General features: G+C 37.4%; 13 protein-coding genes and 1 pseudogene across 20 annotated transcripts; 8 read left to right on the top strand and 6 right to left on the bottom strand.

Annotated features, from left to right (window-relative positions):
• The first annotated feature begins 5131 nt into the window (after positions 1-5131).
• Positions 5132-21790, top strand: LOC127651079 (sodium/hydrogen exchanger 3-like). The gene is made up of 16 exons (XM_052136790.1): positions 5132-5589; positions 11452-11754; positions 12903-13063; positions 13746-13824; positions 14406-14583; positions 14761-14981; positions 15164-15366; positions 15478-15567; positions 16347-16417; positions 16492-16621; positions 17171-17328; positions 17621-17738; positions 18336-18503; positions 19128-19179; positions 19754-19828; positions 20035-21790. The coding sequence occupies exons 1-16, from the start codon at positions 5328-5330 to the stop codon at positions 20304-20306; spliced, it is 2541 nt and encodes an 846-aa protein (XP_051992750.1). The 5' UTR covers positions 5132-5327; the 3' UTR covers positions 20307-21790.
• A 3261-nt stretch (positions 21791-25051) lies between these two features.
• On the top strand, positions 25052-42187 carry LOC127650284 (sodium/hydrogen exchanger 3-like). Of its 2 annotated transcripts, XM_052135600.1 has the most exons (17): positions 25052-25515; positions 28821-29123; positions 29456-29616; positions 29739-29817; positions 31005-31182; positions 31608-31828; positions 31966-32168; positions 32257-32346; positions 36750-36820; positions 36924-37053; positions 37341-37498; positions 39259-39376; positions 39509-39682; positions 39772-39820; positions 39913-39987; positions 40112-40370; positions 41092-42181. In XM_052135600.1, exons 1-17 carry the CDS (start codon positions 25290-25292, stop codon positions 41093-41095), a joined length of 2499 nt encoding a protein of 832 aa, XP_051991560.1. In that variant the 5' UTR covers positions 25052-25289; the 3' UTR covers positions 41096-42181. The 2 variants fall into 2 exon arrangements, with proteins under 2 accessions (XP_051991560.1, XP_051991562.1); XM_052135602.1 differs by lacking the exon at positions 32257-32346 and having other exon boundaries at positions 41092-42187.
• LOC127650285 (uncharacterized) lies at positions 33384-36736 on the bottom strand. The gene has a single exon (XM_052135603.1). It carries the CDS (start codon positions 36078-36080, stop codon positions 35172-35174), a length of 909 nt encoding a protein of 302 aa, XP_051991563.1. The 5' UTR covers positions 36081-36736; the 3' UTR covers positions 33384-35171.
• Positions 42188-46094: 3907 nt separating the features above from the next.
• Positions 46095-70968, bottom strand: LOC127650283 (protein argonaute-3-like). 2 transcript variants are annotated; one of them, XM_052135598.1, is made up of 19 exons: positions 70461-70968; positions 64307-64478; positions 63991-64111; positions 61014-61222; positions 60576-60712; positions 58837-58971; positions 56709-56796; positions 56312-56459; positions 55800-55919; positions 55415-55558; positions 53599-53732; positions 53327-53511; positions 52007-52166; positions 50936-51026; positions 50639-50833; positions 50392-50526; positions 49896-49997; positions 48829-49028; positions 46095-48130 (listed from the first exon to the last, which is right to left on the bottom strand). In XM_052135598.1, the coding sequence occupies exons 1-19, from the start codon at positions 70477-70479 to the stop codon at positions 48022-48024; spliced, it is 2604 nt and encodes an 867-aa protein (XP_051991558.1). In that variant the 5' UTR covers positions 70480-70968; the 3' UTR covers positions 46095-48021. The 2 variants fall into 2 exon arrangements, with proteins under 2 accessions (XP_051991558.1, XP_051991559.1); XM_052135599.1 differs by having other exon boundaries at positions 55436-55558.
• Positions 70969-72136: 1168 nt separating this feature from the next.
• Positions 72137-76396, top strand: olah (oleoyl-ACP hydrolase). 3 transcript variants are annotated; one of them, XM_052136515.1, is made up of 7 exons: positions 72137-72215; positions 72715-72848; positions 72969-73107; positions 73191-73290; positions 73851-74020; positions 75604-75686; positions 75928-76396. In XM_052136515.1, the coding sequence occupies exons 2-7, from the start codon at positions 72719-72721 to the stop codon at positions 76068-76070; spliced, it is 765 nt and encodes a 254-aa protein (XP_051992475.1). In that variant the 5' UTR covers positions 72137-72215; positions 72715-72718; the 3' UTR covers positions 76071-76396. The 3 variants fall into 3 exon arrangements, with proteins under 3 accessions (XP_051992475.1, XP_051992477.1, XP_051992474.1); XM_052136517.1 differs by having other exon boundaries at positions 72197-72296; positions 75610-75686; XM_052136514.1 differs by having other exon boundaries at positions 72197-72296.
• A 305-nt stretch (positions 76397-76701) lies between these two features.
• tekt2 (tektin 2 (testicular)) lies at positions 76702-83655 on the top strand. Of its 3 annotated transcripts, none has more exons than XM_052136665.1 (10): positions 76702-76781; positions 77714-77881; positions 78017-78142; positions 80146-80351; positions 80525-80668; positions 80876-80990; positions 81154-81261; positions 81531-81674; positions 82154-82233; positions 82361-82898. In XM_052136665.1, exons 2-10 carry the CDS (start codon positions 77726-77728, stop codon positions 82557-82559), a joined length of 1278 nt encoding a protein of 425 aa, XP_051992625.1. In that variant the 5' UTR covers positions 76702-76781; positions 77714-77725; the 3' UTR covers positions 82560-82898. The 3 variants fall into 3 exon arrangements, 2 of the variants coding, with proteins under 2 accessions (XP_051992625.1, XP_051992624.1); XR_007971490.1 differs by lacking the exon at positions 76702-76781 and adding an exon at positions 83626-83655 and having other exon boundaries at positions 77584-77881; positions 82361-82609; XM_052136664.1 differs by lacking the exon at positions 76702-76781 and having other exon boundaries at positions 77584-77881.
• A 5949-nt stretch (positions 83656-89604) lies between these two features.
• Positions 89605-90621, top strand: si:dkey-211g8.9 (free fatty acid receptor 3). The gene has a single exon (XM_052136476.1). It carries the CDS (start codon positions 89605-89607, stop codon positions 90619-90621), a length of 1017 nt encoding a protein of 338 aa, XP_051992436.1.
• A 4002-nt stretch (positions 90622-94623) lies between these two features.
• LOC127650834 (free fatty acid receptor 3-like) lies at positions 94624-95437 on the top strand (annotated as a pseudogene).
• Positions 95438-99338: 3901 nt separating this feature from the next.
• On the top strand, positions 99339-100340 carry LOC127650986 (free fatty acid receptor 2-like). Its single transcript, XM_052136676.1, has one exon. The coding sequence runs from the start codon at positions 99339-99341 to the stop codon at positions 100338-100340; it is 1002 nt and encodes a 333-aa protein (XP_051992636.1).
• Positions 100341-103337: 2997 nt separating this feature from the next.
• Positions 103338-105435, bottom strand: si:dkey-211g8.4 (barrier-to-autointegration factor). Its single transcript, XM_052136403.1, has 2 exons — positions 105398-105435; positions 103338-105123 (listed from the first exon to the last, which is right to left on the bottom strand). Exon 2 carries the CDS (start codon positions 105075-105077, stop codon positions 104808-104810), a length of 270 nt encoding a protein of 89 aa, XP_051992363.1. The 5' UTR covers positions 105078-105123; positions 105398-105435; the 3' UTR covers positions 103338-104807.
• A 932-nt stretch (positions 105436-106367) lies between these two features.
• On the bottom strand, positions 106368-118810 carry LOC127651095 (upstream stimulatory factor 2-like). 2 transcript variants are annotated; one of them, XM_052136817.1, is made up of 11 exons: positions 118133-118810; positions 116591-116634; positions 116361-116473; positions 115940-116059; positions 115383-115539; positions 111916-112003; positions 111506-111550; positions 110982-111040; positions 109527-109621; positions 109289-109417; positions 106368-108616 (listed from the first exon to the last, which is right to left on the bottom strand). In XM_052136817.1, exons 1-11 carry the CDS (start codon positions 118168-118170, stop codon positions 108533-108535), a joined length of 972 nt encoding a protein of 323 aa, XP_051992777.1. In that variant the 5' UTR covers positions 118171-118810; the 3' UTR covers positions 106368-108532. The 2 variants fall into 2 exon arrangements, with proteins under 2 accessions (XP_051992777.1, XP_051992778.1); XM_052136818.1 differs by lacking the exon at positions 111506-111550.
• Positions 118811-120519: 1709 nt separating this feature from the next.
• LOC127650055 (lens fiber membrane intrinsic protein-like) lies at positions 120520-124403 on the top strand. Its single transcript, XM_052135200.1, has 5 exons — positions 120520-121171; positions 122183-122368; positions 122855-123004; positions 123433-123567; positions 124062-124403. Exons 2-5 carry the CDS (start codon positions 122194-122196, stop codon positions 124121-124123), a joined length of 522 nt encoding a protein of 173 aa, XP_051991160.1. The 5' UTR covers positions 120520-121171; positions 122183-122193; the 3' UTR covers positions 124124-124403.
• A 4055-nt stretch (positions 124404-128458) lies between these two features.
• On the bottom strand, positions 128459-140618 carry LOC127650585 (C3a anaphylatoxin chemotactic receptor-like). The gene is made up of 4 exons (XM_052136085.1): positions 140506-140618; positions 139523-140030; positions 133827-134442; positions 128459-129417 (listed from the first exon to the last, which is right to left on the bottom strand). The coding sequence occupies exons 2-3, from the start codon at positions 140027-140029 to the stop codon at positions 133948-133950; spliced, it is 1002 nt and encodes a 333-aa protein (XP_051992045.1). The 5' UTR covers position 140030; positions 140506-140618; the 3' UTR covers positions 128459-129417; positions 133827-133947.
• Positions 129407-132102, bottom strand: LOC127650584 (C3a anaphylatoxin chemotactic receptor-like). Its single transcript, XM_052136084.1, has 3 exons — positions 131997-132102; positions 131014-131521; positions 129407-130048 (listed from the first exon to the last, which is right to left on the bottom strand). The coding sequence occupies exons 2-3, from the start codon at positions 131518-131520 to the stop codon at positions 129539-129541; spliced, it is 1017 nt and encodes a 338-aa protein (XP_051992044.1). The 5' UTR covers position 131521; positions 131997-132102; the 3' UTR covers positions 129407-129538.
• Positions 140619-142623: the final 2005 nt, after the last annotated feature.

Below are 142623 nucleotides of genomic sequence, written 5' to 3'. Positions count from 1 at the left end.
TCTTGGCTAAAGAATTCTTCACCATCATCACCCCTGAAAAAATTTTGACCTTTTGTGAAACTATTTCACATTATTTGGGGTAAGTTGTCACAACGAAAACCTGCCATTTAATGGCTTTCAGAGAAATGTTAACAACAAAACAACCAAGAAGCAGAAGTTGTAATTAGTGTATAAATTGTATAAAATTAAAAAAATGTATGTGACAAATATTGGCAAATGCGGTACAATTTGACAAACGAAAAAGTTACCTTATAGATGTTTCATTGACTAGTATCATTGTTAGATTACACAACTGATTTATTGAATGGTAAAAACTGACATAAATACTCTAGGGTGTGTTCTTGTGTAAATAGGGGTGAGTAAAGGCAGAGAAAAGTTTATACTGTTCTGACATTCTCTTAAATTAGCTGTCAAAAATGACTTTCCTGTCAGGTGAGAAGTCCTTCACTGGTAACAGTAAATATTAGCAAGTTACTCAGGATGCTTGCTAATGGCCAAGCCCTCGTCCTGTGACACCACCAGTTTCATGAGGCTTGTGAAGTCAAAACAATACATGTGTCTCCAAAATGTTTCTTCAAACATTGGCTCAATGACATAAGGTCAAGAAAATGTCAACAGTAACTTAATAGCAACAAATAGCCAGAAAGTTGCATTTCAAACCACAGTCAAATGAGCAAAGACTTTAATTAATGTGCCTATACAGAATTAACTTTCAAATATAAACCTACAATGAGAAATATTGACTGGAGTAAAAAAACAACATGACCCTGGTCTCCTCTTTTAGGGATTTTCTGTTTGAATTCAGATAATTTTACTGCATTCACATAAACAGTAAATGGTGATTACAGTAATTCTGTTCCAGCTATATTTATTTTCTTCAAGGAATACAACCAAGTTGATGCAACATACTGTAAGCTATGTCTCCAGTAATTATTTAAAAATTTGCTGGTTTTAATTCAGGGTTTTAATTGATTCTAAATGAGAATGCCCCTAAAGTTGTTGATCTTTGGGGGGTGCAGTCACCTCGTGCCCTGGGCGACTGCCCAAAGTCAACCCCCCTTCACAACTCTTAATGCTCACAGAGTTAGCAGGAAGAAAAGAGAAAGCCTTTAGTTTTGTTTGAGTACTCAAGGAAGTCACAGACTCCTCTATCTGATACTGTGCTAAAAATAAATGATGCTGAATAGGGGGCATTTCTTCCCACTGACATCTGTGACGTAGTTTAACACCTCATATTTCCATGGGGTGTTATATATTAAGTGAAATCTGCTTTGAGGTTTACAGGTGGACTGGTTTCTACACGTTGCAGTACCACACTTTTTTTTTGTTTCTGAAAATGTTTTTAGATCAATGTTTTTGTCTAAATTTTAGTAGATTTTTGTATGTATAATAACCCTGACGTGCGGTTTAAAGATGGAACTGTGTGTTCAAAGAGGGTGTAGTATTGCGTGTGGCCGAGGGTGTCACACATTCAGACTGTTTTGCAGAGATCTTGCTCTCTTTAGTCGGAGGTATGTCAGACTTGCCGATACGAAATGGTGGAGGTGACAAATATACCGACTCACAACTCTTTATTTCTCTGATTCCCTGTCACGTGGAGCTCGCCGAAAATAACAACAGGAGTACTGCGTGAGCATAAACAATTGCAATTAAGTAATTTAGACAATTTCAGACATGTAGCTTGCTTGATTTGTTCCGAAACAGGGGCTAAATGGTTCACTGTTTTCATGAGGTTTTATATTAAAATGGACCAAAAATGTAAAACTTCCATTGAAGCACACTGTTCACTTGACAGAAGCAACGGAGCAATTTGTTCGAGCAAGCCAGATGTGCTTTTCAGTTTTTTAAGATATTAACTCAGCAGTGAGTCCCGACGGTCAAGGGATTAACGACCTCCTGCTGACAGAGAGCAAATGTGCGCTCCGTCTCCCTCCGCCTGGTCGTCGATTATGTTAATGAAGCTCACATCTGAAAATCACTAGAAAAATCAACTTGTGTGGCACTAGCTTTAGATGTTACCACATAAAGCACATTGTTTAACTGACAAAACATTATTTGAAGTCTGCTCCATTGCAAAAAGTTACTATAATTTTCTTGAATGATTTGTATTTTCTCCTCAGGTGTTTATTTATTGTCATGATAATTAAAAAAAAAAGTTTAATAAGGCATTGTGGTGCACACCACTCAAAGTAGGTATTACCACAAAGCCTTTTTGAACCAGCAAAGAACAACTATGCATGTCAAATACCTCTAAGCATTATTGATTCTGTAAATGTTTCCAAACCTCCATATCGAAGAGAAACCATAACTGGTTTAAAAATGTCATTGCAATGCATTAAAATGCACTTTTTCAAGAATACATACAGTAGATGAGTATATTAATAGTGTGCTTACTTTGAAGAAAAAAAATCTGTGTTCAATACAAGTTAAGCTCAATCAACAGCATTTGTGCCAATGGTAATTACCACCGGAATTTATTTCCAATTATTTTAAGTGAATTTTTCACCATTGTATGGACCTACAGAGCAGATATATTCATCTAAAACTCTTTGTTTGTGTTCGGCTGAAGACAGAAAATCATACACATCTGGGATGGCATGAGGGCGAGTAAATGAGAATTAAATTTTTATCCCTTTAACAGTAAAGAATCTGTTTCACAAGTGACTGTTTCAGTGTACTTACTTTTAGAACAAAAATTTCACTCAATATCCATGTTGTGGATAAGAGACAGCACTTTAAGGCTACACACAGCAGCTTAATGCAGTGTCACTCCACTTTCCATTAATGAATCTCCTTCACACATGAGGGTCTTCAAGAAACACAAAACAAATTTCAGTTTAAACTGTACTTAAAAAAAATTCTCATGTAAACTGACACAGTAATTTCAATGGGACAATTTTGGCTTCAGAAACATAGCTTCAAGTATGATTTACTCATGAATTTCATCTGCTCATATTTCTTGAATAAAGCCCAGAGTTCCAAACCACTTTCCGAAATGGTACATGTAATGACAACTACATATACATAAAATGTGTATGTAATCTTTAGCCTGTTATCATGAGAAGACCAGTAAAGGGTAAAGGGTAGTGAGTGGAGAAAAACTGGGCTCTTCCTTAATCAATTTATTTTGGAATTCAACAGCTATTTGGGAGTGAGTGGTCAAAACCAGACAAGATGTTTACTGTAGTTACTTTTCTTCCTTTTTGTTCATGATCTATATTCTTAAACTGCAACACTGTCTGAGGCTGATTTTATGAAATCAGCATGTGTCATTCTACATCAAGTGATTGTTATGTCAATAAACAGGGAACTCTGGAACAGGGAAACAATAACAATTAACTACGCACGAAAGCCAGCACTTGAAATGACACTGAATACTTGCTATAAGCAAGCCTAATTTTAACTGCAGCATGACTGTTTGTGAAATGAACGTCTCCTGAACAGACATATGAATCTACCAAGGAGGTCTATAATACCTGGAAAAATCTATCTAATAATATTTGCGATTTAAATTTTTCTTGCAATAAATTTTGATAATGCTGAGTTCCATTCAAGTTGGATGTGGGATATTCCTACTTGATATCTCCAACCATAAATGCATTCGGAACCGCAGCACTCCCGTTAGATTAGCAGGGGTTTGACTCTCATTAGAGATGTCTCCTAGCAACCCAACTGATAAACATTGCTGCAACACTAGCAATTGTGCTTCAGGTGTACGATTATCAAAAGAGATTATAACACCTGTTTTTGCAGGCACCTGTTAAACAAGTTTTAATATCATGTAATGTAGAAACAAACTCATTTATCGATATTACTTAATAAAGTGAATGTTTATCTCCCTAAATGTTGACATGTTTGTGTGACATCGTGCCTCTCAGCAAAATCTCAGAGATGAGAATTTCTGCACGAGCCTACAAGTTGTAATTCTGACTTCAAGATGCATTCCATTGCACTTTTCCTAGCAGGAAGTTGTAAAATCTGACTTTCCGAGTTGAATGGATCGCAGCACTTCTTTTCAAAACTTGATCTGACACTGAATGCTCCAGCAGCCCAATTTACACTTAGAAAACTCCTGATGTTTCTATAACAATGAAAAAAGCACTTACCAATTTACTTGAAATTAAAATCAGCCAGACTTTCCTGTTTAATAAATTAAGCATTCACACGGTCATGGAGATCATCTCCTGATTTTAAATCCATAAGGATCTCTTTCTCAATGGTGATACCAGCAGTGATGACAGCCGACTCGTCAGACAGCTTGATCTTACGCTATTCGCTCTTGAATTACTTACATCACATAAGTGTGAATGCGTCACTCAAGGCCAGCTAGAAGGCTTCGACTGTAACATATCCTGAAGACCACACCCACCAAGAACAAATAAATCAATCTGATTGGCTGATGAATCTGACAATCTGACATTAGTTGCCCATTCATTTGCACTGTTGAGGGATTCTGTGGGAATTCTGAAGGCCTGAGGGGGTGGAGCTCAGACTCACACGCTTTTTCGGCTAACAAGCTCGGCTTTGGGCATGTGATTTGTGAAACAGTTGTCACATTTTGCTTGTAAGCATTAAGGAATAAATAGAGAATGAAATGATGACAAATATTTATTTATTTGGCATGTTAGGCCAGCAGAGAAGGCTTTGCTGGTCCTGAGAAATCGCTTTTGAGTATAACTTTATGTCCTATAAACACAGATCAATGATCATGATGTCTCTTCCGGTGCTATGGACGAAGAGGGTGTTTTTAATCTGACTTTTTAAAACACAAAGTAAACTGAAAATATAAATGAGGTCTCATTCTTGATGAATAAGCAAATAAAGAAATGGCTTTAACTGTCTTTCGCTGAGAACTTTAATTCAGAAATATGAAAACAAAGATAGCTTTCAGGACACTTAAAGTTGACAATATATGGATTTCTGTCTTTGCCATATGTGTGGGCCTCTGTGATGAACTGAGACTTGGCCTATGGTGCTAGAATCTGCTTCTTTTACTGTACTGTAATAAAGAAAGTCGTCTTGCAAATCCTACTGGATGAGTCCCACACACCTGTGAGAGACAACAGGGAGGGGCCAATGACTTACTCAAAAATGAATCTTTATTTTGTGAGAGGAGGGACAATAAGAGAAGCAATAGACACATCTACTATATACTGTACATGTAAGAGTCAATCTCAGACTGACAGATCGAGGGACAGAGAAAGACAACTTTTGACGATAGCCATTTAGATTAGTAAGGCTTCCGGATAGACTGCATAGTTACAAAACCAGTCTTTTAAATGCATGAAGGGAGAAAGTGATTACTATCCTTTTAAATAAAACACAATATGGCATTTCAACTGCATTTTGCACTTTTCCTGGTATTATTGGTGGTCTTCAGTACACCATTCAGGGCTGCAGAATTAGAGAGGGAAAATGAGAGTCCAGAAAGTTTGACTAAACAAGCCACTGAGAGCACTGATACCAACGGTACCTCCGGGGAGACTGCAACAATCTCAACATTACCTGTTGTCGTCTGGAAATGGCATCATGTAGAAACTCCATACCTGGTGGCTCTCTGGATATTGACGTGTTGGCTCTGTAAATTAGGTAAGCTGGAGACTTAAGCATCATTGTTTGCCACCAACAGCGCAAAACTTTTTAAAATCAATATTGTGTCATGTTTTCCAGTAAAATCTCTTAAGATCATTGAAGCAATATACAGTTACTTCAGAGGCATCTAACCTCATTGACTCTACTTAAATTTTTTAAATAGAATAAATCTAAAATAATTTAGTGGTGTTACTCAATGGGACAAATAGATATATATACTCTGAAATATACTTTATATCTTCAGCAGCTTTGCCACTTGATTTATCTTCTTTTAAGGATTTAGATATTTTAAGTTTAGATAACTGTAAAACAATACAAAAATAATGATTAAGAGTGATTTTTTTCTTGCAGTGAAATTAATTTCATTCTCTTTAGCTGAAAAAAGTAGTAAAGGAGAATATCCATTCATAATTGTTTTTTCTAAACATCCAAATTTACTTAATCTGATTATTCGTTTTGAGGATTGACTTCATAGATAACAAATTAATCGTTATGTTTAATAAGCATACACCGATCAGCCACAACATTAAAACTACCTGCCTATATTGGTGCCAGATGGGCTGGTTTGAGTAACTGCTGAACTCCTGGGATTTTCATGCACAACAGTCTCTAGATTTTAATCCAAATGGTGCCAAAGTGAGCGGCAGTTCTACGGATGGATACACCTTGTTGATGAGAGATGACAACCGAGAATGGACAGACCGAACTGACAAAGTCTACAGTCACTCAGATAACGGCTATATACAATTGTGAAAAGCAGGAACATTTCTCACAAGTTTTTACAATGTTTGTGTTCCTCCATCCTTTTCCAAGTAAATTATTTGTACTTAAAAATGCTTCTACAAAGAACAATGGACAATAATTAAAGCTGGCTATCCTACTTTAGGGCCAGTTCCTTCTAATGAAGATTTGTCTTCCAGATGAATCATAGATTCAAAAAAGTTATGTACAAACCTGACAGTTTTCATTTGAAATAAGGGACCAGTTTCATCTAAAATATTTAAGCCTGCCACCTAGAGGCTTCACAGCTGAACTGCATACAAACTCATTAACTCAAATAGTATAGAAATAGTATCATACTACGGTGATTGTTGATAAACCTGGTAGAAAATTTGTGGTGAAACCAGATCCACACATAATGAACAGATTGGCACTTAGAGCGCAGTGTTATCCGTTGAATGTGTGTTAGATCAGGTTCACAGGTAGGCGTAGTTGGTATTAAGGGATTTTAAGTGCAGAGATTTAATAGTGTATTTGAGACATAACTGTACTAAGAACTGAGCAGTTATGCCTTAGAAAGACTTCAATAGGTTTGTACAGAGACTGAGTGGACAAGAAGTTAGCCGAGAAAAGAGCACAGTGTTGGCAAGACAAACTTCAAGGTGCTGACTTGAAACTAGATGTCAACAAGACAGGCTGAAGTGTTTTTAGAGATTTAAAGGGAAACAGAAGAGATTTGTTACTTTATTCATCCCCTCTTTCTACATAACTTAAAAGTTCCTTTGCCGACATAGCTTTCTCTCATGGTATGAGTTTTACAAAAGTTATTAATACTTTCAGATGACAAAAGAATCGGGCCCCCTCTTGTTTCAAATGTGAGATGCTATGTCCAAATGACAAGAAATGATATTGCAAAATGTCGTCGTTTTCAAGTTTTCAAAGACCAATAACGATATATATACTCTATATAAAACAAGGCAGCTGATTGCCTTTATAATGTTGATATATACAATAGATTTCCTGAATTTATTATGCTGAATATAATAAATGCTAAAATTAAACACTTATTTTTCACCAATATTTACTAGGGCTATAAATTGATAAAAATGTTTAATCTAATTAATTACGCACATGAACAACGTGCTTTAGGACACTGTGTAGAGTTAAAAGCAGTTTGAAACTTTACAGAACGTGTTTCGATATCGTGAATTGTCTTAGAATGTGAAAGTCTCCTTATTTATTTTGTGCAACCAACTCTCGTTGGTTTGAAGAGGTGCCTTACCAGCCCAAGGGGTTCTTGGTACAGCCCACTTTTTACGATTTCTAAAGTTCAGACTGAATCTGAGGCTGCGCTGACTGCCTCCTGCTGACTGCACAATACAAAATCATCAAGGCTCATCAATTATGGAACTTACATACTGGTCAGGGGGTTTAAAAAAAAACCATTAAATGAAGTAAACATTATTTTTCATATAATTCATGCTTAATTGACAGCTGCAATATTTACTCAAAATTCTCTTAAAAATATTTATAGACAGAAAACCTTTGTATCCATTGAGATAAATGTTAATGCAGATTATTCAAATGGGAAAAATTGACAAAATAATCTATATAACTAATTTAAAAAATAAGGAAGAAGTTGCAATTGCATTTGCAAATTTTGCCAGGACACAATGAACTGCTGCTTGTATAATATATTTATTGATATATTTACATCTGCAGTTGCTTTCAGCTAGCAGACCATAGCAGACCTCTCAGATCAAGGTTCCTTGCTCCACGGGCCTGACCCGGAGTCCGTTATTTCTTAGACACCTGTAATCTGCACTTGTAAAGTCAATCAAGTAAAGTCCTATTTGTCTGGTTTATGCCATCATAATGTCTGACACAATAAATGAGGACTAATTCTATGTCCACTGATAACATTACATTATGTTGAAATCTGAAGGTGGGATTAAGCAAATGTGACAGTCCATGTTAGCTATGCCAAGTGTACCCCATCTGTTCATGTTCCATATCACTGGGAACTGTAGTTTAAGTTAAAATCCTATGTGTACAAAATGTGTGCATGAATTCACAGAGGCTCTGTTAATTGCCTGTTGGCAAGTTCCAAATGAGGTACATAACTCTGATTAAGATCCTGGACATGAGCTGTAACACATCATTGGCAGTCGTGGCCGAGCTGGGGCAATCTACTTTTCAGCTTCTTGAGAAATTACACCGTTGAAACAATAGCTTACTGCTAGTTAATAATGTACTACATTAAATAATTAATGACCCGCTTGCATCTTTGACTTTCCTCAAAGGCATAGTGTGCAATGTCAGGCTTTAGTACATGATATTGAACTTTGGGGAGATATGAGGTTTACATGAACTTTCTTGACGTATACAATGTTTTCTCAACGATTAGTGTAATAGTACTAGATAAATGTCCCTTTCAGATTAAAACGTACTGCAGTAAAATCACACTAACGCCTCTTAAACAGAACTACTAATTGGAGCAGTGGTCTTACATTTAGCATGTGGCAGTGAATTGAGCCGTGGTTCTCGTGTGGACAATTTAGGTTTGAGTCTTGCAGCATTTTACTTATCTGTTCCCCCCTCTTCCACCCATCATTTCCCATCCTCTCCGCTATCTCTATAAATAAAATATAAATGTATTTTGAAAAAAAAAAAAAAATATACAGTTTTGGAACAAATTATGCTCTTTTTTTTAATTCAGTTTGGGAATGGTGCATACTCTGTGTAAAGATCGGGGTACCACTGATTGCAAAGCTTGCAGACATTGTGAAAGGACTACATCAATCATTAGATACATTTTCCATAAAATATGTGTGTTACCATTTCAGTATTCACATTTGTAAAGTAATTTAATTTCAGTCATAAAAACATCATGTCAAGGTCACCCACAGCACAATTAATATGAATGTTCCCCTGAAGCTTGGATGTAATTACAGGAACATATACAAGCGAGGGGTCAACAAGGTGCAAAACAAATTGCAACTTGCCAGCTCTGTTTGTTAAGTATTACAGTCATTATTGTCCAATCACACAGTCACCAAAATTCAAACTATGCCCAAAAACTACACAAATTCCACAAAAAAAAATTTAATAGCGCAGTCTTAAATATTTGGCTGCCTGAACAATGATACTGAATGCACAGTGATAAATTGTGTATCAAAGTGAAATAATCCTCTTATGTTACCTATACACTACAAAGACATCACACAAGTTTAATAATTGTGGACAATCAAAAGTACATTTATGCATTTGGCAGACGCTTTTATCCAAAGCGACTTACAGTGCACTTATTACAGGGACAATCCCCCCGAAGCAACCTGAAGTTAAGTGCCTTGCTCAAGGGCCCAACAGTGGCATCTTGGTGGTGCTGGGGCTTGAACCCCCGACCTTCTGGTCAGTAACCCTGAGCCTCAACCACTGAGCCACCACTGCCCCACTGAGCCACCACTGCCCCAAAGTAGGAAATCATTGGTGTAAATGAATGACAGAATGTCTGGATCTAATGAAGCTTTCAAATGCTGAATGAATTAAACTAGGGAGCAAACCAATAGAAAGAAAAAATTACAAAAGAGATATTAAATGATTAAACGATTAAATGGGGAGCACATTGATTCTCTCAAATGTAATCCAAGCACAAACCAACCCGATGAAAAGTCATACATAATTTACAAATTGGCTATTTCGTATGGTCTCCCACGATGTTGTTCGCATATACTCGTTTGACTTAATCATGTGCAAATTCCTGGATGTCTAGTGCAGATGTGAGCGTGAGTTCCGTGCACAAGGCGTTAAGGACATACTTGTTAATATTATGCCCTTAACCAAACCCCTTATCGGACCTTAACCAATCAGTAGAGTGTCAACATGATAGGAAGCTGTTGTGTGTGACAGAAGCAAGTGATTGTCACGTATTAGATGGAAACGATGTCCAGCGACGTCATTGGCTGTAGTGAAATTCATACGACTTCAAAGAATGCAGTCGCACGATATCATACAAATCAGCCAGATTTAGAAAAGTCGTACGAATCATGACGATTTCACCTTGAGTGTGTTGGCACAAGTGCAAAATTGATAAAGTTGATTACCTGCATTAAAGAAGCTTCAGATGTTCGTTTTTCTCATCTGAGATATCAAATACACTGAAGAAGAGCCAAGAAGATTTTCAGATCAGATGTTGCAGCTCGTAACCGCCGAAGTTTACACTCGGTTTTAGCGCAGTGGTTGATTGATAGGGTCCGGGACGCATTCACGATGGATTAGCACCTTAAATGCGATGTGGTGACGTGTTTTTGACCACCACATCGATCACATATACAGTAATTCACCTGTATTTAGCGCTGACCACAAGTAATCGGATCACCGGAAATGCATTTTAATATCAGGATTAAAAAGTGACTCTTTAAAAGTTTTCCCGCGTCACCTCAAGTGTTCTCTGGAAACATATTTTAGTTAACAGAATTATTACCTATGAATAAATTTAACACTGTTTGGATCATGTAGCTCAACTGATGAGAGCATGGTGCTTGGCCAGCTGGCAACACCAAAGTCATGGGTTCGAATCTCAGGGAATTTACTGATAAATGTAAACCTTGAATGCACTAGTTGCTTTCTGACAAATGTAAACAAGAGGTTAAAGGTCATAGGTTAAGTGACAAACTCCACAGCAGTGATAGAGAAAATTCAAGCAATCAGTTACTGGCAAACCAGTGTGATTGGTTGCACCGAACAAATGAGCCAAGGAAGTAGTCTTAAAGGAAGTTTAGAAAATATTAATACTACATTACCCTACATTACTAACTTACTCCTAAACATTGAGCAGGATGAGTTGACCATCTGCCTCTAACTTCCTGTTCTGCGGAAGAAGACAAGACACAGCTTAATTTTTAGCTCATTTTAAGTAACTGATCTGGGATGAATCACATGAAGATTATTAAAGGCCTAGATTGTTTGAATTGCTTATTGTCTATAATCTCTAGAGGATCTGAGGGCAAGAATCAACCTGTGTAATTCCACCCAAATTGAAAACTTTATTTTATATTCATGTATGAAACAGAACGTTTGTTTGCTTTCTGTAAAAAGATTTATCATATCTGTTTATCTATTTCTTCTGTTTCTTTCTAGTATGTGAGCTCAACCACAAAATCACCGCTGTGATCCCAGAGAGTGGTCTGCTCATCATCATGGGATTTATTTTGGGTGGAATCGTCTGGGGAGCGGACAAAGCGCAGACCTTCAAATTGGCACCTGTTAACTTCTTCTACTACTTGTTGCCCCAGATCATCTTAGATGCAAGTTATTGCATGCCAAACAAACTATTCTTTAGCAACCTGGGTGCCATTCTTATCCATGCCATTATTGGAACATGCTGGAATGCTGGCGCAGTGGGTGTCGCACTTTGGGCCTGCTATAAATGGGGCGCAATGGGTAAATCTTTGTGTTTTCTCATTCAGGCCACATTCACTTTTGAAAAACACATTGATTTTGTTACGTTTATTCTTTTCATCCACATTGGAATGGAGTTCCTCCACTGAAAATGAAAACTTTGGAAAAAGCTCTCTATTACTGCATACTTTGGGAAACGATGACATAAGGGGTTTTCAAATGGATTAGTGTGGATGTGACCTCAGTTTTTGATGTGGATCCAATTGGGTGCTGTTAGGTCACGTCCACACTAAAACATTTTCATTTGAAAATGCATTTACTATGTTTTGATACATTTGGTCATATAATCCACACTACAACAGAGTTTCTTTTACCGAAAACTGAGACTTTTGATAATGCTCTCCAAAACTACAAACAGTAATTTAGATAACGATAATTTTAGGAAACTGAACACGGAGGTTTCAAACTTTAATTAGTGTGGACGTGGCCTTAAGAGTTTTGCTTGGGACAGCGCCTGTTACAGTATGTAAGGGGAAATATACAGTCAAGCCAGTTGTTAGTGCAAAATATACCCAGACAGGGTGATCAGGACCTGAAGTGCAGTGTTCTTGTATCATCCTGGAGGAGTTTATTTTGCATTAACGACTGGATAATAATCGGAATCTTGCTTATTAGGGGACATTCACACTGAATGTGTTTTTCAAATGTATGAGCTAGACAGACATGTTTTACCATTGACAGACGTCTCACAGGAGTGCAGTATTTTTTTAAGATGCCAAGTCAAGCTAAAAAGAGTTTAAAACATGCATTGAGACACCTGTGTTCTGTTCCATTTGTTGCACTTAGTCTAGCTCTAGTGTAAATGGCCCTTTACAGATTACTTACCAACTAAAAAAGGAAAAATGGACATGAAATGTTGATTTAACATTGATTTATTTTCATCAATTGAAATAGTTCTACAAGATATGAAACTAGCAGTGTAGCAAACTGGAAGCCAGACAACAGTCAATTAACACTCTGCATAGTGGTCATTATAGAAAAATATGACCAAAGAATGTCATTTCTGACCAAGCAGCATTAAGTATTTCAGAGATCAGTGTAATATGTGTGGTTATTTTACAAATGCTTTCCATCAAAATATTTCACAATAGTGGAAATTTTATTAAACAAGCAATTTTGTTGACCCTCAGGTAACTTAAACATTGGTCTACTGCAGTTCTTGTTGTTTGGTGCTCTGATGTCAGCTGTGGACCCCGTGGCTGTGATCGCAGTGTTTGAGGAAGTGCATGTGAACGAGGTGCTCTACATCCTAGTGTTCGGAGAGTCATTGCTTAATGATGGAGTCACAGTGGTGAGTCTCCGTTCTTCTCTGCTCTAAATGTCATAACTGAATTCATATAAGAGCAGCATTAACTGAATCACTGGTGTGAGTTTGGGATGGGACTATATGTCTGGCAGACGTGGTGAGTGTTCAGCAAACAGTCATTACACTACCATTTGGTGACACTGGTGGCACAGACATTTTAACATTATGTGAAAAGAATTTGCCGTTTTGTTCTACACACAGTCATACCTTTTGAAACCACTGTGGGATTTAAAATCAGAAGTTGTTAAAAAGTTGCTGAATAAAGACTATAAATTACATGAGATTAATTGCTTGTTGTTCTTAAACCAAGTAACAGTTTGGCAAGTTTATTACACACACAACAGTTTCAAAATGTATGTGAGATTTGATTATGTGTAATTTAAGTCGTAGAACAAAATGGATAAATAATTTAAAGAAATGCCAACCATAGACCCTAGTTCCAAAAACCATTTAAAATTCCTGTGGGAAACCATGATTTGAAAATGATAAATCTCTAATGAAAAATCTCTTTTGGGTTTTAGGACTATGAATTGAACAGCTTTATTGGCTCACACCTTTGAGGAATCTTGTCATGTGTTCATATAAACATTTATATGACTCTCTTTGCCAATGTGATATCTTTTATATCCATTAAATGTTATGTAACATCTCTGTCTCTCTTTCACAGGTGCTTTATAATGTGTTTGATGCATTTGTGTCTCTGGGAGGCCCAAAGATTAATGCCGTAGAGATCATCAAAGGCATAAGTATGGACACAAACGCTCAAATCCCTGACACTTTCATTGAAACGGTGGTTCTCAACTGGTTTTGCTATAGCACCCAGATTTTATTTTGGACGTTAAGTGATGACCCACCAAAATTTGGATTTCTGCATGGCTTAATAGAAAAACAACAAAAGTGTCATATATCAGGCACATGGAAGAAGCACTGGGCCACAAATTGTATTATTATAAGCCATAATACAAAGCTATGGAGATAAATTTGAGCCAAAACACCAAAAAGAGTTTGAATGGATGCACAGCATTTGACATACACAACAAAAGACATGGGAAGCCTTTTTTCCTCTTTTAAAAGTTTTGATATTCTAAATATGCACAAGTACTGTATATGGTTAATGCATTTTATTTTTTGCATTTAGAATCGTTTATTCCCTGCTGTCCACAAACCCTATCAGAACAGACCTGCAAAGCATTTTAGCATTTTAGGCCACTGCCCACCAGTTTAGAACCAATGAATTAAAACATATGTGCTGATCGATACAATATTACACAAGTTTGGCTTTTAATCTGCTTGTTAAAAAATGGATCGCAATCTTCTGTTCTCCTAGTTTCATTCTTTGTGGTGGCATTTGGAGGCTCATTTCTTGGGGTTGTTTTTGCCATTCTGACATCCATGCTGACCAGGATCACCAAGAAAGTCCAGATCATTGAAGCTGGCTTCATCTTTGTTATTGGCTACCTGTCTTACCTGACTGCTGAGATGCTCTCGCTCTCTGCAATACTTTCGTAAGATCTTGTTAATGAACCAAATACTTTTCTATTGTAATGTTCGCATTTATGTGATTTACATATACACTATAAAATGATACAGCGGCCCAGATGATATCTTCAGACATTTTCTGCAGAATTGATTTGAAGACCCCATGAAATCTCTTTTAAGCGCAGTTATCTTGTTTGTGACAGGATCACTTTCTACGGTGTCTGCTGTCAAAAGTATATCAATGCCAACATGGATGAAAAATCGGTAACAACGTTACGTTATGTTCTGAAGGTGATGGCTAACGGCTCTGAGACCATGATCTTTGTTTTCTTGGGAGTTTCGGCCATTGATAGAAACATCTGGGTTTGGAACACTGGCTTCATCCTCCTTACCATCCTCTTCATCATTGTGTGTAGGTTCATGGGTAAGTTTCAAATCATGTCATGAATAGCTTTTATTTAGTGTGATTTTCAGAATTGTAAATATGAAGTGTGCAATTTCTGTGCCTCTTTTTTTTTACACCCGTCTATAAAATTACAAATATATTTAGGGAAACTTGTGTGATCTTTTCTATAATGTGATTGATTTGCATCTTATTATCTGCAGGTGTTTTCTTTCTCAACTGGATCTTAAACCAGTCTAGACTGGTTCCCATTGACATCACAGACCAGATTGTAATGAGCTATGGTGGCCTGCGAGGAGCAGTGGCATATGGATTGGCAGCTATTTTAGATGAGAAAAAGATCCCAGAGAAGAATCTAATGCTTGGTACCACACTCATCGTGGTGTATTTCACTGTCATTCTCCAGGTGACAGCCTTCACTAACCCACTCATAACCAGTGCACTCAAAAATGGTTTCGTTTTTATTTGCATGTTTATCCTAGTTAACTTGTGGTCACTGTGTATTCTTTCTTTGTAGGGAATCTCCATGAAACCACTGGTTCAATGGCTGAAAGTTAAAAGGTCAACTCCATCAGATCTGACACTCAATGGAAAAATGAACAACAGGGTAACTATTCATTATGACGTTTTAGTATCAGGCTTGAATATCAGTTACATTTGTGAGTAATTTCTGCACCACTAGTGTCAACAAACGGAATTGCAAAAATAATGACTGTTTTCAAGCAGGTTTCTCAAATACTCTCAATTTCTTACACTGCCCGACAAACAGATGGTCCCGCCACAAACTCATGCCATTGGTTGTGCCTATGTTGCTATGGTGGGCTGGCTGGGATACTCAAACAAACAGAGCCACAGTGTTTACACTTTTTGGAGAAATCAACCTATGAATGGCCGACTTATAGGTGTATCCACATATTGAGCTGGGATAGAAGTATTTTAACATAAATAAATAACACAATTCACCTATCCTTTTTACAAAACCTAAAAACAACATGTCAAAAACCTACCTTATATGCATTTTAAAAGATTCTTGCCAATTAATATGATTAACGCCAATTTATAATGATTCGATTATTGTTTTTAAAAAAAGAAAGAAAAGTAATGTACCTATGATTTAACAACAGTGTGTTCCCTAAAGTGATCATTCTAGTGCATGTCCTTGCATCTTATCAAGTGCAAAATACGGGGTGGGAAAAATTACAAAATGATTTTGTGTAGGCTACGCTACGCAGTACAGTGCTGTCATCCATAAGACAGTGTTTACAGTTTCTACACTACGAATATGAGTGGATGTGCAATTTCAGTGGGTAACATCTAAATTGCGGTGAACTTCAATATCCGAAAAAATCTGGTTCAATGAGTTTGGTATTTTTTGTGACTTTGTAGGTATTTGAGCACATAATGACAGCAATGGAAGACATCTGTGGCTGTATGGGAGATAACTGGTGGACCAGACAGTAAGTAGTCCACTACTACAGAGAATATATCTATGTATTTCAAGAACTTTGACATAAATGCTTTTTGTTGGAAGTTGGAATAATTTTGAGGACAAGTATATCTGCTGGTGGCTAATGAAGAGTGATGCCAGAAAGCACAAAGACCAAATTTTTGGTGTCTTCCACAAACTGAATCTGGAGGATGCCACAAAATATGTCAATCAGGTGAGAGGGTGAGACAACAATCACTGATTCTGTTTGAATTTAATAATGTTTTATATAATTTCTGAATAACTTTCCAAGCTGATGTAAAGACATCCCTCATATTATTGGAGTAGTGAATCACTAAAAGGGATTTGGAAAAAAAAAACTGTACAAGGTTATGGAAAACCTGGAAATGTCAAGCAATTTTAATTTTTTTTATTTCCAGGCCTGTGAATGTCAGATTAATCAAATCTTATCTGAAAAGAACTGAAACATAACTGAAAAGCCATATAGTCAATATAAATGTTTACAGTTATACTCTGCTCTAAAATATGTTTTTAAATTGCTTTTCATAGTCTCTATAAAATTATTTTTAAAAATATGCTACCAGCAATCATAAACAACTGTATAAGCTATGGAAATTAATTGGTCAAATATTACATTTTAGTAAACTTAGCACATTCTCACCCTCCAATAGAATGGTAGTTGTGTTCCAGTCGTAAGTTAAAAAAGGTGAATTTTTTTATTGTTCATTTGCACATGTTGGTCAATATTTTTTTTCACATTTAGGGTGAACGCAAAGGTTCTTTGGCATTTATTCGTAATGATGACACAGCCAATGTTGACTTCAAGAAGAAGCTTGCTTTAGAGTATGGAGACATCATCCCCGATATCATGGCTGACATGTCAGATTACGACTTTGGCATTGAAAACGTTCCAGTGAACATGTAAGTAGCCCACCAAACATATTTAACTTTCCCATCTCACAGATATTCTAACACTCTTGCCTAAATCATTTTAGTATTGGATGTGGCTCTTCTGTCTTAATGAGCATTGCAATATTTGACACAAGCTAACAATGAGAAATGTTACACTCTGACAAAGATATTGTTTCACCATCAAGATGTGATTATAAAGAGGTTGAAAACAACCAGTTTACTATAGTAAACTGCAAGTAGTTCAGTGATGAATAAACATACCTAGATGAAGATTAAAATCAATGGTCTTGTGGCAAAACAGAAAGAACCCGGTTCCATCGGTTTCCCTCGACATCCATGAGCAAGACAAGAAGAGCATGAATAATGACCTCAACGCTCATCATCTACTAGCTCAGCACCTATACAGGAGCAGAAGATATGTAAGAATTGTTCTTCTGCATATCCACACACAATAATTTTCATTCTCACACAGAACGTCTCTTTATCTACAGTGGGGTCCACATTGAACATTTGGGATTTAAAATGTAATTTAAACCTGGTATATCTGATAACAGTTAAATAACTGACTTTGAAGAATTCTACACACAAACATAAAGACGCATAATTATTATATATATATTTTTTTTTATATTTATACACTACAGCAAGCCTAATCAATGACACAGATTATGTAAACTACTTTGTATAAAAAGTAATATGTTCTTGCTCTTTGGAACACTCAAATCATGCTGGATAAAATGGATCATTTATGGAGTCCGCGTCATCTTGAGAGCATGCTTTCATTAAAGCAAGGATTGAATTTAAAATGCAAAGATTTAATTTTTATATTTAGTCTTTCACTTGACTTATGCTGATAATATAATTTGTAATGGGGAAACAATTTTGAAAATTTGAAGAATTTTGAACCCTACTGTATATTTGAAATGTTTTTCATGTCTTACAACATCAAAAGGAAAAACACATGCACAAGAATATAAATTCCATCCAATTAATCCATTTCTCCTTTTTCTGGGTAGAACCGTCCCACTTACAGCCGTAGTCACTGTAACGCCACCGAGAATCCAGATGAAGTGCAGGAGATCTTTCAAAGGACTATGAGAAACCGCCTTGAGTCCTTCAAATCTGCTAAGAGGGGTGTCAACCCGGCCAAGAAAATCTCCAAATATTCCAAGAAGGAACAGAAGGTATAAGACCTTCATGTCCATCAGTTTAACTTCAGTTAAAGGGACCATAGCATGAGAAATATAAGAGTTCAGAGTACTAAGAAAACTGTTTGCAACTTTAAGAACTCAAAACTTCACACAAGCTCTCGTGTTCAAAAATACCATTATTGAAATATAGCTGTAACAATGGCTCATTCTGAAATCCTTGAATCAAAATCCTTGACATCATAAAGATGAATACATTAACACATGGCCACCCCATACTCAACAACGTGTTCGTTGTTCAGCAACTGCCAATCTGCATATCCTTCCGAAGGATCCAGTGTTAGGAATGAGCAGCTAAAGTTTATTATTAACAATGTCTAACTGATAATTTCAGTGTGATCTTAACAGTTTAAGTGGCACATTTTAGTTTGGACAGATTTATGAATCGGTCACAATGTGAAGCAGGCTTTGCACAGAGGCTATAACTATATATATATTATGTATATATGTATGTTATTTTTTGGCTGACATTAAAATGTCCCACAGGAATAAAGAATTATATGATTCCTTTTACATATGAGTTGATAATGGGTCTTTTTCAAATTTGATACAGAAAAAAATATGACAACAAAATTTATGTTATGTGTTTGTCATTTCCAGCCAAATGGAAAGCCAGCGGACCCAAACAGAACCCATCCATATGGAGATGAAGGTAAAATATTTTCCTAGCATCTCTTAGTATTAAAGGAATATTCCAGGTTCAATATAAGTTAAGCATAATGTTGATTGCCACAAAAATAAACTTCGACTTGTCCCTTCGTGTTACGTTGAGGCACATACAATGGAAGTGAATGGGGCCAATCTGTAAATGTTAAAATACTCACTCTTTCAAAATTATAGCCTCAAGACATAACAATATGCTTATTAATGTGATTTTGGTGACATACAAACCTTTTCTATGTTAAGTTATCTCCAGTTTTACAGTCATGACAACCTGTCTTGGAGGGTTTAAAACCTTTCTGCCTTTAAACCCTGCAGAAATTGGCTCCATTCATTCCATTGGGAGTGCCTCTCAGTAACCTCGATTTTTGCTTTTTTTAAAAAAAGAAAAGGAGCGTCGAAATTGAGCATAATTTGTATTTTATTTTTTTGTGGTAATCAACATTATGGTACCTCAAATCCTGTCGATTTAGCTTAACGTGTATTAAACCCAGAATAGTACTTTAAGCGTGATAGCTTGCTAATACTGGAAGTATTTGTAATATTATTTTCTTTCGTCTCACCAGATTTTGAGTTTTCTGGAGACTCTAGTAGCGAGACTGCTGCCAATTTCCCCATAAGAAACACAAACACACCTGGAGGTAAGAATGATCTTTTATAGTTACATACTGTATTTACATGACATGTTAATGTCACATCATTCCTACTGGTGTTATTACAACATAGATTTACATTTGTACAGGGCATTTACATAAAGTCTGTTTACCTGTAAGTCAGCAGATAAAATATATATTATTTGAAGTTTGTTCTTGTGATCACTCATTTCAACATAATTACCCTGCATTAGCTGCAACTGGTGTAGAGAATCCAGCATTCATACCAGACATAGACACCGCTCCTCCCATGCATAACCCACCATGGCAAACAGGGGCAGGGACCAACATGACTGTGGCACCCTCCCAGAGGGCACAGGGACGACTGCCCTGGACACCTACCAACCTTAGACGTCTAGCACCACTGAGAATGAGTAACCGCTCTACAGATTCCTTTATGATGGCAGATGCTTCTGTTGATCAGGAGGTGCCTGAAGAAAACCATACAAGGAATACCAGATTGTAATCCAATATTTTCCAATCCTCCAATGTTAACTTGGCAAGCATCTGATTAGGTTAATCAAGTCACACTGAGACTATATGTTTCATTTTACGCTGTTTTATTATGTCATGAGCCCATAGATTATGGAACGATTTCCCTTACGAAAAAGTAGTCTGGCACTATGGTACAATGATGGTACAAATAGTACTTCCATGGTACTTTAATATATACCATGGTTCAGAAATGCATTAAACATTGTATTTACATAGTACTTCCTATGTACTACCACGGTACATGTCCAAAAATCCATGGCAATACTATGGTACTTGTTTGTAAGAACTGGATTTGAATCATAGTGTTCATGACAACTTCTTGACAAAACAAAGATTTTCATGGGTAAATGTTGCATATTCATGTTTTTTTCTTCATCCTCAAGATTTTAGGTTAAAATGTATTTTAATGTATAAGTTAAACTGTGAATTTTCACCATTTTCTAAACTTTTTGGTTTCACTGGTTCATGTTAAAAAGTTCTGCGATGTGACGCATGAAATTACAAAGAACAAAAATTCCATGAGGTCTCAGATTTAATAAAAGGTCATAAAAAAATGCATGCATGCATAATAACTAAATAAATTGCAAAAATATAACATAACATAATGCTGTTTAAAACAGTTTTAGATGTAACAGGCTACAGAATGTCACACCGCTGGACATACAAATTTCCCAAAAGTATTTTATGTCTATATAAACTATAAACTAATATATGTAAACAGAGCAATAACAAAAACAGGTGACTTGAAGTTATAATTCTGTGATTATGTTCTCTGAAATATTTTGCCAACAAAAATTGAAAGGAAAAAGAATAAAATACAAATGCAAGATGTAACAATTAAAGTACTTATGTTAGTTAGTGGGTATGGATAATATACAGACAGCAATCTTCTCTATGAAAGTCCACCTAGTGGTGAATGCTGTAATGACACTTTACCATAATGAAGATGGAAATGAACCATTCTTACATGCAGCTCTAAAGACAAAGCAGTGCATTCAGGGAAGCATTATACTGCTAGACATGTTTTGTCTTTACTGAGTGCCAATCAGAACTGAGAAAATATTGTCTATTAGTTTTTAGTCTATTCATTTTTGACCTTGGAAAAGTTGGTCACACAATTTTAAGTCAGCATGTGGTTATTTATAATTGCATGGTCTATCTATGTGGGTGCTCATTTATGGTTTGTCTAGATGTATTCTAAATTTCTGTTATCTCTTCATTTGCTTTTTTAGTTTTACTCAAAGCTATAAATGTGTTATTTGCACAATGAAGGACTTTCAAATGTAATTTGAAATAATATTTTAAAAGTATACATTTCATACTTTCAGAACTAAAGCTTTGTTAAAAAATCACTTAATAGTCTGATTAATATTGTTTTTGAACTCAAATCTTGTTTGAAGAGTTTGAGTTATAAACGTTTCAATAATTTTTCTGTACCAAATAAAAACTGTCCAGTAATGATTTACTGTATTTAGTGTCATTTCCATGTCAGACAATTAATTAAATGGGACATTCTGAAACATGACAAAAATCAGTCCTTATATATACTGTGTGTGTTGTATATATACAAATATACGGTGTGTGTTGTGTATGTGTATATATATACTGTACATACAGTTGAATTCAGAAGTTTACATACACTTAGGTTGAAGCCATTAAAACTAATTTTTTAACCACTCCACCGATTTCATGTAAGCAAACTATAGTTTTGGCAAGCCGTGTTCTTTGTGCACGACACAAGTCATTTTTTTCAACAATTGTTTACAGACAGAATGTTTCATTTTTAATTGACTATATCACAATTCCAGTGGGTCAGCAGTTTACATTCACTAAGTTAACTGTGCCTTTAAGCAGCTTGGAAAATTCCAGAAAATGATGTCAAGCCTTTAGGCTTCTGATAGGCTAATTGGAGTCACTTGGAGGTGTACCTGTGGATGTATTTTAAGGCCTACCTTCAAACTACGTTCCTCTTTGCTTGACATCATGGGAAAATCAAAAGAAATCAGCCAAGACCTCAGAAAAACAATTGTGGACCTCCACAAGTCTGGTTCATCCTTGGGAGCAATTTCCAAATGACTGAAGGTACCACGTTCATCTGTACAAACAATAGTACACAAGTATAAACACCATGGGACCATGCAGCCATCATACCGCTCAGGAAGGAGACGCATTCTGTCTCCTAGAGATGAATGTAGTTTGGTGCAAATCAATCCCAGAACAGCAAAGGACATTGTGAAGATGCTGGAGGAAACAGGTAGACAAGTATCTATATCCACAGTAAAATGAGTCCTGATATCGACATAACCTGAAAGGCTACTCAGCAAGGAAGAAACCACTGCTCCAAAACTGCCATAAAAAAAACAAAATACAGTTTGCAAGTACACATGGGGACAAATACTTTTTGGAGAAATTTCCTTTTAGAGAAATTTAACTTTTTGGCCATAATGACCATAGTTATGTTTGGAGATAAAAAGAGTGAGGCTTGCAAGCCGAAGAACACCATCCCAACTGTGCAGCATGGGGGTGGTAGCATCATGTTGTTGGGGTGCTTTGCTGCAGGAGGGACTGGTGCATTTCACAAAATAGATGGAATCATGAGGAAGGAAAATGATGTGGATATATTGAAGCAACATCTCAATACATCAGCCATGAAGTTTATGCTTGGTTGCAAATGGGTCTTCCAAATAGATAATTACCCAAAGCATACCTCCAAAGTTGTGGCAAAATTACTTAAGGACAACAAAGTCAAGGTATTGGAGTGGCCATCACAAAGCCCTGACCTCAATCTGATAGAACATTTGTGGGTAGAACTGAAAAAGTGTGTGCGAGCAAGGAGGCCCACAAACCTGACTCCAGTTACACCAGTTCTGTCTGGAGGAATGGGCCAAAATTCCAGCAATGTATTGTGAGAAGCTTGTGGAAGGCTCCCCAAATGTTTGACCCAAGACACAATGTAAAGTCAATGCTACCAAATTCTAACAAAGTGTATTTAAACTTCTGAACAACTGGGAATGTGATGAAAGAAATAAAAGCTGAAATAAATAATTCTCTCTACTATTATTCTGAAATGTCACATTCTTAAAATAAAGTAGTGATATTAACAGTCCTAAGACAGGGAACGTTTTCTACAATTAAATTTCAGGACTTGTGAAAAACTGAGTTTAAATGTATTTGGCTAAGGTGTACGTTAACTTCTGACATCAAATGTACATACATAACACACAAACACATATGTAGCCTGTGGGCTGTAAATAAACAACACAGGATGCAAATACATTTTCTGGGGTTTTACTCTGACAGCTGTTTAATAATAAAAAAATTAAACAGTAGTCGATGGGCCGTCTACAGAAAACAGAAGAAGAATGCTAAACTTTAGCACAGCAGGACAAATAACTCCACACATGCTATCCCAGAGAATTCTCAAACGATGCACAATGCATGTTCCCACATCTCTAACGCCAGAGAGTGCCGAAAAGCAAGTGTCCTAAAACTTTAGTTCTTAAAGGGGCCATTTCCAATTTATGACTAGAGTTAAATTACATAAAATTTCTCCACTTGGGTGTATATAAATATAATTTTCATTTTATGTATGATGTGAGATCCAGCTTTTGACACAACTTATGTTACGTAAGTGCAACAGGGTGCATACATTCATTAATATTCAAGAAAGCACAACACTACTATGTGCACTGTGCTATTTTGTGAAATAACTCTTTATGGATTTAAACAATAAAAAATGTGTTGTTCAAATGTTTACATTTGTGCTTATCATTTAAATGTCAATAGGGTTCTATGGTGAAGCTGTGTTTTTGACCTGTAAAGTGCAAACTGTTTTGCCTTCAGCCTTTCCACTTATTTCCCAGTTCAGTAGGCAGTACAGCTGTCATCTCAGGGTCTACGATTAAGACTTTCACCGACACACATGCATGGGTACATGCCGTACAGATCACTTCCTTTATTCACGTCACATTCACAAAGGGCCAAAGTAAGTAACAGTTTAACTCGAAATGCATGGAAACTGTTTTTGCACACTAAAGCCATCCGAATTCCCCAAAATGATTTTGCTTCTTAATTAAAACAGTTTTTGTTTGGAAACTGATTCAAATAATTGAACTTTAATGATGAGTGCAATAACAAGTGAATCAATTAAAGGAATAGTTCACCAAAAATATAACTTTAGTGTAACTTTACTATGACTTTGTTTCTACTATTGAACACCAAAGGAGGTATTAAACATAATGTCCAAAATGATATTTTCCAAACAACGAAAGAGAATGAGGACCAGGGACATTCACTTTCTTTATATGGAAAGAAAAGCTTGGAAATTCTGCTAGACAACTCCTTTAGTCAAACATCAACTTCAAATACTGATAAACGAATAGTTTTTAAGCAGAAAGGGAACTGTAATTCACAGTGAACCTCATGATCTAGGAAGAATGGAATATTATTTAGAAGTAATATTTGGACAGAATAGTTGCACCAAAATATTCCCTAAAAGAACCATAGTCTAATTCAGTGTATCAATGCAGTGGTTAAGTCTGATAATGTTGGCTGAACACTAACCAGTGTGAACTGTGAGGGAAAGTTTTAAACACAAGCAGCAAGAGTAATCATCAATAACGTGATAGAGTAACAGTCCAGTGACGTAGATCACAGCCCCTTTTCTGTGTGATAAATTAAAGGCTGACTAGCGGTTTCATGACTACTCTTATTACACTGCCCTGATTGCACCACTGCTCTCTCCTGGACCACAAAGTCTGAGAGAGGACTGATAGAAAGGTAGCAGGTGAACTAAGGAGGAATAATCTTTGAAAATGAGTACAGATTTGAAGAAATACTAAAAGTACAATACTTTGTCTCATCAAGAACTTTTAGCAGGACAACTATAGAACTATAGAACCCACAATCAGGAGTTGATAATGATCTTATAAAGCATCTTTATCATTTCATCGCAATGCCAAGTTCTACTTACCTGTGCCTGTTGAGGGTTTTCCTGGTGTGTTTTGTTAACCATTTAATCCAAGGAATAAGTGCAGATGCAAACCAGTGCCAGAGCTCTCGTCATCGACTGGAACCAAATCTAACTGGACTTCCGATTGTCACTTTCGAATGGCATCATGTGCAGACCCCATATCTGGTAGTCGTGTGGGTATTTGTGGCTGGCTTGGCAAAACTATCAGGTAGGCAGCTTGAACTACAAAGTGAAAATTGTGACATTTAAAAAATAAGGTTACATATGTTAACTTTAATGCATTAGGTATCTACTAACAATAAACAGGTTTTTTTACAGCCTTTATTAATATTGCTTAAAGTTTATTCATAAATTTCCGTTGTTCATTGTCTGTTGTTGTTAGTTCATAATACATGCTTATGCAACTAATGTTAACATATACTCTTAATCTTAACATTTACACAACTTTTTCTTAAACGTTTAATCTTCTAAATGTATTAGAACATTTAGAAACTAACATTATCCAAGATTAATAAATGCATTAAAGGTATTGTTCATAGTTTTTTCATGTGTTAGTCCATATTGTGTACCGGTAACTTATTAAAGCATACAACTTTGAATTTTAAAATAAAATAGAATATGTAGAAAATAATGTTTTTTTTAAGATAAATGCAGTAAAAGTATTTTTCATTGTTTGTTGAAACTAACATAGCGTTAACTAATGCTGACATATAAAGCAATTAGGCCTACTGTAAAGTGTTTGACAGTTACCCAGCAAAGAAAATTTTGTTGTTTAACATATTCCAATTATTTGTTAACAATATATAAACACATCAGTGGTATTCATCATTAATTAATTTAAGGGTTTGTTCTTACAAGGATGTCATACTTTAATGAGAGGTTGAATTTCAGTTAAGTTCAAGGTGATCCCTTGATAAAAACCTCATACTAGGAAATATAGAAACAATACTGTGTAACCTGACAATAGACCTTTTCAGGTTTTGGAATACGGAAGTAAATGATTGCAGGGTAAACCTCGACAGCGGTGAATGGGAGTGAACAGGCGATCACTGCACATATTATTTTCACTTACCCATTTGCTCCAAGACCAAAAGAAAAAATCCACTATTACATTTTAATGACATTCCAGAAGATGAAAGACAATAAATAGAGCAATAAACAAAATAAGCAATAAGCATAATGTTATAAACTTACACTCAATATTAACTAAATGTATCATATAAAAAAATTATGAGATTTACGCTCCTAAATAAGGTGGAAACACGTCATCACAGTCTGTGCCCTAATGGAAAATCCAGCTTTACCTTGTAGCTGTGTTTTGGAACATGGTAGCTGGTTTCTAGCTGGTCCAAGCTGGGAGACCAGCAAGCAGCTTGCAACACCAGCTCAAGGTGGTCAAGCTGGTTTTTGGAACACGGTAGCTGGTCGACCAGCTTGGACCAGCTCATGACCAGCTTGACCAAGCTACCATGTTCAATAACACAGCTACCAGCTTAAGCTGGATTTCCAGCAGGGTGAAAAAGATCTATTGCAAATTGAGAGGCACAAAAGAGGCTCAAAGATTCCCATAAAATAATATTTTGCAAACACTACAACTCTTGTAAAAGGATGGTAACTAATGCAATTGCATGTTGTCATTAACATGGTTAGTACTGTTATTCTGACTCAGACTGTTATCAGTATGGAGTGTAAAATGCTGTCCTCAGTTTCAGTGTCTGTCTGATCTTTCTTCATATGCTCTCAATATTTAGGCAGATTTTTAAATACTTTTTTCTTTCTTGTTTTGTCAGTTTGATACTAAAAATAGTCACCTTTTCGCAATATTCTCATATACAGTATCTGAGAGAGGGATGCTTGAGGAGTAGAGAATAATAATGTAATGAATCGATAGTAATAATAAATAAGAATCAAAAAGTGAATAAGAATATCAATAAAGTTTTTAACCATTTCTTGAATGTATTGTCATAATAATAAAGAAAAAAATTCATAATAATACAAAAGGTTTGAATTAGCTTTTATCCTTTCAGAGAATAGTCAGCCGTTTTAATTTTAGTTATAAAATCTTTGTTATATTACAAACCAATTTTTTCAAAAATTGCTGTTGGTGTAATTTGTATGAATTTTGCTGCATATCATCTACATACTCCTATCAAAAGAGTACTTTAGGAGTCAAATACTTAGGTCCCGCCTTACAGGTAAAAGAGCCAATAACCTTTAAGATACCGACATTGCCTGTCAATCAACCCACTAACGTACAAGCGCATTAACTATACAAGCCAGGGAAATTGCGTATTTTAGTGTAATATGAGGAAAAAAAGCACGTTTTATGATACCAACATTGTCAGATTTTACTGCTGATTTGAAATATGTTCTTTGAACGTAAACTTGACCAACTGATTTTGAGATTTTGGTTTTCCCCAATTCAAGTAGATAGGAGCTGCACTGGCATGATTGGAAATGAGCTTTCCAAAGATGGCCAACAGCAGGCTTGCTATAAAGACTTTGTTCCAGTGAGGCACTTACAATTGAAGTGAATGGGGGCCAATTTTTTTAAAGTACTCACTGTTTCAAAAGTATAGCCACAAGCCATATAGAATATGCATGTGAACATGATTTTATTGTGATGTAATCACTTACTAACCTCTTTTGTGTAAAGTTATTGCCAATTTTACAACTTCATTACCATGATGGTGTAATGTCAACAAACCCTATAATCACAGTAAAAATTACAATTTAAAACAACTTTACAGCTCATATAATACACAAGTTAACAGAAGAATTAATGCAAGTGCTTTTACAAAATGATAAGCTTCACATTTCTGTTTAAACCCTCCAAAAATTGTCCCCATTCACTTCCATAGTAAGTTTCTCACTGTAACCTCGATTTTTGCTTTTTTTTTTTTTTTTTAAGAAAAGGAGGGATGAATCGAAATACATTTTTGTGGTATTCAACTGTGGTATTTATGCCACAAATACTGTCAACTGAGCTTAACTTGTATTGAACCTGGAATATTCCTTTAAGATTAGGCAGCAGAATATTAACAAATTCCCTGTTAACCTTATCAATATTTTTCAAAAGTATTTTATTGGCATGCTTGTTTTACATACAATATTGCCAAAGCATCCAAACAATAATAAATGCAATGGCAGAAAAAAAGAATGAATTAATAAAAAACTATGAAAACATGATTAAAGAGTTAGTTCACCCAGTCATCATTTACTCACCCTCATTTTGTTTCAAACACATTTGACTTTCTTCTGAGGAGCACAAAAAGAGATGTTAGGCAGAAAGCCAGCAAATGAAAAGTGAATGGTGACTGAGACATTCTGCCTAACATCTTTTAAAAGGAACAAAGAAAGTTACACAGGTTTGGATCAGTTTTCATTTTTGGGTGAACTATCCCTTTAAAACCTGCCACACTTAAACAGTACTCTAAATGTTTACATATTCTTGTAAATAAACAGCTGCCATGCATTCACTCCAAGTCTCTCTCTTTCTCCCTCTCTTTCCAGTGATTGAAATAAACCACCATGTCACCAGTGTGATCCCAGAGAGTGGAATGCTCATCATACTGGGATTTATCTTAGGAGGCATCGTCTGGGGAGCAGACAAAGCACAGACTTTCAGACTGCAACCTCCCACTTTCTTCTACTACTTGTTGCCCCAGATCATCTTGGATGCAAGTTACTTTATGCCCAACAAGCTATTTTTCAGCAACCTGGGAGCCATTCTTATTTATGCCATCATCGGAACTTGCTGGAATGCAGCTGCCGTGGGCCTCTCACTATGGGGCTGCTATGAGGCTGGAGCAATGGGTAAATCCGAAACTGTCATTTTCTGCGTTCTCACTTTTCTGTTAATGTGCATGTATTAAATGTACATTGTACGTCTTTTACACGTATAGAGCATGCCCATTTGAAAACTGGTGTGGCAAGTACAGTACCAGACTAATAGTCCCTCTTGAAGCAAAACAACAATAGAACTTTATTTACCCACACCCTGTATAAAATTCCAATTCCAAGACTTGAATGACTTTTTTTTCCGTGAAACACAATGAAAGTAAATGGTGACATAGACATTCAAATAGTGTTTATGATCTACTGCATAGTTGACACTGAATTAATCAGAAAGTTTCTCTGAACATCAGGTGACCTGGACATTGGCCTTCTACAATTCCTATTATTTGGCAGTCTAATCGCCGCAGTGGACCCAGTGGCGGTGATTGCCGTTTTTGAGGAAGTGCATGTAAACGAGGTGCTCTTTATCCTGGTTTTTGGAGAGTCGTTGCTTAATGATGGAGTCACAGTAGTGAGTAATAGAGATTCATTTCCTCGAAAGCTCTGAAAGCCATGATTCTGTTTGTTATGGACAAGCACCTTTAGCACATTTTCTCTCTGCTTATGCAATCTTCTTTTGTTTCTCATTTGTAGGTGCTTTACAATGTATTTGATGCCTTTGTTTCTCTTGGAGGTCCAAGGATTGATGCTGCAGAGATTTTCAAGGGCATATGTATGGACCCTCAATGCCTTTCTTATTATACAAGGGGGTTCAAAAGTCTGAGTCCACACACACTGATCTCACTGTGAAATCAGAAACAGTAGGTTGACTTTTCTATGGGTAAAATGTATCTGTTCCTACCAAAATTTTAAACACTGCCCCCAGTGGCCAAAGCAGTATGATGTTGTTTGATGTATGGACATGTGTAAGCTTCATCACCCAGTGAAACATCCACAGAGTGGTGCAAAAAGCGAGTTGTGAAGCAAGATGTTTTCAGCTGTACATGTCGTAATACAGTGAAGAGGAATGCATATTTTATAAACTGCACCCCCCTAACCCAACCCCTAAAAATAAATGTAACTCATTGGAGCAAACATGTAATGATAGAGGAAAAAAAACGCAACATCTCAATCAAGCACGATTATGCAAACGTGATTGCTTTCTGATTTCAGCACAGGATCCGAATCCGGATCTCCCACGCTGCTGACGCACTGCATTTCCAGTAGCCACAAGGGAAAGTTAATACAGTGCGGCCGATGCAAAAATATCTGATAGGAGATGCCGCTTGTCAGCATCATGTGGCCAATCCTTGAAAACCGGAACTCTCCGAAACATTGTCTTCCCATGTGGTCATACTGGTCCATGTGTGAAAATTATTCTTTATTAAATTTTTCTAATTTAATACAAATATTTTCATTGAAAATTATAGCATCAGTATGACAATTTGAGTGATAAGTTGAAATGAAAAATGAACAACCTAAATTAACAGAATTTCTTAGTATTTGGTATGTTCCTTATGACCACATGCAAAAGTTTGTGCAAAATCTGATCTGAACCAAAGAGGATCTTGTGTGTTGAAGCAAGGGAATGAGCTTTTGCTCAATGACACAAATTTGCTGATTTTATTTGTAACCTAGAAACAGTGCGGAATCTTAAATATTTATTGTTCATTTTACATCGTAACGTCCTTTTGTTGTTAAAAATCCTAAAACTTTAAGTTTATTTCAAGGTTTAAAATAGATTCTGAATCCAAGATTTTTAATGTGGACTCAAACCTTTTGAACCCCAATGTATATTCACAAATTCTCATGGATATACATTAATTTTAGCAACTCAAATTCATCCTCTAGGAGGTTTCCAGTGTCCGATATTCAGCTTGTTTTCTTTGTATTTTCCCCCTCACTTTTATGTTCTCCTAGTTTCATTTTTTGTGGTGGCATTTGGAGGCTCATTTCTCGGCATTGTATTTGCCATCCTGCTGTCCCTGCTGACCAGATGCACCAAGAACATACAAATCATCGAAGCTGGCTTCGTCTTTGTGGTGGGATACTTGTCTTACCTGACAGCAGACATGCTCTCCCTCTCTGCAATACTTTCGTAAGAGTCTCTTAAACAAAGTTACACTTTAACAAATAACAAACGGTATTTGTTCACTGTAGCCACACTTAAAAATGTATGAATGTCTTTGCATAATATAGCAACATTTTAAACCAAGTGGAATTTATATTTAAAGAAAGATAGCACAAGCACACCTTTCAAGCATAATACTATTATAGGATAATAGGATATTATTTCTTTAATAGTTGAATTGGTGTAGCATAATTTATTTCCAGATGGCACTTTGATATTTTGTTGTTAACTGAAATAAAAATCATACATGTGTATGAATAAGTGTCCAAACACTTTTGTGGCCACAATACAGCAAAAGTGGATTGTTATGATAAATAGTTACTGTTGGATATGCACAATGTTTTCAAGCATGTACTGTCGTTAATGGACAACACTGGTTTTATATGTCACAGAATCACCTTCTGCGGTATTTGCTGCCAGAAATATGTGAACGCCAACATGGATGAGAAATCAGTTACAACAGTTCGTCATGCCATAAAAGTGCTTGCGAACGGCTCCGAGACAATTATCTTTTTATTCCTGGGCATTACAGCAATCGATAGTGTTATCTGGGTGTGGAACACTGGCTTCATCCTCCTCACCCTCCTCTTTGTGTTTATTTACAGGATCATAGGTGAGATAAAGATCATGCATAAGCATCGTTGTGCCCCATTGAGCTTGTTGTCTGAAAGGCCTTTAAAAACGTTCACGTCTTTGTCTATTCATTGTGTTTTCATGGCAATATTCTTGGGGAATATGTGTGTGTTCCAGGTGTTTTCTTCCTTACCTGGACCTTAAACAAGTTTAGACTGGTTCCCATTGAAGTCATTGACCAGGTTGTGATGAGCTATGGTGGCCTGCGAGGAGCAGTGGCGTATGGATTGGCAGCCATGCTAGATGAGAACAAGATAAAAGAGAAGAATCTCATGATTAGTACCACCCTCATTGTGGTGTATTTCACTGTCATACTTCAGGTACAACCCCCTCCCTCAGTCACTCTCATCATAATCCAAACTAAATTGTAGTTTCATTGTGCATTTGTTTCCCTCTTTTTTTTTTTAGGGAATCACGATGAAGCCATTGGTTCAGTGGCTTAAGGTCAAAAGGGCAGCTCATACAGACTTGAAACTTGTTGAAAAACTGAACAACAGGGTAACTGTTTGTCATGATGCATAAGTCAAGTCAAGTCAAGACAATTTTATTTGTATAGCGCCTTTCACAACACACATAGTTTCAAAGCAGCTTTACAGAATATTAGCATTAACAGACGATAAGAACTGTAATGTCTATAAAGTCGATTAATCATCATTGTGTAATTTAGATAAAATACGAATTTTAATAGTGTTTGTAAATAATTAAATGATAATTGTATTAATAACCCCAGTGAGCAAGCTGTAGGCGACTGTGGCAAGAATCACAAAACTCCATAAGATGTAGATTAATGGAGAAAAATAACCTTGGGAGAAACCAGACTCACTGTGGGGGCCAGTTCCCCTCTGGCTAACATTATGAATGTAATGTAAATATTAATTATGTATAGGTAAAATCATGGTTTAAAATTATTAAACTAAGTGATAAGGGTCATTGATTAAACATAGATTGTGTTTGAACTGTAAGATTAATGACCAAAGTCTTTGAAGTCCATCTTGATTAATTGCAGAAGTTCACATAGATGCAATTGTCCTTGTTAATTGGCTGATGAAGGCTTTTGTTGGCAATTGTTAGTCTAAGCATTTCATTTCAGGATCGTAGTCCATAAATAGACCGAGGTGATGCAGGTTGGAGTTGGCATAATTTCATCCTCTGAAGTCCGTCATAATAGATTGAAGTGATGTTTGGCTGGCACCGGCTGCATTTAGTCATCATCATTCTGCGACATGTAGCAGTGGAGTCCAACATGAAGCAGGAATGGTGCTGGATCCAGCCGGTTCTGGTGACCTCAGGATAGGAGTCCCGAGGTTGAGACAGGGAAACAAATAAAAAGATGTAAGCGTAGATGCCATTCAATATATTGCAGAGTTAGAGATCATGCTCAATGTTTCTGGTTTCTGGTTCCAGACCCAACTAAAGCAGCCTAATTGTGGGATAAATTAGGTGTATGCCTGGCTAAATAGATGAGTCTTTAGTCTAGACTTAAACTGAGAGAGTGTGTCTGCATCTTGAACAGAGTTTGGGAGACTATTCCATAGTTTAGGAGCCAAATATGAAAAGGATCTTCCTCCTTTAGTGGATTTTGATATTCTAGGAACTATTAATAAGCCAGAATTTTGCGATCTTAATGAACGTGTTGGAATATAGCGTGTTAGAAGATCACTTAAGTACTGCGGAGCTAGACCATTCAAAGCTTTGTACGTAGTTAACAGAATTTTAAAATCAATACGGAATTTAACAGGTAGCCAATGTAACGATGATAAAATGGGGCTAATATGATCATATTTCTTGGTTCTCGCCAGCACTCTGGCTGCTGCATTTTGAACCAATTGAAGTTTATTTATTGATCTTGCTGGACATCCTCCCAGTAATGCATTACAATAATCTAGTCTTGAGGTCATGAACGCATGAATTAGTTTTTCGGCATCAGCAACCGAGAGCATATGCCTTAATTTAGCAATATTTCTTAGGTGGAAGAATGCTGTTCTACAAACATTTGTAATTTGATTTTCAAAGGACAGATTGGTATCAAATATAACACCTAAGTTCTTTGCTGTTGAAGATGATGTAACAGTACATCCATCTAGAGTCAAATTATATTTTAGTGGCTTATTTTTAGAGTTTTTTTGGTCCAATAATTAGAACCTCTGTTTTGTCAGAATTGAGTAGAAGGAAATTTCTGGCCATCCAATCTTTTATTTCATTGATACACTCTGCTAATTTTGAGAATTGTGAAATCTCATCAGGTTCTGAAGAAATATAAAGTTGTGTATCGTCAGCATAGCAGTGGAAACTTATTCCACGATTCCTGATAATATCTCCCAGGGGAAGCATATACATAGAGAAAAGCAGAGGCCCTAAAACTGATCCCTGTGGCACTCCATACTTTACTTTTGTTTGGTTTGACAATTCTTCATTTAAATAGACAAAGTGGTAGCGGTCTGCTAAATATGACCTAAACCATGCTAATGCCACTCCACAAATTCCAACATAATTCTCTAGCCTATTCAAGAGAATGTCGTGATCTATTGTGTCGAATGCAGCACTAATATCTAAAAGCACTAGAAGAGAAATGCAGCCGCGATCAGATGATAAGAGCAAGTCATTTGTAACTCTGATAAGTGCAGTCTCTGTACTGTGATGAGGCCTAAATCCTGATTGAAATTCTTCATATATACTATTTCTCTGTAGAAATGAACATATTTGGGAGGATACTACATTTTCTAGTATTTTTGACATAAACGGGAGATTTGAAATCAGTCTATAATTAGCAAGTTCTCCAGGATCAAGTTGTGGCTTCTTAATTAGCGGTTTGATAATTGCCATTTTAAAGTTTCTTGGGACATGTCCTAAGCATAGCGAGGAGTTAATGATATTAAGAAGAGGTTCTGATATTACAGGAGATACCTCTTTTAAGAACTTAGTTGGTATAGGATCTAACAAACAAGTTGTGGCTTTTGATGTTTCGATAAGTTTTGTTAGCTCTTCATGACCTATGATAGCGAAGGATTGAAGTTGCACATGAGGGAAATTATTCAACACTGTTTTCTGAGGTGCTATGACAGATGATTGCATAATTCCAATTTTATTTCTGATTATTTCAATTTTATCTGTAAAGAAATTCATGAAGTCATTACTCTTGAGCTGTGACGTAATATCTGGTTCGGTTGAGGCTTTATTCCTAACCAATTTAGCCATAGTACTGAATAAACATCTAGGATTGTTGTGGTTATTTTCTATGAGTTTACTAAAATATGCTGACCTGGCAGCTTTGAGTGCGTGTTTGTAGCTACAGACACTATCCTTCCATGCACCCTGAAATACTTCTAATTTTGTATTTTTCCACATAGCTCCATTTTCCGAGCTGCTCTCTTGAGAGCATGAGTGTGATCATTGTACCATGGTGCAGGGCTTATTTCTTTAATTTTCTTTAATCGAAGTGGGGCGACAACATCAAGGGTGCTAGAGAAGACTGCATTTAAATTTTTTGTTATTTCATCAAGTTCTTCTGGGCTTTGGGGTTTACTGAGTATATGAGATAGATCTGGAAGTGTATTAGTGAAGTCATCTTTAGTGGTCGAAAGAATAGTTCTACCTGAACGATAGCGTGGTGTAGATTGAGTAACATTAGCTGATTGCAGCATGCAAGACACGAGGTAATGATCCGAGATGTCATCGCTCTGCTGCAGAATTTCTATATTATCAACATCAACTCCATATGAAAGAATTAAATCTAGCGTATGATTATGGCGATGAGTTGGTCCTGTTACATTTTGTCTGACTCCAAGAGAGTTGAGAATATCGATAAATGCTAATCCCAATGTATCATTTTCATTATGTATGTGAATGTTGAAGTCACCAACAATTAAGGCTCTATCTACAGTAACTACAAGATCTGATAAAAAATTTGCAAATTCACTAAGGAAATCAGAATAAGGCCCGGGTGATCTATACACTGTAGAAAGGGTAAAGGACGACAGAGATTTTTTATTTGTATTTGACGGTGTCACATTAAGCATTATTAGTTCAAAAGACTTACATTTATATCCTGTCCTCTGAGTAACACCAAAAACTTCACTGTAAATTGTAGCAACACCTCCTCCTCGACCCTTCAGACGAGGTTCATGTTTATAACAATAACCTGGGGGAGTAGATTCATTTAAACTAATATATTCATCCGGTTTAAGCCAGGTTTCAGTCAAACAGAGCGCATCCAATCTATGATCTGTAATCATTTAATTGACAATTAGTGCTTTGGTAGCAAGAGATCTAATGTTTAGTAGCCCTATTTTATATGATGTTTATTTTTAATTTGTTTGTTTTGTTCAAGTTTGACCTTAATCAAATTTTTTCTAAATGATTTAGTGAGAGTATTGTGTTTGGTAGTTCGGGGAACAGACACAGTCTCTATGAGATCTCTAGGTGATACAGTCTCTATGTGTTGTAGTTTATGTGACCTGTGTGACGTCTCATGGCAGCTAGCAGACGTTCGGATTAACCAGTTTGTCTGCTTCCTGACCTGGGCCCCATTTAGTCAATTAATATCATTATTAAGTCTATGAGCCAAATTACTAGAGAGGAGAGCGGCACCTTCCCTGGAGGGTTGGAGTCCGTCTCTCTTTAGCAGGTCAGGTCTACCCCAAAAACTTTTCCAATTGTCTATAAATCCTATTTTATTCTGCAGACACCACTCAGACATCCAGCCATTCAGTGACACTAATCTACTATAAACCTCGTCACCACGACGAGCAGGGAGGGGACCAGAGCATAACACTCTTGCAAAAATACTTGGACCTCCACAAACTCTTTACACTGACTGACCAGATATTTTTTTCAAACTTGGCATAATCAATAAGGCTTATATTAGTTTTATTATTTAACAATGTCTAATGGTGTCTTTATAGGCATTTGATCACATACTTGCAGCAGTGGAGGACATTTGTGGACGTATAGGAGACAACTGGTGGACCAGAAAGTGTGCATTCCTCTGTTCTCTGCTTACACCAAATGATTTTACTGTAATGTAATATACATATAAGATAACACATAGCCTATCTTTCTATTTGTCTCTCTCTCAGTTGGAACAGGTTTGAAGAAAAGTATATCAGCTGGTTATTGATGAAACCTAAGGCCAGAAAAAGTAAAGACTATCTCTTTAGTATCTTTCACAAACTGAATCTCGAGGATGCCATGAACTATGTCTCTGAGGTGAGAGCCTGGGTTGGCTTATTTCAGCATAATAATGCTATTTATTATTTTTGGTAGTCTCAAATTACCTGTATCAAACTGCAAGGTTGTCCTTAAACAAAAGTTTTAATTAGTTTCATATACAAACATAAATGGTAATTAGATTGCAAATTGAGTGCATTTCCATCTCAGACTGTATGAACTACTGCAGTCCATTAGATCTATATTCACTGTATTTCTGTTGACTGAGTACTGTCAACAATGAAGATGATGAACAATGTATCTGATAATTGTCTTTTTTTATGTAGGGTGAGCGCCAAGGTTCTCTGGCCTTCGTTCGTAGTGATGAAGCTGCCAACATAGATTTCAAAAAGCAGTTTGGTTCGGAATTTGCAGATGCCATGCCTGATATAATGGTCGATATGTCAAATTACGAGTTTGGGATTGAAAATATTACCTCCATCGTGTAAGTGCACTGAATATGTCTGAAACATATTTCAGCACAATTGCTCACTCTCTAAAGTTAGTTTGCAAGAATAATCATTGTTAACTTGAAACGTACCTATTGACAACAACTTTTAGCTTAAAAAATATGGCTGACTGAAAAGTCTGTACGTGATTTCAGCCGTTAAATTCCGCCGCCATTCTATTAATTTAATAACACCCGCTCTTTCCAAAGCCCCGCCCCTCCAAGACATGCCAGCCAACCCGATGCAAACCCGAGCAATACAGAATCTACAAAATTATTCATGAGAAGAGAGCATTTCTGATTAGCTACAAAATTTAGACCGGCGGCCACCATTCAATATATTATGTTCACACTTACAGCAGGACGGTTGCACAGACGAGTGTGTTGATTTTTCAGTACGTAGTAAGTTTCAGTAAGTTTTTTTTATTTTTATTTTTTTTATTTGTTTTATTGTGAAGGCAAAAAAGTTAACAATTGTATAATTATAATTGTATATACAAAAAGGCAATAATAATAGAAAAAAACAACAACAAAAAACAGAAAAAAATAATAATTTGAGAAGTTCCTCGTTGCACACTGTAGCGCGATGACGTAGTGGATCTAATCCTTTGCGTAGTGGATTTTGATGACGTAGTGGATGTTTTTTTATGCTTTACATTGAGTAGATTACTACATGGTATTAAAGTATTACACTGAGACATTTGTTTAATATAGTTTAGCTTTTAAAAATGGTCATAACCATGGATTTCGTAAATTATTTCACACAGAAAACAAATTAAGCAATATACTCCTCACTATAACGTGCTCCTGATTTTAACATCTCCGCTGTGCATAAATACCATGGGGTGAATTATTTGTATATTAACATGTAGTGGTCAAACATATTTCGAAGTATGCGAAAGTGAAATGAAAGTGAATCTGTGGCGCTTCAAATATGATGCACGTGGAACCGAATGAAGCACATCTGTTAATCTGAGCAGGAGTTGTGGAGCACAGAACCGCTCTGACTACACTGTAATAATGCTTACACACAATACAAAGACATAGACTTTGAAGTGAACAGCTTGATTTATCTATTAATTTAATTAAATCGTCTTAGCCCTTTGCAGTTAAATAATCGCACAATATCATACCGCAAATGTATTTTAATTAATTGTGCAGCCCTAATATATAAATGTGTGTGTGTGTGTGTGTTATGAATATGTACTGTATTAATGACCGTTAAGTATTTTACAGTAATATAATGCACATTAAAACATCCATCACGTCATTAAAACTGCATGGAATTAGATCCACTACGTCATCGCGCTACAGTCTGCAGCGAGAAGTACTGGGGAAATCTGTCAGAAAGTATGAACATTTAATTTTACGGTATTCCAATAAATAAATGAATAAATAATAAAACGCTTACAGCACATTTAAGTCTTGAAATGACCAGGAGCTATAGAAACAATTTATTTTGAGACACTACTGAGATAATATGACATACATACAAGATGCCTCCTGTTTAAAATCAGTTTAATATCAGACTAGCATAGTTTAGCCAGAAGTTTAGCCAGAAGTTTGCCGTTAGAAGTAATGAAAGGAAGGACAGCGATCTTGCTTTATTTACATATGGGACTAAGAATATTATTTATGAAGAGGTTTAGATGAACTACTGTATCTGATTGTGCTAGGATTGCACTTATTGAATATCTAAATATCCATATGGCAAAATGTGGCAAAAATTAAAACTCTTTGGTCTCTTGTCATTTTAGAAAAGACAGTGTTCCATCAGTATCCCTGGACATCCATGAGCAAGACATGAAAAATTTGGTGGATGACTTCAATGCCCATCATCTTCTACAGCAGCACTTATACAGGAGCAGAAAGCATGTATGAAATGGCCTTCTCATACACATTCATGTTCACACTATATTTCTCATTTGAACCACAAAGACGTTTTTCCCTTGATTACATGTGCACATTAAACAATTCCTCCCAATCAATTCTCAATTTTCCCCACAGCATCGTCACAAATACAGTCGCAGTCACTTTAGCATCAACCAGAGTGAGGATGAAGTGCAGGAGATCTTCCAGAGGACCATGAGGAGCCGCCTTGAGTCCTTCAAATCGGCTAAAATGGGTGTCAACCCTGCCAAAACACTTACTAAGCATCACAAGAAGGAGCAAACACATAAGGTATTAGACATATTAAAGATCTTCCCTTTACCCTGAATCAATCAGTTGTAGTTACATTTCTCCACTTCTCTATTTATACATTTGTTCAGATGTCTAATGGACATCCAGATGGCACAGGCTATCCAAATGGAGATGAAGGTATCTATCTGACAACCATCCACCCGCACTGAAAAAAATCTATCTGTCTGTCTGTCTATCTATCTTTGACTATGCATAATTTTGTTTTTTAGATGACAATGTGTTTGTTGGTAGTGAGACCAGTTCCATGAGTGGTTATTTCACACGAGACACATATATAGTGGGAGGTAAGCAAAGCAGTCTAAACAGACATGTTGTTTTGTACGTAAAGAGCAATTCTATCCAATAGCACAAACACATTAACATTTGTAAATGTGTAAGTTTAAGGTTTGTGTGCTTTCTCCATTGAAGCTGGCATAGAGAATCCAGCATTCATGCCAGATATGGGCACTCCAATGCAAAGCCCACCCTGGCTTATGGAGATCGAGATGGACACATCTGTTGCACCCTCCCAGAGAGCCCAGCGACACCTGCCCTGGACACCCACCAGGCTACGGCGTCTTGCACCGATGAGGATCAGCAACTGTTCGACAGACTCCTTCCTTATGGCTGATGTGTCTTTAACTCTGGATGTGCATGAGGAACAGCCTCAAAGAGACAATGCAGAAATGTAACTATGCATCCTCCAGTTCAATAACATCAAACTGGAAAATAGCTGATTTTGCTTTTGGAGGCTGGCATTCCCACCTAGCAGCTTAATGTTTTTAAAGGGGTCATGACATGACTTTTTAAAAAAAAAATCCCCCCTAAAACAATCATATATTTGTAAAACATGGTCATTTTGACCCTCTGCCAGAAATGCCCGGTTTTTAGGGGCCTGGGTATCTCAGCGAATATTGAAGCTGATTACCACACCTGGAGTCACGAGTTCGAATCCAGGGCGTGCTGATTGACTCCAGCCAGGTCTCCTAAGCAACCGAATTGGCCTGGTTGCTAGGGAGGGTAGAGTAAAATGGGGTAACCTCCTTGTGGTCTCAATTAGTGGTTCTCGCTCTCAATGGGGTGCGTGGTAAGTTGTGCGTGGATCGTGGAGAGTAGCATGAGCCTTCACATGCTGAGTCTCCACGGTGTCATGCACCACGAGCCACGTGATAAGAACTTGAAAATGGCGTGTATTTAGCGTGTTCAGTAGGGTTCAGGTCTGGGTTTGTGCAGGCCTATCAAGTTCTTCCACCCAGCCAAAACCATTTACTAAAACGGGTTGTCCACATGCTTTTGCCAATGTAGTACACAGGGAATGGCACATCAGACACCTTTTTCAGAGCATTTTTTGAACGGCACAGTATACCAAAGAATATTTGTTGCTGACCATGTGCACTCTATGATTACAGGTGATGAGTCCATGACTAGATGCTTCAGGATGATAATGCCGCATGACAAAATGTACATATTAAGCTGTTCCAAAGACAAAGCAGTGCCTGCACAGTCCATGGTTTCCAGTCCATAACAAAATATAAAAAATGAGGTGGAACTGGAGATTTGCTGCATGAAATCCTGTACAATATGCCAGATGCTAATTAATTTACATAGACCAAAATTCCAAAGGAATGTTTCTGGCACCTTTTTGAATCCATTTGGACAATCCTGTAAGCAACACAAGGTAGCTACTACTGAATGTTTTAAAACAGCAATACAGAAGCATGTTGTTCTATGCAAGTGATGCAACAGCCATTTTCCACTTCTGTATGTTTTGTCAAATTAAAAAAATGGTCTTTCTGCACTACAACAAGAGTTTACACTACTGGTCAAAAAGTTTGAAACACTTATTCTTTATTTGAATTTCTTTCTTCACATTTTAGAAAAATAGTTAAGTCAATGTCATTCAAAAGGAATAACATAAATGGAAATATGGGAATTATGTTGTGAATAAACAAAATCCAAAATAAATAAAAACAGTGATATATTTTAGCATCTTCAAAGTTGTCACCCTTTGCCTAGAATTTGCAGACATGAACTCTTGACATTTTCTCAAACAACTTTGAGGTATCACCCCGAGATGCTTTTAAAACAGTATTGAAGGAGTTTCCATCTATGTTGGGCACTTATTGGCTTCTTTTCTTTATTATTTGGTCCAAGTCATTAATTTCAAAAACTTTTATTTATTTATAAAATTGTAGTTTTATAATGAAATAAATTAATATATTTTTCTGTACAAAACTAATTTCAAACATTTAAGCATACGCCTTCAGATCAAAAGATTTTTAAGATCACGAGAAACATTTCAGTCAAGTGACCCCAAACTTTTGACCGGTTGTGTATATACTGAGTGGTGACAGTTTTTTAGTTCGCATGTATTGCAGGTGTGCTGTGAATTGTTGAAAATACTTTTGAGCATGGTGAGGTCAGTCAAAACATTTTAAATCTAGCGTTTCCTAGTATTAAAATCATGTTTTTGATCTCCGTCCATATAATAGTGGTTTCTCTTGGTATTATGGCATCATCCAATTTCCATTTTGGGATTAATAAAGCATCTATCGATCCTTCTAATTATGTAATCTACAGTGGTGGGCAAAAATATTGGCACCCTTGGTAAATATGAGAACAGAAAAAATCTGCATTGCTTATCCTTTTGATCTTGCATAAAAACAAATCACCAAAATCTAACCTTTATTTTTATACCTTTACATAAATATTTTTCTCTAAAACGCATAAACCCAACTAATTTCTGCAATTCTCCAGCTGTGATCTCCAGCCACTTGAACCATCCTCCACAGTGTGCGTGGAGACTATATAGACACGCGTCACTTTTCCAGGCCGATTCTCAAGATCTCCAGTTGACTGGAATATTGCCATGATGGTGGAAATGGGCATTTTCAATGCTTTGGTTATTTTCTTATAGCCACTTCCCATTTTGTGAAGCTCAACAACCGTTTGCTGCACAACAGAACTGTATTCTTTAGTCTAACCCACTGTGATAGATGATTGGAACAAAAGGGTGTTCTTCTCAATCCTCGTTAACAAAGGATATTTAGTAATTTACAATAATGTGAGCAGTAGATTATTTCCCAATGTCACCCCTCACTATAACTAAAGCAGAAAACACAAAAACATGTGTATTTTCAATATTTATTCATATGCATAATATGTTTCCAAGACAAACAGTTTAAAAGACATGTATCCATAAAAGTTTGCATACATACATTTTTAATTAAAACATTCACAATTAAATAGAATAACCAAATAAAAAGACCCAATGAAAGACCACAGTTAGAAGGGTTGAATTCTAACAAAAGGGACAGTTCCATTTCTAAAACAGGACAGTTGTGTTATCAGTTAATTAACATTGTTATTTCAGCACAAGGTAACTAAAGCTTTGAATGTCTGTTACATCACAATGGACAGACAGCTAACTTTGGAGAATTCTATGAAGTTCCTTCAAGTTAAGAAGAAGCTTGCATAGTATGATAAATCTGGACATTGATACTTCTGATCAAATTCATAGCAGACAAGTGACATTTAATAAATTGCTAATAATGTGCTGAATTTAATCGAATTTAAATCACATATAAAAGATGTCATAATTTAGTAATCTATGCAAATGATCAAAGGCTACTTTGAGATCCAGCAATTAATTTTTGTGACATTGCAGATACATCCAAAATAAATTAACCACGTTAATAAAGTAACCGATGGATCAGGCGAGTTCGTTCCTAGCTTGAACTAAACCGATTATGTAAAGGTATCCAGAACTGGAAATCAGGCAAAGTACTGTATTAGTGATGCTACCAATTAAGTTATTGCTTTTTCATCACATACAGAAAACACATATTTGACACTGATTGTTGGAAATGGTTTGGAGACAAAACAATAATTATGAATAGGAATCAACTACAGGTTTTGGATATTATTGACATTCCCAGGCTTTGTACAGTAGTCTGCCTGGTCAGTGCTTGATCTGTAAGTTATGAAGTTCCAAATTTAAAAAAAAAACTATAACCCTTGTAGAAAGTTTGGTCCAGAGACCCTGTAACTGGCAAGCTCTGCAATTTATTGTGTTCTTGGCGAATAAAGAGGCACAATTACACTCACACATACACTTAACACTCTGAAACACACTTTATACAGTATAGCATATCAATATATATAAGTACTTCAATATAGGCTTGCTGGGCCCTTAATTTCTTCTTTTTTTTTTTGTCTGAGAACAGCACCATCAGAAAAGGCACATTCCACTAAGTCTGCCCTAAAGATGAACCTTCACCTTGAAGTCAAAGCAATAAAAACAAGCAGCAAATACTCCAGGCTAGAATAAATCAGATGCGTAGCATAAACCTTTATCACTTTAGTTCAGACACCAATAAAATTAAGTTCAAAGGGGTTAGTAACCTACAGACATTTATGAATGCACCTAAAAATAAAATTCTATCATCATTTACTCAACCTCATGTTGTTGCGAACCTATATGGCACTAAGATGCACAATGTTAGAGACTGATGCTCTCAGTCACCATTTACTTTGATTGCAATGAAGGTGAATAGTGCATTTCCTTTTCGTGTTCTAATGAGGAAATAAATGTCATTTTGAATGACATGAGGGTGAGTAAATGACAGATTTTTCATTTTTGGTTGAATGTACTAATCTGTTCACTTAAATAGAAATGTTTGAGGTGGTACCTTCATTTTTATGTTAATAGAAATAATTAGAATAAAATGACTAAAGGTTCATCTCTTTGTAGACATTTTCTTTTTTTTCCCCCAATACCATGCAACAAACCACTTCCTTTTGGAAAAACAAGATGAATCTATTAATAGTCTATTGCATATTATCCCAATTTATATGATCAGTATCACTTATCATCTTTTGCTTAATCTCTCATAGACTTTGTTAGCAAAAATAATCGATGTGCATTATGGAGTTCCATTATTTATAAAATATACATATTTACTTCTGCTTTTAATTAAAAATCCTTTAATTGAAGGTATCCGCATTCCAGCTTTAAGCCAGGGGGTGGAGTGTGTGTAATACCACAGTTTATGGGAGGTGCTATTTAAGCCACACCCACCAAGCTGATTAGCTCCACCCCTACACACAATGCCCCACCTACAGATCTTTAGCAACTTATTCCGTGGCAACTTCAGAAGGCTGTATAAGCTGTCATCAAAAGACTGAAGCTCACAACACCTACAGCCCAAAATGCATGGGTGCAGGTTCTACTAAACGCTCCCCTTATTCAAGTAAATTCAAATGCTGGTAGCGGCAGAGAAGTAACAGATCTCAAACACATTGAAACAAAGAAACAGAGCCCCGAAGCCATTCGACATTAGCACACATTTTTTGTTGTAGTTGAATTTCAGTTAACCCGCTAAAATTGACATTTTAGATTAAACAGTTAGTTATTTTTATAATAATAATAATAATAATAATAATAATAATAATAATAATAAGACAGAAAGAGTCATCATTTATTATCATTTAGTTTGTTCCAAAACTGCAAGGCTTTCTTTCTTCTGTGGAGCACAAGAGGAGAAATTTGGAACAACATTGAAGCTGCTCTTTTTCCCCCATAATGAAAGTAAATAGGAAGTGCGAGTGCTTAACATTCAGTCTAACATCTCCATTTGTGCTCCATGGAAGAAAGTCAAATAGGTTTTGAAAACTTTGGTGAGTAAATGATGACAGAATTTCAATTTTGGTTGAACTATCCCTTTAAGCAATGTTTTTAAATTGACTGAAATAAAACGGTTACTTTTCCACAAAAACAATTTTGAGAAAATATATGTGAATTTTAAAAAATTAGCGAGCTAACTGAACAACCATAAAGGAAAAAATCCTAAACAAGGCCCTAAAGCTCAAATTACATGTTTTAGAAGCGTTCATCCAGGGAACCACTTTGCTTATTAAAAAAAATCTCCAGACCGATTAGAATCTGACAAGGTTTCGCAGAAAATGCGCTGTAGAGTGTGGTTCGGATCCCCCCAAAAAATTACAGCACCACACTGCTTAGCACCTTGGGCATTTCACCCAATCTGAGAACGTACAGCTTTGTATAAATCAGTTAAGTGCATCAATATATTTGTCAGTCATTTCTCACAGAATCTCTCTTGGTATCTCTCCAAATATAAAAGCAGATGTAAAAGTGTTATGCACAGTAGCAGCTACAGTGGTCAACACCCATTTGTGGCAATAGGGCAGAAAGACCACAGTGCCATTCACAGTAAGGGTGATGTGAAAGGGTGCCAGAGGTCATAGAGCTATCAAATATAACCCTCCACCCACCCTACTACAATTCAAATGCCTTTCACTCCCTGCAACCCCCGTTTTCTGAGGCACGTTGGTTTGGTCTGTTGTGGAATGCAATTGAATAAACAGGGGCTATGAAAGAGCAGGTTTTTGAAAGAAAGTTTGAAAGAGAAGCTAAAAAGAAAGATTGAAAGAGCAAAGAAATGTTTTAAAACGCTTTGAAAAAAAATTGAAAGAAGGTTAGTTCAAACAGAAAAAGTTAGTTCAAAAGAAAGTATGTTAAATACAGGAAAAGAAATGGTGATAAAGAAGGTTTGAAAGAAAAGATAAAAAGACTGAAAGAAATAAAGACAGAAAAAAGTTCATTCGAAACAAGCTTCATTAAAAGGTCTGAAAGATAGTTGGAAAGAAAGAACGTTTGAAGAGTGTTCAAAAAAAACAGGCACTTCGTCTTAATTGACGGCTATACGAATAGCTTGTCCTAGACCTCTTGATAGCAAGTCGCATCTTTCACATAAGACATATCGATGAGAGTAACCAACTCTTCTGTAAACTCAACCAAACTATGTTACCCACTATCCCAGTCCTTCAACTGCCTTAAACAAATCAATTGATTTGCTAATCCATTTCAATAAAACCTTTCACACCCATGGCGTTCAAGTTCTCTTACAAAATGCCACACAAAAAGTTTTAAAATAAATCATTCACTTATAAGGTTTGCATTGTACAATGAAAGTCTAAAAAAGCCTTCAATAATTGGCTTATTGCACTAAAAGGCTTATGGGACAGTGTTTGTCAGTTCACAGGGCTAAAACGGGAAATTGAGAATAGACAACTGATAAATTAAATAGATCATTTACAGATGCACGATTGACAATGTTAAAAGCAAAATCATAAATAACCTCAAAAGAACATAAATGTAAGCCAAATATGAAATGTCCCACAGTTGTAAAGTTAAGATTCAAGGATAACTTAGCATTCGAATACCCTTGGGTGGAATTTTATGTGCGCACATATCCATCAAGTACGATGTGGTCATGCTTCGACGGACTCGAAAGCTTGCGCTGTAAGTGCATACCAGAAGAATGAGGAACCGGACATTCAACGCACATACATAAACATTTAGTTGACTACATGGAAACTTTTTACCAAACCTTGAGTGTCACTCAAGTTCAAAGTTTCCCTTTCAGTGATACCGCAGCCCTTAGCTAATCAACACCCCTGCTTAATGAGTGAGCCGAGGAGAAATCCAAAAGGAACAGCTTGGAAACCAAGTTAAATGGTAGGCGAAGCATTTTCCAAGCAGTGCATGGACCAGGAAGTTAATGTATCACAGAGGTATCCAGAGCATAATCATTTGAAAAAGTGTGGGATTGGAATAAAAGTAAAAGCCTCAATAAGAATCCTTTGTTTAAAAAGCGAGATAAGACTAAGATGTAAAAATACAGATGTGGATTCCGACTAGTTGGAACGGAAAGACATTCCAAGAAGAGGTTATAGTTTTTGCTAATGTTTCTCTAGAAAAGCATGTTGTAACCATTACTAGCAAAAACAGCAAGACTAGTCTCAGATAAGCACAAAAATAAATGTTTTAAAGCACCTAGAGCGACAGTTGAAGTACCAAGATGTCAACTAATAATTGCAGAACGTCACACTGCCCTCTAGTGGCAGTCCTCCAACATCAATCTTCACCAGACCTTAAAATAATAAACAACACACATTTAAAGTGTAATTTTCAATTGAAAACATGGAGATCTTGATGTCTTGGTTCGTGTGTGATTGGAGAAATCTACTGATCGACCCTGTCCTAAACAAATAACACTACCTCATTCACTGATCAAGTCGATCAATCAAACATTTGTGCTTGGTTTTGTGACCTAAGCAGGCAAAATTAACAAAATTTTGCAGACATATGAATCAGTAAGCATAAGCAGCAATGGAAAGATTGGCTGTTTTTCTATTGCATAACAGTGCTATTTCCTCGGTTACATTTGGTTCTCTTTAGCAGCCTGTGGTTGGGAGAAGCCCTCCTCAGTTAAGTGCATGATGACGGGTGATTGACAGCTATGTGGGAGGCAGGGCTAAGCAAAATACATGGTCCTCATAGTGTCGTGGTGGATCTGCACAGCTTTAGCCAAGGACTGGGGGTCTCGCCCATTACTCTGGCCTGACACGTGGCTGCCCTCCGCACTGTGAAAAAGGAGAAAGAAATTAGCCTCATATTCACACAGTAAAATTATACCTGACATATATCAAGGAGATTTAAGTACACACACACACACACACACACAGACACACACACACACACACACACACATCATCATTAAATTGTACTGTTTCTGAACAGGTTTCCCAAATACTGTCCCATTTTCCATTGGTTGGAAAAACACATGCAATTGGCTGCGACAATGTTGTTATTTTGGACTGGTCAGAAAGGTAAAAAATTAAAGAACTATGTTTTGATAGCGCCACAGAGTTTACACTTTGAGAAAATTACCCTACCAATGGCAGACTTACAAAAAAAAAAATGACAAATCACTGACATAAGCAGTCAAAACAAATTTGATTTAGAAACACTCATCTTGCACACAGGGGCATATACAAATGTTTGTCCAATACATTTATCTTTAAAATGAGAATTGTCCTTCCTCTACACTACAACAAGCTAATAGCAGGAAAAGCAATTAGCAATTTGAGGTTGTGTAACTTAAACTAAAAGGCAATATGTCCCACACCAACTTCCTGTTACAGAATACAGAAAAAATAAAATTCGTCAAGCCATTTCATTGAGCCATTAAATGATTAGTAACATGATCAGATAAGGATCGTCACAACTTTTCAACTTAAAGAGACCAAGACAGTGGAAAACAGGCCAGTATATCCCTCACCTGTCGTGTTCTTTGTCCACTAAATGGTAACGGGCTCTAAAGGCCACTAGGTGGGCATAGTAGGCTGGTGCAGGGATGGAGACGGAGCGGGTACACCGGACGTATGTGTGGCACAGCTGGTAGGTCAATAGCTGGAAATCATCGGCTGTAAAACAGTTGTCATCCCACAGCACATGGTAGTGTGAAGGTCGGCTTGTCCCCTGAGTTAACGATAAGTGGTGAAGACAAAACAAAGACGTTATTTAAAGTGTTTGCTCGTTTAGATCTAGGCTCACTTCTTCCAATTAATCTGTATTTTTTCAACAGACAAGAAATGAGCAATGAAGTTGAAATAAAGAGTGGAGCATGAGCTCAGGATGAAGACAGGCACATACGTTTTTTTAGGTAATTGCTGTGCTAACCCTTGCATAGCTACCAAGCTGTTCTCTGAGTGCTTCCCACCAGCATATTTTTAGCATACTAATGTGCATCATCACTAACTAGTATCTAAATTAATAAATAAATGCAAATTAATTTGAGTTGCTTTGGCAACTCTAATTTTGTTGTGTTTGCTCAATTCTATTAATGTTCCCTCTGCAGGATATATTTGAGTTGAGATTACATATTAATTTTAAGTTAAGAAAACACATTTCAAACATGTGGATCCACTGTCCACAACTGAATCAAATTAAGCCAAAGAGTTATTTATTTGAGTAATGATAAAGAAGGCTTGAAACAAAATAAAGTTTGAAAAAAAGCTTCTTAAAGAACATTAATTTGAAAGAAAGTAGGAAAAAATGACCCAAGACTTAGTTTGTCAGTTCTACATTAGTTAAACTATTCAAATAGCTGAATAAAGAATGTTACATTTTAAAATGTACCCAATCAGAGTTTAATTTAAGGGATATTTCCCAAAAAACAGGCACTTAATTGAAGTATTGACTAATATAAATATGTATATACATTTATTTGTATTTTTAATATAAATAATCAATCTGTATTGGTATAACAGACATGTGCAATAATGCAGCAAACAAGGCTGAACAATACACCATTATAGTTTTCTTTGTGTCCATGAGTGCTCATACCTGTATTCCAGCATGACTGCAAAGATAAAAGTCAAATTCATAAGGGTGGGTGATGTCAGTGTCCACTGTGGTACCTGCTGGAATGTTACCACTTCGGCCAACCTTAAAATAAAGAGGAAAAAAAGAAGAAAATAAACAAGTGCTATCTATAGGGTTGGACTGATGCCATTTTGGCTTCAGCATTACACCAGTCTTTGGTACCTCTATAAACTAAAATCAATACTTTAAACAACAATGAAACCAATTTGGGTGACTTAACTTCATATATCTTGCAAATATCTTACGAATCATATCATTTTCATAGCCAATACATAAATGCATTTGGTTCCTTATTGAGGAAAGGAAACAGTGTCAGGTTCTGTTATTGATTTGGATAAGACAAATCAGAGTTTCTTTTTTATAGCACCGGTATACCATGCAACCTCAGTTATATACAGTATGTAGAGAATTTAAGCAAAAAGATATGTAAAGAATTCAGGAGAACTCCCTCACTCACCCTCTCAGTGCGGTCTGCACAGAAGAGCCGTGTGTGGTGGCGTTTCTGTACGACAATGTAGGTGATGCCTGGCTGGTATTCCTTCTCAAGACTGATACAGGCTTCACGAATAGCCAGCATCTCGTAGTACAGCACCTAGATTGAAAGAAATAGTAGAATTAGGTTTTAAGGTCACTGTTTGATTCCTTGTGATTCGACCACATGCAGTTCGGGATAAGGGAACAGAGGGGGTGCTAGAGAGCCTAACCTGTCTGAACTGCCCCTCAGACACACCATCCCTGTAGAAAATGATACGGGTAGGTTTGTAGTGGGTGGATTTGTAGAACTGAATGAGCAGCTCTCGCACCATGGACGCCAGATCCTGTATGACTTCCTGTCTGGGTCTCTGCACACGGACTGTAGCGCAGTACCTGCTGGGGTGAGCGTCCATACTTCCCACAACCTATCCAGAGCAACAATTTGGTTATTCACACATGTATATAATACTATAAAATTGTAAATTGTGTGTATGTGTGGCCTCTGTTTGCCAGTAAGTAGGTCTCACAGCTGCAATGGAGGGTTTCTTGCCATCTCCTGCAGGGGGATGAGTGACATCAGCTCCCAGAAAGATGATGGGCTGATGGAAAACTGATGGGCTGGATTAAAAGAAATGAACACGAACATTGAATTAAATAAACATAAAACAGATCAACACAGTGTTAGTACTGTCTCTAATTTCAATGTATTCATTCTGTATTGTGTATATATATATATATATATATATATATATAATAAATTATGTATTTTAATTTAAAATACATGATACATTTATATCTTATTTTAGCTTTTATATTATTTTATATATACACATTTTAATTTAAAATACATGATACATTTTATTTCTTATTTTAGCTTTTATATTTATTTATTTTGCTACTTTTGTCAATGAGGCCAAAGCTTATAGTATACATTTGAAAATATCATTTTTTTCACCAAGACTCTTAACTCTTTCCCCGCCAAACACGGAATTTTCCGGGTTTCCGTGTTTTAGGTGTTATACGGTAAGGAAGACCCCTGCGCATGTTTTGAAAGAGTACGCAACTCTTTGATCAAAGAAACAGACTGCGATCGTCTCAAACATGAAGTGGAGTATTGAGAAGCTCAAAATATCAGACATAAACATGCCTTTTTAATCAGCTTTTAGTCTGAAATGTTGTTTTTTGACAAAACCGACCTCTGTTCAAGTCGCAATAAAAAAAGAACAAATGAAGATAAAATAAAATAGGTTTTTTTGCCTAAAAGCAGAGGCTCAGATCTTTATTGTGATATATAGCATCTTCATATATTCATGGAAGAAAATATTCTGCGGGCCATTAAATTTAGCGAAAATCGTCAAAAACCCTGGCGGTGGCTGGCAATTTTTTTTAAAAACGCTGGCGGGGAAAGAGTTAAGTGCCCGTTACCTGGATTTTGCATTCCATGTGTTGAGAACATGGAAAACCCAATAATTTCAACTGTCGTGTTAACATGGTTTCCTTACGTTCTTTGGCTTTTAGAAAGAGCTAATTTTTGATAGTTGTTGACAGCTGTACTGTCATTGTTTCGTCAAGTGTATTGCAATGTAAACTGTTCTTACCGCTGATGAGGCACCAAAATGTTGTTAATACCGCCAAGTTTGACGTTGATCTTGAGGCAGAGGTTGGAGAGGGTCTGAGGTGACGTCTTCACCACGTTCTTCACCTGCACACACTGAGTAGCCATTCCCAACAGTGTGTCTCCAACACGCTTCACTTCAGCTGGAGAAAGCACAGAATTCAGTGCCACAGATTGAAGATTGAGTAGTATTAAAGACCCCATGAAATGGCTTAAGGAAATGGCTTCTTTCCTGTGCTGACGCATTTCATATTAAAATTTTTAATATTGTTTGGACATATTGAAGGGTTCATGCTTTATTTCTTTTAAATAGCCCAAATATTTTACTTTGTCACAAAAATTAACCATAATTTCTACTTGCTGGTCGGTTGAAGGTGGTATGGGGGGAGGGTTCTAATTTTAGAGAGCATTTAATTGAACAGTATGAGTCATGCGTATTTATGGTCTGTGTCCCGATAGAGAATGACTGTAAATGTGTTTATCTTCTAAACATGTATTTTGTATGTAGAGGAGCTAACAGACAGACTAAAAGCCACAAAACTACAATTTTGATTTCATAGGGTCCTTAAAGGAATAGTTCACTCAGAAAATTAAAATGTTCTCATCATTTACCCTTATGCCACCCCAGATGTGTCTGACTTCCTTTCTTCTGCTGAACACAAATTAAGATTTGTAGAAGAATTTCTCAGCTCTTTTGGTCCATTCAATGCAAGTGAATGAGTGCCGAAATTTTGAAGCTCCAAAAACAAAATCACATAAAGCAGCTTAAAAGTAATCCATAAGACTCCAGTGGTTAAATCAATCTTCAGAAGTGATATGATAGGTGTGGGTGAGAAACAGATAACTTTCTCATTCTACTTCATGTTTTTTGGTGATTCACCTTCTACATGCATATCGCCCCCTATTGGGCAGGAAGATACTGATCTATTTCTCACCCACACCTATCATATCACTTCAGAAAATATGGATTAAAACACTGGAATCATATGGATTACTTTTATGATGCCTTTATGTGCTTTGTGGAGTGTCAAAATGTTGGCACCCATTCACTTGCATTATATGGACCTACAGAGCTGAAATATTCTAAAAATCATTATTTGTGTTTTGCAGATGAAAGAGTCATACACATCTGAGATGGCATGAGGGTGAGTAAATTATGAGAGCATTTTCATTTTTGGATGAACTATTCCTTTTAACTGGCAAAAGTCCTCCAAACAGAAAGGCTAGACAAGGTTGATTCTGAAAAAATGGTTTTCAAAATGTCAGCTAGTGTCAATGTGTGTTTCTATTAGCATTGAGTTACCATAGACAGGAGTTTTTCCGGGTAGTATGACAATAATGAGTTGGAGCCCCGGGTAGGTGTTCTTCAGGTGACGGAACATGGGCTCCACGTTGTCTGCTCCCTGAGCATATTTGCAGAAACATGGCTGGCCCTGTATGGGCATTCCTGCATCTTTAGAGATCTTGCGGAGTTGGTCTGTAAAGCCCCTGTAAAAAAGAGAATCTTTACCTTTTCTGTTTATTCTAATATTAAAGGCCGATTTGTTGAGCAACACAAGCTGGAGAAAGCCTTACTTTAGAACTTCCTCTCTGCATTGTCTCTGAGTGGCGAAACAAGCGATGGCCCACATCTTGATCTCGACTCCGGTGTGAAACTGTTTGCCTCGCATGTCCCACACTCCATGACTTGGAGTTGCTACTGTTCGATTCTGTAACATACGTACTGTATGTGAAGGTCTCTGTGATGTGTTTTAACCATGCACAAACCAAGAATCTCTAAATTTGCCAGAACTGTCATTATATATCTTGATGAAGATGTGTGTGTGTATATGTATAATTAATATATATATATAAATAAATAAATAATCGCAATGCAACTGCTTGTAAAAAACAAACAATTCTGAAGGTCTAAATGAAACTATGTATGAAGTTAAACTTTTAGCTAGACATGGAAATATTGTAAAGAACAATATCTTAAATAATATATACATTTATAAATGTGTGTACACACACACACACACACACACACACACACACACACACACACACACACACACACATTAAAACCACCTGCCTAATATTGTGTAGGTCCCCCTTGTGCCAACAAAACAGCATCAACCTGCTTCTCAGTATAGCATTCTGAGATGATATTCTTCAACACAATTGCACAGAGTGGTTATCAGAGTTACCGTAGACTTTGTCAGTTCAAACCAGTCTGGCCATTCTCTGTTGACGTCTCTCATCAACAAGGCGTTTCCATCTGCAGAACTGCAGCTCACGGGATGTTTTTTGTTTTTGGCACCATGATGAGTAAATTCTAGAGACTTTGTGTGTAAATATCTCAGGAGATCAGCAGTTACAGAAATACTCAAACCAGCCCGTCTGGCACCAACAATCATCCGTGTGATTATTTAATCAGCCAATCATGTGGCAGCAGTGCAGTGCTTAAAATCATGCAGATACAGGTCAGGAGCTTCAGTTAAAGTTCACATCAACCATCAGAATGGGAAAAAAAATGTGATGAGTGATTTAAACCGTGACATGATTTTTGGTGCCAGACAGGCTGGTTTGAGTATTTCTGTAACTGCTGATCTCCTGGGATTTTCACCCACAACAGTCTCTAGACTTAACTCTGAATGGTGCCAAAAACAAAAAACATCCAGTGATTGGCAGTTCTGCAGATGGAAATGCCTTGTTGATGAGAGAGGTCAGCAGAGAATATCAAAATGCTATTCTGAGATGCGGGTTGGCGCTGTTTTGGGGCACCTACACAATTAGGCAGGTGGTTTTAATGTTGTGACTGATCTGTGTGTACACACACACACGGCCTATTAATAGCCACACATATTCACAACATTTACAAAAACAAAACACACAGCAAAATAAAAAGTAAAATTTTCAAAATGCAAAAAAGATATTTGCAAGAGAAAAGAGCAAGCAATTACCACCAAATCTCATCCCAATGAAAGCAACACACACGCCAACGACTAATCTAAATGAAAAATGTTTCCCACACGCAAAAATACCTTAAACTAGAGATAAGACTTTACAATAAATTTTTTATACATTAGTAATACTTATCATGAACTAACAATGAACAAATAATTTTTCACAGCATTTATAAATCCTGGTTTAAGTTAATTTAGAAATATATTATGGTTCAGTGTTTGTTCATGTCAGCTCATAATACACAGCCAATGTTGATGCATAGAACTTTATAATGTAAAAAATGCATTGGAATATATAGAAATAAACATGAACCAAGTTCATGTTAATACATACAACTTAAAAGTCTGAAGTGTTACCAAATATGGAAAAAGTCACAACATTAATTTATCTAGACAAACCAAGCTCAATTTCTAAACACGCATGAGTGAAAGGAGACGAATACCATAAAGTGTTCAGAGCTCACCCTGCCGCCGTATTGCAGCATGGGGGCGGGCAGGACACGACCAGTCACCTCCGCCATCTCGTCCCGCACACGAAACTGGAACTCTTGCACGAAGGGGTCCGCATTATAGTTGGCACTGCGCACCTAAAGGGAGGGTTAAATAGTGAAAGAGAATTAACACATGATTACATTAGAGCTGATAAGAAAAATAGCTAATTTTGTTGCTTAGGATCTCACAAACTCTATTACTCCCATCACACATGTTAGCTCTATGCATTTTCTTTCTCATGAAATGATAACAGTAATTTTATAATTTGTGAAAGTTATATACAGTACATCTTAATGCTAGGTTAAAGAATTTGCATTCGCAACACCTTGAACTTACCAGCCTACTGATCTCCTCCTGTCTGTCTGGTGCCGAGCGGGCCGTGGCTTTGATCATGGTGGATGTTTGGTTGTCTGTTAATTTTTTAATGCAGCGCTGGCCTGCCACAATGTTGCACACCTGGGTGATGAAGAGACACACAAATAGATATTCTAAACTTCGACAAAGATCAAGTTGGGAAATATGAAAGCGGTTATGAGAAATACAGTTCCCGTAGCTCAACTAGTAAGAGTATATCGCCAACAAAGCCAAGTTTGTGGGTTTAATTCCAAGGGATCACACGTTCTGACAAAATACTTTCAATATGCTGTAGGTTTTTTGGATAAAAGCATCTGCCAAAATCATCAATGTAAATGAATTATCTTGAAATCGGCTACATGATGGAAGCTGCCAAGCTGCAAATGTAGTATGTCATGATGACAGACTCTGCAACTTTTTGTTCTAATGGCAGTAGGACATAACATATATTGTTGTCATTACACAATTATATGGTTATTGTTATATTGACTCACCTCCAGAGGCAGGTAAGTATGTTTTTGCTCCTGTCCCACTTGCAGGCAGGGCAGATGGGGATATTTGAGCTGTAAGCTGTACTTTTCCCTAAAGTATTGAGCCACTGTTCTCTCCACAGTCTGTCCATTTTCCAGCTGGAGAGGAAACCTGTTAAGATAAAAATAATAATAATAGTATGGATTATCTTTAAACAAAACATATTTATTGATTGTGTAGCTTATGATATTGTTTCAGTTTTACCCTTTAAAATAGCAACCAGGATAGTTAAATATTTAATTTTGTGACACAGACTTGGAGTTGCCTCCATTGTTTACCATAATACCAGATCAATGAAACTTTAGTTAATAGCATGCAGTTATGAGAAAGATCTGACGTCAGAACTGCATATTCACTTACGTCTGGTGGCTGGCTGGCCGGCGAGTTACATTACACACCCTGTACTTCCTCCTCATGGTGCCACAGTGGGTGACCTCCACCTTTAGACCTGATGAGAACAGTTCAAATTTACACCACTATACAGGCCCCAAACTTGAGTGGTTAGTTTCACGGCTCAGATTAAAACATGTACAAGTCCAAGAGTATTTTACACAATATTTAATTTGGGATGCACAAATATGATTATTTTTTGCTAATACCGATTTGAACAAAAACTATATGCCAATACCGATGTTTTGCACTGACCTTATTTTGCCATCAGATCCCGGTTTTGCTTAGGAATTATGTTTTAAAAATTTACAAAGAGGGAAAAAATATTTTTTATTACTCTAACAACAAATAATGTCCCTTGAATATGGGTTGGATCTGTTGAAGATATAACAGGCTGAACTTTTTAAGAGAGTCAGCCACAATGTATTCTTTTTATCTTCCATTTATCTTTCAAAGACAAAAATATAAATAAATAAATAAATAAATGTCATAGCATGATGACTTGTGAGAAAAAAGGTTATTTTGTACTTCTAATTTTATTTTACAGAACTAACAATTTACATGATGTACAGTATGTACTGTACATGATAGAACATTACAAATTCATATTATGCAGATGTTGGGCAACTCTTGTTGGGAAATGTCAACCACATCATGGAAAAATAAAAATGTTATAACCAAAAGGAACAAAACTACTTTTTAAATTCTATTGTGGTGTAATGGATAATGAATATTGCAATACAGATCAGTAGAGGGTGCCGCTTGCTCACGTAGAGCTGACCGAAGCACTAAATAGCATACTACATTTTAAAACGCAGCCTTTTAGGATTTAGTACTAGTGCATGACTATATTGTGATTTTAATCTTAACTCAACCAATCGTGCAGCCTTAAAATGGATACCATACCAATGTCTCAGAAGTCAAAGTGAGTCAAAGTGTTTTGGATGGTTTTGCTCATCATGTATAAGTGCCACTTTCACAACGGTCACGTAGGTAATGCCGATTTGTCCTCATTTCCAAAATGAAATTTCTCTCATTATGTACTCAACCTCATGCCATCTAAGAGTTGCATGACTTTCTGTAAAATACAAACAAAGATTATTAGAAGAATATCTCAGCTCTGTAAGTGAACTTTGAAGCTACAAAAAGCAGATCAAGTCAGCAAAAACATAATCCATCAATCTCAAGTGGTTAAATCAATGTCTTCTGAAGTGATCCAGTTGGTTTTGGGTGAAAGTTGGCCAAAATATAACTCCTTTTTCAATGTACATCTTGACAGCAGTCTCCTTGGCGATTATGATTTCAAGCTCGATTACACTTCCTTAAGCCATTTAGTGCTCAGAGTCTGCACTTGCATCAAGCATTAGGAAGTGTAATCGAGCTTGAAATCATGATCAAGTATAGAGTCTGCAATTACAAGATGTACAGTGAAAAAGGAGTTATATTTTGGTCTGTTCTCACCCAAAGCCAACTAGATTCCTTAAGACATTCACATTTAAGCTGACTTTATCTCCTTTTTTGAAGCTTCAACAACCTGGCCACCATTCACTTGCATTTTATGGACCTACAGAGCTGAGATATTCTTCTAAAAATCTTTCTTTGTGTTCTGCAGAAGTAAGTCCTACATATCTTGGGTGGCAAGAGGGCAAGTTAATGAAGAGAGAATTTTCATTTTTGGGTGAACTGTCCCTTAAATGTAAGAATGAGAAAGAATAAAATGTATATATGAAATGTTCTTAGGAGTGCCAAATCAGTATTTCTGGATTGTGCAGATGTGTTTTGATAATTAATTATAAATAAGCCATTGTTTTTTTCATATCGCTGTTTTCATGCTTACAGCCAATGTGCCGATTGTTTTAATTTGGCCGATAAATATCGGTGGACAATACATCAGTGCATCCCTACATTACACAGTTAAAATGCTCTCCAGTTTTTGTTCCTCAAAAGCTAAAGGGCAAATCATCCTAACCTTTATCTCTAAAGTTTAAGATGGCTTATAAACAAAGTAGCTCAGCATCTGTGAGTGTGAAGATTTATCATTCAAAACAAAAAATGCAAACCAGTCAAAACTTAAGATCAAGTCATCAAATCCACAAACCTCTGATCTCTTTGGTGAATTTGACTCTATGGGAATCAGTAAGAGGACGAGGCTGCTCATCAATGTTGTGGATATCCAGAACCTCACACATGAACTGAATCACAGGTTGAGCTTTGTAGAATGCAGTGGCAGACACTATAAGCGGGGGGTAAAAGAAAGTTCTCAGTTAGTGCTACACATAACAAAACATAAAATGGCTAATTAAATAAATAAAACATTAAAAGGGGGTGTGTAATTTTTTCCATGTTAAAAAACTTTTATCATGTATTTTTCTACTGGCCCAGTCTGACCAGTGCTTCAGATTTTTACTGGCCCTGCCAAAAAGTTCACTGGCCCCAACACAAAAAGGATAAATAGCTGTTTCATTACCATCATAGCTTTATAAATGTGTCCGAAGAGAATTCATTTTGACATATATTATGTTTTTAAGACAACGTCCCCCCCAACTGAATCACACTTATCATTTGCAAGATATGATTTATGCCATATGTAATCCCAAATAAGCACTTTACAGATATCAATCCATAAATACATGTGTTTTAAAGCAAAGAGTTCTGTTGTGCAGATGATGGGTTTTCATTAACCCGTTTAGTCATGCAACTTTTGGCCGGGTGTAGTGTATTCACACACAGGATCAAAGATTTAATCACCAAGTTAAAGATGTGAATATTGGCTGAATGTCATAAACATATGAATCCCTGAGACTTCCAAATCGGTTGTGACATGTAAAATACATTAGGGAGATATTAGGCCTAATCTGTGAATTAAGAATGTGTATATAACATGAAATCAGACAACCTAAAGACCAACACAGCCTGATGCACAAAGCACAAATATACCTGTACAGTCCTGAAATGAGAAATGTAACTGGTGTTTCATGAGGATGATATGAAGTAGACTGTTTTGAATATTCATCTTCACCCTGCAGCTGAACAGCTCTGATAATAATATCTTAATAGCCATAGTGATTCTGTCCTCTTTTCATATCAAACGCCATTATCATGTCAAATTAATGATTACGTTTTGAAACTAACCTAATTAAATGTATACTTAAATTTTGGATATTGAGCAGCTCGTGATTTCCAGGCACATGTATGACTGGGGTTTAACAAAGTTTATTCATCTCTAAAGGCGAATTAATGAGTGAAAATGTGTTTGTTTTTTTAAAGTGGGAATAAAACTAGCGCTCTGTCCCTTTACGAGAGTGCATGCACGTTAAACATTCTATGCTGTACGGAGAGAGATGATGATAAGACATATATGCACGGAGAGACCTGGCTCTGGGCCATCGGCAGTCCTTATTGTTGAGCCCTGCTAATGTGACACACAGATGCGCGTGTTAGATAAGAAGCATATTTAGCGCATATGAAGTGCCAAACGAGAGATGAATGTCATAAAATTATCTGAATATAACTGAAATTGTCAATGCCTTAAAAAACATGTAATTTCTCTTCAATTCTCTCAACTTATGGGAAACCATGCAAACTGACAGTTATGCACACACTGCGCACATGGATATTTACATACCGCAATATACACAATATAGCAAAATCTCTAGGTGCCCTAACTACACCTTAAAATAAAAAGTTTGTTCTTCAAGATTACTGAAGCATAATTATGCCCCTACTAGATAATAGTATAACTACTAAACTACTAACATTTGAAAAACACCTAGTTCAAATTACTGGATAATTGGACCATGTTGTACAGTTTTTTGTAGAACCTTCACTTTGACTTACCATCAATGTTCAACATCATCTTCCACATAGCTGGTCGCACGGATTGGTGGAACCCAAACCACACCTCCCTCCCCCCACCCAATGGGTGATCATAGCCCTCAGGGGAGGAGAAAAAAGACCGCCCAACCGGGGTGTACCTGAAGACAGAGAAGACAAATAAAAAAAGCTGTAACCTGCATGTGTACAACCCATGTGTACTCTTAAACTAACCTTATCTAAGAGCTAATCGAAAAAACATTAGATTAGATTAGATTCAACTTTATTGTCATTGTGCAGAGTACAAGTACAAAGACAATGAAATGCAGTAAACATAACAGTTGTCTCAAATTACTGCTCTGAGTCATACACTGCAAGACATAACAGACTCTAAACTCTTCCTTCTCAATGATATTAAATGGCATTCATGATCAGGTAACAGCACTCTAGGGGGGCTATTACCTCATAGAGGGCAGATGGCGCAGCACCACATCCACAGCATGTACAGGATTGGTGCTGATTGGCTTATCCAGCTCCAGCGGATCAGTCGTGCTCCGCCCAGTGAGAACCTCATGCAGTAGGTGCCAGCTGACCAGCGAAACAAACTTAATGTTGACTTTAAACAGCCTGTCCTTTCCACCTTCACCTGGCAAGGTCACATCTAGGTCCACCTATAGATATAAATCAAATTTACCTAATTATAGATTTCTGGTGTGCCAACCTGATCAAGGAATTCATTTTTCTAGATTTTTCATTAGATGTTCCTATACATGATTCTTACAAAACAAGGGTGTAAATGCATTAATGTTTTCAACTGGGGGTATGTAAAAGTACTCCAGGGGATAGATAGAGAAGATATAAACATCCTCTCACTTTCAACTGCTTTTATTTTCAGCAAACTTATCATGTAAATATTTGTGTTTCACAGAAATGTGACTAACAGAAATGGAATAATGTGTCCCTGAACAAAGGTGGGGAGGAGGGGGGGTCAAAATCAAAAGTAACAGTGAGTATCAGGTGTGGCCACCAGCTGCATTACGTACTGCAGGGCATCTTCTCCTCATGGACTGCACCAGATTTGCCAGTTCTTGGTGTGAGATGTTACCCCACTCTTCCACCAAGGCACTTGCAAGTTCCCAGACATTTCTGGGGGGAATGGCCCTAGCCCTCACCCTCTGATACAACAGGTCCCAGACTTGCTCAATGGGATTGAGATCCAGGCTCTTTGCTGGCCATGGCAGAACACTGACATTCCTGTCTTGCAGAAAATCATGCACAGAACATGCGGAATCTGGCATTGTCATGCTGGAGGGTTATGTCAGGATGAGCCTGCAGGAAGGGTACCACATTAGGGAGGAGGATGTCTTCCCTGTAATGCACAGCATTGAGATTGCCAGCAATGACAACAAGCTCAGTCCGATGATGCAGTGACACACCACCCCAGAGCATAATGGACATTCCGCCTCCAAAATGCTCATTCCTTCGACAATAAACAAAGAGTCAGAACATCGCCCCTGGTGACACAAAACCGCAACTCCTCAGTGAAGAGAACTTTTTGCCGGTCCTGTCTTGTCCAGCGAAGGTGGGTTTGTGCCCTGACAGGCAACTCAGCCTTACAGGCTCGGATTAGAGTGAAGGTGGGTTTAGGGCATCTGCTGCCTGCCAGGAACAAACCCAGGCACATTTGTTCAATGGGCGAAATTTCATGAATATTTTTTCCCACTATCTGTGGCTAAAGTAAATTTTCAGAAAGTACACGCTCGACTTGACTGAACATCCTAACAAAGAAACTGATTGTGTGGAGCAGCACACGCTTGCTCATTACACGTGGTGCATGTCCTGGGCATAATAAACGCGCATTTCCTGTATGGAGAATGGAGACTTCAATTGTTGAGCCAGGTGTGGGAGAGATACAGGCAAGCTGCCGTCTCTCTCTTCACATCACCTGTAAAGAGAGGTTTCAAAAGTGAAACCGCCCGAGTGAGACCCAGCGTGCACGATAGAGACTGAAGGACCAGGCCATTCAGCAAGCTGCAGCCAAGTATACTTGTAGAGACTGAACGGCAGCCAGAGAAAATATTAAAATTAAAATTAAACTTCAGCATTCCATGTTTTATACCTGTATGCATTAGGGTTGTAATGGTACACAAATTCACGATTCGGTATGTACCTCAGTTTTGGTGTCACAGTTCAGTGTGGTTTTGGTACAGCAGGGAAAACAAAGAATCTTTCTTTAAATTATTTATTTTGAAAGCAGTGGCTGATGGGCAAAAATTCTTATCGTGAAGGCTCATTTAACTGAACAATGCATATTTAATGAAATTACAATACAAAACTTAAGAGCCTCTTATATGCACATTGTATAAAAACAAATAATAATAAAAGTAAACGCGTACGTCGATGACAGAACTGTCCGCATAAATTTCACATGCATATATCTGATCTGCAGTTTCTAGTTTACCGTGAAGTTTTGGTTCCATGTGGTCCCGTGTTGCTCCACAATTTTTTATTTTAGTTCTATGTGGTTGGTGTTGCTCGTTATGTTGTTTTAATATTTGTTTCACTCACGCTAAGATATGTAATCATTTGTGGAACTGCATGCACCGTACTGAAGGCCCTGTATCCATTCGGTGTGGCGTGGATACATGTACCGTTGCAGCCCTAGTATGTATATTGTCTAATAATGCATTGGCAATATACACTTAATTTTATTTTGCCAATAAAGTTTAATATGAACTGAATCTGCCCATTTGAACCTATTATTAAAGAGAATCCACTGTATAAAGCCAGAAGATTTTGCCCAAATTTTAATTAGAACATATTCACTGATTTTATGGCATGTATCAAAGTATAAAACCTGTAAAAATAGTGTCTAACTACCCACCAAAAAACATGTACGTACATGTACATACAGTATTTTATAATTACAATGAATGTTCTTTGAGACTAAGTATAAAGTAAAAATATTTATGATATTTTTAATGTTTGTTGTAATGTATCAAATATCAATTTAATCGTGATTAAATCACAAAAAACTGTGCAATTAATTAATCGCACTTAGTTAAATTTTAATCGATTCACAGCCCTAGTATAAATGTGAGTGAACGTTCTTAATGAAGATTAAGCAATAACATGCAATAAGCAATTTTATTTTAAACAATAACACTTAACTATTTGAATAAACAAGTAAATACAGAATTATGAAGAGGGCATGTACTTTATTATGTAGCAATGTTAATGTTCTTAATGAAAATATTCTACAGTATTAGCAAAACAAAATGTTATATTGGAGGTCTCTGGGTCGGCTCAGAGTCTGGGTTGCGGGGTGTGTGTCTCTTTAAACCCCTGGTGGAAAATGTAAATTTAATTGTGACATCCATCAAGCTCAGATTTGTACTGTAAGGTAGTTCCCACCCTCATACGCATTCAAATGTCTTACCCCCGCTGTGGCCACTGGTAGCGGATGTGCGGTGTACAGGCTTCTCTTGCCATCATAGACCGGTCTTCTGTCCCCAAAGATTGTCACTTTAAAATGCTGCACCATGGAATCCACCACCTCCCTAGAAGCCATCATAGAAAATGAACCACAAGCAATACAGCTCTGTTTTGTGATTAAACTAACTTCACAACTTAAATGTTTAAAAGAACAATTAATATACTTAAATAGTATAAACATAGTTTGATAAATAGAACTACTAAATGAGACAATTTAAATAGTTCACATAAAAAGACTGGTGCTGTAGTGTGTTGGGAACCTGTTAACACGCCGTGGGCACTTTTCTGGATCGATGTCCACTTCGTACAGGTAGACGTCCATCTTGGGGATGTCCACCTGGAAGCAGTTGGCCAGCAGCTTGATGGGCTTCCCCATGGTGCCATAGCCTGGCCTCCGAGGTACGGAGAACAGGGGCGCAGCCCCAACGGCTCCTGTCGTGAAAAGCAAAGGGAATTTCCATAAATATGAGCTTTTAAAATTCCCGCTATTAGTTAGAAGGTCCGTTATTATCATGAAAATACCCAGAACTAGCCCTGACAAGAAATGATGCAAGTGTGACATAAAAAAGAAAGAAAAGATCTGCCATTATAATAAGAAATCACGAAATGAGGGTCAAAACCATGCTCCTACGAACATACAGCCAGTAATTCTCATTTGTTAATGTTGCAATTTCATGGCAACATGATTAATATCTAAATTAACAGCGCAGCAACCACCAGTTTGTTTCTTGGCATTTAAAAGTGGGTGTCTTATCAGGAAATTTCCTCTAAATGCCCACTCACTGGAAACAACACAGAACGCAAACACTCAGCATCACCAAACCACAAACATAACACAAATCCCACGGCTTTTAGACACCATAATACACACATGTGAAAACCAAACGTAAACAAAACAAATATTCAGCTGGCTTTGATTTTCAAAGACTGCTGTCAGATCGGCTTCATAGGTGGAGCAAATATCGACATTTATTCCTCCATTCATATTCCCTATATGCGTAGTAATTTAAAATATACTGTATATATATTTTAAAGCATTAAGAGAACATTCCAGATTCAACAAAAGTTAAGCTCAATAGACAGCATTTGTGGCATAATGTTGATTACCACAAAGAATATTTTTCACGTCCCTTGTTTATGTAAAACAAAATAAGCAAAAATCAGTTACAGTAAGGCACTTTCAACAGAAGTCAATACGGCCAGTCCATAAACTTAAAATTACACATTGCTTCAAAACAAACAAATAAATAAATAAATAAATAAATCCGCTTACTAACCTTACAGTAAATCTTCATCTAATTTTGCCATGACGACCCAACACTGTAAACCCTATAAGCTATTTTATCACACTAAAATCATGTTAACACATATAATGTTTATGCTATGTGCATGGTTATACTAAACAGTGTACCCTATATTTTAATGTTTGGACTAGCCCCATTTACAGGCATTTAAGTGCCTCTGTAAATATGATTTTTAAGTTAATGAGGGACGAGTTGAAATATTTTTTTGGTGGCAATCGATATTATGCTGTTGATTGAGTTTAAATTAAATAGAATCAGGAATGTTCCCTTAATAAACATGGGGAAACATTTTTATACCCGTTGCATTTTTCTAACTTTACATTTTGCAGTGAAATTCAAGCCTAAAAAAAAAATTTAAAAAATAGCACACAGCAGTGGGTCTAAAGAGATGGAACGGTTTTTGAACAAACGGTTTGTGCATAATCGTATAATGATGACTCCACATGGACATATGTTTAATTTTGTCTATAATATTTTCTTTTCCAATTTTATAACTTATTTTATATATGATTTAATGTATACCTTCCTAATGCCATGTATTTACTGTAATACTTTGTATGCAGTGTTATAGTCTACAACAATACATCAATAATCCATCCATCCTTAAATCTAACCTTACAATCATTTCAGATATGGTTTTTAGTCTATACTACGATTTAAGATGATTGGGTTCATTCAAGACAATTTATGGACTTTTGTAAACAATGTCAGAACAGCTCAAACATGACCATTTAAAATTCTTTGGACAGTTACATTTTGATGTTTAGGTCTACTTAAGTGGGTGCCTTAAATCAAGACTTCACTCTTTCCATTGTTCTTTCACTCTGAATATCAGCTCTGAAATCAGGCCTCACTTTTCTCACATTGAGTGGCGGATGACAACATCATGTAAAAGTAAGGGTGAAATTGTTACTGCTATTGTAAGGACGCTTTTAAGGGGGTTTACAGAAAGAAACAGTTTGAGAGGTGTGTAAGGGGAATTCTCCTCAAACTACTCTTCCCAATGTGCCGTTGCTATGCCTGTGGTACCATGTGGCTTCCCTATTCCCATGGCAACCAAGACTACACTAACAACCAATTAAAAGGAAAACAGATGTTTCCATATATAGGCACAGGTACAATTGAACATGCCGTTTTCTCTTACACTTGTGCACAGACCTGCACAAACACGATCAAATGCTCGATTGTTCTGTTCACACACTGTTCACGCTCATGTGAGTACATTTTTCAAGCTGTAGCTGAAATTCCTGAGAGGGTGTTCTAAATATAGCTAGGAGTTTCTTGACATTATAGACTAGGAACACTGCAGGTTTGACAGTATTGTTTTAGCATACACTCAGATCAGTTTAAATGACTAGTGTTGAGCTGTTGCGTGTAACAGTCACTTAACTGGTAAGAGGTGATTGGTACATTTTCAAAGGTTTCACTCATTCAGAGAATCAGACACAGCTTCTCCCTTCTCACCATTTAATTACTTATAGCTAGGTAAGCAAAATAATTTAAAGTTGCAAGGAACTGTTTGAAAAGCCACAAACAATATCCATAATTTTAATGGTAAAAAGAATGTAAAAATGCTACACTAAGAAAAAGAAAAGAAAAATTGGTTAATGGGTCACCTTAACATAAAAGGTGGTTTCTTAGATGTAAAAAGTATGCTCTACCATGTAATTAATGTTAAAAATGTATATAATGTTTAACAAGAAAATGTCATTTTTACAGTAATCTATTGTTAAAATTACAGTGAAAATGATCAGACATTCCCAGAAGTTCCGGCATGAAGTTTCTTATTTTTATATCATGTATTGGAGTATTCTGTGATATATTTTATGCATTTTAGTAAATGTTTAATGCATTATTTTAGTTTCACATGTGTACCCTGATGATGATTAATTACTGCTCCCGGAGGAACTTTAAATCATCATGAGGCCTTTTGTAGATACTACAGTTATTAACAATTTATTTTCAAGAGAATGGCAGACTTTTATAGTTCCAGTAGGTTAGTATGTCAAGCTTGCATCATTTAATAATATAAACAATCATTAAACAAAACAAAGGCATCAAAATTAGCCTGAAACATGGTCACTATTTTTTTTATGGTAAATTTCCATACAAAGAAAACGAAGGGTACATCTCAACCAGCTCACTAGCTCCCTTTGTTGTGAATCAGTATATCGTGAACAAGAATTCGGGCACTGGCAAGAGTGTTCATCCACTGACCATTGGGACACTTGTGACTCAATCACCTGCGACACAATAACGAGCTGGCGCATTCAAGCGCAACTGTTATTAATCAACAACATCACCGTATAAATGACATTACCTTTGAAGATATTCAAACGTACAGTGTTATTATAACCGATAAATGACATGAAGAAATTAAAATATAAAAGGATTGTATTTAAAACCTTTTTTTATTTAACAGATCTAATATTTAAAAGACTGTTTCCCCTTTCATTGTAATTATGGATCAAATACAATACTAACAACATCTCTTTTAAAGAGAAAATAATGTTCTAACAACTTGATTGACTTCAGAAGACATGATAACGTTTCCGGGAACATGGCGAGCAATGATGCCCCCTTGATTTTACGGTGCATTGTGGAATTATTAGGGAGCGAACAATTCGGTGCATTGGAATGATTTTGCGAATGAAACAGCCCTAACAAAATGGCTGACTCACTGATCAGTGCCCTGACTACTGAACTGAGGAACTGATTAGCGCCCATACACTCAATGAGCACTTTATTAGGAACACCTGTACACCTACTTATTCATGCAAATATCTAATCAGCCAATCGTGTGGAAGCAGTGCAATGCATAGTATCATGCAGATGCGTGTCAGGAGGTTCAGTTAATGTTCACATCACCCAGCAGAATGGGGATCTCTGTGATTTGAACCCTGGCATGATTGCTGGTGCCCAGGGCTGGACTGGTAATCTGGCATACCAGGCATTTTCCCGGTGGGCTGACGCACCTTGGGGCCGATCAGGGGTGGACTGGCCATCAGGAGAACAGAGCGGGCTGGTGGGTCGACTGCGGAATGGGCCGAATGGGCTGCGATAACCTAAAATGCGCCACCGCCTTATGCAGAACGGACCACAAAACGGCACCGTGATATGCAGAAAAGGAGAGCGAACACACTTTGGACCCGTTAATATCCATTATAATGGTTTGAATGCCACAGCCTTTTTGAGTATTGTTGTTGACCATGTGCATCCCTTTATAGCCACAATTTACCCATCTTCTAATGGCTACTTCCAGCATGATAATACCCCATTACACAAAGCAAATTCATCTCAAACAGGTTTCATGGACATGACAATGAGTTCACTGTTCATAAGTGGTCTTCCCAGTCACCGGATCTGAATCCAATAGAACACCTTTAGGATGTGGTAGAACGGGAGATTCAAAGCATAAATGTGCAGCTAACAAATCAGCAGAAATTGCGTGATGCAATCATGTCAACATGGACCAGATCCTCGAAGATGCTGGAAACATTTCTTGTGGAATCCATGCCACGAAGAACTGAGGCTGTTTTGAGAGCAAAGGGAGGCCCTACGCAGTATTAGTATACAGTAGTGTTCCTAATAAAGTGCTCAGTGAGTGTATATTGCCCAGACCCAATGATCGGACCATATTTGGCCATATTGAGATTATCAGCATCGGCTGATAACCATGACCGATTGGCACTGAAGAGGTCATTCAGCCTAGTGCGAGTTTCAAAATCAACAGACAATCATATTTAAAATTTAAATATTTCTTTGAATATCAAATATTTTTTAAATATCAAATTCAAAGAAACAAATATTAATATTCGTATGACTTTCTTTCTTCCGTCGAACACAAAAGGAGATTTTAGGCCAAGAGTTTTCAAACTGGGATTTGCTAACAGTAACAAATATGCATATGCTTTTGAGCAAGAATATTATTATTTGAAATTCATTGCTACATGTAAACCAATATTCTCTGCTTTGGGACAATTTTTATAGTGAAAAAGCACTACACCAATAAATTTGAACTAAATGGAAAATGTATCTTCAGATTTTGCATTGTCTTTATACTATAATATCATGCATACTATTTTTTTTCTCACATGGTTCTGTATACATTTCATTATACTCGAAAATATTGTTTTTAGCCGTCTTTACATTTTAGGAAGGGATCCTTTTGCAAGAGGATCATCATATCTGTGGGTCCTTGGCACAAAAGTTTGAAAACCCTTATATCAGGCAATATGCCAAGTCTCACTCACCATTCTCTTTCCTCGCATCTTTTTCCATACAATGTGAATGGTGACTGAGGCTGTCATTTCGGCTGTTTTATGCATTAATTATTTTATATCAAATACATTGTATTTTTATACATACTCCATAAAAATAAATACCTTGACTACTGAAAATGAAAATTCTTATTAAACACAAAATCGTTTCCACTTTAAATGAGATCAAGCAGGTTGAGAGGATGATTTAGTGACGGTCGTCATGGCAACAGATGATCAGATATTCGCTACCCCTCCCACCGGCAGGACTGACGCACCTGACGCACGCAGCACCTGTGCGTAACAGCCGTGCCACAATGCCGTGACGTCAGCTGAGCGAGTGAGTCAGGATCTTCCACATTTGGCGTCTGAAAGCCCAAAACCAACCTCTAACGAAAACCTCGTACACATTTGTATGCTATACGCCCAAACGTTTAAAAGAAATTAAAATGACTCAAGTAAAGTAAAAACTTAGTGTCTAGCCTCGAAAAGCAGATACAAGCAATTCACCAAGGACGTTTGCTAGGTGAACGCTGCAAAGTTACATGGAGTTCTTAAAGAAGTATGAGGGGTCGTTCACACCAAACACGTTTTTGTGTCCGTCTGCGCTGCTTTTCAATAGTTTGTTTCTATATAAATATGCGCTTGACTGTCGTATTTGACCTTTGTGCCACGTCTCGCGCAGAAGCGCCGCGTTTTTTAGACGTCGTGCCAAGTTGAAAAGAACTTCAGTGGTTAAAAATGCGTCTCGAGACACCTGCGTTCTGTTCCATCCGTTGCGCTGTGAACGCGCCCGGTCTGAACGGCCCCTAAATCGGTTACTCTGAAACTAAAAAAAAAAAGCGACGTACCTGTAGTTCCGATTTCCATTCATGAGGTCTCTGTCCGGATTCTAGCCGGCTCCAGGGGATAAAATACGGGCTGAAGGTTTATTCCAAGCCGCTGAATATCCTCGCTTACCCCGGCTCCTAATGCGGGCCGCTCGGCTCTGAGGTCCACCCAGTCAGTTACGATTCAGTCTGCCAAAATACACTGACACACGGACTGTCTCCTAACGTATCTTGGAAATCTGTAATTGTTATTAACTGACAAGCCAAAACCTTCGCCAAAGACTCGGAGGAAAATGTGTTTTCACAGCCACCGCGGAAGAGTTTGTCATGAGCTTCGGACCATTCGCACCGTCTCTTCTAAAGTGACGGTATCTTACTACACAACGGCAAACACTCAGATACGAGGTTAATAACTTGGTTTCACTTAGTGAATCGAAACAGAGCCTTTTTGTTTCAGTGGCTTTAGTCCTAGTTTCCCGGCGGCCGCTGACGCTTCTTTGACTCTGTCCTGTTGCCGGTTTGCCTCGGGTTTACCATCTCGGTACAGTCAGGGACCCTACCGGAAATACCAACTGCAGGAAGCACCGTCACTTCCGACTATAATGTCATGTGTTTGATCTGCCTTTGATTGTTAATTCACGAGTGGTTTAAGAACATACATGATAAATTAACTCGTGAAATTAAGCCTTCATTGTGGGGAACGTATTTACTATTTCTTATTTATTTACATCATCAGTCTGTCACATGCATAAGTAGCTTTATGTCTTTAATTACAAATAGGGTACTACTGGGCTCTGGAAAAAAAAAACACATTTAATTAAATGTTCTTCCAAAACGCTAAATAACAACAAAAACTACCACAGTACTTTATTTAAACACATGTTTATTGTCACTGTGCACTGCTAAATTTCCCTGATCCATGAGATTTCTGCGTGTAATGTCTAAAGATGAGTTTTGAGGCAACTTGATCTAATATTTAATCAGTGTTAAAACATTGCAAATGTATGCAGCTAATGAAAATCCCTGAAATCATCACACTTATTTTGAGACAAAATACGTATTTGATATTTGCAGTTTTGTTCAAGATGATTCAATCGATCGATTTTTTTCTTTTCTTTTTTCAATAACTTCGTGAAAGGATAGTATTTGGAGTAAAAAAAAAATAATAATAAAAAAAAGCCCCGTATAAAACACATTGTTTTTCTTAAGTGGGGGCTTTTCTATAGTGGTTATTTTGAAAAAGTATTGTCTTCATTTATTACTCGAAGAAGCATCTTTCTGTCTCAAACCTATTTGCATTAGTTGACAAATTTTGTACTTGAGCTGTTGCCCTATATGTACATGATATCATGATCCCCCAGAGGCGGTGCCAGGATTGCCCCCCAGAACAGCCAATGCCCCCCTGGGGACATTTTATCTCAAGTGTGTCGGCCCTAAAAAAATAAAAAAAAATCACTTTTCACACAAATTATGATGCTCCAGCATATGCAATAAAATATGTTTTTTTTTTTCCTCGATCTTGATACATTTTGTGACCAGATTAAAAAGAAGATTTTCCTCAAGGTTTGCCTTTAGACCCGTTGTACCTTAATGATCTTATAAAATTAAACAAAATACATTTCTCCATTACAAATCATTTTCATATAAATATTTACAATGTAGAGTAATGTTACTAGTTTACTACAAACTGCGGTCTGCAGATGGCAGCAGTGTGTTTTTGAAGTATAAAATTACCAAAGAAGAAGATTGTCCAGGAATATATTCAGCATTTTAAACGTGAGAACAGTAACCTACCTCATCTCTTTGATCACATTTGTTGTTGTATTGATGTAGTTTTTATGGTCTAAAACATATTAGGTAAATTATGATTCCTCATCATTCCATATGTGTCAAAATGTAAATAAGCAGCAACTTAAAATCGTTGAATGTACCTCACAATGTTTATGAAATGCAGGAAGATCTCAACTGAGCTTCACAATTAAAATGATTTGATTCTAACTGACAGGCGAGTGATTCTCCAAGCTAAAATGCCCAATCACAATTCAGCATTGCAATCAATAACTTAATATAACTCTATGTCAGTGTCAGGTGGGTTTTCTCTCTCTCCAGATAACAATGTGGGCTACAGATTATATACAATCTTCAAAACATTAAACATTTTTGTGTATTGGTCTGATAGTCAACTAATATTTCGGATGGGTTATTGATCAATCCACAGTTTTATTTAGGAGTAATTATACTACTCTCAATATACTGCTTCTTATTTCTGTCTTAGAGGGATGGATAAAGTCATAAACTGTTTCAACAAGTACCCTGATGCTGCTGTCCGTCTCATCTGTTTCCCCTGGGCTGGTGGAGGCTCTATCCACTATGCACGCTGGGGCAAAACTCTGAACAGCTCTGTTGAAGGTAACTCCCCAATTAAATATTTTTTTATTTTTATATATTATTATTTTATTTAGAAACTCTCATGTTTAAGTGTTGTGGAGGCTTAGAATTTTTGGTTTAGGATTTTGTCAATTTTTGCAGTGTATTCAGTTAGACTACCAGGCAGAGAAGGGAGAGCCAGGGAACCCCCCTTCCAGAATATGCAGGAAGTCCTTGATGAGGTCATTAGTGCGCTACTTCCACAACTCAAAGAAAAGCCATTTGCCCTCTTTGGACATAGGTAAGCAAGACTGTTACTGTAAGCACATGTGGTTTGCTTGTATGACATATGAAATGTATTTTCCTATGCAACGTTTTCTTTAGTTTTGGAGCTATGACCTGTTTTGCATTTGCTGAGCATGTGAAGAGAGTCTACAATCTTGAACCGATCCACATGTTTCTCTCTGGAGCCTCTGCACCCTACGTGAGTCAGGCCTTTTCTGTGATCTGCTTTGTATTTTGTCATATCTGTAAACTATGAATGGATTTTATAAGTGACCCCAAATATTCCAAGGAATATACAGTTTATTAAAATATTTAATTAGGTTTCTGAATATGTATTGTATTGTTAGACAACACTAAGCATTATTTATTTTCTGTTAGTTTTTATTTGTTGCAACAGTGGGATATTTTTGTACAACGTATACACGCATGTATAAATATGCATGAATTATGTACCCTTACAAAAAAATCTAAAGTAGCCGCAAACTTGCTGCAAATTTGCAGCACGTTATTTTCATATGCAAATAAGCTTTTTATTTGTCGCAAATGATTGCTAGAAGTTTACAGCTCTTCGCCGGTAGTGGTGAAACGCTGGCAAACATTTGGCAACAATGGTCGCAAGTTTGCCGCAAAGCTCATGTGAAAATTATCAGTGGTAAATTTGACATGAACTCTTGATTTTCATAAGGCTATACTTCTACAGCATGTAAGAGAAATGTATAATTTAACTTTATGGAATTAAATCATGAACTTGTCTCTTAGTCTGAAGTGAGATTGCAGGCGCCAAAAAGAAGTCACCTGTCAGATCAGGAGTTTCTTACATGGGTCATTTCTATTGGGGGCACGCCTCCAGAAATACTGGCCAATGTTGAGCTTATGAAGCTATTCTTGCCTGCGCTGAAAGCAGACCTCTCTATTGCAGAGAACTACAGGTGGGTTTTTAAAAGAAACGCACAAACTTCAAAGTTTCTTTCATTGGTGTAACAAAACATCAACATACACTCACCTAAAGGATTATTAGGAACACCATACTAATACTGTGTTTGACCCCCTTTCACCTTCAGAACTGCCTTAATTCTACGTGGCATTGATTCAACAAGGTGCTGAAAGCATTCTTTAGAAATGTTGGCCCATATTGATAGGATAGCATCTTGCAGTTGATGGAGATTTGTGGGATACACATCCAGGGCACGAAGCTCCCGTTCCACCACATCCCAATGATGCTCTATTGGGTTGAGATCTGGTGACTGTGGGGGCCATTTTAGTACAGTGAACTCATTGTCATGTTCAAGAAACCAATTTGAAATGATTTGAGCTTTGTGACATGGTGCATTATCCTGCTGGAAGTAGCCATCAGAGGATGGGTACATGGTGGCCATAAAGGGATGGACATGGTCAGAAACAATGCTCAGGTAGGCCGTGGCATTTAAACGATGCCCAATTGGCACTAAGGAGCCTAAAGTGTGCCAAGAAAACATCCCCCACACCATTACACCACCACCACCAGCCTGCACAGTGGTAACAAGTCATGATGGATCCATGTTCTCATTCTGTTTACGCCAAATTCTGACTCTACCATCTGAATGTCTCAACAGAAATCGAGACTCATCAGACCAGGCAACATTTTTCCAGTCTTCAACTGTCCAATTTTGGTGAGCTCTTGCAAATTGTAGCCTCTTTTTCCTATTTGTAGTGGAGATGAGTGGTACCCGGTGGGGTCTTCTGCTGTTGTAGCCCATCCGCCTCAAGGTTGTGCGTGTTGTGGCTTCACAAATGCTTTGAATCAGTCAGCCCATTCTCCTCTGACCTCTAGCATCAACAAGGCATTTTTGCCCACAGGACTGCCGCATACTGAATGTTTTTCCCTTTTCACACCATTCTTTGTAAACCCTAGAAATGGTTGTGCGTGAAAATCCCAGTAACTGAGCAGATTGTGAAATACTCAGACCGGCCCGTCTGGCACCAACAACCATGCCACGCTCAAAATTGCTTAAATCACCTTTCTTTCCCATTCTGACATTCAGTTTGGAGTTCAGGAGATTGTCTTGACCAGGACCACACCCCTAAATGCATTGAAGCAACTGCCATGTGATTGGTTGATTAGATAATTGCATTAATGAGAAATTGAACAGGTGTTCCTAATAATCCTTTAGGTGAGTGTATGTGGCAGGAGACAGCTTACGTGCATTACAATGTCATGGAGACCAGCTATCTGCTGGAGCATTCATTTTTGTCAACAATGGTTGGAAAGCATTATCTATCCCATTGTACTCAGCTATTGTCCAAATAATTTTTCAAATATCAAAATTGTCATTAAGTAGCTCAGCAAAGATTTTCTTCAGTTGGTCTCACAGGAGCAATTACTGTTAATAATGTATGGGCAGTATTTGTCATTTAGATCATGTTCAGGACAATTTTTAGTCACGTGAATCTGAATTTTTCACAATCATTTCACAGACACCTACACTGATATTGTTTTACAAATGTCAATAGCCATTGACCATATGTCCGGCAGGTGCAGCAGACCATCAACACCCTTCTTATCATGTCCAGTCTCGTGCTTTGATGGAAAAGAGGACACACCCCATGACTTACAAGGTTAGAGTCTGAAAGACAATTTGTAGTTCCTGTTAGTCAAAACTGAAACTAGTCTAGGGCAGCAATTTAGGTTTTGTAAAGCGGACACTCAGGAAAAACAAACTGTCATTTGAGCATTCTTTACCAGTTCAGTCATCAACAGAAAATATAATAACAAAGAATATAATCATTTCAAAATCTCTTCATTTTATTTTATTTTATTTTTTTGCATGCAATGCTAGTTTTGTCTCTTGCTTTACAGCTTGGAAGAACATGACCAGTGGTGACTTCACTGTGCAGATACTCCCTGGATCTCATTTTTACTTGAAGGAAGCAGCAAATGAAAAAATTATACTGGACTTTATCACAAAACATCTTGAGACTGCAGAGATGGACTATCTGTAGAAACTCAGTCTTTCATTACATTAAACCTCATTTAGACATCTATGGCATATTCATAGAAGAAACACTGTTTCATGTAGCTATTCTGTAACCGGGGTAAAATCAGGATATGCACCGAGTAAACCAAGAAAAGTAATTATTCCATTAATTATTTCATGCAGCTGTGGAAAGAAAATATCAACAGAAACAGAAAATTAACCAACTAATAGCAAAAGATGAAGTAATCATTCCTTTAATCAAGCTCTGTAATATTGACTAATCAAGTCAAATGTTTTTTATAGATTAACCTAGTGTAGAAATAAGTATTTGGGAGGCATAAATTAAAGCTGATTAGGGCATTTTATTTTAAATAAAATATTAATTGAATGTTGTGTGGTTTATGCTTCTTTAGAATGGATGTTTACACGTGCCAAGGTCCTGTACCTTTTTTTTATTTTTTATTAATTAATTATTATCATAATTTTATTTTTTATCGGAAATAAAGTCCGAAAGATAGCATTATAAATCAGCGCTGAGACAAATGTCATATAGACGCAGCCTGTCATGGTTAGATGAGGAAACGGCCATTGAGTGAGTAATTGCTGAGCGTTGCTATAGTAACCTATTTAAATTATTGAATGAGCTGCGGTTGCGTTTTCCCGTTACCAGGAGACCTGCTAACTGTCTACAGCAAGCCGACGGATACGTTTCTAACTTGAAGTTTCACCATTTTCGGTAAGTCAGTTACAGGCTTTGTTTAGGGTAATGGGCAAAAAAACATTAACTTTTTAATTTGAAATGTATATGAGCGTGTAAGGGAATTTGTGCTGTGACGTCAATTATTATTAAAAAACAATAATATATATATATTATATATATATATATATATATATATATATATATATATATATATATATATATATATATATAAATGTTTTGCCATAAATGTTAACCTTTTAACTTTTTGTCAATGTACTAGTCCTGCAGTGTGACAAATGTATTTTCAAAGTAAAAATAGGCCTATTCAAAGTCTTTCAATTAAACTGCATAATAATCATTTAAAAAAAACTTGTTGTTTGAAATCACATATTTACTATTCAAATGTAGATGAAGTATAGCATGCCTCAAATTCATGTTTGTAATATGTCAACTCCAGAAAGTTGGCCTGCACAATGTAAAGCATTGAGCTGTAAGAGCAGTCATTTGCTTTCCAGAATGATCATTAAAATTACACCACACAGAAGCTGAATTACTATTCATATATATCTTCAAATTTAGAGGTCCTTTTAGTCCTTTTTGTAATATTGTTTATGAGATAAATGACAGATTCTTAAGATCAGTACAAGGATGTCAAAAAGATTAAGTTTGACACTTCAAGAAGGCAACTGCTTAGATAAAACCACCATGATGAAAAATGTACCAACACTGCTTTCATTAGCAATTCTACTTTGCTCCAAATTACACAAATTGCTCATGTCCTGGCATAGCAAGTGGATTGTGATTCTGGGCTATTAATATTTACTAAAGACATTGAAAACCCGTTGAAAGTGTGTCTTGTAGAAAGCTCCTCCGCTTTCCACAGTTAGACTCCAATGGATTGCAGTTTGTCTGTTTTTCCAAAACTAATTTTGTCTTTATTTTGTGCCCTGTTGTTTCTATGGCACCAGATATCAACAAACATGGCCACCCTGAGCATGAAACCAGGTTTGCGTTACAGCGTGTCTGACTGGAAGACCAACAATAAACAGATCTCAGACACTGCTGAGCATAGGCGAAACATTTCACATGAGATACGCCAGGATGGAAGAGCTCTGCGTAACCAGACAGCTAATAAGGTAAAGTTTAGGATGAGAGTGGGAACAGGGTGAGTACCACAGTATAGAAAGATACTACCAATAAAATCTACTGACTAGGTCATAATTATTGTAGCTTTATCTAAACTGTCATTTTCTATTCTCTGATTTCATCAGACAAACTGGGATGAGTATGAAAGCAGCCGGCGACTGAGTGACAGAATCAATGACATCACATGCTGGAAAGAGAATATTAAAGCTTGTGCACAGGAAGTGGATGTGGAAATGGATGCTCTCACTCTGGTGATTAATAGCCTCTTTGTCATTATAGTGACTCAACATTAAATGATGCAAGGAAGAGTAACATTTTCTAGACCAGTGGTTCTCAACTGGTGGGTCGTGATCCAAATATGGTCTGTTGGTTCTGACCTGATAGCGTTGTGGAAACAATGAAAAATCAATGCTAATTTCAAATAATTAAATGCAAATAACCATATAATTGTGCATAGTTACAAAGCAACATTAATAGGCTCATCAACGTATAAAAGGGATTTTCCCATTTTGTGTTGTTCACGTCAAAGGCTGTGCATCTACACTCCATCAGACTCTATGGTATTTTGGCACAAATTTATCTGTAATTTGGGAGAAGCTAGATAAATTAGGCAGATGCCAACAGGAACAGGTTGCATGCCTTCATCGCCGAAAACCATGAACAAAATTATATATTAGGTAAAAGAAAATTAGCCCCAGACTACATTAAATTGGAGGATAAACATGATTTGCATAGACCACAATGTGTTTTGTGTGGTGAATTATTAGCCATCAATTGCCAATGTCATGAAACAAAAAAAATTCAAGAGACATTCAGAAACAAAATGGTTTAAAATCAAAAAACAAAATCAAGTTTCCTTTTCTGCTTATGTCGTATTAATACATTTGCACATTGTTGAGGCTATGCAGTTTATGGCAATATTCATATATTTTTAATTTTAAGGATACTTTATTAACTTAGTTAATTTTGGTGCTGAGCTGGATCACCACTTGATGTCCTAAAGCAAAACTACTTGAGAACCACTGTTTTAGTCTACCTTTATTCCATGCTCTTGTAGTAAACTTGAGTATTTGACTTCACAACAGAAGACAATCCTGTCTGCTTTAATGTAAAAGAAATCTGATCTGAAAGGAATATTGCTGGTTCAATACAAGTTAAGCTCAATCGACAGTATTTAATGCATAATGTAACAGCATAATGTTGATAACCAAAAAAGCTTAATTTCAACTTAAAACAGAGGTGAGTGGGGTCAATATGCAAACATTAATATCAAGGGTGTAGCCAGGAAATAACTTTTGGGTGTGCCTCATTAAAAATGGATGGGCCAAGTTTTTGCCCAAAAGGAATTTTTTACTAAATTTTCCTTAACAACAGAGAAGCGGCACATTCAAACAGTTCTTTTACACTTTCAAAAATCAGAATTTATGAATTTTTTAAACTATATTATAAATATATATTTGAAGTCGAAGAATAATCTCTAATATTCTGGGTGGGCCTGGGTTTAATTTGGCCCACCCTTGACTACACCACTGATCAAAATACTCACTGTATCAGAAGTATATGCACAAGATATAAACAATATGCATGTTAACATGCTTTTAGTACAAAATCACTTACTAATCTTTTCTGTCTAATGTTCTATCCAATTTTACAACTATGTTGCCATGACGATGTAATGGTGTAAACCATTTTATCATTTAACCATAAATGATAAAAAAAAAAAACATTTAAACAATTTTACAGCTTAAATAATACATGAGTTTTAACAGAATTAATGTAAGTGCTCTTCATATTTTATGAGCTTCATATTTCTGCCTTGAAACCCACAATAAATTGGCCCCATTCACTTCCATTGTAAGTCCCTCTCTGTAACCTTGATTTTTTTTAAAGAAAAGAAGAGACAAGTTGAAATGAATTTTTGTGGCAATCAACAATATGCAACGATTTAACTTAACTTACATTAAACCCAGAATATTCATTTAAGTAGGGGAAAAACCAGAGGAGGTTATAACTGCAGGCATTGCTCCAAAAAGGGGCGGTCGCTCCAAACTATCACTGAAGAGTTAGAGAGCCCCTTACCTAAACCTTTCCCTACCCTTAACCTTAAGTGGAAGTGATGCACCCTTTTGGAGTAACCACACCCCCTTTTGGAATAACCCAACACTCTTTTGGAGGTCTAGAGAGCTATACCTACTTGAAAAACCTAAACATCTCAAGTATATTTATGAGTCATTAACACATTACTATATTGAAGTCCAAGGAGGAGACAGAACGTGCTCTTGCAGCCACTGTTCTGCCACTGGAAGTTACTGCAGAGTGCTTGACATTGAGGGAAGGCCGTCGTGGCATGGAGCTGGTCAGTGACCCTGTGGAAGCTGAGCTTAAGAAAGAAGTGGAGGTGATTGATGGAGCACAGGGGATCCTTCAGCAGTGCATTGATCAGGCCTTTGAACACTTGTGGTAAGAGACCAGATTTGAATGTGCCATTAATCGGTTTGAAGCATTCACTAGCAATTCTCTTTGTATGTGTTGAATGACAATGAATGTTAGATAAATTATAAATCTCACAAGACTATTTCCTGTTACTATGATAGATCTCCCCTGTATTTACTAATCTTGGTAGATTTTCTCAGTCGCCTACAGGAAGTACGCCAACAGCTGACCATTGACCTTCAGGATAAAATAGAGGCTCTTGATGTGGATATGTCCTGCTTGTCTCTCACTATACAGTCACCTGAGATCTCCCTGAAACCAAACCCCACTAGGGTGCCCCCGGGGTGAGCTTATGAGCTGTTATATAACACAGATGTGTTTATTCTGGTCTGTTTATAACAGTCATAGTCCCTTAATGTCCAGAGACTATGTTGTAGCACAAATCAGTTTCATTTTTCATCATGGATTATATTAAGGAAGTATCTTTAGATAATAGGTTTAAGCCAGCAAGACATACTAGTAAGAACTAACTGTGTTGTCTTTGGTTGCAGCACCACAACTCCCCAGCAGTGGGAGGACTTCAGTCATTACAATATTACCAGAGCCAAGGAAGAGATGCAGGACTCTATGCAACTCAGAGAGAATAGCAGCATCACAAGAGCACAGGTGCAAAACTCTGTCTATGTGATGAAAGTTTTAAATTTAGTAGCTAAACAGTCTATTTAAAAGCTCAAAATTAAGTATTCCTGACACTTTTAACACGTTGAATGATATTTAGTTGATATTAAAACAATATTCTTAGGCTATCAGTATACCTCTTCACTATTAGGTGCAGAATGAGTTGGAGGCCCAACGAATGGCCATGGAGTTTGCTCTGCGTAAGCGAACTCATCACCTGGAACAAGCCCATCAGGAACTGCAGTGGCAGCTGAAAACTGTGAGGTTTCTTCTTAATTCCCTGCATCTGTCTTCTTATTTTTCATCTGTCTGATATTTCTGAATAGACTATGAAACATGGGGTAACTTGCCATAGCATACTTACCTGGCTTGAGCTGTTGCACAAAGTAATAACAATGAGCTACAGTTCAAGGTTCTACACAAGGTGCTTGACACAAAATGTACATTTGAAGAGGCGTAGCAATAAGATATACATGGATAGCTATAAACTTGTGGACCCAACTGGACCAATATAAATCCATCATACAGACTCAGGATGAGATTGCTGAGCTGGAGAAGGACATTGCTGGCCTGGAGGATGATTTACAGGCCAAGATGGCTCCTCTAAAGTTGGTCCACACCCGCCTGGAGAACAGGCTCAAGAGGCCTGGTATGGACCTGTGCCGAGATGAGGTATACTCTGTATCTTGTTTGTAGGTTTGTAGCTTTGAGGAATGAGGAAATGGCAACTATGCATTGATGTGGGGCTCAGTTCATCTGCAATGGGGAGATGCATGAACAATCATTCAAGTCTTTCAAGTTAATTCATATCACTCAAAGGTGGCTTTCATTTTATTTATTTTTTTGTCTCTGGACGGTTAAACCACATAAAAAAAATGTAAGCCCTTGGAAAAAAAAATCAATGTGATTTTGAACACAGAAATTCTTTACATTGTTATGTGTTTAATTGTTATGTGTCAATTGCGGGTTTTTTTAATGTATTTTTTAATAATTTAATGGATAAACATAAAACATATGTATAATCAGAAGCCCTAAAGAATTAAAGCGTGATATATCTCATTGATGTAACTTATTGTGTGGTCCTTTAGACATTTTGATCTGCTGTCTGTGCCATTATTCTGATTGCTGGTCTTGTAACCTATTATGCCCAGGTGCAGTTTGGGTTGGTGGAAGAGGCCAAGCAGTTGGACGCTACAATTTTGACATTGAAACAGAAGCTAGCACAGGCCCAGTGAGTCCGCTGTTTTCAATTGTTCATTCGTCTCTCACTCTAACTCCATTATAGAGGTTGTTTTATACTGATAAGCTAGCAATATACAATGCAAACACATCACCTTGCATATGCTGTCACTGGGCAGGCACTCTCTGCAGTCTCTGAAGCAGCATGAAGCTCAAATGACAGAGGATCTGTCTCGCAAGCAGGATGCCCTGTCGCTAGAACAGCGCAGCAGTCAGACTCGCCAGCGCCTCACTCTGGTTGGCAACACTGAGAGACTGCCTTCAGCTGTGGTGCCCCTCACCAATTCTTGTGGCAGACACAAGCTGGATCTAGCATGAGTTGGCTTCCTGATTCTTGTGACTTGGTCTAGCAATGTGGTTTTCAACTGGTAGGTCTGTTCTGTTAAGGTTGTGGACAGCAGAGAAAGACAATGCAAATGATAAAATGCAACTAACCATGTAACCATGCTCAGCTAGATCAGATAGCATAAATATGCTTTTGAATTTTTTAAAGAGAGGAGAATAGGCCCAAACTATATTAAAGGGTTAGTTCACCCAAAAATGAAAATTCTCTCACAATTTACTTACCTTTAAGCCATCCCAGATGTGTATGACTTTCTTCTTCAGCAGAACCGAAATTAAGAATTTTATAAGCCCATTTCAGCTCTGTTTGTCCATAAAGTAAATGGGCGCCATCAGGCTGCTGGCTATTTGACAGTCCAAAAGGTATATTTAGGCAGCATACAAGTAATCCACATGACTCCAGTCGATCAATTAATATCTTCTGAAGAAAATCGATAGGTTGGTGTAAGAAAATAACTGATAATTAAACATTTTTGCTTCCAGCCAGCACTGGATTTCTGTTTGAAATGACGCATCACGTTCGTTCCTCTGTTGTAAACAATGTGCGTGCTTCTGACATCTTGCGCAAACACTCCATTGCGCTTACGTCATGCGACGGTAACGTGATGCGTCGACTGCTGGCAGTAAGTGACTTTTAAAAGTTAGTAAAGTTTTATTTATCTATTTATAAATTTAGAAGAAATTTGACTGGAGTCATTTTAATTACTTTTATGCTGCCTAAATATGCCCTTTGGACTGTCAAACAGCCAGCAGTCAGATGGGTCCCATTTACATGCATTGTATGGACAAACTAAGCTGATATGGGCTTACAAATATCTTTACAATGGTTCCGATGAATATGGCTTAAATGTAAATAAATCATGAGATCAAAATCATGCTGTAAAACCTATTGAGAATCAATGGTCTAGTCTAAACAGATTTAAAAAAAATTGCAATTGTAAATTAACTTTTTTTCTAAGTTGTCTAATACTAAGTTTACTTTCAGTCTACTTTAAAAATAATTGCATTTCCTTGACAGTATTTCCATTTTATTTCTTACCAGCTCCCAAGATGGACAAAAAAATAAAAATATTTTAAGTGATTTTGATTTGTTTATGTTTTTGGAGCTTGCTCTGTTGAAAATTCCATTTCAAACATTCCTTCGATTATATGAGGTAGAGAGGAGCAATCATTTCAAAAATAAAAACATCGTAACATGTTTTAATTGTTGGATAATGATTTATTTTCTTAGCACACAGCATATTGCTTATGGACCATATGTGACATATTGTTAAATTGCCTTTTTGTTTTCACAGTCCTTTCCAACAAGGTTGTTAGTCCATCTGTCAACATGTTTTATTTTATATGATGGAAGGGAGGCTTCTGTCATATGAAAAGGGTCTATTTAGGCTGGACTTTGTCTTTGAGTGGTGAAAGAGATAAAAGAATGGAACACACACACAGTAAATACCATCCATACAAATAACATTAAAACTCACATAGAGACTTCTGCAAACCCAACGCATGACACAAAACCTACACAAATACACACCCATTGGTGAGTGTTTATGAATCCCCATTGGGAGTTAAGAGCTACACTTCAGGCCTTAATGTCTCTAAATGGGACTGTTTGCATCCATGCGAAATAAAATAAAAAAAAGAGGAAGAGCAAGGTATTTCCCAGTGCAGTTAAATGCTTGGCAAATATTACTGCTCTCTAAAAATAGTTTCCAGATAATGAGTAACAGCTAATGAGCTCTATTTTTTAACGCTATTATGACGAATTGGTGCTACACTTTGTAGTCCGTCTCCAATGTTTGTGTTGTTTACAGCAGTATAGCTTCATGTAAACATAAAACTCAGGTGATATGTGCGTGAGGCTTTCTTTTTCTTCTGTATTAAATTTGGTTAGTATATTTGAAAGAATACATAGTAATTTGATGTTTTCAGAAGTATTTAGCATTTCTCTTTGTGAATTATGTGAGTTCATATATTTTGTGTGAGTATATACAGTATGTGTGTGTGTGAGTATATATATATTAGGGCTGTGGATTTAACGCGTTAATTCAGTGTGATTAATTTGACCAAAAATAGTGCGTTAAAAAAAATGTACTCAATTAATCGCAATGCCCCCAAACCATAATAAGGAAGATTCCTGAGAAATGCAAGCTTACGTAGTTTACTCCTGTTTACTCCAGAGGGCAGTAATTGAAATTGCAGCTGTATGAGCAACACACAGTTTATACAGTGAAGAAAACACTTCAGTAGGCAGAACAACACAAACATGCGTTACGTTCTTGCATTCAAAACACTTAAAGGAGTGCGAATGTGAACTAAGGGAGCACAAGAAGTGTTTAAAGCTTGAGTATTAAACTATATTTAACTTGACACAGTGACCAATCATTTTATGCTTATGACGTGAGACACCACACAAGCATGTCTGATATATGTGTAAATTGAAGGGTCCTTAAACAAGCCCTCATAATAAATCTCGAACTGATTGACAAATTCACTTGTGTAATGGATTGCTCAGAACTGTATGCCAATGATTGGCTTATGTTCAATAATATGTGTTACGAATGCAGACGAGGGCAGATGAGGAGTGGGGATCTAACTGCGGGTTCTTTATTTATCAAAAGTGAAGGCAAACAAACAGGAACAAAAGAAACATCCACGGGGGGAAACAATGAAACAAAAACATGAAAAAACATCCAAGAAGAACACAGGCTGGGGAAACATCCACGAAGGGCAAAGATAACATACATCAACATTCAACGATCGACCAGGAATGGAGAAACAGCAGGGTTTAAATACACAGGAGACATGATGATAACAAACGACAACAGGGGATCATGACATAACCCCCCCCCCCTCAAAGGAGCGGCTTCCAGACGCTCCTAAGAAAATAAAAAAGGAATACCCAAAAAACAAAAATCGTCCAAGGAGTGGGGGGGGGGGGCAGGTAGACCAAAGAGGGCACAAGGGGCAAACAGACAGTCCAAGGGGGCACAAGGGGCAAACAGACAGTCAAAGGGGGCACAAGGGGCAGACAGAGAGTCAAAGGGGGCACAAGGGGCAGACAGGCAGTCCAAGGGGGCACAGAGGGCAAGAAGGCAGTCCAAGGGGCCACAGGGGGCAGACAGGAAGTCCAAGGGGGCACAGAGGGCAAGAAGGCAGTCCACGGGGAGCACAAGACATTGTGCCCTGGTTGGCTCTGGCTCGCTGACTGGGTCAGGTGGCCTGGGAGCTGGCCACAGGGCAATGACAGGTTCAGGGGGCCTGGGATGCGGCCACAGGACAGGGACAGGTTCAGGAGGCCTGGGAGATGGCCACAGGACAGGGACAGGTTCAGGAGGCCTGGGAGGCGGCCAAAGGACAGGGACAGGTTCAGGAGGCCTGGGAGGAGGCCACAGGACAGGGACAGGTTCAGGAGGCCTGGGAGACGGCCACAGGACAGGTTCAGGAGGCCTGGGAGGCGGCCAAAGGACAGGGACAGGTTCAGGAGGCCTGGGAGCTGGCCACAGGACAGGGACAGGGTCTGGAGGCCTGGGAGTCGGCCACAGGACAGGTTTGGGAGGTCTGGGAGTCAGCCTCAGGACCACAGCCATGGGGAACTCTGAGGGCGGAGCCGAGGTAGGCGGAGCCATGGAAGTTTCTGGTAGCGGAGCCGTGGATTGCTCAGGAGGCGACATCGTAGAAGGCTCAGGAGGCGGAGCTGAGGGAGGCGGAGCCGAGGAAGGCTCGGGAGGTGGAGCCGCGGAAGGCTCGGGAGGCAGAGCCGAGGGAGGTGGCACCGTAGGAGGCTCTAGAGGCGGAGCCCTGGAGGGCTCTGGAGGTGGAGCCGAGGGAGGTAGTGCCGTAGGAGGCTCTAGAGGCGGAGCCCTGGAAGGCTCTGGAGGCGGAGCTGAGGGAGATGGCGCCGTAGGAGGCTCTAGAGGCGGAGACCTGGAAGGCTCAGGAGGCGAAGCTGAGGGAGGATCAAGAGGTGGAGCCGTGGGAGGCGCAGGAGGCGGAGCCGAGGGAGGCTCGGGAGGTGGAGCCGTGGGAGGCTCAGGGATTGAAGCCGTGGGAGGCTCGAGGTGCGGAGCCCTGGGAGGCTCGGGATGCGCTGACTCTGGGACGGTAATGGTTACAGGCGTTGGCTCTGGGACGTTCCAGGCTACAGGCACTGGCTCACTGACGTTCCAGGCTACAGGCACTGGCTCACTGATGTTCCAGGCTACAGGCACTGGCTCACTGACGTTCGGAGCTGCAGGCATTGGCTTGTTGGCCGTGGTGTGCGAGAGCTCTGGTTTGTTGGACAAAGGCAGAGCCACGGGAGGTTCTAGGAACGGAGTCGTGGAAGACGGAGGCTGGAGAGCAGAAGCCTTCCCTCTTCTCCTCCTCCTCTGGGTGGGCGAGGCTGGCAGCCCTGGATCGCTGACTGTGGCAGGTGTGGGCTCAGGCTCGCTGACCGTGGCAGGCATGGGCTCAGGCTCGCTGACCGTGGCAGGCGTGGGCTCAGGCTTGCTGACCGTGGCAGACGTGGGCTCAGGCTTGCTGACCGTGGCTGACGTTGGCTCTGGCTCGCTGACCGTGGTTGGCGTGAACTGGGGAGCGGAAGCCTTTTCTCTCCTCCTCCTCCTCCTCCTCCTCCTCCGGGTGGACGAGACTGGCAGCGCTGGCTCGTTGACCAAGGCAGGAGTGGGGGTTGGCTCGCTGGCAGGCGGGCAGGCATGAAGGGACGAGCCATGGACGAGTGGGGGTCACCACTGTGGGAGGAGAGGCAGGGTCCTCCTCGACGACACCCACAGTGAACAGCGAGCCGCATGCCAGCAGAGTCTCCTCCACGAAATCGCGGAGCGTCCAGCTGCGCGTCACTGGTGGCAACCGCTCCTTGAGTGAACTGTTCAGGTTGTCCCGGAAGAACACCACCAGGGAGGAGCCTGGGAAGTCCGTGGCACTCGCTAGCTCGAGAAAATCATGGACATGGTCCTCCACCGGACGGCTTTCTTGCCTCAAGTTCAGCAATCGACAGTTTGCTTGAAGAACCGCTAGATCCATATTTGGATCGATCGTTCTGTTATGAATGCAGACGAGGGCAGATGAGGAGTGGGGATCTAACTGCAGGTTCTTTATTAATCAAAAGTGAAGGCAAACAGACAGGAACAAAAGAAACAGCCACGGGGGGGACAATGAAACAAAAACACGAAAAAACATTCAAGAAGAACACAGGCTGGGGGAACATCCACGAAGGGCAAAGATAACATACATCAACATTCAACGATCGACCAGGAATGGAGAAACAGCAGGGTTTAAATACACAGGAGACATGATGATAACAAATGACAATCAGGTGAGAACAATGACACAGGGCTGGCAGTGATGAGGGCCGGGAATTGTGGGAAGTGTAGTGCATGACAATTGACAAGTGAAACACGGGGCAGGGGATCGTGACAATATGGTAGTAAACAATACATTGTATTCTAAAGCCACTTTTTGTATTGTCTTATCAATGATGAACTCTTCTGCTACAGAACCATTTAAATTTAGGACCAAAAGTGTTTAGGGTCTTTATTACAATTAGAATATTACACTTGTTTATTACATACCCTTAATAGTATTTAATGCAAGACTAAAAATGTTTGCATTTTGGGCCGTTGTTACACACAGGGCCAAATGTTCTTACATTTAGGACCAAAATGTTTTACATTTAGGAACAATTGTTATAACATTTATGAGCAAAAGTTATTTGAGGGCCAAATGTTATTACATTTCGGGCTTTTGTTACATTTCTGCCCTATACACCATTTATGTATTTTAGTAACTTGTGTTTAACCTAACCAGTGTTTAACCTTTAACCAGAGCTTTAAGCTTTTAATGCATTTATTTCCTTTTACTAGTATTTGTTAACATGTTTTCTTTTGTTCATGACTCTTGTTTAATTAATGTAAAATTTAGTTTTAGTTTATTTTACAACTATAGTAATTATATTGGCAAACAAATATAGGCAACAAAAAGAGGATTTTTTATTTAATTTAGCGTCACCAAGAATGACAAAAATAAACTTTGTTTTCAGACGGCTTTCCCCAGATACACCATTGATTGTGTAAGTGTTGCGGTTTTGAGCTCAAACAAACAGGGCAATGTTTTGATAGCGCCACAGAGTCACAGTGTTTACAATTTTTAGGTGAAACCAGCCTACAAATGGTTTACTTATAGCTGTCCCTGCATACTAGACACTAGAGAAAGTATTGTGACATGGAAAAAAATTACATCATCTTTCATTTTTAGATACAATACTCCCTCATGAAAACATTATATTTGCTATTAGTTTTTCTAATGTAGACTTTAGATAAATATGCCTGATGTCACAGGCAGTATGTTGATTAGGCTTAATAAACTGATCAAATGGCTGCACACCTCTATAAAAACGTCCAGTTATTTCCTTGTTTGTGATACCCACCATCGCCCCACCGCATGATTCCTTAACGTCATCCCCCACCTTTAAGGCATTAACAGTGTCCAACTGAATTTACAGCTTTAATGGTCTGCCCCTCCAGTTCATTTAAAGTGACATAGTCATGGCTGGATAGCTCAATTATTCTGCATCATTTCACTAAAGGGGCATGATCTGGCACTCCTGTTATTGCACCATGGGCAACTAAGGCAACATGAGAGCATATAAATGCCATCTTGCTCCATTAATGCTGCCAAAGTGCCCATCCCCTCCAACAACACACACCCACATTTCGCCCCATCCTACCTCCCGCCTTTCAAATAAATAAGAACTTTGGTGCAAATAAGAACTTCCTCGTTGTCTCCATGTGTTTTTCTTCCAATGCAGAGTACAAGAGACTATTCAAAACTTTTTTGCACCTGCACCTGAGAAACAACCTTTGGATTGAGGAATTGCTCTTCATCCATAACAAGGGAATCTGGACTTCTATATTTGATTTCACATTTCATATAAAAGAGAGTTCATAAAAAGGAATATTTGGCATTTGTTGCATGCTAACTGATTTGAAATCTACCATTGTGATCTACGAATCTAGGATCAAGGATGGACGCATCTAGCTGCGTCTCTATGGTGGTCTATATCTTCACGTTCTTGCTTGGGCTTCCTGCCAACCTATTGGTTCTCTTTGTCTATGTCCGCAAAGCTCGAAAACACGGTGCCACCCCCAATGTAGTCTACGCTCTTAACCTGTGCCTGGCAAACTTGGCACTAGTGTCTTGGATGCCCGTTAAATTGGCCGAAACTGTGTACCAAGGCTGGGCTCTTCCAACTGAGCTGTGCATCGTTTACAGCTTCTTTCTTTTCTTCTCACTCTATGGCAGCAGTCTGCTCCTCACAGCGGTCGTTGTAGGCCGTTATCTGAGCATCGCCTACCCCATAACCTACAAGATCTACCGCAGAGCCCGTACCTCTTGCTTGGTGAGTGGCATCTTGTGGGCAACAGTGCTGTTACACTTGGGTTTTGCTTATCTTGCCGAAGGAGGAGGCCACTTTGTATCTTTATCAGAGCAGAATGTCTCAACGTGCTATGAGAACTTCACCCAGGAGCAGTTAAATGTTCTGGTGCCAGTGCGGCTGGAGATGGCGCTGCTCCTCTTCCTTGTGCCTCTTGTTTTGTCAGCATTCTGCACGCTGCGCTGCCTTGTGCTTGTCAGACATTCCTCTTTGCCCTCTGGCGGTAAGAGAAGGGTGCTGGCAATTGCACTCTCTACATTGGTGGTGTTTGTGGTCTGCTATGGACCCTACAATGTATCTCACATAGTGGGCTTTGTCCTGTACACTAACGTGGAATGGAGAAGTGAAGCCATGCTTTCCAGCTCCTGCAATGTCTTCCTAGAGCCTGTGGTCATGTTGATGCTGTCGCCGTGGACGCCAAGGGATTTAGTGGAAAGATTGTGTGGCAGAGTAAGGATATCATGGCATCAGTGCCACAACAAAAGGTCTTCCAGGAAACCTCATGCAACTAAAAGAGGGTTGCCATCAATAACTATAAGCCAGAGAGAAAATAAAAATGCCAAATCAAGAGCAAACAGAGGGACCTCTTCTATGGAAGTGACCTGATTAGAGAGAACAAAGGATAAACACACTCATGGAATTAATTACATGAAAGTCAACCTTGAAAGTGGAGAGACTAAAATAGCAATGATTTTTCATTCTGAGAAGAGAAAGAAAGAAACAGTAAAAAAAAATAGAAAGTAAATCAAATAACACAAGATTGTAATAGTTGAATCTTCATGTACAGGTCCTATTTTCTAATTAACAGATGATGGTTGTATCCATCTATCTATCTATCTATATATATATATATATATATATATATATATATATATATTATTTGTTTTTTTTGCATTTAGTAAATTTACTTGAAAAAATTTAACTAAAAGCAAATGGTCTCTAATATACCATTTTTACCATTTCAGAAAGTTTTCAAACAAGAGAAAGGATATACAGTCAATTTAATGCGGATGGAGACTCTATGTGCTGTATTTTCTTTTTCTTCATCAAAAATCCCTTTATATTTTATGTTTTCACTGTACTGGTGATGTCATATAGCCTAAAGATCATTACATCACATTACATTAAGTATTGTTTAATGCTAATGAACCACATATGTACATTTTGCATATATGATTTTTTGAAACTACTCATTGTTATTTATTAATAAAGTAAGCTAAAGTGGTTAGCATGAGCACTGTATCCAAAAATGTTACCATAAATTAAATTGAGCTTACATTCTCTGACATATTGTCATTTTACTGCTGAAATGTTGGTGTATGGACATTATTGGCCATATTTTAAGAGGACTGGGGAGTGTAAAAGTGCAGAAGTGTGAGTGTGAGGCTGCTATCAAGAGTAAGGACAGCCGGTGGAGTTTCTGGTTCCCCCATTGTAAGATGGTGCCCCTCTAGGGAATTGGTGTCCTACACAGACTGCTAATATGCATATAGGGATCTTTGATATCATATGCTGGTGGAATCCCCAATAAACAAATGCAGGAACTGTGTTTAGTCTTTGCACCGAGAGTAGACTTGGTTATCAAACCTCTTGGCGCAATGACCTATTTCTCAGGAAAATACCAAATTGTGCTTTGCACCACTTCATTAATATTCAATACACCAACAGTTTGGCACTGATACCCAGAGATAGTGCAAACACTCTCACCTGCATCCACTTGCAGTTTGTGCTAGAACTAAAATTGGCACGGTCATTGCGCACAGCGCTGCGCCTAGCGCTGTCACAAAAACAGAGCCCTTCAAAAGCATCTTCAGTTATCTCAAGACAGGTCATGTTACTAATCAAATATATATTTATTTTTTTATATATATGAGTAAGAGATCACATATACAATTGAACTTCACAGCATCACAAGATTTTACATCCAGGATCATTTGTCCTGGAGTTATTGTCCCTTGATCTCATCACAGATCTTTATCCCTCCTGCCATTCACCCTTAATATGTTAAAACTTCATCATAAATAAAAGCAACGATAAATGGAACTGTGTCTGAGAGTACAACTTCGCTTACAAATATACAGAACTTCCATCACCACGTCTATTTATATAGAAACAATGGTCTTTTTTTACATTAAGTTTTGAGGAACTACTTACAAAACATATGAGGTGGTTTTTGTGGCTTGTTATTAGACACATCCTAGGAAAGATGAGACAATATTAGAACTGATAAAGAAGCATGTTAAATGTTACTACGTGAAATGAGAATGAAGCCAGACCATCAAATGAAGAGTCTTGGTGAGTATGCATGTCATCTGTTTAAATCTAAGATTTGAACACTAACTAGTATATATGTTTATATAGCGATTTTTTGGAAGCGTGTGCAGATAACATTTATTAATATACAGTAGGCTATAGCTATCAGAGAAAGTCAGGTGAAAGTGAATGCCTAAATTGTGTTTGTGTCAATTGCTTAAGTGTGTAGCAAAGAAAAATTCAAATGTGTGAATCTGTTTGGAAATGATGAGGTTGTGCATCTTAAATGATGAGCTTGTGCATCTTAAATGATGAGCTTGTGCATCTTTCTAGTTAGCATTAGCCTAGAGATGCCAAAAATAAGTTTAACCTCTGAAGGCACTGGATTGCTGATGAAATTGTGCCATCACAATGAGTGCTAACTTCCAGGGGTAAGGATGTACACTGAAAAGAAGGGAAAAAAGAGAGGCTCAAAAACCTGTTTTGATATGCCAGAATGCAAATCATACTGCTGTATTGACCTGCTTCCATTGTGTCCAGGTGGCTACAGAGTGCGTCACGGAAGTGTGTATGTGCTCATAGATTTTAAGACTGATAACATAACAAAAAATTGTTATTGCGGGTCCCAAATAAAACCACAACTGCTGACAATACTGTAGAGATATTTATATTGTATTTTTCAACAGATTAAGTCTAGCCTTTTTTTCATCATGTTGACAAGGTTACTAATAAATGAGTGTCTGTTTGACAGGTATTGAGGATACTGAAGAATCTAAAGAACCTGAAGGGGGTTCAACACATCACTACAAGCAGACAAGGATTGCAAAAAATCAGTTTCTCTGGATTTACTATTTACGGTGTTTGAGTAAAATTTAACTTTTTGTTTTATTCTATAAACTGACAATTTCTCCCAATTAAAAAGTAATTTAGAGCATTTATTAGCAGAAAATGACTATTTATTAAAATAACAAATAAGATGGTGTTTTCAGGCCTCAAACAGTGCAAAGAAAAAGGTTAATGTTCATTTACACAATACTAATATTTTAACTAAGGAAGAGTTCAGAAATCAATATTTGGTGGAATAAGCCTGATTTTCAATCACAGCTTTCATACGTCTTGTCATGCTCTCTACCAGTCTTTCACATTGCTGTTGGGTGACATTATGCCACTCCTGGAGCAAACAATCAAGCAGCTCAGATTTGTTTGATGTCTTGTGGCCATCCGTCTTCCTCTCGATCACATTCCAGAGGTTTTCAATGGGGTTCAGGTCTGAAGATTGGGCTGGCCATAACAAGGTCTTGATCTGGTGCTCATCCACACCTTGATTGATCTGCTGTGTAGCATGGAGAATTGTCCTGCTGGAAAAACCAATCCTCAGAGTTGAGGAACATTGTCAGAAAAGGAAGCAAGTTTTCTTCCAGGATAACCTTGTACATGGCTTGATTCATGTGTCCCCCACAAAGACGAATCTGCCCGATTCCTCAAAATCATCACTGATCCTCCACTAAATTTCACAGTGGGTGTGAGACACTGTGGCTTGTAGGCTTTTCCAGGTCTACGTCTAACCATTAGATGACCAGGTTTGGGCAAAGCTGAAAACTGGACTCATCAAGAGTACTGGACTTTACTCCAATCCTCTACGGTCCAATCCTTATGGTCTTTTGCAAACCTTAGCCTGGCTCTTCTTTACTCTTCATTGATGAAGGGCTTTGCCCATCTTCAGCCCTGCCCCTAGGAGCCTGTTTCGAATGGTCCTCACCATGCACTTCTCCCCAGCTGTCATTTGCCATTCTTTTTGTAGGTCACTTGATGTCATCCTACAGTTGTTGAGTGACATTCAAATGAGTTGGCAGTCATCCCAGTCAGTGGAGTCATTTATGCCCTCTGCCAGGTCTGTAGATTTGTTGTCCCCAAGGTCTACTGCTCAACCTTGTTCTTGTCTTTTGAAATTTGAAGGATGGACAACCTGATGCTCACTGTATCACTCTGCCAGTAAAGCCAGAATTGAACCCTTATTTTCCTCACTGAAAACTCTTCTTTCAACTCTTTTGGCATGATCAATGTTTTTTTTGTTTTTTTATTATTATTCCAATTACTTTTGAGGTACTACTAGCACTGTTTTTGCCATCCAACTGGTCCTATTGCAAAAGGATAGTGATGACCACAGCAGTGGTTTTTATACTTTTCCTTATTGAATAAGATTTGGTTCAGGTGATCACCTAATCTGTACCTCATTAAGTAGAATGAGGTGTGCTTGTGTTGGAATTCAGCAGACACTGGAATGGAATGGCTGCCATACATATAGAGATGCTGATTTAAGAAAAAATGGGAGCGGTCTCTTAATTTCTTCATTACATGTATGTCATTACATTCTTGATTGGCTTCCCTCATACTACACTGGCATTCTGCTCATCCATTAGCAAGATTCGCTGTAAACCTGTCCCTGTTTACATATTTATGTTGAGCCTTGTTGTTTCTGACCTCATTGTCCTTACATTCCTACCAGTCAAGATGAAAGAGGCAGTGGATAACATGGATTGGAACATGCCCTATATCCTATGCCACTTCAACCTTTTCATGTTCTTTCTTCCAATCTACACTAGCATTCTGTTCTTTGCATCGATTAGCGCTGAGAGTTATGTGTGCGTAACTTTTCCAGTAAACTATAAAAGTCCAAGGAGAATCACTTATACAATCTTAATATGTGCTTTCATCTGGGTGCTTGTTATAGTAACTTCAGGGTTTGCTTACAAGGCTGCATACAAGGATTCTGGTGAAGTAGACAACGCCACTAATCAGCGCCCCCTGGTGACAGAACCTCAATGGTGCTTCAGTAACTTCACTGCAAAGCAACTTAAAGACTTGCTGATGGTGCTGTAGTGCTGTTTTTCTGTGTACCCCTCATCATTTACTGCTTCTGCTACATCAGAGTTATTCCAATTTTGTCAAAGCTCCCTCATATTAGATGTTGTTGCAGGCTCCAGGCCATTGGATTGTCTCTGGGGACACTCCTTGTGTTTGCAATTTGCCATGGGTCATACTTATCAGGTTACATCAGACAAGAAATTCCAAAGTGGCGCAAGATAGCATTAATGTTGAGCACTTTAAATGCATGTTTTGACCCTATTATTTTTTCTGTATCTTTTCAGACATGAGAAAGGCTACGTGAAGGGCATTTTTTGGTTTTATACATATTTAAAGCAATTTCTGTTGCTGTTGTTGTATGCTTAAATATTTGAACCACCAAAATGTGTTCTTTCAGATATTTGCATCACTAAAATCAAATATATTTTAATTCAATTATATACAATAATACAATAATAGCCTATACTTTATGGCAATGTTAAAGGAATAGTTCACCCAAACAATTAAAATGCTCCCCTCATTTACTCACCCTCATGCATCCTAGATGTGTACGACTTTCTTTATTCTGGTGAACACAAATTAAGATTTTTGAAGAATATTTCAGCTCTGTAGGTCCATATAATGTAAGTCAACAGGGTCTAAAACTTTGAGACCCTTTTCCAAAAAGCACATAAAGGTGGCATAAAGTAATCCATATGACTCCAGTGGTTAAATCCATATCTTCAGAAGCAATTTGATAGGTGTGGGTGAGAAACAGGTCAATATCATAAGCAGAATCAGAATGAGCATTATTGCCAAGGATGCTTACACATACAAGAAATTGGTAATGGTGACAGAAGCTTCCAATGCACACACAATACAACAATAAAATGTTTTAATAAAAAGCTTATCTCTGGTCAAAAGGTGGATTTGTGTCCCTGCAGGCCTCAGTTCTGGAGGGTCCCAGCAGAGGGCAGCACTGAGCATTTCTGCATATAATGTGCATTTTCTCCCTCAGACCCATGCCACATGCTTTCATGGCACTTTGAACAGCAGCCGAGGAAAAGTAAAATATAATGGGGTCCAAACAGGCATTTAGCGTACTGGAGATTAAAGCAAAGTGACGCCACCACAAAATATAAGTATATATAGAAATACACAATAAGACAATATATATATATATATATATATACCTATGAACAAATCTATGTTATTTGAATATTTAAATCCTTTTTTTACTAAAAATATTCTTTCAAACAGCCCTCCTTTGGGTGTTCATGAGAGTTAATTTTGAATGCTGATTCAAATTCTTCTTGCATATTGTCACCTACTGGGCTGTTATGCAAATATTCTTTATTCATTCTTTTCCTTTTCTTTATCACTCCCCTTTTTTTCATTCTCCTCCTCGCCCAGTAGGTGGCGATAATGCACAAAGAATGCAAATCACTAAAAACGCACTCTCGTGACCGTGCATAAGTAATCGGTACTGCTCAACCCACTCCGAGCAGGATTCAAACCAGCATCAGCTGGCATGGGAGTTGGCCGCGCTAATGAGGAGGATAAAGGCTACAGCCCCTAGCAGCAGCCAATAGTGCACCTCTTGAGGCCAGGGGAGTGAGGTTTACATACACTACACAGCTGTCATGTACCAGCTGGGTCCCGTTACACATAGGAGGGCTATTTAAAAGTACATTTATAGTAAAAAAGGGACTTACGTATTGATCTGTTTCTCCCCCACACCTATCATATCTTCTGAAGACATGGATTTAACCACTGGAGTCTTATGGATTACTTTTATGCTGCTTTAATGTGCTTTTTGGAGCTCCAAAGTTTGGTCACCATTCACTTGCATTGTATGGACCTACAGAGCTGAGATATTCTTCTAAAAATCTTTGTTTGTGTTCAACAGAAGAAAGAAAGTCATTCACATCTGCGATGGCATGTGGGTGAGTAAATGATGAGAGAACCTTTATATTGATAGAAGCTATTTGCACGTGTAAATAGCAACAAAAAGCATCTTCTTTGTGTAAATAGTGTTAGATGCTATTAACACACTGGTGCAAATAGTGGCAAATGCTATTTGCACCCCTAATTAAATCCTAAAATATAGTATAGGGGTATCACTACAGTGTTTTATTTTGTTTATTTAGAGTCACACATACACCCTACACCAACCCCTACTTCTAAACATATAATCCTAAACTTCCCTTCAGTGGCGTAACTACCAGCAGTGCAGGGTATGCAGGGAGAAATGGGGGCCCGAAAGCAGAGGCGGACTGGCCATCGGGAAGACTGGGAAAGTGTTTCCAGCCGAAACGGAGCAGCAGAATGCAAAGTGGGCTGTGATATGACGAAAGTGGCCCAATATATGCCAAAGGGGGCCCCGATATGCAGAAGGTGACAGCGAAACGCATTGCCACATGTGATGAGGAGGAGTGTGTGGCCGGGCTGAGAGGATCCACACCCGGCACTGAACTGCCCAATCAGCGGGCGAGAGATAAAGGAGAAGCCAGAGAGAGAGAGAGAGAGAGAGAGAGAGAGACACGGCCACTGTGTGTGTGTGTGTCAATCTGTTGTTATGTTTTCAGTTCAGAAACTCTGACCTAAAAACTTATATTCTCTTCAAATAAGGTCAAGTTATAGCCACGATAACATTTTATCTTGATAATATACACACATATATTGAAAAACTCAAGTCCCTCCTTTGGTTTAACACTTGGACAACTCTCTTTTTTGGATAATATGCAATATTCAGACAGTATATCACTTGAACACCAATAAAGGGTATAGAAATGCATTGTAATTATGTACAACAGGTGAAAAAGATCATTTCTTAATAATATGATTTCCCACATACACACACACACAAAGATACACACACAATCAAATGCACACCCACAAAATAAACACGTCTTATCTTGCCAGCATGTGCCATATGACAAGATACTGTACTTGCTGGGGCCTCCTATACCCCATATGCGGCAGTTATGCCTTCCTTCCTGTGTTCTTACTAACTGTTCTCAGGGTTGCCAAGAGACATTGTTTGATGAGCTTCAGAGATGTATGTTATGCTCAGAATTGATTAAATTTCCACAATTTTGACATGTTACACCAGTGTACTATGTATTCAAAATGCCAAGGGCAGAGGTGAAGCCAGGTGGCAGATACTTACCTTAGTGTGTGGAGAGACAACATGCTGATGATCCTAATTTTCCTGCTTTGTGAAGGTCAGTCTTTTTATTTTGTATATAATTATCTAAACTTTTACAATGGATTTCCTTTACAATGGTTAAAACAGTCATATTCAAATCCCCAAAGGACATTTTTCCAGCTATAGATTTTCATGTATAAAGACCCATTTATACTGTGTGAGAAAACAAAAATCATGATATTTTAAAGACAGCGATTAATCACATGATTTTTGAAGTATTCCTTTTTAGCAAAGAAAACAAAATATGTTGGGGTCAGTCATTTATGTGGATGACATTTGTAAATGCATTCCAAAATGTACGTTTTAAACATTTAATGAAGGTGACAGTGAGGCACTAACAATGGTGCCAGTGGGAATGGGGCCAGTTTTTGGATGGTTTAAAAGCAGAAAATTGAAGCTTGTAATTTTAATAAAAGCACTTAAAACTTGTGCATTATTTGAGCTGTAAAGTTGTTTAAATTGTCATTTTTACGGTTGTTCTAGGGTTTAGTTAAGTTTTGTCATTGTAGCGCACTTGTAAAACTGAACATAATGTTACACAGAAAAGGTTAGTAAGCGATTTGATCACACTAAAATCATGTTAACACACATACTGTTTATGTTTTGTGGCTAGACGTTTAAAACACTGGGTATTTTAACATCTACAGATTGGCCCCCATTCACTTCCACTGTAAGTGCCTCATCGTAATCCAGATTTTTGCTTTTTTTAAAGAAAAGGAGGGACAAGTCTAAAATCATTTTTGCGGTAATTAATATAATGCCACAAATGCTGTCAATTGACCTTAACTTGCATTGAATCTGTAATGTTCCATAATAAACAATACTATGTTAATTTATTTGAATGCTTTTATTAAACCTGTCTTTGCACTATTATTAATCATGAGGGGTTTACTTTTCCACGTTTTCCCATATCACTTTACCACTACCCATAAATCCCCCTTGTTGATTTCTTCTGTTTCTCTTTTCTGCAAAGTGTTTCTACTGCCTACTGACTACTTCTGAGCTAGAGACTACAATGTCCACATTTAACGGCCAGCTCCTCTTGTCATCCTACATCCTCACCTTCTTAATTGGCCTACCTGCCAACATCCTCGCATTCTTCACTTTCTGTCGCAAGGTTCACCGCAAGCCCACCCTCATCGACATTCTCCTGCTAAACCTGACGATATCTGACACGATCTTCCTCGCGGTCCTGCCTTTCAAGATGAAGGAGGCTTTTGATAACATGATCTGGAAGCTGCCCTATTACCTGTGTCCCATTAGCAGTTTCCTTTTCTTCTCCACCATCTATACCAGCACATTATTTCTGACAGCGATCAGCATGGAGCGCTACCTGGGAGTCGCATTTCCAATCCGATATGCGCTTGGTCGCCGACCACGCAACGCTGTGATTGCAAGTTGCTTCCTCTGGCTTCTGGGCTCTCTGAACCTAAGCATTGTGTACATTGTGCCATTCATACACTCAAGTAATGCCAGTAACTCTAACAAAAGCGAGATAGAGTGGTCCAATCCCATGGTATTAACGTGCTATGATAACTTCACCACGGAGCAGCTGCTCATTCTACTTCCTGTTCGTCTGGAGCTATTTCTCATGCTTTTCTGTATACCCTTCCTCATCTGCTGCTTCTGTTACATCAACTTCATTCGAATTCTGTCCAATCTGCCCCGCCTCGGTCGACGTCGTAGACTCAGGGCCATTGGACTGGCGGTAGGGACACTGCTGGTTTTCACCATATGTTTCAGCCCCTATAATGTCTCACACGTGGTTGGTTTTGTTCGTGGGGACAGTGAGTGGTGGCGTCACTTTGCTTTAATCTCCAGTACGCTAAATGCCTGTTTGGACCCCATTATATTTTACTTTTCCTCGGCTGCTGTTCGAAGTGCTATGAAAGCATGTGGCATGGGTCTGAGGGAGAAAATGCACATTATATGCAGAAATGCTCAGTGTTGTCCTCTGCTGGGACCCTCCAGAATTGAGGCCTGCAGGGACACAAATCCACCTTTTGACCAGAGATAAGCATAGTGCTAGAGTGATTTATATGTATAGAGAGTTAAAGTATATGATTTGCTCTATACACGTACACTTACAGTAAGGGCATTTACTTTATGAGACATTTTCAATATTCTGTAAGTTTATAGGTGAATTTTACATGTGAAGGAGAGACCAGAGTTGGTTGGCACACTTTTAATTTTTTGTTGAATATCTCTGGTAGAACAAACGTTAACACACCCCAACTAGGTCCAATTGAAAGCTGAAGTTCTTATTAAAAAAAAAGCATTCAAACAATATCACCAAATATTTACTGACTTTTTTGTTTAATCAATAAATAAAGTTTAGTTGTGCATTTGTTCCAAGTGCCAACCAACCCCGTATTGGGGTTAGCTGGGACAGATTGTGGGGTTGATGGGCACAGTGTTAAATAAATATAATTTAAAGAGAGAACCAACACTGAAAAAAGCTAAAAATATGGGCCTTCATTTCTGTATTGTGCACCACACATTCTCAATTAATGACAGGTCAGGACTGCAGGTGGGCCAGTCTAGCACCCACACCCTGCTTACGCTGCCATGCATTTGTAAATTGGGCAGTATGTGGTTTGGCGTTGTCCTGCTGGAAAACCACTACTGAATGCCCATGATCTCCGATCCCTTTTACAAGTGTTTGGTTGCATAAGCAGAGAGTGTGGGTGCAAGATTGGCCTCCCTGCAGTTCTGACCTGTCTCCAATTGAAAATGAGTGGCGCATTATCAAGTGCAAAATACGGGCAGCATTAGTACAATTGAGCAGCTGAAGACCAGCATAATGGATGAATGGCAGAAATGTCTGCTTGTTAAACACACTTGTGTCTTCAGTGCTCAAACTTAAATTATTAGAAGAAATTGTTATGTAACACATTGATGATAGGAACTAATAGTATCATTGGCTTGGCTTGAGCTGTGTGTATGTGTAATAATAATTATAACAAGTAATTTTGTTATAATTTTTTTATTATTTTGTTATGTTTGTTTGTGTATGTAGATGTAATAAGATTTAATATATTTAATATATATTATTATATATACTATACTATAGTATATATATATATATATATATATATATATATATATATATATATATATATATATATATATATATATATGTATATGTATGTGTGTGTGTGCGTGTGTAAATAACATGAAATACTATATAGATATTTTTTATTATTATTTATATAGATAAAATGAAAGTTATCTTCACCTTAACAGGTTTTAACATTCAAATGTTTAACTGAACTGGATGCTGTTTAGTGAAACTGGAGATTCTTTGATGTAATTGTGCATACCACCATCATCGACTGAGGAAATTTATGGGCGAATTCCAATCGAAAGTGATCATCCCTATGCACTACTCACAAAGCTTTTGTTGTGGGTACTCTGAAGAGAGTGTGGCACTACAGTTTGAATATACCTTCACTAAAAGTCTTGTACAAGGGCCCTTTGTGAAAAATTACTTTCTCACTTTTGTTTGGAACAACCATTAGAGTGGTGTCATGCCCAAACATGTTGTTTGGAAAACGCCCTATGTCAGTGAGGAGAGAGAGAGAGAGAGAGAGAGAGAGAGAGAGAGAGAGAGAGAGAGAGAGAGAGAGAGAGTGTCACCGTCATGCTGAAGCAGTATCAGGTAAAGTTAATTAACTAAATATGCCAAATGTCTTGTAAAATTAGGAATCGTCCTGTAATTAAGGGAAAACATTGTGTACCCTTTAAAATCCATACGCGATGCCCTTTTATAGAGTCACACACCCAAACTGCTGAGAATGTTTCACAAATTGAGAGAAATTGACCAGAAACACACACACACCTTTCATGTGAGTTGTGTGAGATATCGGCTGTTGCTTTACAGACACAATCAGTGGATGTCTTCTGTTGTGTTTTCTGTCAGAATTTTTTTTTTAAATCATATAGCATTTGAGTGCATGTTAATTGTTTCACACCATTGGGATTTTAAAACACCAATAAACTTATTCATGACATGCCATTGCATTTTATTGCATATGTCAGAGCTTGTTCTGGAATAGAGAGAGCGAGAGAGAGAGAGAGAAAGAAAGAGAGAGAGAGAAGAGAGAGAGAGAGAGAGAGAGAGAGAGAAGAAAAACTGCATTACTGCATTTGTGTCATTTAAGTCCCGATTACAAGTGTGTGTGTGTGTATGTGTGTGTGTGTTATTTATATTGTTTAATTTCACCCGATTACAATTTTGATAAGATTGTTGAAAAGAATAAAGGCTTTTTATAAAGTTACACACTTCTTTGGGCTTAAAAGTTACATTTTAAATAACTGAAATCATTTTCTTTTACACTGTGTCATTTTCTTATGTCCCAAAAACTGCACGTCAAACATCTTTGACAAAAATAAATGCTAAATCATTGGATATCTATTTTTTTCCCCCACATACAGTTAAGAGTTTAGTGTTACATTCTCTCACAATCATGTATTCATTTGTGGTAAATGTGTAAATTTAACACTGATAGTGGAGATGTTTTGTGTGTCCCTTGATTTATTGCCCTCCCTGTTATGTCATGATACTATGACCTTTCATTGAAGATATACAGTATGTTATGAAATGACATCACACACACTGGAGGCTGACATCAGCCATTCTGCAAAATTATTTTGAGTACTTTGAAGTTTCCTTTATTTTGTGGTGTTAATCATATGTGGCCAAGCATAACTATTATGGGAAGATATATAGGAAATTAGTATAATTAAAAAATTCAATATACAGTATTTATGTTAACAGGAATAAAAACATAAATACTAGTTTACAAATATGTTTCCTAGATATCAATCACAGATCATGTAGTAGCTCATTTATCCACTGAATGTCCCTGTTATTTTCCACGCTGATGCAGCCCATTTAACAGGATGGACATCTGAATTATTTTGTAATTAAGCTTGACCAGTATGACTAATACAATCTTTAATATGTCCCTGTAATGATGAAAAATGAAGAAACATGTAAAAGTATGTTTTATTTTTCAAAAGTTTTCAAAGCTGTAATGAGATTACAACAGATTACACAATGTACCGTAACAGTAAAGCACAGCCTATAGAAACAGACAAACCCCATTAAAATCATGATTTTAATTGACTGTAGTGTGATCATTTAATGTTGCATGCACTCACAAACAACCACATGTTTGATTGCACACATGTTCAAAATTAACCAGGTTTTGAACAGCAACAGTAGCAAACAGGAAAATTGTTCACAAAACTCCCCCGCCACAAGAGTAATAACTAATGGTGACTACATAACCTGTTGTTGCAGGTCTCTAAATGGTCTTCAAACATAAGACATTATAAAAGGAGCTGATAACCAATGATACAGCTTGGTGCAATTTAGTACTGACTATGCACACCTATAAATCACTCGACAACATGTTTATTTAAGGCCATCATAGATCCTAATAATACTTTTACAGGGCCACCACACATTATACTGATAATAACTTCATTGTTTGATCAGTTTTGTTACATCATGGTTTGTAAAAAGTGTTAGTATGGAGGTTTGTGGTAATTCTACTATACATTGTTATAATAACTGCACACTACCCATATTTCATATAAGCGTATGTGTTTTTATGGCATTGACCCCTACGACGCCTTTTAATTTGATTGAAAATTGATATTTTAACAAAGTATACAGCGCAATCTGCATATCATACCATTATTTTATACGCCTGGCATGCTTGTAATATCTTCAGACAGTACTGAAATATTGCTGTGGACAGTTGGCATTTCAGATATTGTTTATAGGTTACATTTGTGGAACAGGTATCTTGTTGGGTATTCCAAAATCTGCATCAACAGTTCCAATGTACTCATAAAATGTTTATGGTAGTGGCATAGTCAATTAGCAAATACACAGAAGCATTGCTTCAGATTCATTCGAAGATCTCTGAAAGGAACAAACATCGAAATGTAATAAACTAATACATAAAATGCAATAAAGATCTTTGAGCCCTCTAATATTTTCAGACGTCTTCACAAGCTGTTGTTTAAACATTGTAGGATACTATACATGCTTATTTCGAGCGAAGACTGATTGTTTCTGCTCACATAGCCATTACTTCAGGCTGCGTCTGTTCATGTAAATGACATTGGTGCAGTACATTTTGGTATTTACAAAGATCTCCATTTGCTAAATTCTTATTTACTCTAGACTTAGTGTCAGGATGTAGGCAGAGTATGGGTTGTGTTTTAATTGGCGAATATGACAAATGGAGAAATGGGAGGAAAAAACATGATATGAAACTGATGCACAAGATATGAGATACCAAATTTCCACAGGAAACACCTGCAAGATTTTAGACAGCAAAATAATTAGGGATAATCAGGATTGATTTTACAATAATAAAACATAAACTTTGTCATTTCTTGTTGATTGTCTTCTTTCACCCCACTAGCTACAGCCCTGGATGCAACTAGTGCACAAGTATTCTCATTATAAATTATTATCTGTCCATTCTTTCAGGCAGTTGTAACAGTCTCTCTGCTGTTTGGCATTTGCTCCACACGAGTCTCTAAGCCAGCTCTTAAACATCCACTCGTGCATATCCAAGACCAGAAAACGCCCCAGGATGTCCCTCGCTCTTCTTATTCCGATATTCTCTAGTCGCCCGCCCAGCACAGGACCAATTCCAGGAAGTGTACGTACAGATTTTTCTCCCATTGGCTCAGCACAGAAAAGCTGATGCTTTTGTGAAGTTGTCATTCCAGCTTATTGTGAGTTGGCAATGGTTTGTTGTAATGTCAGGAAACTGAAGGCAAAATAAGCCAGATCTGTAGCTTGTTAGTACTGATAATGACTGATTCAAGATAACTAGACACTATCAATATGAAATACAATCTATAGGCCTATTCTTTATATGTATATTATATATGTGATGACAATATATATATATAACTATTTAAAACAAATATGCAGAAAATACATAGGCTAAACCCATTCTAAGGATGCCACCTTTCACAGCTTCCTAATCGGTTTTATCATTAAAAATCTGCTACTGTAAAATGACACAAGATAGTTCTTACCGAGTCTTTCCTCTTTGCTACTAAGCACAATATGCCACACCTCCACAAAGGTATTTCCTGCCTGTACGGCTTTTATTTAACTTTGCTTGATGTAATCATGACCTGCTTTTGTCATCAGACCACACACTTTCTCTACTGTGCTAAATGATTTGCTCTTTTCCCAGACTACATTCAGATAGAAACTATGAAATTGTCTTTTACATTTACATTTATTCACTTGGCAGACGCTTTTTATCCAAAGCGACTTACAAAAGAGGAAAACATCAGCGAATCATCTTAAGGAGACAGTGGTACGAAAAGTGCCATATTACAAAGTTTCACTATCATCAGAATAGTATACAAAACAGATTTAAGTGCAACAAGAATTTGTAAATTAATATATATATATATATTGACTGGTTAAGTGCTTTTGGAAAAGATGTGTTTTTAGCAGTTTTTTGAAGACAGAGAGTGAGTCAGCTTCACGGATTGAGTTGGGAAAGTCATTCCACCAACATGGTATGATGAAACTGAAAGTCCGGGAAAGTGTTTTGGTGCCTCTTTGTTTTGGTACGACAAGACGACGTCCCTTAGCTGACCGTAGGCTTCTGGTGGGAACGTAGCTCTGCATAAATGTTTTTAGGTATGCTGGAGCAGACCCAGTGACTGTTTTGTATGCCAGCATCAGGGCCTTGAATTTAGTACATGGATGAACCGGCAGCCAGTGGAGAGAGACAAAGAGTGGTGTAACATGTGCTCTCTTAGGTTCATTAAAGACCAGATGTGCTGCTGCATTCTGGGTCATTTGGAGAGGTCTAATTGCACATGCAGGAAGGCCTGCAATGAGAGAGTTACAGTAGTCCAGTCTAGAGATGACAAGTGACTGAACGAGCAGTTGTGTGGCATGTACAGATAGCAAAGGTCTTATCTTCCTGATATTGTATTGTCTTTTTGTGTGATTAAAGTAAATTGTTGGCATGGAAACTGCATGGGAGGTATTTAAAATTTATTTCAGAACTTTTTTCTTTCAAAGAAAATAACTACATATTGTATCCGTTTTTCTTTCTTTCTTGTATATACGTACATACATAAACATCAACAGTCATTAAGTATAAAGAAAGCCATTGTTAACTTCTAGAAATCAAACCAGTGGTCGAAACACCAAGCTGAGGGTTCCTCAACTGATTAACCAGACATACATGTGTAACATACTCTTCCTTCTCATTTCCCCCACTTTTGATTTATAAAGCACCAGTGCATTAGACTATAATTCTTGAATGTCAATTAGCAGTCATTCAAGTTTAGCATTAATACTGCGGATAAAAGAGATAAAAAGAACAGTGTTTAGGGTTATCTGTTCTCTCTTTGTATTTTGTAATATATTTAACTCATAATGTGGTTTCCCACATGGTTTGATCACAGAATATTTGGGGTCAAAATCTTTTTTATTTTTCTGTTCACAATCAGTCCTCTAAGGTGGAATCAAATGCACATGAGACTTGTTTAAAAGATGTTGCATACTTCATGACCAGAGGGAATTGGAGATAAAGTAATGGGTGCTAAACAGTCAAAAATAAACTCTTTGCAATCCAGCATTATTTAATTCAAGCCTTGCAATAAGGCAAACTATAAAGGCAAACCACAGGCCTGAAAACCTTTAGAGATAAATTGCTTAGGACATTAAATACAAAAATTGAGACAAAAATAAATCAATGTTATTTTGGATGTTTGGTTTCCTTATGCATTGCTCATCAACAATAATTGCCATATTACCCTTAGCTGTCAGACATTTAGTCATATACAATATATTCTTGTAATGTAGTGATTTTTGTTCATTTTTGTAGCTTGACTTCCATTTCATTTTTCTAAACAGCATTTATGTTGATGAAGAATAGTTTCAAAACACAAAGATGGAAGATCTACCTTTAGCAAATGAACAAAAACACTAACAGTAGCAATTCTAGCCATTTTTATTGCGCACTTTCCACTTCATTTTTTCAAAACTATGTTCCTGTAGATAAATGAACTTTGGATATAGGACTGTTATAAAGTAAAATTCTTTGTTTGTGAGGAATTCAATGACATAAGAACAGCTGGTTGATATACATGATATATACAGTACATGTTTAGAATCTAGTCTTTACAGCCAAAAAAAAAAGTGCAGGGTTTCAAAGTTAGAGGGGGCGTTCAAGAGCCGTTGCTCTTTTCCTGCATCACAAAACCCTGAGCTACTCGTACTTCCATCACTACATCACAGTGCATGAAATCTGATGTACTCCAAAAACATTTTAAAATGATACGTGATGTTGTACAATTGCAGTTTTAAGAATATTTACGTTCTTAATCGTCCCTATTTTGAACTAAAACATACTTAATGTACTTTCAGCTGCATTCTAAGCAAACTAATACGGTTAATAATGTTCGTTTTGATGTGCCACTATGACAATTCTCTGATTAGTCTCATCATTTTAAATCCGATATAGGGAAAGACTGCAGAACAGAAAAGCTAAATATTTTTTTTCTTTTCTTAAAAACAAAAACATAAGTCATTTTATGCTGCTTGACAACTTCGTTGAGGCTGACATTTCAGCTTTACACCAAATGCAAAGGCTTTGTATAGCTGCTGCATAATTGCTTTTGATAGCTAATAAATACAATACCAACAAACCAAAAAAAAAAAAAAAAAAAGACATTCTGTCACAGAGACAGTAGTATCATTTGCACTTTGTAGCAAAAATTAAAGCCACAAAATTAACTTGTTGAAAACAAAAACAAAAGATGAACATTAGGCATGAGCAGGCATATAATTGGTTCACAATTCCAATATTTAAACAAGAACAAAGATCTGTGGTAAGTGGGCTACTTCTGGAAGAAAGAAGTTAATTCCATATTTGCGTGAGTCCAGGTTAAGTTCTCATGGGAGTGAAGGAGAAAACAAAGTGTGCTTTTACAGCAGATATTATTTTTCACTAATATCAATGAGTCTCTTGTTATAAGAATGTGTGTCTGTGTATCAAACAGGCATTCACACCCTACTGAGTTGCTAAATATCTTTAGTCTGATGTGGGCAAGGGAGTCATTTAGGGGTTTTGTCTCCACTTTGAGCTTTGCTGTCGAGACTGTTTATTTGTGTTCATGTTTTTCCTAGTTTTGTCACTATGATGCCGCTTCGCTGATTTCCAGGCCATGCTGTTGTAGTTGAGCTCTGAGCAGTGCATTGTCGTTCTTCAGGTCTTCAATCTGTTGGACAATGGATGTTCAAAATATTACCATGTGCCTTTCTTTTACATCTGCTCAAGAAACAGTTTTCTCAAATAATTTAAGTCAAACACAACAAACTCCAATTAAACTTATACCACAATTTAAAATACTACTACTATGACTACATGAATAATCTTTTAAGAATATAAGATTTAAAGCCATCAATGGATTGAAAAAAAATAATCATTTAATTAATTACATGATATATTGATTCATACAAATATAAACATTAATATTTGCTGTAAAAAGCCCTCCAAATGAAGATAATGCCAAGATATTAAAGTGTCAGACAAGTACACTAATAAAAGACATCACAAAAATGCCTTTAGAAGTCAATGTATTTGTTTCCATATCACAAGGTGGACTTAGGGGCCGTTCACACAGAATGCATTCTCATATTTCATCAGCAGTATTTTTTTTAAAGCTGAATTATGTACACAAGGATCAGGGCATCTCTGGTCTTAGTGTTGAGTCTCTCTGTTTTTTAGTGTCTCACGCTAGGAGTGCCTTGTTTTTAAAACGCTGTTTAAAGAAGTGCAACTATTAAAAACAACAACAGCATTCTGTTTCTGTCAGTCGCACATTGTATAACTATGATTTCTGTTGCTTGAGACTATTGATTTGAGAAAAAATGGTATCAAGCTGATGCACCTGTTGTCTTAATAGCTCATTGTCCACCTGTATTCTCTCCACGTCCTTATAGCTCTCCTGCAGCCTCTGGTTAGTCTGTCGGAGATCTCGAATGTAGTCACATGCTTTAGACAGGATGCCTCCTTTACTCTGAAGAAAAACAGAGAATTAATTAGGATTGACAGGTAGAAGTAGACACATACCCACAGATCAGTACATGCAAGAGGAAAAGTGTTTCTGTGTTATGCAAATTCCGTACCGCTCCGGTTTTGGTATTGTCCATATTGCAATCTGGGATGATTTTCGACAGTGTGACAATCCAGTTGTTGATTTTGTCTCTTCTTCTCCTTTCAACTGCAGAAATGCATATAAAACAATTATGCAAAACTCAAATTAATTCAATACACTGAACTACTCAAGAGTAAACATGAAATCAAGACTTCATTTAATTTCTTAATTCACACTCCTGGTAGTATTGTGTATTTATTGGTGCACATTATTCCAAACCAAATAAAAGCTTGTCTTTGAAATCTTTTCTCATACTGTAATAACTTGTTACACTTCTGAAACCACTTTTCTTTTGACGCCCTTCACGAATCCATCTTACTTGAACCCCCTCCCCTCCAACCACCTGGCTCCATTTAGGTACATAACAGCCACTTTTCACGATCCAATCAATTCCCAGAGAATTTCTCGGGTTGCAAACAGCATTTTACGTTGAATTTAAAGGGACAGTTTACAATTTTTTTCTCCTTCAAATTCTGTCATTATTTACTCATCCTCATGTTGTTCATACACCAAAGGAGAATATTCTAAATTTATGAGACCCTTTAAACTGCAGGCTGTGCATTTGCCATTTAATTTGTTTATATTTTCCTGTTTTTCTCCCCAATTTGGAATGCCCAATTCCCAATGCACTCCAAGTCCTCGTGGTGGCGCAGTGACTCATCTCAATCAGAGTGTCGGAGGACGAATCTCAGTTGCCTCAGCGTCTGAGACCGTCAATCCGTGCATCTTATCACATGGTTTGTTGAGTGCGTTACCGTGGAGACATAGCGTGTGTGGATACTTCACGCTATTCTCCGCGGCATCCTCGCACAACTCACCACGTGCCCAGGGCTGAACTGGTAATCTGGCATACCGGGCATTTTCCCGGTGGGCCGACGCACTTTGGGGCCGATCAGGGGCGGACTGGCCATTGGGAGATCTGAGCGGGCCAATGGGTTGGCCGCGTAACTGCCAGAATGGGCCGTGATAAAATAAATGAGCATCCGCCTTATGCAGAATGGACCACAAAATGGTGCCACGATATGCAGAAAAGGACAGCGAACATCTGCCCTCAACTTTTGGGCCAGTTGCTATGTAAAATCCTGGGCCGATTTCTCTTCCCAGTCCTGCCCTGCCCAACCAAGAGCGAACCACATTATAGTGACCACAAGGAGATTACCCTATGTGACTCTACCCTCCCTAGCAACTGGGCCAATTTATTTGCTCAGGAGACCTGGCTGGAGTCACTCAGCACGCCCTGGGATTCGAACTCGCGAACTCCAGGGGTGGTAGTCGGCGTTTTTACTCACTGAGCAACCCAGGCCCCCATTGGTCATTTTAAAACAATGCTGTAATCATGTGAAGACTAGTTACCAAGGCAATAGTCCGAGTGTAATGAAGAACTTCTATTGAACTCTTGTAGCTGTGAATAATTATTTAATATTACCTTCATTATGCTGTGCTCTCCTCCTCTCATCACGAGGTGCCCGGGGACCATCAATCTTCCTGCATTAGTAAAGAGAATGAGAAGAGACTTGTGTGGTTAAATACATTAAACCTAAATATTCTTGCATGACTCATCACTTTTGAAGCCTTTCTTAAAAAACTTTTCCAGCCCATTTACTGACATCACAGTGCTGTCATCAAATACAAATAACAAACCTCACTTTAAAGGGCTGAAGTCATTTCTATCCTAAGATTCAATTCAATTAAATTTGCGATTTTCACCAAAGGTGTAAAATACCTGAAAGGAACATTTTTCCTCATATTACTTTTGAGAAGCTAGAACTGATGTCAACCTACTATCTGATGTCACTGTAACAACAAGAAAACTCAAACACCACCATCAAACACAACAGTAAAATTCTACAGTAGAATATAGCTTACTAGCGATTAATGAGCTAGTTCAGTGGTAGCTATAGAAGACAGGCTGGCGGGTGAAGGGAGGGGGATGTAAAAGGTCTTCCTCACCAGTCTGATCTGCCATGTTGAAGAGTCTCACGGTCACCAAGGTCTCTGGGGACGGCAGGTAAGTGGGACAAATTTTTGGTTTGTTTTCTGACTTCAATTTTGTTACCACTCAAATTGATTGGGAAAGCACTTGCATATTATATATATATATATTTACTCCATTACAATTCATGCCAATTACACTCTCAATTTGAGCTATTTTGTATTAAATCAGGATAAAGATGAATAAATCATTAGGATTTGATTCCAAACCACTTTTTCCAAATTTTCATGTTGTTCTGCAAAAACAGCAATCATTTCGAGGAGTGCGAAGGGGATCAAATAATTACGCACATAGCAGTAGGTTTAAAAGGGGTGCGAGCTGTGCAGACTGGGAATGGGAGGGAGCTCAACACATGATCAGTACTTACGTTGAGTAAGTGTGTGTACGAGGAGCGATGGTCCGTGGTGTGCCCGTTTGTATAACATCTGGTGGACTCATCATCACGTAAAACTGACCTAATGAAAATAAAAAGGGAAAGTTTGGATAAGTTCAACAAAAAGTAATCATGAATGTGTCTGTCAAAAACATCGATAGATCTTTTTTTTTGTATTATTCCTCTGTGTTTCTATCTACCTATACAGATAGTAGGGCTGGACGATATGACCTAAAATCAAAATCTCGATTAATTGAACATTTTACCTCGATTACGATTAATGAACGATTCTTTTTTTTATTTTATAATTTTTTTGCCCTCATAGTTCACTGACAAGGTTTGTACTGTAAATATACTCAACTATTAAAAGCATTTCTTATCTTTGTGATTTTAAAATAATTGAAACTATGGATATTTATTGAATATTTCGAACAATTGAAATCAAAGCACACATTGCTTGAAATGAAAACATCTAATGAAAAAGTCACATTTCAGTTTGTGTAAAAAGCAAGATTCCTAAAAAGTAGAAAATAAATAACTTGCTTTTTTTGCAAAGAAAATAAATTATTTAAAATATTGTCATGTGAAAAGTAGAAAATAACTTGCATCTCCTGTAAACAAATATTTTAAATAATGCCATGTGCAAAAATGTAAAAAAAAAAAACTCTGCTGATTAAGAGCAAGAGCAGGGCTTGGACAGGGCACCTCTAATGGATTAGCAGGCTGTGTGCTCATAGCGTTATAGATTTGAATCTGACTCATGATCGCGGTTGCATGTGATCTTCCTCCCAGTGATCTTGTACTGTCACTCTATATGCACGTTTTTACTCTAGGTTCTTACTAAGAAACACTAGCATGTTTACCGTTTCAGGCAGGATCTGAAGCAGCGCAGTTTGGGAAAAATATGGTCGTGATGGATCACAGTGTATCTTCTGTCGAGTGTTTTAACGAGGTGTTTAAACCCATTGCGCTTCACTGTAGCTATGGGAGCCACCTCCTTCGCGATGTAGTAACTAATGGCGTCAGTTATTTCTTTCCGTCTTGTATCCTTTTCATATTGCTTTTATATTGGTTGCTTTGTGGAGGCACTTGTTACTGGGCGCTTGTCAGTCTCTCTCTTTTTTTGAGCCAGTTTTTCTTTGGTACAACCCGCTCCTGTTGCTAAGTTGACTCTGTGTTTGAGTTCGCCTCCATGTTGCTTCCATGCCGCTGACTGGACGGGGCGGAGTCATGTGACCACATGAGGTAGTATGTTTTTAAGGGGAAATTAGTAACCGGATTAAAAAACCGAAATAACCGACATTGGAAAATTACGTCGGTTAGAGGTTCTGAATTTCGATTTCGATTACTTTTCAATTAATCGTCCAGCCCTAACAGATAGGTATGTAAAACCCTTAATTTGGTGAATTTATAGGCTATAAAAATGCTAAATTTGTTGAATACTTTGTATAAACATTGTAACAGAGCCAAGTCTCCATCACTGTATTTGGACTAATGCATGATTATTAAAAATAATTAATAATTATTACACGTTTATTCATATAACCTACATTGATTGTTTCATGTTGATTTTGACTGATAGTGTCCCTAAAGAAAAGGAAAAAAAATCTGTTTTTATATAATAACGAAATACTTAAAATTGTGACAAGCGATTGCTGATATTGATGAACGACGATCTCCTGTTGATGAATTACAGCTAATATAGTTTATTAGCTAATATATTAATCAGCCTATATGTCAATGTTTATTTTATAGTACAGTGTACAAAAAGTACACTGTAATACATTGTAGATGATTTTAACGCCCGTTTCACACATACTCCATGTACAGTGCGTATGCGGTGCGTATATGGTACAGGAGCAGCACGCGCTATAGTGCTTTCACATATGCTGCGTTTGCAGTGCGCTACTGATCCGCAGATTCTGTGTGCCACAAAATCAAAAGTGTGTAAGGAATTTTTATTTTAAACCCAAACGTTAACTTTGACATTGTTTAAGGCATTGAAACAGTATGAAAATTAATTTTAATCATTGTGATTCTTTGTTTTACATGTAGTTCGAGTTGTTGACAGAAGAAAAGCTATGGCGCTATATCTGTTGCTATAAGGAGAAGAATGAGACGCATTTGGGTTCACTGTCTGTTTTTTAGGGTAAACAAATCATATATGTTGGCATTTTGCAACTTTTGGGACTATAATCATAGTTTTTGTTTTTTCTTGACCCTGTAATTTAGGAACTGTAGAACACATTAACTGTAATTATGCGTATATGATGAAATTATTACAGTTTCTTGTCAATCTATGTCTATTTTAATGTGAACAATGCGCTGCCACTTTAATTCAGTGCGGTGCAGCACAGCAAAAATAGACTCGGACCGTAAACGATCGCTGCACCGCTGTATACGCACCGCAACTGGAACGGATCAACGGACTGCATCCGCGTGCAGTGTAAAAGCTCTAACCTGTTAAAATGGGTACGGAAAAAAATATGCACCGCATACGCACTGCAAACGGAGTATGTGTGAAACGGGCGTAATGCTGCGTTTCATTCAAAGTCGGCTGTGGGATATTCCGACTTGATATCTCAGATCTCCGACCATGAATGCATTCCATTGCCAGATGCTCGGAGCAGGACGTATTAAACAAAACTGCAGTCCTTTTGTTAGCTTAGGAGGTGTTCGGTTGTCACCAGAGGTTTACATTTACATTCATTCATTTGGCAGACACTTTTATCCACAGTGACTTACAAAAGAGGAGAACATAAGCCAATCACCTTAAGGAGACAGTGGTACAAAAGTGCCATATTACAAAGTTTCACTAGCATCAGAATAGAGTAAGTGCACAACATATACACAGCCAATACAAGATTTTTGTTAGGGACTAGTTAAGTGCTCTTGGAAAATATGCATTATAAGTCGTCTTTTGAAGACAGAGAGTGAGTCTCCTAACAACGCAAGCATTGTATTAAATCGGATGCAAGCATTTGTTGTACAGGTGTACGATAAGAAAAAAGCTGTATAAATTTACAGGATTTTTGTGACTAGTTAAAAGCCTAGAGTTATTCACCAAATCTTTTATTATTTTCTAGTTATAATTGGGATTTTGTCATTTTGGTTGCACAACAAACTACATCTAAGATTTTTATAAATTTTTTTTTTTTACCATAAATTCTCCTCCCAGCCTAGGAGGTGGCGATATGTACAAAGAAAGTGAATCGCAAAAACAAAAGATGAACTCTTAGGAGAGAAGAGCACTTAGGAGATTTATGGATTATTTGTTGCTGCCTTTATGTGCTTTTTGAGCTTCAAAGTTCTGGACCCTGTTGACTAGCATTGAATGCACCAACAGAGCTGAAATATTCTTCTAAAAATCTTTGTGTCAGCTGAAGAAAGAAAGTCATAAAATTTTTACAGCAAACACAGTAAAATATATATATAGCTTTTGGCTATATTTGGAAACGGACCTCCAGCCTGTGTGATGGTTGGATCGGAGGTAGCCTGCACAGACACTGCTGTACCATCACTGACAGTTGCTGCTGGGAAGTAGGCGAAGCGCGTCTCTCCACTCACTGTCTCCCCTGCTGGACTGCCTCCATTACTGAAAGGGTTCTGGATAACAGCCTAAAAAGAGTGACAGGCAGACAAAAAGAGAGGAGAATATAGTGTCTATTTTTTGCCACTTTTGCTGTTTTCTATCTGTTTATCTTCCCATACTGTTACATCACGGTTCCTAAAGAACTATATTTGTATTATTTTCTCTTCACTTGGACTGTAACAGCAGTCACCTGACATGGCTTTTTAAATGGCCGAAACCAAAACTGATTTTAAGAGAGCAGAGGGTGACATAATTCCGATATAAATGACAGTGATAAGACGTACACACTCGTCTTGTTCAATACTTATTTTACAAAATATGTACTCAAATTTCACTAAAAAGTGTAAGTTGGTCCATTTTGAAACTGAAGGTGGAATGACCCATTCTGTTAATCAGCAAATGTCTCATGCAAATGAACTCAAATACCTGTGCTACTGCATGTTGTGCGCCTGCAAAGGCGGCCGTGGACACCACGCTGACTGCATTGCCACCATCTCCAGCTGCATCTAAATGGTCCTCTGTTACCTGGACCACACGATATGTCACCTGCAGAACCCAAAAAACAGGGACAGAACACAGAAATGTGGGTATATCCACTATGCATATATATTGTAATTAAGCAATTTGGCTTCTAGTAAGATTATCTGCATTCTTCAAAAGTTACACCATGTAATGTGGATTTAAGAAACAAAAGCACAATGCTTTAAAAGGTGCAGAAGAGCTATAGCACTAATAAGAGCCATTAAATGGACATGGGGATCTAGGTCATGATTTATAGCAGTTACCCCAGTTTGAACCCTGGATTTCCTACACACCCCCATGAAGAGAGGTCAAAGGTCACACTGACCTGCCCACCGCTGTTCTCTGTGCGGAACTGGTATTGAACATTGTGGTCTGCAAACGCTGCTGCTTGCTGGACACTCGCTATGGTAACCGCCGCTTGCTCCTCCACCCCCTCTCCTGAGAAATGTGCAAGTTATTTTAGCGTTTCATTGATCCATGCAATTACATTTTTATTGAAAACATTCACTGGAAAACTCATCTGCATAGTAAATCAAGCTGGATCTTTGAACTTACCTTCCTGTAGCTGAACAACCTCCTCAGTTTCCTGTTTCTCGTGACTGCAAAGAGAGCAACATATTTCAGGTCATCTTATGAAACCACATTCATCTTTGAAATAAAGTCTTCATTGCAGATATAGTTCGAATCCTTCAGTGTTTGCTGAATTCGTAGCCTTTAAATTAATAGACCATCCAAAAATGATCTCATACACTTTTTAAGCTCATGCCATCCCAGATGTGTATGACTTTGTTTTGCAGAACACAAATGAAGATTTTTGAGAAGAATATTTCAGCTCTGTAGGCCCATACAATGCAAGTCAATGGTGTCCAAAAAACAGAAGGGCAGCATAAAAGCAATCCATATGATTCCAGTTGTTTAATCCATGTCTTCAGAAGTTTTATGATAGGTGTGGTTGAGAAATGGATCAATATCCTTTTTTAACTATAAATCTCCACTTTTACTTTCACATTCTTCTTTTATTTTTTGGGTGATTCACATTCTTTGTCCATATCATGACTAACTGGGCAGGGGTGAGAATTTTGATTAAAAAATGCACTTAAAAACTGATCTGTTTCTCAGCCACACCTATCGTATCACTTCTAAAGACATGGATTTAACCACTGGAGTCGTATGGATTACTCTTATGCTGCCTTCGTATGGTTTTCAGAGCTTCAAAGTTCTGGACCCTGTTGACTTGCATTTTATGGACCTACAGAGCTGACATATTCATCTAGTCATTGTGTTCTGCAGACGAAAGCAAGTCAACCACATCTGGGATGGCATGAGGGTGAATAAATGATGATTTTGAGCGTTTTTTAAATGCAAATATTTAAAATATCAAATAAAAAAAAAAATTAAAAAAAAAACTCCAATTGACAACATGCTATATGTTTTTAAAATAAACACACATGCTCTCGATATAGACGAACTTCAGACAGACAGTGAACAACGCCCCCCCAAACCGGCGACCTACAAAACTCTAACCAACAACTGTTACAGAAATGTTTTAACAGAATGCATAGATAAAAACAGTAACATGCTCTTTATGTAACAATGCGGCCAATCAAACACCACATACCTAGAAGAACAATAGCTTTTGAATGAACTAATGTGCCTCCGGCTGAAAGACTGACGTTTGCAGGCTAAAGGGAATGTAAAGCATTAAACCCGCTGAAGAGCTTTTGTTTAGAGAGCAGTAAATAGGAAACTATGGCATAAAATAACCGGGGGGAAGAGAGAAACCCTGACAAATCAAGCTAAAAACAAGCGGTGGTACCGGCTTGGAGATTCGTTAAAAAAACAATGCACAACTAAAATCACCAAATTAGCAATACTGGTATAAATATGTCGGGCATCTGTGCAAAGGCGGCGGAAATACGCCGTGGTGTTTGTGTCTAACGTTCAGCCTAATGTATTTAATGACATGCATATAACTCAATAAGAGTGAGCAAATAAACGTTAAAAGATGATGCCAAGTGCTCGACTGTAAAAAAAACAGCAGAGAAAATGGTTGACTGGGGCCTTGTGATTGGCCGTACATAAAGGACGCGCTCTCACCTCGTCGAGGTGTCCAAGCTCTGTTCGAGCATATCCATGAAGGCGAGCGGATTTTAAAATGCGATATGCAGCGACACTTGAAATACGGGAGATGGAAGCGCTGATCACGGGGACAAACACACGGGTCATGTGAGAAAGACAGTCCAAGACACGTGAGGTGCAGGCTGGGCGAGGAGTTAAAATGGAGACCGCGGTGGAGGAAGACGGAAGGTGTTGCTCGGTTGCCGCTGCGCTCATTCAGTTTGCATTGGCCCTCGTACTGCGCGGCTTTGTTGCGTATGTGACTCCCTCCCGCCCTTCTCTCGACACGAGCGACCTGTTGAGACTAGCGGATTCGATTTTTAGCTGATGGATTAAAGTTGTATGGCACTTGAATGCATTATGGTGCTTGTATTACTTGAATAGCGGCGTTTTATTTTTTCCGTCGCCTTATTTTTGAACCGCGCTGGGCTTTTTGTAAGATATCCATCCGCACGCTTTAGCGCTGCCGTTAATAAAATACGGAGTGGAGTGCTATTTTAAAAACAACGTGCGGTTTAGGTGGATATGAGGGAATGATAAAGCTCCTATTAGGTCTACATGTGAAAATACACGGCTATTGTTGTGCTTGTGATTTTAAAAGCCGCTGATTTACAGGAACTAGCTTGGAAAAGCTAGCCCATTGCTTATGAAAGAACAACGTTGAATGACGTGCTTTAATCGAGTCGAAGAACTTACCTTGTGTCGTCATAACCATTTAGAACCAGCCCGCGTGTGATCTCAAAATGACGTGAATTCACAAACAAAGTTGTTTTTTCCTATGGCACATCAACATGAAGTAACCAGAATCATGAATACGGCGAGTGGGTGAATTTTTTTTCTCTCTCTCTCAGCCTGGTGACCCCAGAGATCCAATCCGTGTTTTTGGTCACACCACATGACACGATTGGAATGGCGATGGAAGAGAATGCATATCATGCACGTGTTAATCTCTGACATCTGGCATAATTAAACAAAACGGATAGGCTATACCTAAATGTTTGCCAAGGTGGCAACCGCTTGTTCGATGCAAATGTATAACGTTTAGATAAAAGTATGTTTGGGGTTGCCATTAGTAGGCTAATGTCTGTTCTCATGAATTAACTTGCAATGGCCACGAGGCTGTTCTGTATTAGCCAAATTCAGCACGACCTGCCTAACTTGTGTCTTCACTCAGACTTATTTGAGCCTTTTTCATAATCGCTGAAAGCTAAACAACACGTATTAGAGGAAACTCGCTTTATTTGAAAAGAGTAAAAATATAATAAATTCACTTATTTCCAGAGGCACCAAGGCAAGCTCTCAAGGATAGTACATTTAGTTTTTGTGGGGCTAAAGCTGGATGTTGAATGTATCTTTTGAATGTGACTGCTTACAGCACTTAAATTCTGAAAGAGTCAGTTCAACTTAATCGTGGTATGCGTAGAATCACTTTTTCTTTTTGGGAGTAAATATCTCACTAGACATCCCACTGAAAAAAATAAATAAAATACACACACAGACACACACCATTCAGGACATGTTTGGGAGACTAAGAAATGGTTGCTGTCCCCATACTGATGTTCTATCTTTTTTTAAATGTACTTTAATGATCAGTGTTAATTCAATGTGCATGGAAACATCTGACGGAAAAGTTCACCCAAAAAGAAAATGTCTCTAATTTACTCATCCTCATGACTTCCTAGATGTGTATGATTATCTTGTTTCTGTAGAACACAAATTAAGGTTTTTAGAGGAATATTTCAGCTCTGTAGGCCCATACAATACAAGTGAATGGGTACCAAAACTTTGAAGCTCCAAAAAGCACATAAAGGCAGCGTTAAAGTAATCCATAATGCTCCAGTGGTTTAATCCATGTCTTTTTATGCTGTATAATAGATTTTTGGTGAGAACGGGCCATAATATAACCAATTGCTTCAGAAGAACACTGGAGTCATATGAATGAACCTTTTGTGGCCTTTATGTGCTTTTTCAAGCTTCAAAATGTTGGTCACCATTCACTTGCATTGTATGGCCCTACAGAGCTGAGGTATCCTTCTAAAAATCTTCATATGTGTTCAGCAGAAGAAAGACATCTGGGATGGCATGAGGGTGAGGAAATGATGTGAGAAGAGATATTTTACTTTAACCCAATAAAAAAAACTAATCCTAAAAATGCAACTGTTCAAATATTTTAGAGTTGTCTTCAATGTGTTGGAGAATGTTCATATCTACGAATGTCATGTTGACCACTGTACAATATGTCTATTGTTTTATGTTGTTTCCATTCTGAAAACTTTTTACATGGTAATGTGACAAAGTCACAGTCAACAGTTGTGCCATAAGCAATTTCAGGGACTTTCAATAAGTCAGTCTTGAGTATTTAGAAAAAAGTAGGCCTACACACTTCGACTGTTGATTACTAAACTAAACATCCCAGCAAAGAAGAGTCTAAATGTAATTACTTTAAATAAGTCATATATTCCTTTGTCTTCTCTATATGAGTTCCACAAGCATTGGTTTCATTAATTTATAAAGATGTCTTTTTACAGACCATTGTTATCAACATGAAATTTTCCCTGATGATTAATCTTTAAACATTGGTGTTATTGCATTTTAAACTACGGTTATGCCTGCGTAGCCACGCCATGGCCCCTGTCAAAGCAAGCATGCAACTCAGCATTTTGCATTGACCACTGCATCACAGCAATCCTTTGAATAAGTGCAGCTACAGAACAGTCTGCTCTTCAAACAATAGAAGAACCATTGACATCATGCATACACACAGTGAAAAGTCAGACACACAGGGCCCCTGCCCTTACCATTTCAAGTGTATTTGTTTCAGGGACAGAGCATCTAAAGGATTTTGCCACCATCAACAAAAAATGGCAACAGAGGTTGACTTTTTAGTTCTCGGTTGAGGGAGGTTCTCTATGTCTATTTCTCTTTTGCCTCTTAACATCTCTCACTCCCTATCCATTCTCTCACTCCCTCTTTCTCCTAGAGGATAAGCAAAGAGGGATTTGCCTCAGAAGCAACTAGGTAAGTGATTAAAAAAAAGAAAATGAAAAGTAAATTGCTTATGTGTGGCATGCTCTGTAAATGTGGAACTTTGATTCACTGAACCATCAACACAATGTTATTAATCGAAATGCTCATAGTCATTAGAAGCAATGTACTGAATAATAATAATAATTTTATCAGTATTTTTGTCTTCCAGTAAACATTTTTAAACATCCTTAAAACATGATAAATTTCACTTGACAAGCAAAATGACAAACAATTAGTAAATCTAACTAAATTTGAACAAGATTTTGTTCTGAAATTGAAAAGAGTAAATCTACAAAATGTGCTAAAATATATATTTTAGTGCATCTACTTAAATACATGAAGAAGAAAAAATACTGAGTAAGAGTTTTTTATTTTATATTGTATTGTGTGATTCTCTTTGTAAATGTGTTTTTTTTTCTTTTAGTGACTACATAAACCTCTTATATACTTCTGATGTTTCTAAGATGGGTCTCTCAATTTCATTATATTTAATTATGGGTAGACCCAAAACAAGCCTTTTTATCTTCATTTTAAATGGTCCTGCGGTGTAGGAAATTATTTTTTAAATGTACAAATATTCCATTTAGTCTCTCAATTGATATGAGGTCATAAAATTATAGTTCTACATTAAAAGCGGTTTAAAATAGTTTTAGATGAAGTTTAGTATTTTACACCACATAACATGTTAACTTTCCAGGAGAATTTCAAGTACTCCAACACTGAAAATCATGTAGCTGAATACGTGTTTTGTTTAGCTACCTGTATACAAATAAATATAATAAACAAAAGTCTTGATGCAAAATATGCAGATATATTTGTGCCCGTGAGCCTAACATATTTGACAGATCTTGGTAAGAAGAGTAAAATACTACATTTGTCAAAACATTTTTTGTGAGTTATTTATTAATGTGTGTATACACAACTGTTTGTGTAATAACATAACTTTATTTTCTCTTATCTATTTGTTTTGTGCATATCTTCTTCCTGCGTGGTCGCATGCAGCGTGTGTCAGGATGTACAGCTTTATGGGCGGTGGCCTGTTCTGTGCCATTGTGGGGAACATCCTAATAGTGGTCTCCACGGCAACAGACTATTGGATGCAGTACCGCCTCTCTGGCAGCTATGCCCACCAGGGCCTGTGGAGGTACTGCATGGCCAACAAGTGCTACATGCAGACAGCAAGTATAGGTTCGTTGAAAATTGTTCTTGCAAACCTCATAAAATTCAAAATGATCACATTTATGTTTATAATGTCTCAAAATATGTAAGGCTAATGTCTATTTTAATTTAATCTGAAGTTACAGGTCAGAGCCTGTCACAATATTATATAAGAACACTGCAAAAAAACTAATTTTCTTGATCAGTATTTTGCCTTGTTTTCCAGTAAAAATATATAAACATCCTTCAAACTAAATGAATTGTAAATTGTGTGAGATAAAGATTAAGGTCTATATGACTTTCTTCCTTAGAACACAAGAGGAGAAATATGGTGGAATATTGCCATCAATCATTGTTTACTTGCATTGCATCTTTTTTTCCCCATAAAGTGATAACAGAAGTTTCAATTTTAGGAGAGTTCTTGTCTAACAAGGAATATTTTTGGGATTAGAAGAGGATAAGCATTTATACCTATACGGTTCTTTTGTGATAAGTTCTTCACTGCATACTCCCCAGCTTACTGGAATGCCACGCGAGCATTCATGATCCTATCAGGAATGGCATGCTTTGCGGGCATCATGGCAGGGATCCTCTCGTTTGCCCATTTTTCTGCCTTTGAGAGGTTCAGTCGTTCATTTGCTGCAGGCATCATGTTCTTCATCTCCAGTAAGTCACAAACGCACACACTGAGCTAAATAATGTGAAAATTTAACAACATTTACATTTTAAATATGCTAGTTTAAATGTGGTCCATCAATGTTGACTGTTCTCAAGGGCAAGATTAAAAGCACACGTTCTGACAGAGCACTTTGTATGCATTCCTGGATCAACATCCTTAAAAGACAAAGAAACATCCTATTAAACAAACATAGTTTTTTGCCCTAAACATAGTCCTAACCCTAAAATCTGATTAGTAGATAGCAATGATGTTCCAGGACCAAGAAGGATCTTGATCCAAGAACATGACCAACTTTTTCAGTCAAGCAGTGCCTTGACTACCCTACAGAATTTTCTCTTCACTGAATCTTTCCCTCTGTTGGTGGCATTTTTCGTCATTCTTTTTTTGTGTGTGTGTGTGTGTGTGTGTTGTACAGCCCTATTCGTGCTGCTGGCTATGGCGATCTACACTGGCGTAACCCTAAGCTTCCTGGGCAAGCGTTTCGGAGACTGGCGCTTCTCCTGGTCCTACATACTGGGCTGGGTGGCCATGCTCATGACCTTTTTTGCAGGTAAGAGAATGTGGGTTCTCATAGATTCTATGCAGGACATTATATTAGCCAAGCAAAGTTAATTCTGGTTTGACCTAATACAGACAAGAGTTTATAGGGTGTTTCTTGTAAAGTAAAAGCTTTGAATGTTGTTTTTGGTGCAAAATGGTTTTGAGACTCACAGTTGACCTCACGTGTCGCTCAGGATGTGGTGGAAACGACTTTGATAGACCTTGTTATTGGCTGTTTAGACCAGTCTCATCATGAAATGAAAAATTAAATAAAAATAAAATTATAAGCATTCTCATTACAGTGACGGTCATCAACATTATCTTTATGTAAAGCACAATGAAATAAGTTTGCATGCTCTCTATATATGGTGGCATCTACCAATGGGAAAAATCAAGTAAATGAGCTAGGACACAATTGCAATGTTAACAGTTTTAATGTTCTTTTCATTTGTAGATGATATGAAAAAATACGCACACTTTACACGTTTCATGATTTTGTTGCAGGGATATTCTACATGTGTGCCCACAGAATGTATGAATCAAGGAGGGTGGTTGGAAGTCGCTAACCTGCAGAAAAAAAACAGCAGACTGAAAACATTTTTGGATCAGAAATCACCAGGATCTTTACATATGAGGAAATATAATACACAATTTGTACAATATACCTTTATGTCTTAACACACTAAACTGCAAAACTACAGTGTAATATCAATACTTCAATAGCCTATAAGAACAGTATTAAAATACATTTTACACATGCACATATATTTGTATTAATCAGCACAGATAAATATGCCAGTTTGTTTATTTCACTTTTCATAATTTTTCCAATAAAATTCCACATCAAATCAAGTTTTTTTTTGTCTTAAATAATTGTCATTATTTAATCTTAAGTTATTGTTTACTCATTCAAAAAATAACAAACTTTGATTGAACAGGTTTGCTTGAAAGTCGTGCTATCTTTCTTTAAAATAAACACAAATTAGTAATTATTTTTTTTAAACAGGAAAATGCAAAACATTTAATTTGCTGTTAAATCAGTTTTAGTAGACTCTGATATGAATATGATGGCGCTCTCATACAGTAAGTTCCATACATAAAGTGAATGCAAACATACAGATTTATCTTTTTCACTTTATTTAATTCATAGAAACTGGCCAAGGTCATTTCCATTCTGAACCATTTTTAAAAGAAATGTCTTTACCCAGGTACAAAAAGCAGAAGTGCAAAAAAACCTGTTACTGAGGTAAAATGCAATTCACTTCCTCTTCCGAGGAAGGCCATATATTACAAACAGGATGGATCGGCAACAGATTAGATGTTTTAAAGTAGTTGTTAAGCTACATCTTCATATGACTGGGTCTTTTCACCTCTGTGAGTCCTGTCTGCTGTTAAAAAGTTATAAAGCTACAAGCTCAGCTGTGCCATTAGGACCTCTTGATTTAGGATACATTTGAAGAAACATTGAATTGGGAAAACAATGATGAATGATAACCAATCTGAATACATCAGTAAAGTTGCCAACAGAGTGTTGCATAGCCACAGCTGACTACGGCAAAAGTTTATTAATGAAAACATTTGGGCTAGTTATATACTGTACATATTATGCAAGGTATTCACAACATTAAAAGAGGAAACAGAAGTTTTTTTATTTCTATTTCTATTTGTCCAGTGTCCATTTAATATGGGATTCCTGACAGTTGAAACATAGATTTATCATTCTGATTTTGCAAGATGTTGCATGTTTTCTGCATAAAGAGGAAATATCAGGGCCAGGGGCACCCACAGTATTCTGATCCATGGTACGCAGAAAATGGTAATCATTACTCGTATTTGAACCACAGCAGTTATATGCTTCATTTTGCTTTCTTAATTGAAACTTTTTAATTTAACTTCAATGTAAATATATTAATTTAGTCTTAATTTTTATTATTTTATTATAAACTTGCATTTAAACCTCTTAAATTGATAGTTCATTTGCACAATAATTTGTATGCGCTAAGATCTGTCAATTGCCCTGCCATCACAATAATGTTTACATTAATAACAAAGCAATAGTCTTACATTTCTGATTAAAGTAAAAAACCAATGCATACTTTACAGTGAAAATTCAACCTCCTGGTTCCTGATGTGTCAAATTCATTCAGTACTCGCTCTTTTTATTCCAAAGTCTTTGTGAATGTTCATTAGAGCCAAGCCTGTGAGGCAGTAACTGTTTTGCAGTTCCTTAAGTATGTAGGATTTATGTGCTCCAAAAAGTTCAGGAATTGTACTCTGCTTGCTTTTATCATTTTCTTATTGTTAAATGAGAGGCTGTCACGAAACGTTATTACTATTACACCAGCAACCAAAAGTTTGGAATAATGTACAAATTTTGCTCTTATGGAAAGAAATTGGTACATTTATTCACCAAAGTAGCATTCAACTGATCACAATGTTTAGTCAGGACATTAATAACATGAACAATTACTATTACAATAAAAAAAACTTCTTAAACTACTTCAAAAAGCTATGACAGCTTTGCAGATTCTTGTTATTCTAGCTGTCAGCTTGTCCGGATACTCAGGTGACATTTCACCCCACACTTCCTTTAGCACTTGTCATAGATGTGGCTGTCATGTCGGGCACTTCTCATGCACCTTACAGTCTAGCTGATCCCACAAAAGCTCAATGGGGTTAAAGATCCATAACACTCTTTTCCAATTATCTGTTGTCCAATGTCTGTGCTTCTTTGCCCACACTTTTCAGAGTGGGCAAAGACCTTTTCCAGAAATTTTCTTCTTTTTTTTCTGTTTCAAAAGTGGCTTTTTATTTGCAATTCTTCCCATAAGACCTGCACCCCTGAGTCTACTCTTTACTGTTGTACATGAAACTGGTGTTGAGCGGGTAGAATTCAATGAAGCTGTCAGCTGAGGACATGTGAGGTGTCTATTTCTCAAACTAGATACTCTGATGTACTTATCCTCTTGTTTAGTTGTACATCTGGACTTCCACATCTCTTTCTGTCCTTGTTAGAGCCAGTTGTCCTTTGTCTTTGAAGACTGTAGTGTTCACCTTTGTATGAAATCTTCAGTATTTTTGGGCAATTTCAAGCATTGCATAGCCTCATTCCTCAAAACAACGATTGACTAATGTGTTTCTAGAAAAAGCGGATCCTTTTTTGCCATTTTGACCTATTTGCACCTATTGAGTCTATTGCATACTTTGGCAAAGACAAACGCTTTATTCAATGAACCAAATAGCTTTCAACTGTATTTAATATAATGTAAAGTGATTTTCTAGTACCAAATTAGCAATTTAGCATGATTACTCAAGGATAAGGTGTTGGAGTGATGATGGCTGCAGGAAATTGAGCCTGTCTAGATTTGATCAAAAATGACTTTTTTCAAATAGTGATGGTGCTGTTTTTTACATCAGTAATGTCCTGACTATACATTGTGATCAGTTGAATGCCTCTCTTGGTGAATTTAAGTACCAATTTCCTTCAGAAACAGCAAAATCTGAACATTATTCCAAACTTTTGTCCACCAGTGTACATTCTCCTTGTCAACTCCAGATCAACAGCCAAATATGTAATTTCAAAATTAATTACTTCCTGACCGCCTTTTATTCAGTTTGTATTTTTTTCTGATGTATTTTATTTTGTGTCATTGTGTGTAATATATATATATATTTTTTTTATTTTAGTGTGTGGTTATTTTTCCTAATGTAACATAAAAATACACATCACCTTTCATTTAGAAATGATTTAACAGAGAATTCATATTCAAATGCTAGCAATGTCAAGGTAGTGTGCGTACATTACACACAGGCACTGATCAGGGCCATTTCTGAGCATATGGGGGCCCTATGTGAAATCATACTTGGAGGCCCCTCCAGATCCAGGCTCACCCATGAATTGCAGACATATTCTCTCTTCCATCTCGGGCCTCAAGGGGGCCCCCTATAACTGTCTAATTGAACCATAACAGCTGCCAGAGTCTTACTGGAAGCTTTCAGTATATTACAAAAATAAAATATATTTGCCCTAAGCAGCCGCTTATACCATTTATAGCTAGAAACTGCCTTGGTTAATATGTAACAACAACAACAAAAACTTGATATAATTCAATTAAATTACATAAGCTATCTGAACTCATGGTAACGCGCACACACCAATAATATGAAATATTAAGGTTGAGCAGATACACTAAGGTCACACATACACTGTACATTTAAATGTAGGCTGTAATGTGCAAAAGAGCAAACAAGCAAATGAAAATGTAAACCCATATTCTGTTGTTAAAATAAATGAATGCACATGTTTTCAACAGGGTAAACTTTTAAAAAAAGTTAGAGTTTTATGTACAGCTCTAAGGCTCCTTATTTAACTACCAAAAAAGTTTTATAACTCTTTAAATCTGTTAAACTTTAGTCACACTCAGGTATGTGGGGAACTGTGCCTGCAGTCTTTAAAATGGAATTATAGCTTTCTTCCGATGTCCATTTTCTGAACTGAAGAGTGGGGCTTTCCTCTGTAAATGCTGTGTGAAAAATCCCTGACAGGCTCTGATTGCAGTGTTGCCTAACATTCAGTCCAATGCAAAAGTACAGCACTAGGTGCAAATTTGAAGCCATATTCTAGCCAACTTTTATGGCCTGGCTGTCTTTATCCACCGACTTGACCAGCCCAAGGCAATGGTACGGGGCCCAGCTGCAAATGTTAGTTCATTTTCTTCATAGTGAGACCTTTACAAGTTGTGGTTTACAGTTGCATGATTATGAAGTCTGCAAAGAAAAAACACTGTATGTGTTTGTTCATGTAAATATGTTCTGTTCATTTGCAGTTCTGTAGTTTCACAAGTCAGAGATGATGACGAAGAAATGAATTGAAAACCTACAGAATTTCCACAGGATTGTCTTTCAGTGTGTTTTTAAATCATATGATTTAAAGGTGAATTCTTGAAATAGATCATTTTACCCAGCGAGTTACAAAAAGTGCAAGGAAGTGGTCTTCAATACAGTGATGACAAATGCCATTTATTTCCTCTTTCTTTCTCTCGAAGAAGGCCATATGCTAAAGCAGGACCAGATACTCTATCAGCACCCGATACTTTGCAAAATTGTTTAAGGCAATAACCTTCACTCTATATAAAAAACTTGGTGATATAATTTAATTTGATTGCAGTCATGGTAAAACATAGCCATGAAATGAAATGCTATGTGTTTGAGATGAATTAAAGGTATAGTTCACTCATAACTGATAATTGTCTTATCATTTACCCTCCATCATGCCATCCCAAATGTGTGTGACTTTCTTCAGCAGAACACAAACAAAGAATTTTAGAGGAGTATTTCAGCTCTGTCGGTCCTCACAATGCAAATTTGGAGCTCCAAAAAGCACATAAAGGCAGCATAAAATAATCGATAAGACTCCAGGGTCTAAATCTATCATCTTCAGAAGCAATATGATAGGTGTGGGTCAGAAACATATCAATATTTAAGACTTCTTTTTACTATAAATACTCCACCCTGTCCAGTAGGTGGCGATATGCATGAAGAATGTGAATGTAAAAGTGAAAGTGTAGATTTATGGAGAAAAAAGGACTTCAATATTGATCTGTTTCTCACCCACACTTTTCATATCGCTTCTAAAGGCTTGATTTGAGATCGTGTGGATTACTTTTACGTCTAACTTTATGTGCTCTTTGAGCTTCAAAGTTTTGGACTCTGTTGACTTGCACGTATGGACCTACAGAGCTGAGATATTCTTCTAAAAATCTTTGTTTGTGTTCAGCAGAAGAAGTGACCTCGCCCCTGACAAACTACAGGACATAATGTACACAATAAGAGACATTTCTGTGAAAATCACTTCTGAAACCTCTGACGGAAATGATAGAACCATCAAAAACTGATTCAAATAGATATGAATTAAAATTGTGCAGAGTTATCTGATAGATCTGACAAGAACACATGACAAATTTCCCTCACTCAAAACTTTTCTAAACTTTAGTCATGCACTCAGATCTAGAATACACTGTGCCTGCAGTCTTTGGAACGGAATTACAGTTTTCTTCCAATGTGCATTCCTGGGAATGCACAGTGTGGCCTTCCTCCATGAGAGCTCTTTGATAAATCCCGGACAGGCTTTGGTTGCAGCGATGCCTAATATCCACTCCTGTGCAAAAGTACAGCACTGGGTTCACACAGCTGTTGAAATAGGCTAATTTTGATACCATTTCCCAGCCTAATTTTACTGCCTGGCTGTCTTTATTCGCAAACTTGACAAGCCCAAGGCAATGGTAGGGGGCCCAGCAAAGGAAAAAGGCGCAGACCAATAAGGCAAGGATTCGAAGAGGCCTTGATTTTCCAGAGAACCGTGTTCTACGAATACCAATAGCAGCTAGTATGTAGCAGCAAAGAATGACGAGGAATGGCAACAGGAATCCACATATGAAGCGTATGTAGTAATAGACGTACTTTGCTGAATTGCCCTCTGCAGCTCCTTTCTCCTGCAAATTTAGACAAATTGAATTATGAAGTTATCAAGTCATTCTTTATATATATACATGTATATACTGGCAGCCAATAGTTCAAAATAATGTTCAGATTTTGCCATTTCAGAAGGAAATTGGTACTTAAATTCACCAAAGAGGCATTCAACTTATCACAAAAATCTAATTTGGACAGGCTCAATTTCCAGCAGCCATCACTCCAACACCTTATCCTTGAGTAATCTTGCTAAATTGCTAATTTGGTACTAGAAAATCACTTTCCATTATATCAAACACAGCTGAAAGCTATTTGGGTCGTTAAATGAAGCTTAACATTGTCTTTGTGTTTGTTTTTGAGTTACCAAAGTATGCAATAGACATATGGCAAAATAGAAACAGCTTTCTCTAGAAAATAGTAAAGAGAAGACTCATGGGTGCAGCCGTCTGGAGAGAATTGCAAAGAAAACGCCACATTTGAAACAGAAAAACAAAAAGAAAAGGTTTGAGTGGGCAAAGAAACACAGATATTGGACAACAGATAATTGGAAAAGAGTGTTATGGATCTTTAACCCATTGAGCTTTTGTGGGATCAGCTAGACTGTAAGGTACATGAGAAGTGCCCGACATGACAGCCACACCTATGACAAGTGCTACAGGAAGTGTGGGGTGAAATGACCCCTAAGAATCTGGGCAAACTGACAGCTAGAATGTCAAGGACCTGCAAAACTGTCATTGCTGCATGTGGAGGATATCTTGATGAGAACGTTTTGAAGTAGTTTCAGAAGATATTAATGTCCTGACTAAACATTGTGATCAGTTAAATGCCACTTTGGTGAATAAAAGTACCAATTTCTTTCCATAAGAGCAAAAACTTTACATTATTCCAAACATTTGGCTTTTGTTTGTACCAGTGTATATATGTATGTTTGTATTTATATATTTATATATATGTATATATTTGACACTTGAAAAGCTGCTCTGACCTTCAGTGAACAGTAACTCAAGTTGTTCTTGTCAGGGTAAACCCGCCGGTACACAAAATATGGTGAACTGAAGATGACCGCCACAATCCAAACCCCTAAACTGACCACACGGGCAGCACACAATGTCCGTCTTTCTCTGGTGAACACTGGACGCCAAACACAGAGCATTCGATCCACGCTGATGACAGCCAGAAGGAAGACACTGCAGAACATGTTGGCATACTTGAAGAAGCCAGTGAACTTGCAGAGAAACTCTCCAAAAGGCCAGTGATCAAAGAATATTTTTTTGATGAGCGAGGTGATTCGAGTTAAGCAGAAGATCAGGTCGGCCACAGATAGGTTGACCAGCCATATGTTGGTGACACTGGGCTTCATACGGAAGCCAGCCACCCAGATCACCAAAGAATTCCCAGTGGTGCCCAGGAGAACAATGATGGTGTAGAAGACAATGTCCACTGTTGTTAAGATTTGAGAAGTGGACTGAGGAAGAGTTGTTTTGGAGGCCATTCTATAAGCAATACACATAAATCTTTAAAATATGTGTTAACAATTTTGGTGCATTATCAATTTGGCTAATTTAAAACGTTATTTTTCCATGTAATCAATCACATAAATTAAGACGTTGAAAGGACAGCCCTGATTTTCGCGATCTTGAATTTGACAGATTATGAATCTTAATCTGTCTCCGCATGTTCTCATCTGCTACTGTTTAATAAGCGCTCTGTATACAATAATTATGTTCAGAGTGTATTTGCCATTCAAGTATTATGAACTACAGCATACAGATAGATAAATATGATTAAAGTTGTCAGGCATCCTAGAGGGTCCAGATAATAAAATTAATAGGGTTTACTTAGAAGCAATTAATAATGTCAATAACTTCACATGGCCTAGGTTGGAGAGTGGATGTAAAAAACAGGGTTTTTCAAAAGGAGAATAGAATAATAAACAATATGCTGATGAATTTCTGTGGGTGTTCTTACCTGTAGATAATTTCAATGAGTGTTTCTTGGGAAGAACGCTTTTGCGCAATCCTTCATGAATGTTTTCAGCAGAGAATTTGAATGAGAATTATGATGTCATTCTTCAATTAATGTGCAGATACAAGTGACCTATTCATTGACATCAACTGCAGTTGGCATCATCCTCTCTAAACACTTCTTTGGCAATAAAGGAAGACAGACAGGAAAAGGGAGGAGACGCGCACAAGCAAACAAACACAAAGATATTGCATACATGTATTTCCTCTGCATTGCTTATTACCAATAATGAAATTGTTGCCATTCAAATTGTTAATGAAAAGTTCACACTAAAAGGACAATGGTTTTGCTAAGACGATCACACTACTTTGATGGTGGACTTTATTAAACAAGGTCACTTTATGATAAAAACTGCAGATGAAAAATTGCATGCCTAGAAAAAGCTTTTTATACAAGATGAAAATAAATCATTGATGTTTGTAGTTTAAAGCCTTATGATGATTCGCTGCAAAAATACACTGAAGTATTAATATTTCAAAAGCTTTAAATGCAGTAAAACATTATAATACCTAATTATCCAAAGTGTTTCTTTACTTTTCTTAATATTTTCAGTAAAATTCCACAGCACATCAGACAATTTATTGTACAGGACTCAGACCTCTGAACACTACAGTATTATACAGTATTATCTTAGTATCATACTTCCTATTTATCACATATTAGACCTCAATAAGTTGTGGTTTACAGTTGCATGATTATGAAGTCTGCAATGAAAAAACACTGTATGTGTTCGTTCATGTAAATATGTTCTGTTCATTTGCAGTTCTGTAGTTTCACAAGTCAGAGATGATGACAAAGAAATTAATTGAAAACCTGCTGAATTTCCACAGGATTGTCTTTCAGTGTGTTTTTAAATCATATGATTTAAAGGTGAATTCTTGAAATAGATAATTTTACCCAGCAAGTTACAAAAAGTGCAAGGAAGTGGTCTTCAATACAGTGATGACAAATGCCATTTATTTCCTCTTTCTTTCTCTCGAAGAAGACCATATGCTAAAGCAGGACCAGATACTCTATCAGCACCCGATACTTTGCGAAATTGTTTAAGGCAATAACCTTCACTCTATATAAAAAACTTGGTGATATAATTTAATTTGATTGCAGTCATGGTAAAACATAGCCATGAAATGAAATGCTATATGTTTGAGATGAATTAAAGGTATAGTTCACTCATAACTGATAATTGTCTTATCATTTACCCTCCATCATGCCATCCCAAATGTGTGTGACTTTCTTCAGCAGAACACAAACAAAGAATTTTAGAGGAATATTTCAGCTCTGTCGGTCCTCACAATGCAAATTTTAGAGCTCCAAAAAGCACATAAAGGCAGCATAAAATAATCGATAAGACTCCTGGGTCTAAATCTATCATCTTCAGAAGCAATATGATAGGTGTGGGTCAGAAACATATCAATATTTAAGACTTCTTTTTACTATAAATACTCCACCCTGTCCAGTAGGTGGCGATATGCATGAAGAATGTGAATGTAAAAGTGAAAGTGTAGATTTATGGAGAAAAAAGTACTTCAATATTGATCTGTTTCTAAAGACTTGATTTGAGATTGTGTGGATTACTTTTACATCTAACTTTATGTGCTCTTTGAGCTTCAAAGTTTTGGACTCTGTTGACTTGCACATATGGACCTACAGAGCTGAGATATTCTTCTAAAAATCTTTGTTTGTGTTCAGCAGAAGAAGTGACCTCGCCCCCGACAAACTACAGGACATAATGTACACAATATGAGAAATTTCTTTGAAAATCACTTCTGAAACCTCTGACGGAAATGATAGCAACATCAAAAACTGATTCAAATAGATATGAATTAAAATTGTGCAGAGTTATCTGATAGATCAGACAAAAAGAAATGACAAATTTCCCTCACTCAAAACTTTTCTAAACTTTAGTCATGCACTCAGATCTAGAATACACTGTGCCTGCAGTCTTTGGAACGGAATTACAGATTTCTTCCAATGTGCATTCCTGGGAATGCACAGTGTGGCCTTCCTCCATGAGAGCTCTTTGATATATCCCGGACAGGCTTTGGTTGCAGAGATGCCTAATATCCACTCCTGTGCAAAAGTACAGCACTGGGTTCACACAGCTGTTGAAATAGGCTAATTTTTTTACTATTTCCCAGCCTAATTTTACTGCCTCATGGTCTTTATTCGCAAACTTGACAAGCCCAAGGCAATGGTAGGGGGCCCAGCAAAGGAAAAAGGCGCAGACCAATAAGGCAAGGATTCGAAGAGGCCTTGATTTGCCAGAGAACCGTGTTCTACGAATACCAATAGCAGCTAGTATGTAGCAGCAAAGAATGACGAGGAATGGCAACAGGAATCCACATATGAAGCGTATGTAGTAATAGACGTACTTTGCAGCTCCTTTCTCCTGCAAATTTAGACAAATTGAATTATGAAGTTATCAAGTCATTCTTTATATATATATGTATATACTGGGAGCCAATAGTTCAAAATAATGTTCAGATTTTGCTGTTTCGGAAGGAAATTGGTACTTAAATTCACCAAAGAGGCATTCAACTTATCACAAAAATCAAATCTGGACAGACCCCATTTCCAGCAGCCATCACTCCAACACCTTATCCTTGAGTAATCTTGCTAAATTGCTAATTTGGTACTAGAAAATCACTTGCCATTATATCAAACACAGCTGAAAGCTATTTGGTTTGTTAAATGAAGCTTAACATTGTCTTTGTGTTTGTTTTTGAGTTACCAAAGTATGCAATAGACATATGGCAAAATAGAAACAGCTTTCTCTAGAAAATAGTAAAGAGAAGACTCATGGGTGCAGCCTTCTGGAGAGAATTGCAAAGAAAACGCCACATTTGAAACAGAAAAAGAAAAAGAAAAGGTTTGAGTGGGAAGAGAAACACAGATAATGTGGAGGATATCTTGATGAGAACTTTTTGAAGTAGTTTCAGAAGATATTAATGTCCTGACTAAACATTGTGATCAGTTGAAACCCACTTTGGTGAATAAAAGTACCAATTTCTTTCCATAAGAGCAAAAACTTTACATTATTCCAAATATTTTGGCTTTTGCTTGTACCAGTGTATATATATGTATGTTTATATTTATATATATGTATGTATATATTTGACACTTGTAAAGCTGCTCTGACCTTCAGTGAACAGTAACTCAAGTTGTTCTTGTCAGGGTAAACCCGCCGGTACACAAAGTATGGTGAACTGAAGATGACCGCCACAATCCAAACCCCTAAACTGACCACACGGGCAGCACACAATGTCCGTCTTTGTCTGGTGAACACTGGACGCCAAACACAGAGCATTCGATCCACGCTGATGACAGCCAGAAGGAAGACACTGCAGAACATGTTGGCATACTTGAAGAAGCCAATGAACTTGCAGAGAAACTCTCCAAAAGGCCAGTGATCAAAGAATATTTGTTTGATGAGCGAGGTGATTCGAGTTAAGCTGAAGATCAGGTCAGCCACAGCCAGGTTGACCAGCCATATGTTGGTGACACTGGGCTTCATACGGAAGCCAGCCACCCAGATCACCAAAGAATTCCCAGTGGTGCCCAGGAGAACAATGATGGCGTAGAAGACAATGTCCACTGTTGTTAAGATTTGAGAAGTGGACTGAGGAAGAGTTGTTTTGGAGGCCATTCTATAAGCAATACACATACATCTTTAAAATATGTGTTAACAATTTTGGTGCATTATCAATTTGGCTAATTTAAAACGTTATTTTTCCATGTAATCAATCACATAAATTAAGACGTTGAAAGGACAGCCCTGATTTTCACGATCTTGAATTTGACAGATTATGAATCTTAATCTGTCCCCGCATGTTCTCATCTGCTACTGTTTAATAAGCGCTCTGTATACAATAATTATGTTCAGAGTGTATTTGCCATTCAAGTATTGTGAGCTACAGCATACAGATAGATAAATATGATTAAAGTTGTCAGGCATCCTAGAGGGTCCAGATAATAAAATTAATAGGGTTTACTTAGAAGCAATTAATAATGTCAATAACTTCACATGGCCTAGGTTGGAGAGTGGATGTAAAAAACAGGGTTTTTCAAAATGAGAATAGAATAATAAACAATATGCTGATGAATTTCTGTGGGTGTTCTTACCTGTAGATAATTTCAATGAGTGTTTCTTGGGGAGAACGCTTTTGCGCAATCCTTCATGAATGTTTTCAGCAGAGAATTTGAATGAGAATTATGATGTCATTCTTCAATTAATGTGCAGATACAAGTGACCTATTCATTGACATCAATTGCAGTTGGCATCATCCTCTTTAAACACTTCTTGGCAATAAAGGAAGACAGACAGGAAGAGGGAGGAGACGAGCACAAGCAAACAAACACAAAGATATTGCATACATGTATTTCTTCTGTATTTCTTAGTAGCAATAATGAAATTGTTGCCATTCAAATTGTTAAATGAAAAGTTCACACTAAAAGGACATTTTTTTTCATTAGGGGCTGGGTGTGTGATCAGCTGAATGGATAAATGAATATAATAATGAATTCATTGAAATATTGATTTGCCATGTGAACTACGAGAAACAGTGTGTATAAATAACTGGAAGGCAAATAGTTTTGCTAAGACGATCACACTACTTTGATGGTGGACTTTATTAAACAAGGTCACTTTATGATAAAAACTGCAGATGAAAAATTGCATGCCTAGAAAAACCTTTTATACAAGATGAAAAGAAATCATTGATGTTTGTAGTTTAAAGCCTTATGATGATTCGCTGCAAAAATACACTGAAGTATTCATATTTCAAAAGCTTTAATTGCAGTAAAACATTATAATACCTAATTATCCAAAGTGTTTCTTTTACTTTTCTTAATATTTTCAATAAAATTCAACAGTACATCAAACAATTTATTGTACAGGACTCTGACCGCTGAACACTACAGTATTATACAGTATTATCTTAGTATCATACTTCCTATTTATCACATTTTAGACCTTAATAAGTTTGTGGTTTACAGTTGCATGATTATGAAGTCTGCAATGAAAAAACACTGTATGTGTTTGTTCATGTAAATATGTTCTGTTCATTTGCAGTTCTGTAGTTTCACAAGTCAGAGATGATGACAAAGAAATTAATTGAAAACCTACTGAATTTCCACAGGATTGTCTTTCAGTGTGTTTTTAAATCATATGATTTAAAGGTGAATTCTTGAAATAGATCATTTTACCCAGCAAGTTACAAAAAGTGCAAGGAAGTGGTCTTCAATACAGTGATGACAAATGCCATTTATTTCCTCTTTCTTTCTCTCGAAGAAGGCCACATGCTAAAGCAGGACCAGATACTCTATCAGCACCCGATTCTTTGCGAAATTGTTTAAGGCAATAACCTTCACTCTATATAAAAAACTTGGTGATATAATTTAATTTGATTGCAGTCATGGTAAAATATAGCCATGAAATGAAATGCTATGTGTTTGAGATGAATTAAAGGTATAGTTCACTCATAACTGATAATTGTCTTATCATTTACCCTCCATCATGCCATCCCAAATGTGTGTGACTTTCTTCAGCAGAACACAAACAAAGAATTTTAGAGGAATATTTCAGCTCTGTCGGTCCTCACAATGCAAATTTTAGAGCTCCAAAAAGCACATAAAGGCAGCATAAAATAATCGATAAGACTCCAGGGTCTAAATCTATCATCTTCAGAAGCAATATGATAGGTGTGGGTCAGAAACATATCAATATTTAAGACTTCTTTTACTATAAATACTCCACCCTGTCCAGTAGGTGGCGATATGCATGAAGAATGTGAATGTAAAAGTGAAAGTGTAGATTTATGGAGAAAAAAGGACTTTAATATTGATCTGTTTCTAAAGACTTGATTTGAGATTGTGTGGATTACTTTTACATCTAACTTTATGTGCTCTTTGAGCTTCAAAGTTTTGGACTCTGTTGACTTGCACATATGGACCTACAGAGCTGAGATATTCTTCTAAAAATCTTTGTTTGTGTTCAGCAGAAGAAGTGACCTCGCCCCCGACAAACTACAGGACATAATGTACACAATAAGAGACATTTCTGTGAAAATCACTTCTGAAACCTCTGACGGAAATGATAGAACCATCAAAAACTGATTCTAATATATATGAATTAAAATTGAGCAGAGTTATCTGATAGATCTGACAAGAACACATGACAAATTTCCCTCACTCAAAACTTTTCTAAACTTTAGTCATGCACTCAGATCTAGAATACACTGTGCCTGCAGTCTTTGGAACGGAATTACAGTTTTCTTCCAATGTGCATTCCTGGGAATGCACAGTGTGGCCTTCCTCCATGAGAGCTCTTTGATATATCCCGGACAGGCTTTGGTTGCAGCGATGCCTAATATCCACTCCTGTGCAAAAGTACAGCACTGGGTTCACACAGCTGTTGAAATAGGCTAATTTTTGATACCATTTCCCAGCCTAATTTTACTGCCTGGCATGGTCTTTATTCACAAACTTGACAAGCCCAAGGCAATGGTAGGGGGCCCAGCAAAGGAAAAAGGCGCAGACCAATAAGGCAAGGATTCGAAGAGGCCTTGATTTTGCCAGAGAACCGTGTTCTACTGAATACCAATAGCAGCTAGTATGTAGCAGCAAAGAATGACGAGGAATGGCAACAGGAATCCACATATGAAGCGTATGTAGTAATAGACGTACTTTGCTGAATTGCCCTCTGCAGCTCCTTTCTCCTGCAAATTTAGACAAATTGAATTATGAAGTTATCAAGTCATTCTTTATATATATATATGTATATACTGGCAGCCAATAGTTCAAAATAATGTTCAGATTTTGCTGTTTCGGAAGGAAATTGGTACTTAAATTCACCAAAGAGGCATTCAACTGATCACAAAAATCAAATCTAGACAGACCCCATTTCCAGCAGCCATCACTCCAACACCTTATCCTTGAGTAATCTTGCTAAATTGCTAATTTGGTACTAGAAAATCACTTGCCATTATATCAAACACAGCTGAAAGCTATTTGGTTTGTTAAATGAAGCTTAACATTGTCTTTGTGTTTGTTTTTGAGTTACCAAACTATGCAATAGACATATGGCAAAATAGAAACAGCTTTCTCTAGAAAATAGTAAAGAGAAGACTCATGGGTGCAGCCTTCTGGAGAGAATTGCAAAGAAAACGCCACATTTGAAACAGAAAAACAAAAAGAAAAGGTTTGAGTGGGAAGAGAAACACAGATAATGTGGAGGATATCTTGATGAGAACTTTTTGAAGTAGTTTCAGAAGATATTAATGTCCTGACTGAACATTGTGATCAGTTGAAACCCACTTTGGTGAATAAAAGTACCAATTTCTTTCCATAAGAGCAAAAACTTTACATTATTCCAAATATTTTGGCTTTTGCTTGTACCAGTGTATATATGTATGTTTATATTTATATATTATATGTATGTATATATTTGACACTTGTAAAGCTGCTCTGACCTTCAGTGAACAGTAACTCAAGTTGTTCTTGTCAGGGTAAACCCGCCGGTACACAAAGTATGGTGAACTGAAGATGACCGCCACAATCCAAACCCCTAAACTGACCACACGGGCAGCACACAATGTCCGTCTTTGTCTGGTGAACACTGGACGCCAAACACAGAGCATTCGATCCACGCTGATGACAGCCAGAAGGAAGACACTGCAGAACATGTTGGCATACTTGAAGAAGCCAGTGAACTTGCAGAGAAACTCTCCAAAAGGCCAGTGATCAAAGAATATTTGTTTGATGAGCGAGGTGATTCGAGTTAAGCTGAAGATCAGGTCAGCCACAGCCAGGTTGACCAGCCATATGTTGGTGACACTGGGCTTCATACGGAAGCCAGCCACCCAGATCACCAAAGAATTCCCAGTGGTGCCCAGGAGAACAATGATGGCGTAGAAGACAATGTCCACTGTTGTTAAGATTTGAGAAGTGGACTGAGGAAGAGTTGTTTTGGAGGCCATTCTATAAGCAATACACATACATCTTTAAAATATGTGTTAACAATTTTGGTGCATTATCAATTTGGCTAATTTAAAACGTTATTTTTCCATGTAATCAATCACATAAATTAAGACGTTGAAAGGACAGCCCTGATTTTCACGATCTTGAATTTGACAGATTATGAATCTTAATCTGTCTCCGCGATGTTCTCATCTGCTACTGTTTAATAAGCTTCTGTATACAATAATTATGTTCAGAGTGTATTTGCCATTCAAGTATTATGAACTACAGCATACAGATAGATAAATATGATTAAAGTTGTCAGGCATCCTAGAGGGTCCAGATAATAAAATTAATAGGGTTTACTTAGAAGCAATTAATAATGTCAATAACTTCACATGGCCTAGGTTGGAGAGTGGATGTAAAAAACAGGGTTTTTCAAAATGAGAATAGAATAATAAACAATATGCTGATGAATTTCTGTGGGTGTTCTTACCTGTAGATAATTTCAATGAGTGTTTCTTGGGGAGAACGCTTTTGCGCAATCCTTCATGAATGTTTTCAGCAGAGAATTTGAATGAGAATTATGATGTCATTCTTCAATTAATGTGCAGATACAAGTGACCTATTCATTGACATCAACTGCAGTTGGCATCATCCTCTTTAAACACTTCTTGGCAATAAAGGAAGACAGACAGGAAAAGGGAGGAGACGCGCACAAGCAAACAAACACAAAGATATTGCATACATGTATTTCTTCTGTATTTCTTAGTAGCAATAATGAAATTGTTGCCATTCAAATTGTTAAATGAAAAGTTCACACTAAAAGGACATTTTTTTTCATTAGGGGCCGGGTGTGTGATCAGCTGAATGGATAAATGAATATAATAATGAATTCATTGAAATATTGATTTGCCATGTGAACTACGAGAAACAGTGTGTATAAATAACTGGAAGGCAAATAGTTTTGCTAAGACGATCACACTACTTTGATGGTGGACTTTATTAAACAAGGTCACTTTATGATAAAAACTGCAGATGAAAAATTGCATGCCTAGAAAAACCTTTTTATACAAGATGAAAAGAAATCATTGATGTTTGTAGTTTAAAGCCTTATGATGATTCGCTGCAAAAATACACTGAAGTATTCATATTTCAAAAGCTTTAAATGCAGTAAAACATTATAATACCTAATTATCCAAAGTGTTTCTTTTACTTTTCTTAATATTTTCAATAAAATTCAACAGTACATCAAACAATTTATTGTACAGGACTCTGACCGCTGAACACTACAGTATTATACAGTATTATCTTAGTATCATACTTCCTATTTATCACATTTTAGACCTTAATAAGTTTGTGGTTTACAGTTGCATGATTATGAAGTCTGCAATGAAAAAACACTGTATGTGTTTGTTCATGTAAATATGTTCTGTTCATTTGCAGTTCTGTAGTTTCACAAGTCAGAGATGATGACAAAGAAATTAATTGAAAACCTGCTGAATTTCCACAGGATTGTCTTTCAGTGTGTTTTTAAATCATATGATTTAAAGGTGAATTCTTGAAATAGATCATTTTACCCAGCAAGTTACAAAAAGTGCAAGGAAGTGGTCTTCAATACAGTGATGACAAATGCCATTTATTTCCTCTTTCTTTCTCTCGAAGAAGGCCATATGCTAAAGCAGGACCAGATACTCTATCAGCACCCGATACTTTGCGAAATTGTTTAAGGCAATAACCTTCACTCTATATAAAAAACTTGGTGATATAATTTAATTTGATTTTAGTCATGGTAAAACATAGCCATGAAATGAAATGCTATGTGTTTGAGATGAATTAAAGGTATAGTTCACTCATAACTGATAATTGTCTTATCATTTACCCTCCATCATGCCATCCCAAATGTGTGTGACTTTCTTCTGCAGAACACAAACAAAGAATTTTAGAGGAGTATTTCAGCTCTGTCGGTCCTCACAATGCAAATTTTGGAGCTCCAAAAAGCACATAAAGGCAGCATAAAATAATCGATAAGACTCCAGGGTCTAAATCTATCATCTTCAGAAGCAATATGATAGGTGTGGGTCAGAAACATATCAATATTTAAGACTTCTTTTTACTATAAATACTCCACCCTGTCCAGTAGGTGGCGATATGCATGAAGAATGTGAATGTAAAAGTGAAAGTGTAGATTTATGGAGAAAAAAGGACTTTAATATTGATCTGTTTCTAAAGACTTGATTTGAGATCGTGTGGATTACTTTATCTAACTTTGTGCTCTTAAGCTTCTTGTTGACTTGCACGTATGGACCTACAGAGCTGAGATATTCTTCTAAAAATCTTTGTTTGTGTTCAGCAGAAGAAGTGACCTCACCCCGACAAACTACAGGACATAATGTACACAATAAGAGACATTTCTGTGAAAATCACTTCTGAAACCTCTGACGGAAATGATAGAACCATCAAAAACTGATTCTAATAGATGTGAATTAAAATTGTGCAGAGTTATCTGATAGATCTGACAAGAACACATGACAAATTTCCCTCACTCAAAACTTTTCTAAACCTTAGTCATGCACTCAGATCTAGAATACACTGTGCCTGCAGTCTTTGGAAC

The sequence above is a fragment of the Xyrauchen texanus genome, chromosome 10 (assembly GCF_025860055.1).
Source record: "Xyrauchen texanus isolate HMW12.3.18 chromosome 10, RBS_HiC_50CHRs, whole genome shotgun sequence".
Taxonomy (NCBI): domain Eukaryota; kingdom Metazoa; phylum Chordata; class Actinopteri; order Cypriniformes; family Catostomidae; genus Xyrauchen; species Xyrauchen texanus.
The sequence above is the reverse complement of the archived record's forward strand: the minus strand, read 5'-3'. Positions and strand labels throughout refer to the sequence as shown.

Coding starts and splice junctions, on each gene's coding strand:
- LOC127651079 (XM_052136790.1), top strand. CDS start 5,328: ATGGCATTTCAACTGCATTTTGCACTTTTCCTGGTATTATTGGTGGTC. Junction 16,622..17,170: donor CCACAAAATATGTCAATCAG/GTGAGAGGGTGA, acceptor TTTCACATTTAG/GGTGAACGCAAAGGTTCTTT. Junction 19,829..20,034: donor AAACACAAACACACCTGGAG/GTAAGAATGATC, acceptor ACCCTGCATTAG/CTGCAACTGGTGTAGAGAAT.
- LOC127651095 (XM_052136817.1), bottom strand. CDS start 118,170: ATGGATATGCTCGAACAGAGCTTGGACACCTCGACGAG. Junction 109,622..110,981: donor GAGAGCACAGCATAATGAAG/GTAATATTAAAT, acceptor GCATTTCTGCAG/TTGAAAGGAGAAGAAGAGAC. Junction 108,617..109,288: donor ATGAGCTATTAAGACAACAG/GTGCATCAGCTT, acceptor ATTGTCCAACAG/ATTGAAGACCTGAAGAACGA.
- LOC127650283 (XM_052135598.1), bottom strand. Junction 61,223..63,990: donor TACCAGTGGCCACAGCGGGG/GTAAGACATTTG, acceptor TTATATCTATAG/GTGGACCTAGATGTGACCTT. Junction 48,131..48,828: donor GTGGACAAAGAACACGACAG/GTGAGGGATATA, acceptor CCTTTTTCACAG/TGCGGAGGGCAGCCACGTGT.
- LOC127650585 (XM_052136085.1), bottom strand. CDS start 140,029: ATGGCCTCCAAAACAACTCTTCCTCAGTCCACTTCTCAAATCTTAACA. Junction 134,443..139,522: donor TGAGTTACTGTTCACTGAAG/GTCAGAGCAGCT, acceptor CTAAATTTGCAG/GAGAAAGGAGCTGCAAAGTA.
- LOC127650284 (XM_052135600.1), top strand. CDS start 25,290: ATGCCAAGTTCTACTTACCTGTGCCTGTTGAGGGTTTTCCTGGTGTGT. Junction 29,617..29,738: donor TTAATGATGGAGTCACAGTA/GTGAGTAATAGA, acceptor TCTCATTTGTAG/GTGCTTTACAATGTATTTGA. Junction 31,829..31,965: donor GTTTATTTACAGGATCATAG/GTGAGATAAAGA, acceptor TGTGTGTTCCAG/GTGTTTTCTTCCTTACCTGG.
- si:dkey-211g8.9 (XM_052136476.1), top strand. CDS start 89,605: ATGGACGCATCTAGCTGCGTCTCTATGGTGGTCTATATCTTCACGTTC.
- tekt2 (XM_052136664.1), top strand. CDS start 77,639: ATGGATTGCAGTTTGTCTGTTTTTCCAAAACTAATTTTGTCTTTATTT. Junction 77,882..78,016: donor GTAACCAGACAGCTAATAAG/GTAAAGTTTAGG, acceptor TGATTTCATCAG/ACAAACTGGGATGAGTATGA. Junction 78,143..80,145: donor AAATGGATGCTCTCACTCTG/GTGATTAATAGC, acceptor ACTATATTGAAG/TCCAAGGAGGAGACAGAACG.
- olah (XM_052136515.1), top strand. CDS start 72,719: ATGGATAAAGTCATAAACTGTTTCAACAAGTACCCTGATGCTGCTGTC. Junction 73,108..73,190: donor TTTGCCCTCTTTGGACATAG/GTAAGCAAGACT, acceptor CGTTTTCTTTAG/TTTTGGAGCTATGACCTGTT. Junction 75,687..75,927: donor CACACCCCATGACTTACAAG/GTTAGAGTCTGA, acceptor CTTGCTTTACAG/CTTGGAAGAACATGACCAGT.
- LOC127650584 (XM_052136084.1), bottom strand. CDS start 131,520: ATGGCCTCCAAAACAACTCTTCCTCAGTCCACTTCTCAAATCTTAACA. Junction 130,049..131,013: donor TGAGTTACTGTTCACTGAAG/GTCAGAGCAGCT, acceptor CTAAATTTGCAG/GAGAAAGGAGCTGCAGAGGG.
- si:dkey-211g8.4 (XM_052136403.1), bottom strand. CDS start 105,077: ATGACAACTTCACAAAAGCATCAGCTTTTCTGTGCTGAGCCAATGGGA.
- LOC127650285 (XM_052135603.1), bottom strand. CDS start 36,080: ATGATTACAGATCATAGATTGGATGCGCTCTGTTTGACTGAAACCTGG.
- LOC127650986 (XM_052136676.1), top strand. CDS start 99,339: ATGTCCACATTTAACGGCCAGCTCCTCTTGTCATCCTACATCCTCACC.
- LOC127650055 (XM_052135200.1), top strand. CDS start 122,194: ATGTACAGCTTTATGGGCGGTGGCCTGTTCTGTGCCATTGTGGGGAAC. Junction 123,005..123,432: donor CATCATGTTCTTCATCTCCA/GTAAGTCACAAA, acceptor TGTGTTGTACAG/CCCTATTCGTGCTGCTGGCT. Junction 123,568..124,061: donor GCTCATGACCTTTTTTGCAG/GTAAGAGAATGT, acceptor ATTTTGTTGCAG/GGATATTCTACATGTGTGCC.